Genomic DNA, 144179 nt, shown 5'->3' with positions numbered 1-144179 from the left:
ATGCACATTATTCTTACTTGGCAGACCATGGAAAAGATGGAGGTTTCCCAAGATTCTGCTAGCAGATCTACATCTTTTTGGAGGCCTTTCTCCCTCCTATTTCTAGAGTACAAGTTTGCATCCTCTCTTTTAATGAAGAATTGTATTCCTTTGAGTTCTCTCCCTCATTCCTGAAAGAATCTGAACAGTGAGCTATCAGCAACTTGCTTTTTATCTATTGTTAAATTCACTCTTTTCTGATCCCACATGTAATTATGTTATAATCAACTATACAAGAGAAATAACAGACAAAACTGAAAAACGTAAATTTACAGCAGTTTTGAGAGAGAAAATAAGCTAGAAGAAAAAAAAAAGTTTTACAAAGTAGTAATGTCACGTCCATTTTCCCTGAACTCTGTAAGTAACGCACTAAGCTACAAGTTGCTGAAAAAATGTCATGTCTTGCATGTCTTTGCTATTTGAGAAACACTGCTCACATTTTCACTTTAACAACTTAAACTTTCAGAATTGCTCTAGCTAGCTTTGGATGAGATGACCTCCTGAGGATCTTTCCAACCTGAATTATCACACAAACTGGTTTTATTTTCCCTCATTTACATATTGTTAAATTCCATTCTTCCTGCATTTTTACTTGTCATCTCCGTTACTGATTAACTATTCAGGAACGAAGCCTGTGAAATCACAAGATTGCCAGGATGGGGAAAGTTACAACTAATGAAAATCAGCTTTGCCAGACTAATGACATGTTACTTCAAGAAACATGAACGTTTCTGAGCACTTCAGTCAGAACAGATTTTTCCCCTAACTTGAATGTTTGCCACATTTCTCCACACAAGCTTCCTACCTCTACCCTTCCCTGTGGAAGACAAATTCTCTATGGAAATGGACAATAAAGCTCTCATACTAGCAAACTAATTCAGTCCAAATCTGCAACACCATCAACAGCATCAGCTCTTTTCTGGCAGACTCATGACAAGTATTACATTACTTTATGTGCAAAGTTTCCATTACAGCAATATTTTGTTTTTCCAATGTCATTTTAAAGACTTGTTGAGCAAACAAAGCAAAATAACACTTTAAGACTATTGCCTGTAACTCTAACCACAGAACAGCTTTCAAGACAGAATGACAGCCCTCACTTGTTACCTCCTGCACAGCCACACTATGACAATCCATGCTCTGAAGAGCATGCACTCTAAAAAGACAAATCTGCAGGGGGTGAGTAAAAGGATGAGACATGCCAAGAGATAAAGTGCAGTAAGGTATCTGGTCAAATGCAAAGACAGTCTAATCCCAAACTGCTGACTTATCTGCTGGACAACATAATCTTTCATTTTAAACTCTGACAGCATGAGCTGATACTAAGGCTTTAGGTATCAGAACTTCAGTCTGTTCTGCATTCTCAAAAACAGCTGAGCAAGCCAGTCTGACACTCAACCCAGTTTTAAAGAAGCTAATGAATAAGTATTTTCAAAAGCATTGTTTAAATTTCATGTTGCAGATTCACCATTCTTAAAGGAATATAGATATTTTGAATGGTTTTTACAAGCAGGTACATTTACACGTCAGGAGTTATATATTTGCATTTCAGCACTGCCTCCCTCTCTGGACAATGCTTCAACAGCCTTCCCACCCTACAAACCAGAACAACAGAAGATGACCAAATAGGATGCTTGTAAACAAACCTTGGATTTGAACTTCATGATCTTGTACTTTGGTGAAATGCTGTCATTAAATTCCTTGAAAACACTCATTATAGTTACTGGAGTCTCCATCTCTTTGCCAGTAGATAGGTCGATTTCCTCGAAAACAGAAGTGAGGTTTTACAAATTAACAAAAAAGCCAGCAGACATGACAATAAGTTGAATTTTAGTTAGCTATTATGAATCATGTATCTCTTTTTCTAAGAAAAACTATAGTGCAATCAGCCAAGAAATCCCAAATTTATAAAATATTATTTGAACAGAATGTTTAAAAAGCAGTAAGTTTTCTGGTAATACTTCAAGACTACTTTATTTGCTAAACAGCAAGTCTAAGGATAAAAATCTGCCTGCAGTTGTTACTTAGGGTCAGGGGAAGTCACAGTGCTCTACTCTGCAGCTCACGTGTGATATATTGTGTACACATTGTTTTTAACTTTACCACCTACATCAGCCAACACTGGCTTCCAACAGCTTCCATAAACACTGCTAGAGCTCACAACCTGCCATAAGCAGAATGAAAGGTACTTTATTTGACATGCTTAAAAGTCACACTTACTGTTTCACGTGGCAGCAGATAAACAGTTCTCTCAATATTTTTCACTGTCACACAACAGCTGACATAGGTGGTTGCAGATTCAATCCAAACTTTGCCAAACAAAAATACCACACCTAAGGGAGAAGGGCAAAGAATTCAATATGCAGTTTTAAAATTAATCATTCTTAATGTTGCTTAAAGCAGCTTATAATGTACTCTTGCATTGAAACACAACCATTTCTGGTTTTGGTCCTTGAACAACAAATCTTTCCGATGTATAAGCACATTCTAAATTGTTTTAAACACCAGCTTTACAAACAGACACCTGGATCATTCTTCATGTCGCTACCTCCATTACTATAGTAACACCTGATATGTAAAATTCAAAATGGCATTACACAGCCAGTCTCAAAACTCTGTTCTGATATTCCACTGCTGCCTATATTCATTTGATAATCCCTGGAGAGATGGAGGAAGGAGAGAGATGTCAGTGAAAGCTGAAGATTATCAGAATGCCAGTGCTGTCAATCAATCCTCTAACATGTGTTATCTACAGTTTTTCTCTCTTCAGCTAGACCAGTACAATTAACTCCTTTTCCCTACACTTCAGTACTGTGAGACCAAGACTCTACTACCAATAAAACCTGTAGAAATACATTCTGAAGACAACAACTAGAAGCTGATCAGCTTTCAAGTGACTATTTTTAACAAATGAGGACACCAAAAGATGCATGACATTGCTAGGAATCCTGGATGCCAAGACAGCAGTTGTAACCAAGGGAGACACTCAGAAAGATTATACAGAGCAGGACTAGTGGCAACTGACTTCACTGTGGACAATGTCATTACTGTACATGCACACCTCTGAGCCCAGAAAACTTGGCAATAGCACAAAACACTGCAAACTGCTAATCAAATTATGTCAAACTTTAGAATAACCAAGCACCAAGCCACCTGTCACATATAGTTTCCAAATTACCAGTACAAAAAACGTCCAAGTACAGCTCAGAAACCTGCCTTCACCAGGTTCCCTTCAAGCTCCAAATAATTTGGAATTTGACTACATGGAAGACACTCCTCCTATAGCGTACTACTATTGATGAAAACAGAAATATCCCTGCTGAGACTGTCTCAGAAACAATGTTTCATGCATAGAAGATTTTGGAATCTGCATTTCTCCTTAGCCTGCAGCACACAAACAAGTCCTTGGTTAAGTTATAATTCATCTTTGCCAGAAGATATATCAGACGTAAAGGCACCTTTCTTACTCCATTAGATCAAAGATAAATCAGTGAAGATGCACTAAGATGGATGACAGAGTCAAAGTGACAGGCTATGAAAAATCATTTTCTGAGTGCTTGGAATAGATGTGAACAAGACTACTTTTGTCAAGGACAGAGAATGCTGCGGTTTTGAAGATGATGAGAACATGGATACAAGTTTCAGCTGCACAAAGTATCTTAAGAAATTTTAATACAGAGGCAATCTTGAAGATTTAGACAGTTCGAATAGAAGTATTGAGAAAGAGCTCCAATTGCAGATCTAAGTGACAGGGAAGATGAAGTTCTCGTCCCCAGCAATCTTTTACTTTTTTGTTAAGGGATAAAAAAAAAAAAAACAAACCACCTCAGATAGGTTTGTATCATAGAGAAAGATGAAACTGTGAGAGACCACAAAACGGTAGCTGATTGCCTGAACACCTGGCAATATTAAGAGCATGGAGTAGTTAATCTGTCAGAGGAGTACATATAAGCAGGTGAGGTAGAAAGGATATATAAGCCAGTCAAAGACAGGCTAAAAAGCTGCCAAGATTGCAAAGACAAACTTCAATCAACTCTAGCATGGACAAATAAGTGGTCTTAATAACCAGACTTCACAGAATCAGATTAACTTAGAATGGAAGGAACCTTTTGAGATCATCCAGTTGAACACTGGCACACACTACCACCCCCACAGGCAGCAAAAGCAGAACTAACTTCAAAGAGTTTTCAGACACATTTCATGCAAAACAAACAAACAAAAAAAACCAACAGAGAAGTATCGGGCCCTATCCCCTGCAAGACTATGGAAAGAAAAAAGAAAGAAAAAATAGAAATAAAGCTTAGAAAACAAAGTATGTGAAAAGAAAGATCATGCTACCAAATGAACCAAAAGGTAAGCAAAGTCAAAACACAGGGAAAAAGTCTTGCAGAAGGGAAAAAAAAAGGGCAGGTTTTAGTCGTTATTTCTTTAAAATGTTAATAGGATCACAATTCTTGAGTTCTCTGCTGAAGACCATAAAGGGAATTACAAAAAGTAAGCCTCCAAAAAAACATTAAGTTTGAAAGAGTCTTATGATTATGCTATAGTATTTACTCCTCAGGCAATGAATTTGACATCCCAGCAAATGAGGCATAAACAAAGATCATGAACATGTTAAACAAAAAGCAGTATCAAAATTTTCCCTTCTACATTACTAATTGAAAACAGGTGCAGTCTTTATTATTCAATCCTGAAAAAGTCATAATGAGAAAAGAACACTCCTTGCATGCGAGGAACAGAAATCCTTTCATAATTATGTTCCATTCAGCAATCACTGACTTAAAAGACAAAAAAAAGGAAAAATAACAATAGCGGGTTCTTTAAAAGTAGCAATTTTATATTAGAGCCATTGATTTCATCAAGATATCTATGATTATTACCACTCCCATCACCAAGCTGTTCAGCCCATCACAGTCTCATATTTAAGTTTGGCATCCCAACTCACAACAAAAGGTGTTAACAAAGAAATGTATCTGATGCTTACAACTTCAACCCTAAAAAACCTCCAACAACATGTGAAAGAACCTTCTGGTAAACACACATGAAGCACAAATTAGAAACCCAAGCTCCTAAAACTCCTGATGAAATGAGGGGATGGATGGGAACTGCTCAGAACAGATGTGAACACAAATTGTTTTGTCAGAGCTGAGATCAGAATGATGCAATTTGAGGACTATGAGAGCTAGGATTCACCTGTCAACTACACAGGGTATCTTACCAATCTTAACTCAAAGACAATCTTCAAGATTTAGATAGTTTGAATTAGGGGATAAGAAATACAAGACAGACCTTGTATTTTTCAACCATCTTCCTCCCTTGACAGACATACCTTTCCTTTGTATAAAATCATGCAACTGCTATTGTACAGGCTTTCTATTCATGCACATGAATTTTAAGTTACTTTACCAAAAACAAGAAAGCATGCTCAGCTGCTGCACCACAGAGCAAGAAATTAACAACTTCAGCTTGCTCCTGGAGTGTATAAAATTCTAAGAAGGACAATGGGTCACCAACACCGAACAGTGTTAGTAGATCCCTTTTACTTCCCTACTTCTATACTAGGCCAAGAGATGACATTCTCCTCCCAGTCAGTACCCTGCCCTGCAGACAGAGGCACAGAAAAACAAGAGATGAACGTCTTAGGGCACAGAAAAACAGGGCATCTGGATGTAATTCAGTCAAGTCTGAAAATCCCAATTGAACAAAAAGAATCAGATTGGCATTTTCTGCCTTTAACTGAACAGTTACCTGGCTGACTGAACTGATCTTCATAAGCATCCAGCCAATAAAATCTTAAGACTTGATCATCACTTTCCCCATTCACAAGTGGAAGGAGATTGGGGTCCAGCTGAACTTCTGCTGCTACTAGATCAGCTTCATCCTCATCAATTCTGTCCCAACATGAGAGACCTGGGAGAGAACAATTCCTGCAGGTTTTGCAGAAGAAAGAAACAAATAAAATTGTGCCTTTGTTATAATCACCATTTTGCTTTCTTCCAGGCCTATATTCTCACACCTTTTGTTTTTCTTTCCACAACCAAGCAACATTCCCAACAGTTGGGTTTCCTCAGGTTTTTTTCTGAAAAGAAGGATGAAGTGACAAAGACAGAAACCCACATATAAGTATGGTTCTTGATACACCACAAACAGGCTTTAAAAACCAGTAACCTGGTATTTCAGCTTTGCTCATTCAAGTCTTTACATAACAAATATATCCATCCATCTATATAAGTTGCTTAGTGGGAACAACAGATTATTTCATCAAAACTACCTTTCCAGTCATTAGATGTTTAGGTCTTTTTCATCATTCAAATACTTTGCACTTTGACATATTTTGTTATGGAAACATATGATTCAAGATTTTCCAAACAATTCAAAAAAAGGGAAAATCCCTGTTTTCCTATTTCTAAAGACATAGCTGTTCACCATTACTTTTAGCAACAAAACTTTTACCTACGTACCTACCTATTACGAAATACCTTCACATTCACTTAGAATAAGCAACCTTAGCAATTCCTTGTTTTTCTTACTGACACCAAAGTTCACTATTCAACACCCACATTGAGTCACCTCAGCGTGCTGAAATACACATTGTCACACACGCTAAATCCCAAAAACATCAAATATTTTTCAATTAGGTAGCTATCAGCATGTTACTATTCTTAATCTAACTACAAAAAAAAAAAAAGCATTGCACAGCATTATCACCATTCTGTCTGTATTACAATTATGCCTTTTGCAAAGACAAATATGAAGATAAATCTAAGGTTTACGGAAATTGAAAGCCTTCTTAGTGGAAGAAAAAAAAAGAAAAAGAGATTCTTACAAGACAGATGTCTCTTTTTTCTCTGATTCCAGCTGCTCTGCCTCTTTCTTTTCAATTTCGTCGTCTCTTTTCAAGCTTTCAGCTGTCTCAGGTATAGTTTCCACATGCTCTGCTTCCATAGGTTCATCAAAGTCCTCCTCATCAAAATCCATCATTCCCTGATCATCATCTGGAAGTGCTGCAGGTAGAACTAAAGTCCTGAATCATTAAAATGACAAGCTGCATACTATAGCAGTATGCAGAGACAGCACACTGTAAGCATGAATATAATATACAGTATTAATATAGAAACAAAGTACCATATTTAAGTTAAGCTAGTATAATTTAACAAGTGTTTTTAACACTACTATGCCATATATAAACAGTTTCCAGAATTGGGTTTTGATTTACTTTCAGTACCTTTAGTAGCTTTCTCTCCTACTGCCTTCACTGTTCCCTCTTTTTCCACAGGTTTTTGCACATGCTTCGTGTCCTCATTTTCAGAGACTCTGACAGATTTTGCTGTATAATTGGGATGTTTAGGATGAAATGAAGCTGGAGGAAGAGCCTCCTTTCTGACATGAGCAGGAGCTTTCTTTGATACAGGGGTGACTACCTGAAAAACATTTCCACCATGAGTTAAAAAAAAAAAATCTCGTAAGAGCAAAGAAGAAAAAAAAAATAAACAAAACCTTGCACTTGCTATTTGCAGAACTAGTAACCAGGGCTAGTGGATAAGTTCCACATATCTTGCAACATGATCCCCTCTTCCTACATCTCCCCTTTTTTTCCCAATCACTTCTAGTTTTGAACGCAGCTGTTGAGTAGCACTGGTGATTACTTTCACTGTAAGAGTTGATGTCACACAAGGTTTCACATATCAGATGTATATATACTACTCCCTTTTCCCACTATGACCATTACCAAATATCTCACTGTATTTCCAGCTAAAAAGTCCTTCCATTTACCAGAACTCCTAACAAAATTCTAGCTTTCCACCCTTAGCAGCCCATCCCTCCTTTCACTCCAAAATCTTCCACTAAGGCAAATGTCTATCCATAGCTTCAATTTTCCATTCGTTTTCCATTTCTGCAAACAATTGGTTTCTTATCCTTTTCCACACTCCTGCTTATTTCACCTCCCATCCTACTCTACTTGCCACAAGGGTGTTTTCTACTCTTTGGAAAAGAGACAAAGCAGAAACTCACCTTCATGTGATGCACCTAACATTGTACCAACAGTTTCACCTGTCAAATGTAACAGCTACAAACTCCTACTATACTAAACATACAAAACTAATTGTACTGTTCATGTGTTCACATGAAAGGGGATGTGGAAAAATGCATGAAGTTACACTGTAACACTGCTACGGAAGCTAAGGAGAAAGTTAATTTCCAGGAGGAGGAATAAAAGTCAACACTACTCAAATCAACAAAAACACAGATTAGTGCTTATTATTAATGAGAACATTTTTTTTCTTTTTACCTTAGAAGTTTGGGACTGCACAGAGAAAGGATTGAGTGGTACTCCAGCAGATCTTTTCCTTTTCAGCATTATAATTGGTGGTGGACTTAGCTGAACTGTCTGAATATTGATGGAACAGAGAAAGTGACAAAAGAAAGAGCTGTTTAGTGTTTCCTTCTGCTTTGGTTAGCAACATTTTCCATCAAAGAGAAAGAAGGCCACCAATATTTTTTGTTTACCAAGAAAATACACCCCCCTGATACAAAACTCACCCCCATAAAACAATTTTATCTGAGCAATCAGCCCATGAAGACAGACACTATATTTTTTGGGGAGGAAACAGTCTGAGAAAAACTGCCATAAGGTTCAATACGTGAAACAGTTTTCAAACAGTGGGAATTTTAATAGCTAACCGTGCCTTTATTGCACAAGTATCAGAATAACTTGTGCTATGTTTTTCATGTCTGCTGACGCTGTAATACTGAACATACATGCCTCAAGAAAGGCAGAAGTGCTCTTTCAGCACTGTTACAATAGACAAAAACACATTTTAACTTTACATGTACAAATATTTTATGCTTAACCTTATCAACAGCTAATAATGAAAGAAACTTCACAAACAAACAACAAAACGAAAAGATCAATAGCTAACTAGTACTTAAGTAAATAGAAGCCATAATGTAATTATTAGTATTATTCTCCCTAATCAATGTTCCACTAAATTTGGCAGCATTAAAATGCATTTGTTTAATGATTTCAGGGGGCTTTATAGTCATGGGGGGTTTATAGCCTTTATCAGATGTCATAGGGAGGAGTAAAATAGTAACAGCACAAAACTAAGAGAATAACTTCACATTGGAACAGCCTATACCCTTTACTGCCCTGAAAAAAACACATTAAGCTTATTATGGTTCAACATATTCCACCTCAGTATCTCACCACTACAGCAGTTTCAACATTTACATGTGAGCAATCCTTTTGGTTTTAAGAAATTTTGCTAAAAGGGCATTAGATATTTGAGATAATCCAACCCTGTCACAGCAGCCATCCTGCACTCCTGCCTCCAAGGGAGGGTTAACCTGGTTCTCTGCAGCACATCGTTGGAAGCACGAGGCAGACAGTTCAGGCTACATGACCTGCTGAAACTTATGCTCCCTCAGCTCCTCCCCTAAACCCAAACACATCAGATGGAGATGTCTTACAGAACCCTGGCTGAGGTGTGGTGACAGATATACACAATTCAGAGGCAGCCAAGTCCTCTTTCACTCCAAGGTGACTAAAACCTTGAAGGCTGCATTAGCACAGGCTCCATATCTTAACATAAACCATCTGTAATCACGTCATAGTGGTACTGCCTTACCAAGCAATGCAGTCATGCAACATCTGCATGGTGCAGACAACAGGCAGACTGCACACACATGTGGAATCTATCAATGAGATGTACTATGGATGAAATCTGTCTTAGACTGTCTAGTTTCACAAAAAACTGTATTTTCTCGGTATGTTCCATGACAAGAAGAATTAATGGATTAAGGTTGTTTCCAACAGATTTTATTAACATACTTACTTCAGCACTAATATCTTGAAGAATATCCCCAAGTAAATCATCCTTGGACAGGTCCACAGTTTTCTGTAAGGTAAGATTAGCCAAACAGTTCTCAGATATATGTGCAAACCCAGTCAGGAGAACAGCAGCAAATCACTAAAGGGTTTCCACAAAATACACACAACATTTTCAGAAATGCTCCATACACAAGAGATAATAATAATAGAAGTTTGCCTCACTAGACACAAGAAACTAAAATGAGCCCTTGGTTTACTCCACTCCCACTGAAACACTGTGAACAAGTCAGAAACATTTAAATTCAAAAACGTAAAAACTTACATCTGTGTTTTTCTTCCCAGCACTAGCTATAAACATAGACTTAATTGTGTTTGGCTTTGACACCACAGATTTTTTCACATTCTTTTTACCAGTTGTAGATGTTTTGCCACCTTTTCCTACAGAAACAAAAAATTTTAAATTGTGAATTTTACATAAGAAAAGTTCAATGTTTACAGGTCCAGTTATTAGCAGGGATAGATAGCCAAGGTAGTCTACTTCTTCCACCTTTACACTGCTGGCTGAAATGAAGCCTAATCATCTTTCAGCTTTGTAGCAGCTGTCATGCACACACAAAAAATGAAAAACCCTCTCAGCACCCTGACTTTCCTAGTCATGTCAGAGATGCCTTTTGCATACTCCAGAAAAAGGACAAAGACACTTTACACGGAAGCATCTCCGGGGGGGAAAAAAAAAAAAAAAGTGTCCAGGAATTTGGCACTAGGCTGGGATTATCATCAGACTCAGTTTCTCAGGTTGCCACCAGATTCCATTAAAAAGCTGGAAAAATGATATGATCCCAGATTCTTATAAGCATGCAAGTATTTTAGCGGTCAAGAGAGACCACACATCTTTTAGACACTGGCTTTGAAAACCAAGACCCCTCCCAGATGCTTTTGTTCTAGAAGTGAATCCCCATTCCACAGAAGACTGCGAGCAGAAGTGCCCTGGTAGTGCTGAAGCAGTTAATAGTGATGTGACCTCAGTTTGTGAGTTCCATCCTCTGCATCACGGGGGCTGAACAAAATCCACAGGCACAGAATGACAGAGCTTCGAGTAATCTGTCATTTGGCCATCTTTACCACATATACCGATGGCAGGAAGTTGCCCATTTTGGGTACCTTTTAAAAGGCCCTGGAAGACATTCTTCAGTGGTCACATGCAAGTTACCTTTCTTATTGGAACTAAGAGCATCATCATCCAGATCTTCATCAAAGATTTCCCTTCCATCTTCTACATAACCTATTCCATCTGTAGAAAAACAAATTGTTAAAAAATTGCAGTTTAAATTCTGTCCTGATATTCCTGAATTTTTTACATATTTAAACATATATTCCCCCTTTAATATAGGGCAAAAGTTACAAAAGTGAGTATTAAAAACTACAGCACTCTCAGCTGTATCTTCTGTTAGACTAAGGACATTCTTACATGTTTAATTAGAAATTATCAATAACAGTACTTTTTTGGTAGAATTGTAACACTGATAACTGGAAATAAAATTTCAAGAACAGGTCTTCATGGAAAAATATTTTCATTACCATACCAGCAGACTACTATAAGAACAATGCAAAGTTTAATTTCCATTAAAAGACTGCCTTTCTCTCGTTTCCTAAAACAAATTTTAAGAATGTACTAATAATAACTTGCCTCAAGCCATGAACATTATGAAGCCTAATTGAGTTATAACACTAGAACCAAAATAACTCTCCAAATGAATCTTAACTTACCATCATCAACAATCCAGTCATCATCCTGACGGTCTCTGACCATCTTGGAGTATTCATCCTCATCTATTTCATCATAAACACCTGTGAACTCCTCAACCTACAGTTAAGGTATACTGAGGATTAACAGTTTCCATACCATTAATACTACAGATCATCAGTTAGAATATAAAAGCTCCCAAGAATACATGTAGGCTTCCTACACTGCTACATTGTCCACAACTAGTAAGCACAGTTATTCGTTAAGTTTCTTCTTTGGCAGTGACAAAAAACAAGTCATCAATTTTAAAAATTATCACAATATACTGAAACTCAAAATCTACTGAAGCACTGGCAGAGATTTCACTTGAAAATTACTTGCTTTACTGCTCATTTCGTATCACCAAAAAAAATTCTGAAAGGTAAGAAACCTAGCAGTGGAGACTTCTGACCTAGGCTCTACTCTCAAACACCAATCTGAGCTCACTGAAAATGAAAGGGATTTGATGTACCCAAGCAGAGCGCTCAGAGAAAATTTGCATGTTAATGATCTACAGACTTCTGGTTTCTTTACATTTATTCACCTCAATGAGGAAGTCACTTCCTGTTGGCAGCACCATTGGACAATGTTACAGTATCAATGTTACACTGACAGATTTCAGTTCTACCACTTAAATACTTAAATTTTGGTCTCTTTGTGGAAACCCAGCATATCAATATTAATAGAATTCAGTCATGTAAAGCTCTGAAATTAAAGTTTAAAATCATTTGAGGTTAAAAAAAAGTACTTCCTATCATAACATTAATTATGCGATTTTAAAAATCAGTCCTTCCCTGTGGCATAGTTCTCAAGCAATGGCAAGCATGTTTGACTTGCAGTTAACAAAACTGAGTTAGATTTGAAAACAGAAAGAAACAAATAAATTATACTAGAAAGCAGAAAAAAAAATAGAGCTACATTCAGAAAAACATACACCATTAAAAACACAAAAGCTGATCTGAAAGGCTTATTTTGTTTCCCATAACTTTTACGTATCTATAAATGGTGATTAAGCATCTCAGCTCATATTCTTTTAATTAAGAAGAAAAGATGAAGAATTTTCACCTCATATTTTAATTTTTCCCCAGCTTTGGCTTTTTTCAGACGTTCAAGTGCTTCTTGCTGGCCTCTTCTATTCTTCCTCTCACGTCTAGAACGTGATGCTGCAAAACTTCCACAGTCATCCATAGCTGTAATTAATTAAAAACAAGAGAAATGAGTTTAGCAATGAGCTGTTGTTATCTTTGGTACTTAAGCATTCAGGGATGCATTAAGAGATGACTGAAGTTTTGCTTAAAACCAAAACCTACTCGGCTAAAAGCACAGTCACAGATGGCTCTTCCTAAGCCAGTTCTGGAATGATACTGAAGGCATGGCCTGACAAGGAGATCAAACAGCCCTCTCATGCCAGCTCACATTCAGCATGAAGCTACCACCTAGATTTCCAAAGCACCTCTCAAATCTCATCAACCTTTCCCTGTAAGGGATCGCCCCCCTCCTTCCTTGGGAATTTCCAGCTCCTTTTATTTTGCATGTCTCCATGACAACTCAGGAATACCAGACTTAGAGAAGGCCTACACTGCTACAAAGCAGTAATGTTTTTAGGCGGTTTCACAACGTTTGAGTGTGGCCAGATTGAGACAAACTAGTAATCTGTTGACAGCTGACACCCCATTTCCTCTTCCACTTCCTTCCCTTCCAAATGCTCTCCCCACCAAGCTGCTTTCTACTTCTCCCGACCTTTTTCTTTCTCTTAACTTGGTGCAGGAACACCTACCTGACCACAGGGATCAAGTGGACCCAATCCAACTTATAAAAGCAAACAAACAGCCCAGGGACAAGGCTGCGGGTTCAGTGCGAGGACCTGAATACCCCGTGCAGGCAGAGGAGACCGAAGGCTGGCCAGGTGGCCACAGGAGCAGGGCAGTCCCCACCCGGTGGCAGGAGGACATCAACTTGTGAATAGAGCTGCACCCAGGCAGTGTAGCTGGGACAACTCCGGATTCGTATTGCTCAGGGCTGGGGTAAAAGGCGCATTTACACTGCCTGCTGGCCCATGGGGGAGAAGTGCAAAGATGGACCGCTTTGAGCGCGTTTATCTTCTGTCAATTCTTCGCCTTTACTGTACGCCAGCGTCTCAGACAACGCACTCCTTTGGGACAAGCGTGTTTTCAGCCCCAGCCAGGACCGCCCGCGCCCGCCGCTGCCCCCAGGGCTGAGAGTGCCCCCGCCGGAGACGCGACCCGGGAGAGACACCGGTGCGGGGCTCCACTGCCGGTGCGGGGCTCCACTGCCGGTGCGGGGCTCCACTGCCGGTGCGGCCCGAGCCCGCCCCCCGGGCGTATCCCCCCGTTCCGCGCCCGCCCAGAGAGGGTCCCCCCGCTGGGGCAGCGCGGACGCGGCCCCGCCGAGCTCCCCCCGAGGGACGCGGGACCCTCATGCTGCGCTGTCCGCCCCCACCACGGCCGCCCGCCCGCCGCGTACGCGCGCTCCCGCGGCCGGTGCGCGCGCGTTCGCCCTCCCTACCGCCAGCGCCGCTGCCCCGTCGCCCCCCGCCTGACAGCGAAACGCCGGCGCCTCCGAGGGACAGGCAGGAGGACGAGGACAAGGACAGAGGCCCCGGCCGCCCCGCCGCCCCCGGGTCTCACCGTCCCGGCCCCGAGCGCCGCTCTCGGCCATGGCGCTCGCGCCAAAGGCTCCCGAAAGTGGCGCGAGACGGGAGCCCCGCGCGCCGCCGCCGGGGCCGCATCCAATCAGCGGGCGCGGGGGCGGGGGCGGGGCCGCCCGGGACGCTGGGGGAGCGCGGCCCGCGCGAAGGGCTCGGCCCGGCCCGGCCCGGCCGCCTCCCGCCCCCGCGGGGTCCGGAGCGGGAACGGAGCCCGGGGGCGGGCGGAGACGCTTCCTGCGAGAGGCCTGCACCGCCGGGCCGCGACCCAGGCCTGGGTCGGGCCCGCTGCTGCTGCCGCGTCTTTGCAGGCGCTCGTTCGGCGTCAGGGCCCGCGGTACCCGCGAGTTGCGTCTGAAGGATCTGAGCAGGGCTCCATCTGCTGCAGGGGCCCATAGCCCGTACGGGTCCGGTGCCTCAGTTGGGGTAAATCCATGTGTAAATGCTTTGTCGTAAATATATAATGTCTCAATGTTATGTATAAAATATATCTCTTGAGCTGGTAGGAGGCGGTGGTTGATGCCAGTTGGATAAAAGCTGGAGCCAGGCGTGAGGGTGAAGCATCACCTGCAACATCGTGGTCGGCGGTCAGTCAGTCCCTGCTGGGAAAAACGGGCATTTCCCACACGGTTTCCATCGACATGTAACCACTGAAGGTTGAACAGTGATCATGACAAGACTAACATATATAGAAGCCATGGTGTTCTTTTTGCATATTTAAAGTAGGTATTATGCTCTATCACAATATTCAGTAATTTCAGTAAATTACTCTCTAGAATCTTTCGGAGGCAGTAGTGGCTGGCCAGCTTAGTGACAAAATATGGTTTTATATATATCTCTGTGTGTGTGTATATATCTTATATAAATATATTTTACATAGTTATAATTACATGCACATAGAGTTTTTAATATATATATAATATTGGATGCCCTCCTTATTTTCCAAGCCCCTTTTCATTTTTATTTTCTTGCTACAAATTAAAAAAAAAAAAAAAAAAAAGTAGATTCGGACTGGATTTCTGATATCTCAAGAGGCCAAGTGGTGTGTGGAAGGTTCTGAGAAAAGACCCATCAGACCTTTGTCCTTGCATACCCCTGACTTGGTCAGGGTGGGGAGGTGGGGTATGTTCTGTTCATTTTGATGCTACAGAGATACCTTCACTCAAGTCTGTCAAGAGTACTTACACAACAGCCTTCAGCTGAGGAGCAAGGACTGTGTCCATAAAAAGATATATTTCAGTTTCAAGCATAGATGGGGAAAGTTTTTAACAGCTTCAATTAAGACAAATGGAGCTTTACAAGTCCTCTCTTCTAAAAGGGTTCAGATCTGTCTGTGTATGCATTCAGAAACCCAGGGAAACTGATGGGGTTCATGCTGTTTCACCACAGATTAACCTCAATATTTTGTCCAAAAACATCAGTGCTGGCCAGTCATTACTCAAAGAACCTACCACCTTCATTTGCAGAATTTTGTAGAGAAGCATTTACTGCTCATAAAAATATACAGGCACTGACTCCAGCTTCTTGCAAAGGCAGGTGGCACCACAGGGCTCTCTCCTTAGGGCTGATACGCTTTTGCAGAAATGTGAACTAGTATTATTTGGTCTGGATATACTGATTGTTTCCAACTCTCCCAAGGAGAGGATTTATATGGTTCTGAAAATGAAAATTACTTTCCTTCTTTCTCCACCAGGACTCCTTTGCATTGGTAAGAGAGAAATAAAAAACCTCCTAATCCTCCCAACTTACATACCCAGGTGCTAGTACAACATTATCCCACTGCTGGATCTAGTCTTGGGTGGAAGCAGACGAGTGACCCCAGCCACCTGTGGCAGCTCCCTGGTGCTGAGAGAGGCTGGACACCTTGGCAGCCAGAATGCCCATTCCCAGGGAGAATGAGACCCCTCTTTCAGCAGTACGTAGTTAATAGGCCAGCTTAGCTGTAGCAAACCTGCATCCTTGGAAACACTGACAGCTACAGGAAGAATGCCTCTCTGAACTACTGTCCTGGTTTCCACTGTGATCAAGTTGATTTTCTTCCTAGTAACCGTGCTGTGTTTTGGATTCTGGAAATAGTAATGCTGATAACACACTGATGTTTTGGTTCTGCTGAGCAGTGTTTACACTAAGTCAAGGGCTTTTCAGCTTCTCACCCCACCCCACCAGCAAGGAGGCTGCAGGGCACAAGAAGCTGGGAGGGGACACAGCCAGGACAGCTGACCCCAGCTGATATTCCATACCATAAGATGTTGTGTCCAGTATATAAACGGGGTGGGGGGGGAACTGACCAGAGGCCACTGCTCAGGAACTGTCTGAGCATCAGTCAGTGGGTGGTGAGCAATTGCACTGTGCATCACTTACTTTGTATATTCTAATTACTGTTGTTCTTTTCCTTTTCTCTCCTAGTAAACTGGTTTTGTCTCAACCCCCATATTTTACTTTGGGTTTTTTCCCCCAGTTCCCTCCCACATCCCACTCAGGGGGCAGGTGGGAAAGTGAGTGACTGGCTGTGTGCTGTTTAGCTGCCTGCCAGGTTAAACCACAACACCTACAGACAGCCTCTCCTTCACAGCAGTTTGCTTTACTTCTTTTTTTAAACATGTGCACAAACCAAGATCACATCACCAAGCATGATGTGGGATTCAAAATCAGAAGTTACTCAATTTTTAAGCTACAATACATAAACATTTATAAAATAACAATATCTCTAAATTCTTCAGTTTGAATAAAAATAGAGTGCCACTGCATTTCACATATACCTAGCCTTCACATGCTTTGGATTTTTTAATTGACTGGATTTCAATGTTTTTGATTAAAATTAAACAGTACTCTTTGTCAGCTGTCACATGAACAGTGGCATGTTTGTCATTCAGGTGGTGCCGTCATTTGAGCCAGTACACAGTGATACAGTTAATTTCCCAAACTGAAGTTGTTGCCATAGCTCCACTGTGGGATAGTGCAGATCAAACAAAAGACTTTTTCATGGATACTAGTTCAATCCTGACATTCATCTCTGGCCATAACAAGAATGCATCTGTTTCTAACAGCACAACATAACAAACATATTTAAATGCTGTAGGAAAAAAAAAAAAAAAGATTGGGGGAGCAAGGGATGGGCTTTGCTTTGGGAAGGAAAAATAACCCAGCAAGATTTGAGACTTCCTCTGCTAAAGGCTTCATCACAGCAAATTACTTTGAGCTGATCTTTAACCTCCCTTTGGACAATCATACAAGAACAACTTTGCTCAATTGTCTTTTAAGAACAAGAAGTGGGAATTCTGCTGGTGGTTCAGAGCCAACAAGTTTTCCTCAAGACAAGTGTGATAGCTGCAGAGAAAAGTGCAAGACAAGCAGAGTAACGAAGATGGTAGGCAGCCAAAAACACAGTATGGAAGAAGAAGCTCAGGAAACTCCCAGATATCAACAAAAGGTGACAAAGATGTATTTTCTGTTTTGTTTTCTCAAAGCTGTCATTTAAATATGTAAGTTATTAATAGTAAATACTGTAAACTCATTGCAAGTGTTCCAAGATAATATAAACAGTAGTTTACATTGACATAGGAAAGTACAAATGGGGTATAGTACCAAAACTAAGTTAAATGGACAAAGTAATTATTGAGGATTATTTTTGTCTTCCTTTTATTGACTAGAGTGTGCTTGATCTGCTGCAAAAGCAGTAGGACAAAAAGTTAAAACTCTCAGATTCAGATGTTACACATTAAGCTTATGGTTGGTAATGCTTTTGATGATGGAAAAGAATCCGTTAAGAGTGGTGGTATAGAAACAAGGCCAGTAAATCATGAATGACAGCAAATTCACCTGTACTATGTCTACCTCAAAATGCTTAAATATTATTATATTGTTGTTAAGTGCAGACTGTCTTTGTGAAGAACTGTGTGTGTGTGCATGCTGCTCAAGATATGAGTGTATATGTTCTATGTGTATGTTTCCTACAGACATGGAGTATTTCATTATCTTACTTTTAATCATTACACTGGTCTGAATTGATGCACATTATCACTAGATTAACTTCAAGTTTTTCCTTCTAGTTTCATCCAGCTCTGACCACTTCTGCAGCTGCTTACTAAACAGTGCTATTCATGTGACATTTCAACATGAATTTAACTTTTCAGAGGACTAAACTCAAAAAAAAAGCACAGATTCCATAAATTAAAAGAAATCTCAAATCATTACTTTACAAGATGTATTTGCTTTCAAAACTCTTCATGTATAGGTAACTGACAAGTATGAAAAAAATAAATGCTTCTCCTTTTGTTTATCAATAATGATAATGCAGACATTTATGTTAAAAGCATAAATTCCTTCCTTACCAGGCCTCTGAATGCCTTTTGTTCACTGCACATCTCATTTTAATTTCCTACCTGAGTTACTTCCTAACATCAGGATGAAGAGAATAAAGTTGTTATTAGGATGTTAAGGCTCTGAAATAAAAACGTGAAATAGAAAAAAGAACACGTACTAATTTCCATTATGATAGAAAAAAAGGTCTATGGAATGAACATTCAGAGATACTTCTTTTCTTTCTTAAACAAACACAATTCAATTCTGATTGCAGTTAAATTACAGCAAATCCTGGTAACTGGACCAGAATTGGTGGAATTATGCTAACTGGAACAGAGAGCAGAATCTCATCACCTGCTTGCCTAATACAATATTCCTATTCAAGCCTAGAAGAAAAGTACAAAATATTATAATATACATTAAATAGGGAAGACAAGTGAGAGCAAACTCACAGAAAATGAGCCCTCACATAATTATAATTCTAAGAATTAAGTCTGATACCAATGGTATTCAAGAGCATACAGTTATTGCCACAGCATGAAAGTCTCTGTTTTAACTACTTTCAACGCTCTCTCTTTGCAATTGCACCAAAATGAACAATTATTGTATAAGCAGAACATTATTGCAGAGAGGCTGTTAAATTTCAAGACCTGGCTGAAGATCAAATGTGATTCCATGCATGAATACTCTCAGCATTCACTATTTCACATCCCTTTGGCAGAAAGGAGGACAGCATCATGAGATGCTGCAAAGTCTTGTAATCTTGACAACTGGTTGCTGGACTGGTGCTAGGGAAGGACTGTGAGCAGGGCTGCCTGGAGATGGGAGTTAGGATCAGCTAGGACAAGTCCATGGTGATGAGACTGGTCTCAAAACAAACCACAAACACAACTCAGGATCAGCTCTGGTGATGGTAACCTGGGTCAGATGCAGCCCAGTGATCACCAGGCAAGTTGTAGAATGGTCTGGGTTTGAAGGAACCTTGAAGGTCATTTAGTTCCAACCCATGTGTCACAGGCAGGGACGCCTTCCACTGGACCAGATTGCTCAAAGCCCCATCCACTTCCACTGGGGAATCACCAAACAAGTCCATTGGACAAGGCAGGTTCCAGGTCAGGCTGGGGAGCCAGGGACATGGCTGTGGCTGAGCTGGATGGAAACCACCGCTCCTACATCTCAGCTCCAGCAAGGACCAACAGCGCAGGCCAGAACTCAGAGCCCATGAGCAGAGGGCAGAGGACCCAGGTGAGGCTTGGTCAGGGCTGTCAGTGCCCTCACAGCCTTGGCGACAGCTCCCATTCCCCACAAACAAGGTGTGTCCTCACACGTGAGAGCTCAGAAGGGGGAGGGGGTTTAGTTGGTGTGGGTTGTCAGTGGATAGCTTTATGGACACTCAACCAGGGCAGGGACAATGGCCTGGGAAGGGGCCACAGCAGATGAAACTAGAGGGTGGCAGGAGCCCTATAGAACAGCCCCAAGGGGCTGCCAGGTGGGTTCTGGGAAGAGGTTCACTCAGGAGCTGGGGTTCACTCAGGACAGGGGGCTAGTACAATGAGGATACCAAAGTCCAGTCAGGCTGATGGCACAGGAGGAATTGCAGGAGAGGATCCCACAGAGCCATGGGCCAGGCCCCAGCTCAGGAAGGTCTGATCTTGCTATCAGGGTGCAGCAAGGGGCAGCTGCTCCATAAGGACAGGGAGACAATGACATGATATGGCTGGTGGGGGTGGGGGACTTGACACCCAGGGCTACGTCCCACAGACCCAGGCAGGGTGAGCTGGCAGGCCCAGCTGAGAGTCCAGATCATCACACAAGATTTTGGACCTGCCTTATTACCACAAGCAAGGCAGAAACACAAGTCAGATCACAAATCAGGTCAGGTGTGGTGATGGTGTCTCCTTGTGTTTTCTGTTCCAGTGGCATCTAATCTTGCTTTCCAATACTGGCAAGTCACAATTTTTTCATTTCTTTCAAGTCCAGCTTTTGATTCTTCCTGTGGACACTAGCAGGAAAGTAACTGTGAACCTGAGAGGAAAGGTCTTTCCAGTTAGGCTTGGTACTTGATTTGCCTTAGTTTAGGCAAAATGGAAGAAGCTGTTACGGGAAGAGGCATTCAGATAATAACTAGCTACCAGATAGTCATTTTACAGTACATAAAGTAGGTGTTTTGCCTTAAATAAAATACGTGTCTTTACCCAGATTATGAGACTCTCCAGTTATTAAGTTTTTGGTACCCAAAATATTAATGTGAATGTAAAAATCACTCAAATGCAGTTTACAGTATGATTTTTTATGTTTCACTTGGCAGGTTTGCATCTGGAATAGTATGGGAAAAAAGCTGTGAAGGCACTTGCATGAAATATTGACAAATGGAAAGATAAAGGTTGACAGGCACAGTGGAGAGAAAAAAAAAAGTATTGGAAACTTGTAATCCTGGAAAAGATAGTGCGACAGAATACTGATGATCAGTCCAAGAAATTTGAAATTGAGCTGGCAGAAAAGGAAGGCACCAGAGAGATTGAAAATAGATAGAAGTGAGTGCAATACAAATATGTTCAAGAAAGGTAGTCTTAGCTTTGTGTGGATTTGAGGAGATTGGAGTGCTTATCTGGAAAGCCAGAAGAAGAGAAAAAAGGATAGGAGGGATAACAACACAGTTTAAATGTAAATAGTAAAGAGATTTTTCTTAAATTATGTTTTATCTGTGACAATAAGAAGGAGGGCAGAGAATATGAATCATTTAGACGAAGTTTATACTGAGATAGATAAAGTAGAGAGAACTGTAGCATTCAGCATTGTATTTCTTGGTAGCAGTAAAGTTGCAGCTGTAGTCCTATGCTTGCACCACTCTGTAAGAAATCTACAAAGAACCCAAAATAGAGCAGGGAGGATAATGAAAAAAAGTATAACATATGAAAATGAAAACATTATAACATGTAACCTATGAGAAATTATTGCAACTGGGACAGTTTAGAGAAGTCATGAAACATGTAACAAAAGTACCAACCTGCCTGCTGAATGTCAGCTCTCTACTCCAGATCCTCAAACTATTGTTTCAAAATCTTAACCACAGTAGTCATACAAAAGCCAAGGAAAGTAAATCTGTTCTCTGTGTCCAGTAGAAAAAGCAAGCAGTGACAATAGTTTGCAGCAATGGAGGTTCAGATCAGACATTCAGAAAAACTTTCTGGTAAGAGTGAACAGTGTTGGGTGGATTAAATAGATAATTTGGGTTCTGGGAAGGGAAGGACCAACAGAGGTTAGCTAATCTAAGTGCTTTCTAACCTCTGAGCATCCATCAGGAAAGTCTCACTGCTGAGAATCCCTCAACCCTTCCCTAACAACATTTACTCAGTAAGTAAAAGCTTGATTATTAAAATTAGCAAGGACAATCTATGGCAGCTGGAGTGGGGTCAGTAGCTCTGACCGAGGAAGCTGTGACCGGTGCAGAGAGATGATCCCAAAAGGAATCGCCTTCCCGAGGCCCAGTGTCTTCCCTCAGCTGCTGGCAGGAGGGCCCGTGCAGAGGCTGTCAGCTCTTCAGTGATTGTCAGCTCGTGATTCCAGCTCAGCTCTGCAGGGCAGCCTCCAGGCCAGACCAGGGAGAGAGACGAGAGGCTCGTGTAGCTGTTCCACATGGGGAAGCTTTATTAGTTCGGCGAAGGAGAGCCAGGGACAAACATCTCTCCATCTCGTAGGGGCAGAGGGCTGCCTTTATAGGGATACAGGGGGTGGGTGTCAGAGGGTGAGGGCCAATGGGTTACAAAGGATCTGCATGGGGTCTCCCAGAGGAGTCTGGGTCTGTCTTCTTCTCGCCGTAACTGGAGTAGCTCCCTTTCCAGGGGAGTTCTGCTGGGAGTTTGAACACTCTCCTTATCTCAGCAGACGTCCCTCCAGGGTGGGGGCTGGGCATACTCCACAACAATCTAATAACAAGACAGACCAACTTAACATTTCCCACCATCTCTCTGACTCTGGAAGAATGAAATGAAGACAGATACCCTCTTGGTCAAAACCCAGCCATGATTTCTCACCATTTTCTTCAGAAGTGCTTATAAAAGTAGTTCATGAAAGAGCAAGAACACAAAGAACCTGCCCCGAAGTGGGTAACCCCACTTATTCAAAACAGTGCTACAATCACAGATGAATGGCATCACCAAAGGCCACTATTTTCAAGAATTTGTGTATTTCAGGTGGTTTACGTGTAAACCATATCAGAATTAACATGACATTTTTAGTTAAACTCTTACATAAAGACTGACTAATTTGATTCTATACAAGTATCCTCGTATACGGATTTTATTAAACATCCTTGAACATGGATTTTATTAAACATCACATCACATCTTCACTATGGAATTGTGGAAAGAACCAGGTATAAAATCACACCGTACCAAATCCCATGTTTTTACTTTTCATAATTTATGGACTTTAATTGCACATAGAAAAACTTTGTGGATTTAATCTGCATACATTTTATAAGACTATTTCATAAATAGTAAATATTCTTGATTTATTCTGACAAAAAGAGGATCATTTATAAGTACTGTGTGTTCCACTGGAATGATGAACTGCATCTTAAAAATTAATTAAATCTACACTATCAGCCAACATTACATGGAAGCAGCAAAGTGATTGGTGTTGGAGGCAATGAAAACCTCTAGGGTGAATTGAAATTCATACCTTTCATTCTCTACCTTTTTTTCCCATCTACACAGGATGGAAAAAATATCTACCACTGTGGGATTTTAATCTCAGTCTAAAAATATATGATTTAACTAATTGATCATCTCAGCAATAAGGTATCTTTTTCTGCTATTTTTAACTATTAATTCTAGCACGTCTAGAATTAGCATGACATTGATAGATACATAGATACATAAATACAGGGATTCGTGCATACACAGATACATACATAGAAACACAGGATTTTAACAAATCTGCTCCAGACATAAACCATTCCTTTATCATACAAAGTCTTGCAATTGACCTTACAAAGTCTTGCAGTTAAAACCTTCAGTATCCAAAATATATCCATTGAAGCAAAATTCATTGAAGCTCATCAGTTAAATATTCAATAATTTATTCTGTTTTCTCGTAGATGCTTGGCTTTGAAGTCAAACATTATTTAACCACACAGTTTTTTTCATGGTTTCCTGATGACTTTTGAACAGAAATTACCTGAGGGTCTGCTTCTCTTCCTTATGACTCAACTATAGGTCAGAAGACTTTTGCAGCCCCTCTCAGGCAAAGACCATTTTAAATGCAACTTCTGCTGTGCTAACTAGTGCTTGAGATCCATGAAGCTCAGAGAGGCATGACACTTTCAGTTTAAGAAATGAGAGGATTTAAATGTAACATCTAAACATATTACCTTTTTTATCTTTTTCATACTTTGAGAATTTATTGTTGCAGTTTGAGAACTGAAGTTCTGTATTAAAAAACCCCAAACCACAATGTGTCAGGTGGAACCTTCCTAACAACTGAGGTTTTTTCCCTGTTTGGTGCCTATTTAATTCAGACCTTGAAATTAGTGTTAGGAAGATTGGGATCATGGTTTCCTTGCTTGTTTGCCTGTAATTTATACACCCTGGGACAAGATTTTTATGCATCAGATGTCTGTTCAACCCAAGCAGGTGTTCCAAAGAGCTCAGTCATTAAAGGCCGTGGCGATGTGTCCCTGTTACTTGTGAAGAAGTAGCAGGAAGCTGCCCAGGAGACCATGATCAGCCTGGCACAGGATATTGGTTTCAGAAAATAAATTAGATGCATGAACCTCCCCACCCAAGACTCTTGCTCCACTATTCTTTTAAAAGCTGGCTGACTTGTAAGGATTCACAGAAGACCATCTATTGAGCTTTTCCAATCAAACCTAATTTGTATTTATTTATTTTAGAGAGTAAAGAAGACACACTCCAGCCTTTTGAAAGCTCATTTAGCCCCAACAGCTAGAAGATGATGCAGTTTAGGATACCTTATTCAAGATACCAAATATGTTGACTAAGATTATCAGACAAATTCCATTCGGACAGACATGACAGAGCCTACATCCTTCTCTCTGCCATTATTTCAACTTCCTCTCTCTCCTGTAATGAAGTACACAACATTTTTTTTCATGGTCTTCAAACAGAAGAGCAGAATACACAAAGTATTCACCAGAGGTGGAAATTAAATAAGCAGCACAAAAAGTATTCCGCTTTCACTTTGAAATTCTGCCCCAGCTTAGATAGGTGATAACACTACTGCAAGAGAGACATCATTCTTTAATGTTACATGTATATGGAAAAGCTTATCTGTAGGCAAGATGAATCAAAATGCACCTGGAGTCAATAGCACACTCTCAGCATGAAAGCAAAGATGAAATTCGGCCTTTCATACTCAAAAGAAATAGAAGGCAAGGGAATTTGCATTTCCAGTATATTGGCAATCATCCATCTTCAAGAAAGTCCGCTTCCCTTTCATCTCTATTCCTGTGCACCTGCCTGGTCAGGGAGGGCTGGACACTGACCCTGGATATGGATATGTCCATACCTGGTGCTACTCCTTCAGGACACCAGCACTGGTCTCCGAAGAGCTGGCATACGTGGTTGGGTTTATAAAAGGGCTGCCTGCTACCTATGGCTGCTCCAGCCCTAGCACTGCTCATCTGTGCTGTCCAAATATTCTTCTAACAGCATAACTCCTGCAAATATTTTTCCTGAGAAAATGAGCTACAAATTTCAGACCAAGTGCTGCATTGATCGTGGTTTAATAATTTCCCTTGAGTATGCTTTCCATGATGTGTGAGTAGTTCTTGCAGAAACACTGATAAAGGAACTTAGTTATAAGGAAAAGATTCAGCTGTGAGATTCACTTAGTTTGGCTACTGTTTTTCTTGCTTAGTCACCTCCTTTGACATGTATTTTCCTTTTTTCTTGACTGCTGTCTCATTCTTTCTTTTCACATTCTCTTTTCTTTCTACTTTCTTTCTCATCTCCTCTTACTTACTTATCTACCCCTTTTCCTTTCACATAGTTCATACATTTTTTGTATTACACTTGGTTTTCCTTGAAGATGTGCAGAAGATAAAGACATTTGAAATTCAGGTCTCAAGGGGGAAGACCCTGAGACACAATTCTCTTGTAACTCCTCACAGGTCTGAATGGCCTTAGATGCTCGTGTCCTTTGATGAAGTCTGATTTTTAAAACCAACACTGACAGTGCCCGGTGAAGCTAAGTACTGCTGCAATCCACTTTTTCCATTCTATCATTGTTAACAATAGCGAATGGAGCCTCTCTGTTCTAAAAATTTTTGGTTTTATATTACCTTGGTCACATTCTCATGCTATTTAGGAGTAAGAAGTATGGTAATTTCACTTCAGCCGTGTAGAAGCTACAGTTGTGTGTGTTGAAGCAGCTGTATGGGACAACCGAAGATGTAGTCGTGGCTCCTGGGCAGGTGTCAGCCAGATTCCATGTGAAGGGCCTGGGAACTCTGAATTTGCCTATGATAGAAACATTTCTCTGCATTTAGAGAGAGATGCTACTATTACAGCCATGTCCTTGTATCCATCTCTCGGCAGAACAGATCGCCGCTTTTGCCAAAACTGCTAAAATTGCTTTCACTAAAAAGCAATTTACTTTCTGTAGCACCAAGAATTTGGTACTCCCAGCCCCGTGCTCCTGCCCGGGGAGGGCAGCGGGCAGTCGCTCTCAGGCAGCCCGGCGGGCGGGCGCTACGCAGGCGCTGCCCCAGGACCGCGGTGCGGCGGGCGGGAGCTGTCCGCTCAGCACCGCCCGCCTTCAGCTGGCTCGGAACCAGGCGCGGGCTCGCTGTGAGGGGGCTGCCGAGGCCGCCCGGCCCGGCTGTGCAGCCGCGCCCGGTGTAGGGGCGGACACGCCGATGCGGCTCTTGGTGCGGCCCTGCCTCCCGAGCCCCCGCACCGCTCCGGCACTGACCGCGCCTGCCGTGCTTGGGACACGGTTCGGGGTTTGTGCCAGCAGCGCCCTTGTGGCCAAGAGGGCCAATGGGATCCTGGCGTGAATTAGGGAGAGCATTGCCAGCGGGTCGAGGGAGGTGATCCTGCCCCTCCACTCAGCCCCGGTGAGATGAGTGCATCTGGAGTGCAGTGTCCAGTTCTGGGCTCCTCAGTACAAGACAGACATGGAGATCCTGGAGTAGGTCCAGTGGATGGCAACAAATATGATTAAGGGACTGCAGCATCTCTCTAATAAGGACAAGCTGAGGGAGTTGGGCCTGTTCAGCCTCTACGAGAGACAACTGAGAAGGGACCTCATTAACGTGTATAAATATCTAAAGGGGGTGCCAAGATGATGGAGCCTTTTGGAGGGGTTGCCAAGCTTAGGACAAGAAGCACGGGCAGAAACTGATGCACAGGAAGTTCCACCTAAACATGACGAAGAACTTCTTTCCTGTAGAGGTGACCGGTCACTGGCACAGATTGTCCAGAGAAGTTGTGCAGTCTCCCCCACTGGAGATGTTCAAGAACCTCCTGGACGCAGCCCTGCGCCACGTGCTCCGGGATGGCCCTGCTGGCGCGGGCAGGCTGGAGCGGGTTCCCCCGCGCTCCCTCCGGCCGGGCCCATTCCGGGCTCCGGTGACTCGCGGGGGCGGGGCCCGCGCCGCGGAGCCGCCGTGGGCAGCGCGCGGTGGCGCGGCGGGGCAGCAGCCAACCAGAAGCCCGCATGCAAATGAGCCGGGCCCGCCCCCCACGCGCGGAGCGGGGCGGGGCCCGCCGGTTGCCGTGGCGACGCGAGCGGCCGAGCCCCCGGGCGGCTCCTGGGGAGACCCCCCGCGCCGGGCGGGCCCGGGCGGCGGCCATGCCAGTGCGTGCGGCCGGTGCTGAGTCAGGAACAGGCATCCCCAAATCCCCCTCCGAGACCATGGAGGAGCTGGAACACACCTGCCCACAGCCTCGCCTGGTGAGTCGGGCCCGGCTGCGGCCCGCCCGCTCGAGCCGCCCTGGGCGCTGCGGGGCCGCTGGGCCGGGGGCAAGGGAGGGAGCCCCCGGGCGGCCGGTGCCGCCTCACGGCGGATCCCTTTGTGCAACGCCAGGGAAGGGGCGAGCGAAGGCTGTCCCAGATGGGCTGTGCCGTGCCGTGCAGGAACTCGGGGCAGTGCGGTGACAGCCAGACAAGATTCCTGGTCCCCGCGTTAAAAACCCGGATCCCCCGCGCTCCCGACGGGCCAGGGCACGCCCGGGTACCGGTGCGGTTGCCGCATGTGCGCGGGTGGCGGGAGCGGCGGCGGGAGGCGTGTGGTGTCAAAGCCGTGTTACGATCTAAAAAGCTCCCTGTTTCCAGTAGTGAATGCAGAGGAGCGGCCCGCGCTCCAAGGAGCCGGCGGCGGGGAGCGATGGCCGGTCCCAGCCTCTCCCGGTGCCGCTCCCGCCGGGAATGGCAGTCCGCGGGGACTCCTCAGTGACCGACCGGCGGGCCGTGCTCTGCCCTGTGGGCCGGCTCGCGGCCGGATTACTGCGCCCAGGAATGGCAAATCCCGTTTTTCTCAACTTCAAAAGTCCGGCGAGGAGTTGCCCGTTCGATTCAGGATGTGTAAGGAAGAAGAGAGTCTCGGAGAGCTGCGGTTTTTGGGGCGACAGGAGAATGAGGGAGGGCCGGGAGAGTGATACTTGAAATAACTCCTCTGATGTTCTTTGCTTAAAGACCTCTTCAGACCGTGTAGGCAACTTTACGAGGCTGCTGTACCCCAAGAATTCAGGTTCTGAGAGCTGTCCTTCTTTTTCATGTGCTCACTTAAAATATCTCGAATGTTTCCTTGCTTCTTATTTAAATCTGTTATTATTCCCACCAGAAAAGATCTCTCCTTATCCCAGCATGGTGTGCATCATTAGCAAGGTGGTAGAAAATTAATAATAACAATACATAAATGCAGTCACAGAATTGTGGAGGCAGTGTCAAGATGTGACAATCCATGATGTATGCAACAGTTTAGTACTGGAAATTTGATCATTTAACACCAGAATTCAGTCTCAGTGCTAATTAAAACATACTTAAACATCAAACTTCAGTAATTAAATTCAACACTGTAGTTGAGACATTGTTCTGATATGACAAGAAATAGCAACAGTCATTGGAGCTGACCTAAATTAATGTTTTCTTCTTGCTCATGTTATAATGAGATTCGGCTTTAAAGAAGACTGTTAATTTGTTATTGGAAAGCTTTTGGAGCAGTTTTAATAGGGAAAGTTAGCTCAGGTATAGTTTCTGCAGTGTGTTCGTACAGGCTGTCTAAGATTTCTCTGTCAAAAGCTCAGATATAACAACCTGTTTGAATATATCTCTCTGTGTAGTGTGACATTTTAAAAGATTTTAAAGAAAGAAGTGACAATATGATTCCAGTATTTACAGTAGCATGCATTCCAGTATAATTCCTGTGGAAATTAAGGTGACAGAGTACATGAATGAAACAGGAATTCATTATGAGTTTTTAGATCTTCCTGAGTACCAATAATGGACAATGGAGACATTTTGAATAAATATTTGAGGAAAGTGTGTCCTTATGAAGTGATACCTCATCAGTCATCTGAACTGTGTTATCCTCAAGCTAAAAAAAAAATCTTGCCTGGTGAAATATAATGCAATACACTGAGCTCAAAGCAGAGGGAGTGAGGCAAACAAGTGTAGCCAGGCGATGTCTGAAGTGAGGAAAATTAAGGGCAGGTATTCTGAAGAGTTAAAGTGAATCACCCCTTGACAGACGATCTGATAACATCAAATTCCTGTCAGATCTTTTTTAAGATCTTCAGTACTTGGTCTTATCTCATCCTTTGAAGGCAACATGTACAGTGGTGGGTCAGTAACCTTGTCACCTAGATTATTAGTGTAAAAGAAAGAGGGTGTCTCAGGTAACATTTTAGTGTTGTTTGGACCTCAGGATGATACCTCAGGATGGCTTTGGTACCTCAGAATGATATGACTGGTGATAAGTCTGTGATATTTACAGATGACTTTTTAATGCTGTTCATTGGTTCTTACATATCTCTAAAATTAATTATCTGGGCTTTCAGGTTCTTAATATGTGCTAAGTTGTAGGAAGCAGTTTTTGTTGAGAATTGGGACTTCAGAATCACCTCAAATTTTAGAAGGTGAAAAGGAGTTGCTTCTGTTCTGAGGCTGTTGTCATCCTTTTAATTAAAACAGGAATTATTTCTTTAAAGCCTTAAAACTGTGAATATTTTTACTGGATATCTGCCATTAGACCCCCGATTTTAGGCTATGAAGCCTGCTAGCTTGTCAGGAACTGTCACATTAGGACTAAAGAACCTGTGTCATTCAAAGATCAGGAAAACAGGGGTCACTGAAGGCAGTTCTCGGGTAAGTTTCAATGTGTATTGAAACCTGATGTTTTCCGGTGCCTGGTACTGTTGTAATTACAAATTACCATTAATTATTTCCCAAGACACTCAGTGCATTTTCTTAACCAGCCGGAGCATTAATAAGCATTTGTGTTGCTTCAGTCAATTCCTCTGCTCCATCTATGACTTAGTATTTGCCCTCTTTATGTTCTCAACTTCCATGTATCTTAATGCCAGAATGTCTCTCTGAGTGACCCATGTATCTTGGTCTCGATGCACAACAGAGAAACAAACCAATCAGAGTCTCAGGTTTTATCCATAGTGGTGGTTTTAGGAGTTTTTAGTCAAGAAAAAACCCCTCACAAATAGCATTTCTCCAATCCTGTTTTGTATTCTTTTGCATGTATCCCTTTTCTCATCTGGACCAAACTACTGCATTAGGCCACTTTCTCATCTGCTGCGGTCCCATTCATATTTTTGAGACCCAGAATACCCATGATTTGGTTCATGGGGGCCTTCACTGTTTTCCGTGGGATAAACATGACCTCTGGTCATATCGTGTCACACATTCACAGTATGGCAGTTGTCCCTGGATAACTTTCAGTAAGCTGCAGAGTGCTGCAGGGCTGTGGATCTCAGTCTGGGAATCCTGCCCTTAGGGTTTGTCTGTGTGCATCAGTACTAAAAAGGTCCCTAAGTAAGGCAAGCTCTTAGTTTAACTAAGGAATTAAGCAGTAGTTTTCATGAATTTAAAGTGAATCTATCTTTAAGATGACGTAAAGAAGCAGGTAAGTGCTTTTTGCTGTGTCTGCTCTGCCCTAGGCAGTGCTATCCCAGAAATACTGGGCTATTCAAGGGTATGTGGCATCCATACTACCCTTGGATGTCTGTTCTCAGACAGCTGGAACTGTGGCCAGATCTCATGTCTTGTACAGGAAGTGGCATTGGGGCCCTGTGTGGAGGTACCCAGATATTTTGTTGGGGGCTTTTTCCATCATCCTTGCAAGGACAGACTAGCTGGATACTTGGTCTATCCATATGGCAGATAAAACATGTTCTGCCAAGGCACTGCAAGTGGCAGGGCCATTTGAGGTTTACCCTTGCAATCCCAGCACTGCTCCAAAGCCCAGATTTACTTCTGTAGTGTTGTGAGATTCAGAGGCTACAGGCTTTTACAGGTCAATAGGAATTAGGTATTAAGTATCTTGGGGCCACTGAATCGACAACACTTTGGAGAATGAGACTCAGGTACAACCGAAGATGACAGATCTTGCATAATTTTCGGTATCAGCTGCTTTAGCCATTTTGTTTATTTTCTTGATATTTTAGAAGAAATGAAAATACATGAATTAATTTTTTTTTCAAATTATTCAAGTACATTTGGAAAATACTTTTTTTATTTTATAGAGGAGAAGAGGAGAACATTTTAGTGTTTTCACACACTGGAGCTGTATAATGGTTCAAGGAGTCACTCTACTCCTTTAGACAATTTCCTTGTTGCTGCTGTTACGCAATGAACTCAAACACAAAATCTGAAATAATTGTGAGGAGAGTGTGCATGCCTTGGATTCCTGTACTTTCATCCCTTCGTATTTGCAAGGAATGTTTTAAGAGATCCTGATGCAACCTCTAGAATCATTTCAGTATTTTATTTCCATGAGCTTTCATAGATCTTCATATTCATCTTTCCTGTATCACCGGAAGGTATATGCAATTTTAATCAGAGGAGCCAATGATTAATGTAGGGGGGGTTTATTGTGGTTGAAAAGTGTCCCATACATCTGTTTCCCACGTGATGTTATGACAGGGGGTCTGCCATCTGTTTACTTCACTGTGGAACTAAGTGTAAATAAATATGTAAATAATCTTAAATTTAAGGAACCCAAAATTACTTTATTTGACTAAATATTTATTTGGTCCTTTAGAAGTTCGGGTTTTGCTTTGGATTAATTTTCATTTTCGTAAATGTTGGCTACTATATAAAAGCACAAACCCATAAAAACGTGCCAAGTGAGGTTTGTACTTAGGGACATGTAGCAATTTTTGCTGCACTTAAAAAAAAAAAAATTGCCCACAGACATGAAAAATCTACTTAGATTTCCCTGTATTACGTCAGAGGACATGCAGTTTATATATGTTCTGAAATGCTAGTTTCTGCAAATACAAGTTGCACTACATATTTGTCAGATACACAAAACTGCAAATATTTTTTCAGGAGTCAGAAATGACACATAAACACAGAGAGAAAACATCACATTCTGTATATTGCATTCTGTGCTTGCAAATGAAATGATGTTTTAGAAAGAGTTTTTATTAGGATAATATTACCAACTTCTTAAACTGTGCTGTTGCCATTACTGCAAAGGTTTGTATCATATCTTTAAAAAGGAGTGGAAATCCATTGTAAATAGATTCTCTTAGCTCCCTCCTCAGGAACATAGACAACATTATAATATAACATATGTATAAAATGTAAAAAGAACTCAGCACATGCGTGGATGTGGAGCAGAAGAAATACAGAACTAGGAGGGAAATACTGACTACACAGGCAGGAATATGTGTAGTGTATACCCACACATCCACAATCATGCACAAACATTCAGTACAGCCAGAACTGTCTATCCCAGTGTGTCTTTTGTTTCCATGTAATCTGCTTTCCTGTTTTACACACATATAAACAGACCGTGTAAGGTGAAAACCTCTTGAGAAAGGCACTGGATGAATCAGGGATCTTGTAGAGAAGCCCATTGCACTCCCTGTGGGAAAGATCTTCCCAGGGTTTTTCTGCTGACAGCTGAGGAACTGCAGAAAATGTGTCTCCTGTGCAGGAGGAAGAAAAGGTTTGAGGTTTTTTTGCTTCTTCATAGCTCTGTTTCTGAGTAATGGGTTATACAAAATGCTGTTGTACATCTGACATAAAGTAATTGATAAATGTATCTCTATAAAGAAGCACAAGTAGACTGATTATTGGGCCAAATTCACCCAATAGCTTAGCTATATATGTGAGTTGCTTTCAGAAGATAAACCCTTGCCTGTGTTAAAGCAGAGTTGGGTTCTTTTAGCCATATATCAGGTGTATAGCTGATGTGAATTTGCAGATGACACTAGGGTGGGAGTGTTGATCTGCTTGAGTGTAGGAGGGATCTACAGAGAGATCAATGGCCTGAGGACAGCAGCAGGAGCTCAGTCGGGGAAGTGCTGAGTCCTGCATTTGGGTCGCAACAACCCCATGCAACATTACAGGCTGGGGGAGGAGTCGCTTGGGAGCTGCCCAGCAGAAAGGAACCTGGGGGGGCTACTCACCAGCCAGCTGAACATGAGCCAGCATGTGCCTAGGTGTTCAGGAAGGCCCGTGGCATCCTGGCCTATATCAGCAATAGTGTGTCCAGCAGGACCAGGGCAGTGATTGTCACCCTTACTCAACACTGGTGAGGCCATGCCTTGAGCACTGTGTCCAGATCTGGGCCCCTCACTTCAAAGAAGGTACTGAGGTGCTGGTGTGCATCCAGAGAAGGGCAGTGAGTGTTGTGAAGGGTCTAGAATGTGTCCTGTGAGGAATGGCTGAGGGAGCTGGGTTTGTGTAGTCTTGAGAAGAGGAGGCTCAGTGGGAAGCTCATTGCTCTCTACAGCTGCCTGAAAGGAGGGTGTAGTGAGGTGGGAGCCGGTCTCTTCTGCTGTGCCTGTAGTGAGAGGACCAGAGGAAATGGCCTTAAGCTGAGACAGAGGAGATTCAGATTAGATATTAAAAAAATATTTTCACTCTTAGGGTGGTCAGACATTGGAGTAGGTTGCCCAGGGAGGTGTGGAGTCACCATCCCCAGAGGTGTTCAAGAGGCATCTGGATCTGGCACTGGGTGGTGTGGTTCAGTGGTTTAGGGGTTACAGTAGTACTGCTGGGTTGACAGTCGTACTGGATGATCTTAAAGCTCTCTTCCAACCTTGATGATTCTGTGATTCTATACAGTAATGTACAAGTAAAAAGAAATGCGTGATAGACATTCAAAATGCAGGAGCTGACGTTATCTCCTGTTTCTGAATTGATCAATAAAACACAGAGTGGCACTAGAGCAGTGGTTACACATTTTTGGTCTGTTGACCATGGCCAACCTTCAGCATTACTCCTGGACCAGCAAGCACTTGCCACTGGGCATTGAGTTGCAAATGCCCCTCAGCGAGTTTGGCTCTTTGAGATGGTGTCTGCAGGCTGATGATCAGCAACCAGTGCCCCTTTGAAGGAGCCACAAGCATCTTTACCCTGGAATGCTGCATATCCTTCCCCAGTGATGGGATATCTGGCAGCTTTCCTGTCTGTAGCCATCAGGACAGGAGAACATCCAGGCTCACGGGCTGCACAGTGCCCTAGGTGCAGTTTGCTCTTTCAGTGAGTCCTGCTTGGATCACTGGCACACAGTGCTCCTTCCAGCTGTACCAGGGGAACAGAGTTTAAGTGGATAAGTTGCTGCATTTTGCTTCCAGCTGGTGTTCATGGAGGTTGAGGTGCTTCATTGGCAACTCTTTCACTTGAACTCTGCTTGACTTGGGGCTCATCCTACCTCTACGATTGTTTTCTAAATAATGTGTTCCAGTTCAGTCAAAAGTCATGGCTGTCATGCAGGAATCTTGTCACAAAATTATTTGGCCTTTTGCAAATATTAGATTAGATTACATAATAGTTGTTCTAGTTTCATAATCCCTGAATCTCTACGTATATACATCATTGTGCTTCTTGAAAAGGCAGTGGAAGCTTCTTTTCCTCTGCAGTATCTTCAATTTCTAATTGCATTTTGCACTTAATCATTACTGACTTAATACTAATGATGAACAAAGTGTATTTGATTGAAGATAAAGCCCAGAAAGAGCAACTAAGATAATTTGAAATGCATGCAAACAGAATGCTAACATTATTGTTCTTAAAAGGTTAGTTTGCCATATTTTTAGTTCACATCCACCTCCCTGAGTCCGCAGAACTGTGGGAGAACAGGCTAGACTTTTTTTGATTCTGGCATTAATATTAGAACTGTTTGTGAAAAGTTTACCAGGAGACAACTACCAGTAAGATTCAATTACAATTTAAATGCTCATAAATTTACCTATTTGGGTCAAGGTTGCTGACCCAAACAGGTAGGAGAAAACATGGTTTTCATTTTTGACAATGTTTGCTCCCTGAACCTCTAAGAGAAGGCTTTGGTAGTCCTTCATCTTACGAAAAGTTCATACCTCAGAAACCTGGCACATATTTTTAGTTAGTTTTCAATAGTTTTGATCGGTTTTTTTCTTAAATATTCCTTGAAACTGATGTCAGTGTTTCTTGCTCTATAATTATTGTTTCCCAACATCAGGAGCAGGTTCCCAAAATAATCGTTCCTCATATGAGTAGACCTTACCCACGTGATTTGTTCCACTTACCTGTTGAAATCACTTACCTGTTCTAAATACAGCCTCTGAGACAAAAGGTGGTTACAGCATCAGACCTCCCACAGAATTTCCCTGCCCATTTAATTCTGCTATGAGCACAGGTCCAGCCTGCTTTATCAAGTGTTGCCTCTGTAGCTGTACCAGTTCATGATCTGAAATTTCATTGACCTGTGTCGGTGGCAAAATCTTAGATGACAATACAACTTTCTCTTTACCAAGAGGAGAGAAGGTAGTGTAATTGCATGACTTAAAAAAAAAAAAAAGGCAGTAGCTCCTTCCATTAGCTGTGTTTCTTGCAGTCACCCTGCAGGCAGAGTTATAATGGTAGGTGCACTGTGACATGGGTGGGTCTACATTTGCCTACTTAAAAGAATGTTTCTGTCTTCCTTGCTGCTGTGTAAAAAACCCAACCCAACTACTGGACATACAGAAAGCAAGCAAAATAACACAACAGGCTGTAAACAAAAGAGAGAGTGTGTAGGTGCTTGAACAGGTGTTCTTGACCTCTTATTTCAGTGGTAGGACTCTTCTGCCTCTACAAAACACCAGCAACTTCCCTTTTAATCATTAGAAACACGAGTGTTTATCTTATGCCTAGGAGCTAAGTTAAATGGCTACAGCAGGCTAAGAGACTGTGAAGAGTGATAATAAAAAGGCAGCAGCATCAAGATACACCTGAAAATAAGCTGCTTCTAGCTCTCATGGAGGGTTTCTTCATGAAGTGTCCTGGCCCCAGAACCAGCTCAGGACTACCAACCGCACTGTGCCCTCTCCTCTTGGCTACTGTCTCACCAAATAGAGCTGTGGGTTCCAAAGGTGTTGCTGGTGCAAATGGAGCTGTGAGGTGCTTGCTGGGAAAGCCCCCATTATCTACCTTCCATCTTTTAATGTCCTGAAGTTTATTGAACATCATTCAGATCTTTTGCAAATTTCCTAGAAAGCAAGACATTATTTAAGCTTCTCAGAGGATGAACAGCTTCTAATATGCAAGGGTTACTAAATATGATGGTATCACATACCTTCATTTTACTGAATTCTGTCTTCATTTCCAGGAAACAGGACTCTTATTGCAAGAGGTTTTTATCATCTTCTAAAGTAACTATCATTAATAAGTCCTAATATTACAATGACTTCTCCATTTGTGACATGTAATAAGCTTTCTCTCACATATTACTAGAGGATGTTGCAGGTCTTCAGAGCTTACCTTGCTCCAAAATACAAGGCTAATTTCACTTGCTTGACTAATTGCAAAATGTAAATGCCTGGAATATAAGGAAGGCAGAGATGAAGGGAAAAATCTGTCAGAGAAAGACAAAGTACAAAGTCTTTGTCTAACCATCTGATTATTGGCAAAACTATAGCAGACTTCCAAAAGTACTTTAATCAATTAACCAAAATGGAAAAGCTGCTATATAAATTACTTGCTGTCTTCTCACAATTCTAGTTATTCTGTCAAGAAGCTGGAAGGAATACCAGTAATTATATGCAAACTGAAAATGTTTGATAAATTATTTCTGGGTTTTAATAATTTCTTGAAATATCTTTTCTTATGGGCTTATATACAAACCAAATGGTCTCATTTTACTCATGTTTTTGTTAAGCTTACCAATAATTTTTTTAGGACAGATAAAATAGTAGTCATTTGGAAGCTACTGCTGTAGATTTCCTTTGATCTGTCAGCACATGGTGTTTATGCATTTCTCTATATGGCTTTGATGGAATATGGCTGATTTTAATCTATTGCATTTGATGTATTTTTGTATCCAGTAACTGAGAGGTCAGAGAGTAAAGGGAATATTGACAGGTCTGGTTCTAAGCCCTGATCTGTAAAGTGAGCTTTAATGATGAACATTTTATAAAAGCTGGACTGATGGGAAGCTAATAGAGGTTGTTCTCCATTGAGCAGAGACTGAAAGAAAAATCTCAGTGCTGCAAAGGTGGTTACATGGATGAAAAGCACCACTGTGTTTGCCTGGGGGGAAAAAGAGATATCTTTCTGCAAACCAGGCCTATTTTCTTCAAATAACCTCCAAGGAAACAGCCTCTGCCAAGCTAGGAGCTGATTACCAGTTGCAGGCCTCAGACCATAGCCATTATTGTTTTAACATTTCTGCCTTCCTCTTTATCTCAGCAGGAACCAGGCTGTATGGGCTGCCATGTAGCTTGACCTTGCTTGGAGATAAAAAGACAGATTAGCACCCAGCAATAGCAAAGCCAGAAGCAAAAAGACAGTATTTAGAAAATAAAGGAAAGAGCTGGCACTGTATGATTATATGTAATGTTCTACACTGTGCAGTGTGGGTGGCCTGATGAACAGTTCCCATCCATGAAACCCAGACAAAAACTTGGGTTTGGTCATAGTTTCTCCATTTTTAACCTTGTCTGTGCAGAGATGCTGTGATTTTTGTCTTGAAGATGCTAATGATGGTGATTTTCTTTAACATTTGAGAGTATGGAAAAATAAAAAAGGAAAGAAAAATGGAAAGAAAAAAAAAGAAGCCTACATGAAATTGAATTACTTTCAGTAAACAAAATGAATAGCAATTCAGCAGAAAGAACTGTATATGAATCTTTAAGTCTTCGTTGTTGTTTTACTGCTGTCCTCTGAGCTTTCCATGCAATAAACCAGCAGCAATTAGGCATGACATGCCCTAAAGTGTCTCAGGGACGCTAAAGAATGCGAAATGCTCAGTGATTAATCATTCAGCATCAAAAATCTGAAAAAACAATGTAAAGGAAAAAAGAGATTCTGTTACGATCAACCATGGGTATTCAAACTCGTGTGACAGTTGTACATCAAATGGTCACTCTCAAAACCCAACAGAGCCACAGCTGCACAGCCATGAGCTCCCAGTTAAATCATGGTGGAGCCAAACTGACGGATTTCCTTCGGCTTTTCTTAACCACCACTTCATCTGAAAAACAAAGCAACCCAAAACTCAGCTATGTTTTCATAAAGATTTCAAGCCAAAAGCTGTAGAAGTGTGTTTTTTTCCTGTAAGACCATATGGCAGATGATAAATATCTGAGGGTCTGATGGGTGATAACTTCCTACATAGGCATGGGCAGAAAATACAATTTCAGTAATGAAGTTTTCTGACAGATAATGCCACGTCAGTCTTCACACATCCTCACTCTGTCTCGTATATCTTTAGGTTATAAGCTCCCAGAGCAAGTACCCTTGTGGTGCTCTGATCACAGTTAGAGTATTTTAGTACTATAGCAGAATGTGTCAGACCAAAAAGGAGTTGCAGCTCAGTCAGCTCTTGTTAAATGGGACTTAAGGTTGCATCCTTGCCTTTATTTTGAATGGCTTCTCGAAATTATAGGAGAGTCTGATTAAAACCACAACTAAACAACCTCTACTCCCAATTATCTGTACAGATGCCAGTGGCAGGAAGTGGTGCTTGTTAAGAGGTGGCTCATTTGCAGCTTTCTAAGTTCCAGTTAGCTTTCCCAGCTGTTACTTACAGGTGACAAAATACATTTTTCGTCTTGGGCCTTTGGAGTCGCTGAGAAGGATTAAGCTGCTCACACCATCCAACGTGACTTTGTTCTGCAAACAGAAAAATTGTGTGCCTTCACCCACCTCAAAGATGACCAAGCTTCTCTAACAGAGACAAAGAATTCAGTTACATGACATGTTTGAAAAGCTTTATTTTCCTCACCATTTTACCTGGTGTGAATTGTGCATGCTCAGGGGTGACCAAAAAGCAAAAATCTCCAGAGAGCAAACTAACATGAAGTCTGGTTACAGCATTCTGCCACAGTTAAATGGTTCTTTTATAACTACTTGGTGGTGAAAATAAATTTACTTTCTTCGTTTTCTTTCCTCCTTGCAGACGCTGACGGCACCTGCCCCATTTGCAGATGAAACAAGCTGTCAGTGCCAAGCCCCCCATGAGAAGCTAACCATTGCACAAGCCCGCCTGGGAACACCAGGTATGTGGAGAGAGCTGTGTCCACAGGATAGTGGGCATTCCCAAAGCACTGGTTCTTCCATACAAACATTAATTAATGCTTATTTTTGCCTTCTATGCCAAAGCAAAAGCCTGATGTCTGTGCTGTTGGGTAATGGAGAAGAAACCATCAACTCCAGAGCCATTATATTTTATTAGAGAAACAACAAGAGAAAACATTTCAAGTTAGAGTTTGATGTTTTTGTAGATGTTGGTTGGAAGGAAGGCTTGCCAGCCTGAAAATTGTGTTATGTAGTAGCTACCTTCTGGATTCTTGTCTCATACTGCCTCTGTATGCTGGAAAACTCTTCTTTTCACTCATGTTTCTGTTGATCACATCAGGCCTTCAGTGGCCTTAAAGGTTATTTGCCAATTTCTTTATTCGGGCATCTGTGATTTGGCTGGGGAAGCAGGATGACTTCACATGAAGTCCCATATGCATCCTTCAACACCCCCTTTATTTCAAGACGTTATTAAAAAGCCTTTGTTTACTTATTTTATTTATTTAAAATAAGCTTTTAAAGTATGTACTCATTATAGGAGCAAGCTGCAGCTTTCCAGTCAGCTCTGCAAGGAACAGTGTTCTCCCATGGATCCTTGGATATCCTGACTGCAGAGACATCTCTCTGCTGTCACTGAAACACAATCCATGGAGGTTGAAGCTCTGTTGCTTTCTTCTCCACTGTGCTTTTGCTTGGAGGTGGCAAAGCATGTCATTTGAGAAAGCAAGTCCTTTTTCAATATGGAAACTGCTGCTGAAGGTGCTGTACAGAAAGAGTTACAAGGGTGATAGCAGGAGAAAAAGAAATTATAGGCTCATTAAAGAGAAGAACTTGGGGAAAGTGAAAAAAGGGAAGTGAAAGGTTTGTGTAGAAGAGGTAAGCAATAAATTGTTACAGCAGTAAGCTGTGGAAAAAAGCTAGTCAAGGCAAGAGGGGAGGGAAAGGGAGATGATGGGAAAAAATCCATAAGGCATAACTGATTAGAAAGGCAGAGAGAAAAGAACAAGACATATGGTGGAACTTCGAATGAGGCAGAAAGATGACATTTTTGCTAAATTAGAATATGGGGATGATGGATGATAATAAATAGGGTAAGTCTGAGAGAAAACTGCAGAGTACAAAGAACAAGTAATGTGCAGTATCAAACACTGCAGGTTCACCTGTGGTGCTTTTGAATATCAGAACTGCGGTAAATCTCTGCAATCATCTGATCTGGGAACAAAAAGCCATCCAGTAGAATTAAGTGCAACTTGTTTGGGGTCTGAAAAATCAGTGTTGTGTTTCTTTCTCCACAGTTGACAGACCTGTCAGAGTGTATGCAGATGGGATATTTGACCTCTTCCATGCTGGCCATGCTAGAGCTCTTATGCAAGCCAAAACTCTATTCCCAAATAGCTACTTATTAGTAGGAGGTAAGATCAGAGTTATTTATTGCACTGAATTTTTGCTTCTGTGCTTCACTATCAGAGAGTTATTGCTGTGCTCCCACCCCCAGCTGTTTATACACTATGACTTGAATGCTACTTTCACTAAGGGGCTTTCTATAGGTGCTTTGCCTTGAATTACATCTTACAATTGCATCAATTAAAGTGAAAGTCAAATTCTGCCCTCAGCAGCACAGGCACAATTCCCATTCTAGTTAAAGCAGGTGCCTGCATGGCTCTGAGCTTAAAATAGCTCCATATGAATAATTTACCTTTTTCAGTTATTTGCTCAAAATTGTTCAAAGATGGAGATGAGTGAATGAGAACAACCATTATTTATTTCTGGCTCATTGGTCCCTTCACCAGCCAGGCACAGCCCCATGACCTCTGCCTGTTAGGTCCAGACCCAGCCTTCAGCATCATCACAGGAGCTAAGTCTAGCCAGTTATCATTGAAAACCCAAATGTAGGTCATGAGTGGAATGTAATTTCAGTTCACAGGTGTCCCCGGGCAGGTTACTTTGTTGGTTTTTTTTTCACTGTGAATATCTTCTTCTTTTGCTATGTGCCTGGCTAACAGCTGTTCAGCAGTTGGCCTGTGCCTGAGGAGTCACTGGAGGGTTGCTCTTTCCTGCCTAGTTGGCTGTGCAAGCCCTACTCTCATGAAGCCTCATAAATGTGCAGTTTGGTTCCATTTTTCTTGCACCTCCAGGGTTGAGCTATTCGTTGCAGAAACATTTCACAGCAACCTTCATTCAGCTGCTCAAATGCTTTACAGTCAACATGAGTGCAATCTTCAGATACTATAAAGGTGCATTATTAGTCCCAAACAGTTGAAAGGGGGAAAAAAGACCCAACACAGAGGAAAAACAAAATCTTACTATAAACCTGTTTTTTTATTTTACTCAAATTTATTAATTGTGTCGATTCCCATGGAGCTTCCTGTGAGGTAAAGGACAAGTCCCTTTGTTAGGAAGGAAACATTAAGGATTCTCTGGTTTTCCTGCAGAGCCAGACAACATGCAGAAGAAGCAAGTGGAGGTGCAGGACTGTGAGGTTTAAAAAAATGCAAGTTATGTACATTTTATTGTAGTTTTTAAAGGATATGGGGATGCTCCAGATAAAGAAGGAGCTTTGGGACAAAAGCCTGGCTCCTTTGAAATACATGCCATAGCTTCATTTTGCCCTTATTTTTGGAGTGAAGGACAAAGCAGCCAGCACTCATCAGCACCTGCTCCCAACAAGGCACTGTGTGTTAGCATGTTTAAAAAATGGGCACCTTCCCACGCCCACATACAGTTTGTACTGCAAAAGCACCGCTGTCATATGTCGTTTTGGGCATCACAACCAACCCCTTCTATTTCTTGTTGTGAAGACAATTACTTGGGCCTAAGATCACTTTCCTTCTTAAAATAGACATTTATACCTTCTCCAATCAGTCATTAGAGCAGGATAACAGATTCAAAAGAATTACAAAGAAAGATACTGTGTCTGCATTGTACATGAACAAATAGTAACCAGAAAATCAAACCTTTCTTCAGAATTCAAGCAAAAATTACTGTTTTCCAGTAATTCTGGTAGACCTTTTCTTCCAGGAGAGGGTAGCCTAAAGATGTCATAAAGGCTGTAAATAAATACAAATACACTCTCTGAAGGGATCTTCCTACTGAAAATGCTTTGATCACCGTTAAATTTCTTGTCAGCAGGCATCACAACTGACATAATAGGATAGAGTAGCATTTTGCTTGCTGAAATTCATACTTATGTTATTATCTGGCTTTGAATTTTGCACAAGCTTCAGGGCTATCAAAGCCTTTCTACATTTTTCCTACTTTAAAAGTCCTTAATGACCATCATGGCAAGAACATCCATTTCAGATCTCAAAAAAAGACTGCATCTTTGTCCGCAGCTTGCCTGATAGGTTGATGTTTTCAGATTAGAAAGAAGCAGCGGCTATAGGGCTACTCTCACACTTCACTGCAGCACTAGTAATGTTGCGTTTATCATTTGTCAAGTACTTCTACAGACATGTGAGATCCAAAGGCATAGGTTTGACCTGTGGTGAAGGACAACCACTGGCTATAAATGGGTATCACATTATTCCAGGTGGGGTGTCAAATAACTATTGTAGCTATAATGTTGGACAGAGATGGTTATGGGGAAGGTCACCAGTTTTTACACAACATTATGTGGGTAGAAAGATAATACCTAACTTTTACAGTCCTCTGGTAATGTGGGTGTTCCTGCCCCTCGTTTTAAAAGCAATGTGACAAAGTACTGGTACATCCAGAGTTAAAGATGCAAGATTTCTGGACGTTTAACTCTGCTCATTTCACTAGAGCATATGCCTTCTCCCAGTCCTTTCCTTGGGGGCTTCCTTCTGCAACTTCCCATTTGAACATGGCACAAGCTGTACTTCTCTTTATGTGAAACCTGCTGAACTCAAAGCTAAGATCAGAGGCAGATTCCTATAAAGTTTTCTATGACTTGTTTTCCATCAGGGTTTATTTAATGAGAAACTCTCCCACTGTGATTTTGAGCTTTGTTGGCAAATTCACCTTTTAGAGTGTTTTTTACATAAAAATAAATAGCAGGAAGAGGAGGCCCAGAGAGGCTGAGGGATCTCCATCTTTGGAAACTCAACTGGACATGGCCCTGAGCAACCTGTAGTTGACTCTGCTGGGAGGAGGGGGTTTGGATTAGGTGATGTCGAGTGGTCTTCCTGCCTCGACCATTTTGTGATACCTGGAGTTAGTGAGCACTCTGTGATTGTCCACACTGTGTTCTTTGATTGGTTTTAAAGCATTGGTCATCACCCCTGAAATAACACAGCTCGTGAAATCCCCACTAGATTGGGGGTTGTTTTACCTTAGCATGTAAAGGATACCACCTGAGATGTCCTATGATACCTTACTTGGCCTCTGGCTGCAGCTCCAGAAAGAGAAGATTCTCTCATTATTACACAGTTGTATCTGCCAACCCCAAGCAGAACTCTTAGATGCCCTGGAACACCCCAAAAACCACTAAGCTAAAAATTAAGTGCTTAGTGGATTTAACTAGGAGTAATCAGCTCCTGGTCATGCTAATTTTACTGAATGTGGAGCCATTCTGCTCATACATCTGTATTTTAGTTTGCAGTGATGATTTAACTCATAAATTCAAAGGCTTCACTGTGATGAATGAAACGGAGCGATATGAAGCCCTCAGACACTGTCGTTATGTGGATGAGGTCATCAGAGATGCACCCTGGACACTGACACCTGAGTTCCTTGAAAAACATAAGGTACATTTCTCCCCTTATCTCACCCTTCCCCTTTGTAGACTGACAGTTGAGAATAAGCAAGTCTGAAATTCTGTTAGGTGGAGCAAATTACTTAATTCAGTTAATTCCAGCCACTGAAATCAGGTACATAGCATTCCTTGCCTCCATCTCTGTTGGAAAACGTTATATTTATTTTGCCTTTTTTTCTCAATATGCTGAGATGATTTCTCTACGGTAAAATAACAGTGAAAAAATTACTGATAAATTGACTTTCAGAAAAGGAGATGGTGAACCAGGAAAGTTGTCACCTAGTGACTGAAGTCCTGAATTAAAGGCATGTTTCTTATTAATAGTAACAGGTGCAATATGTAAAAATACCACATGCCCTCTAAAAGGCAGGATAGAGTGCTCAACATGCTATTGATTGCCTTGCAACATATATGAATCCTAACAAAAGCATAATTAACTAGGATGTATTTTAGTGTCCTCATCACTGGGTGACAAACTGACAGCATGACAGTGCTAGGTATACATGTATACATGCACAGCCCTAAGGATCCAAAATCAATTATCCTGCCTCCATGGTTTTGAAAGCCAGGGCTTCACCACTTGCGTCTGCAGTAGGAATAAAAGCAGGAGTATGTGTCTTGGGTTTTGTACTGCAATATCACACTGAGCCAGTCAGAGTGATGTGGTAGTGGCAGTGCTTTTGGAGAGAAGATTTCTGTTTTTTCATAATTGATCATACAACACAGCAGTTGCAGACCCAAATCTAGTCCAATATACTAGGCAATGGCTTTAGGATGAGAATGTCAAAAGCAAGTTAGCTGGAGTCAAGAAAAGAGATAACTCTCTATAACAATTCCCCCGTGAACCAAAATTTAGTGATGGTGGGATGTGGTTATTCTTCTGTTCACTGGCAGATTGACTTCGTAGCACATGACGACATCCCGTACTCTTCCGCTGGATCGGATGATGTATACAAACATATAAAGGAGGCAGGTAAGGGCAGCTTTACATTTTTAGCACCTTCCTTTTCAGCCTCAGCTCAAATTCTTTTACTGTCTTTTAACCACAACTGCTGGGAGAGAAGCAGTAGAGATAATACCACATTGTCTTACACCCTAATGGTAGGTACTGCTGATTTGAGCAGAAAGATTCACTTTGAAGAAAACCTCAAGGGATATCCTTGGCTGAATTCCTACCATAATCCCAAGGAAACCATTCAGATTGAGCACAAAATAGACCCATCTGGGTTTTTAAAACAATTTTGTGGTGCTTGACTGAGACTTTTGAATGGATGAAAATGAGTTCAGTTTCCACAGCAGCCCAGCCAACTTTAGTTTTTGATAACCACAAACTGATGGCTCTTTGACACATACCAGTCCTGAATATGGGCAAGCAAAGGCAACCTTCAGGAGCCATTAGGATCCACTTGCACTGAGGGTCCTTTTCATTACACTGCCAGAGGGTTTAAATCAGTATCAAGAGTAATTAAGTTACCATGACTATTTAGCAGTTTTATTGACTACCATATTACATTGAACATGAAGATGCTGAACTCATTAGGAGTTTGTATCTCTTTGGTTCGAGGAAGATGAATTAAATTTGAGGAGGTAACGTTAAGCCACTGTTTGCCAGCAGTAACTATCCTAACACAGTGAACAGTGCAGGAGGAGGAACAAATCACATCCTTCTTCTCTGGCTCCCTGGAGATGCTGCTTTGAACCCTGGCAAATCCAGCCTCTTTCTGTTCTGCATAAACATGTATATTGGAGGCTTGAAAAAATTCCAGAGCAATCTGCCTGATGGTAATATGTCATGCAAAGTGACCTTCCCAAGCTATACAATGACAGCTGTAGACCAGGTATTGACCTGAGCTGAAGGAACGAGCTTTTTATAGCAGCAGTTCTTGATCTTTTTCCACTTACGAACCTCCCTGTGGTATCAGACCCACAGCCCTCCTTTGGGAACAACTGTCTACAGTTTCAGAGCGAATGCCAGCTTCCTTCAGTAGGCAGTGAAAAAAGGCCCCTCTGGTAAGACTGGGTCACCAAGGGACGTACTGCACACATGCTGGACAAGCAGCTATTTTCCTTTTCTTCTGTAAGGTGCTGAGTGCACAGGACAACATGACAGGAGCTCTTGGTGTCACTGGATCAATTATCCTGCCTAATTATCAAACACCAGACTGGGTGTGAGAGTGCTCAAACCTGGCACACCCTTCTCTGCTGTCCTTGGGCATGGATGCGGTACACACATGACCTGATGAGAAACTCAAACTTTGCAGAAGAGAATACGGACTTGCAGCTTCAGGGACTTATGGTCTGTTGTGGCTGTCACCACGAGATACCAGAGAAGCATCTTGAGTCTTGTATGGCTGAATTTTGCTACATAGAAACTGGGAATAATGTTAACTTACTTGTGATGAGTTTTGAGATCTAGTGCTGTAATAGTCCCTAATGCTCCAGAGTAGCATTATTACAATAATGAATTTCCCCTTTGTCCTAGGGGTTTTGCTTTAAATAGACCAATACTGTTGATACATTTGCACGTTTTTCTGTAGTTCCAGTATTCCCATTTTCCCACATCAGGTTGTTGGACAGCAGAAAAGCAGATGTGAACCTTGGAGCTCCTTGGGTAGATTCTCATGGGCTCCCAATTCCCCACTGTCTTCAGTGGGTGGGAGGGTGAATAGGCAACGGTGAGCTGGGTAACAGTGCACTGACTAAACTTTTGCACACCTGTGAACAGTTAGCTTGGAAAACATGGATCAGTCCAATACATGAAGCATATGAAAGCAAAGTCAGTCGTTAAAGGTAATGTTCACCTACAGTTCAACTTTCAGCTTAACAAAGGTGGGGTTTAAATTTTGTTCATGTATTCTTGTAACTCCTATCTATGAAGGTTTCTGGCTCAAAGTAGGTTTCACCACTTCCAAAAATAGTTTCCTGAGTGACTGCTGCAAGCCTGAAAAGCAACGATCGGGGAAACATGTCTGCTCATGATTAAAGTAATCTATTTTTTTAGCAGGGTATTAATTAGAGATCAGAAAGAAAAAATATCACGTAGCATTTAGTCACAAGAGACTGCTAAGCTTCTTGATTCCTTCTCCAAGTCTTTTTCTAACCCTGTAAAATTAGCTACCAATGCCTGCTTACTTCAAGTGAACATGTGAGGATTAATTTGCCAGTAGCTATAACACCATTTTGAGACAAAGCACTACCTCTTTTTTCCCAAACCATCTTCAGTCTTCTCTCTCTCTCTCTTTCTCATCAGCAGCTTCATGTTGCAATTCCATATAAGTGATAGTAGTATTTTTTTTGTAGCTCTAAATAACTACTAAAGCAAGGTGTGCCAGCACTTTGCTACTATTACATTTGTGAATTGTGTTAACAGTTTAGGTGCTCCTGCCTTGATGAGGAGCAATTAGAGAGCCACATATATCTCAGTTGTGTTGAGGAAAATACAAGCAGTATTGATAAATGGCCAGATTTCTTGGGGACTGATTTGTCAGAGCAGGGAGGATGGTTATGCAGCCACTGACATGGCTGGGTAGACACAAAACACTACCATTACACTTCACCTTCCTGTTACAAACTACTGGAACCTCCAGGGTGTTTTCCAGTTACTGTAATGCCTCTTTTTCCTGGCTTTGGTCAAGGCCAGACACTGGTCTGTTCTACTCAGCAGAACAAAGTCTATCAAATGGTGCAGCACAGGAGTAGAAATAAAGGAGAGCAGCAAACGTCCCTGCTCCTTTATATAACATTAAATAAAGGCTATGCTTATGGAAAGAACTGCTCAGTGAATTGCCACAACTGTGAAACTTGGCCTTCCTGGCTTGGGAGCCCCAGCCAGTCTAATAACTTCCACACCACAGCTGATACTGTACAGAGGGAAATTTTTAGTCTTTCTAAAGACTTTAGAAAAAATTAATAGTATAGCAATCTTGCCTTCCCCAAACTCAGACAGAAAGAACAGGAGAGAACTAGGAATAAGGCAGAACTGCAAGCCTTTTACCTTTGGTCAGGCATTTTTGTGTTCATCCTCAGCTATCTACTGCAGCGCCTGGTCCTGCCAAGCTTTATCAGCAGGCTTTCTTTTCCCACTTTGCTCAGGAATGTTTGTACCTACGCAGAGAACCGAAGGTATCTCCACATCGGACATCATCACACGGATCGTCCGGGACTATGACGTGTATGCCCGGCGCAACCTCCAGCGAGGATACACCGCCAAAGAGCTGAATGTCAGTTTTATAAATGTGAGTACATTGATCTGCATTTGCTCCTCAAGCTCTCTCCTAGCATCCTGAGTGTAAAGTAAAGGATAAGAAATAGTATCTTCCTCCTGCTGCTTTTAAAATAGCTGGAAAGAACTTAATTTAAAAAGAAACTGGTACACTGAGGGTAGTTTTAATTGCTCCTATTAATTAGAAGCCTCATTTCCATATTACGTTTTTCACAAAGCTGCTGCTCCCCCTTCCTCCTTGAGCTGTAGGTGACAAAAACACACTAGGAAGGAGCCCACCCTCCCACCAGAGGTTGCTCAACCACTCACCCAACACACAATTTCTTTCTTTATTCCTATTCCAAGAAGGCAGCCCAGAGAGCATGGATTTTGAAATCCCAAGTTTCTCTCAAGCGTGATAGGATTAAAAAAACCAACAAAACAAAACCCCAAAAAAACCTCTTAACAAAACCAATGACAAAGCAGTGAGATTGCTACGGAATGCTAAAATGGTTTTCAAAAAGAAAGAAGTATGCTAGGAAGCTGGTGCATAAATTATGCTGCTGTAGAGCTCAGAAGCCACAATGGCAAGAGTGCCATGTGAAACAATTGCTGAGATTATTCATCTTCCACATGCAGACCTGCCCCTCCAGTGAGAAGTAAACACTTCACAGAAATTAGACTTTACCTTCCTTCATTTTCTGTTTCAAGTCTTGACTTAAACCTCAAGATAACCCACATAACTGAAATCTCCCTTGTGACTGAGATGGCTCGCAGCAGGATCTCTCACCTTCCCTCCCTGGAGCTTGGAAACCCCCTTGTGAAGGACTGAATGGTGTTATTTCATTAGAGTTTAGTTTATCTGTTTCTGTTTATCTCTTTCTTACTTTGAAGTCTGGCAGATAAACCCCAGATCACAGGGCATAAATATTTATTTCACTGTGCTTTTTTATAAAGTCTTCTACACCTTCAAAAAATCCTGCTTGTAAGTACTCCACCCAGAAGGATCACTATTGCAAATATCCATTAAAATAAGGCATGCTGGATGCCTTGAAGGTTCTCAAATTTATTATTTAGCAGCTGTGAGGTTAAGATACTGTTGCATAAGTTGTACTTCCCCTATCCCCCACCCCGTCTCAGACACTGTTGTATCTTGAAGAACCTCCTGACATCTGGTTATTTAGCTTACAGTAATTTAAATGCAGAAATGCTGATTTGCACCAGGGATTGTTTGTGTTTCAAAATTAAATGCCCATGATTTCACAAGGCAGAAGAGTACTGGTTTCCTCATTAAAGGAAGGGCTGATCACGTTCTAGGTGCAGAGTGAGTTGGGTTTCTTTGGACCTTGGGGATTTTGTTTGTGCTTGCGCCCTGCAAAGATTGTGCTTTTAGTGATTTGTGAGCTAGAATAAACCCCACTACAGTGCTTGTTTTTAAAGTAAATTCAAGTGGCCATTAAATGGAGTTAACAGAGAATTAAAAGCCAATAGTGATCTGTGCTTCTACACAGACCACCACACCTTCAAGAGCACATCTTGTTTATCTGCTTGTACCAAAAATTTGTGGAGCACACAAGCATTTCAAGACAAAACCCCTTTAATCCTGAAGTATTTCAGAAGCTTTTGCCAGGAGCTCTGTAATATTATCTTCTGTGTCTCTCCTTTTCTGTGTGACTTAGCAATTAGGAGTTCCTCTCTTTTCTGTTAAGTTTGCTGGCCACAGGCCACTGACCTACACACACCTGTGTTGCAGCCAGAAGCTCCTGTATTAGCAAGGCTCAGAGTTGATGAGAGTTTGCCTTCTGCTCTGCAGAAATCCACACAAAGTGACATTTTGGTCCAAGTTAACATCTAGACTGGCAAGTCAGCAGCATTTGCTAGTAAACCTAGGGAGATTTGCCTTTTGCCTAGTGTTTAACTTTGAGCTGTTCATTTCTCACTCATATCCTTCACAAGATTCATATCATTTTCAAAGTGCATTCAGTTTGAAAATACAGAAAAGATTCATGTAGTGGATTAAACACAGTAGTCACACAGGAAGTCTTTTCAATATGTACCTTCTGCACTAAATTCCACAAACGTTAAACTTGCATTTGTAAAAATAACATGGGAATAGCTAATCAGGGCCATATTTATTAGGATGCATTAATGCAAATTTTTTTGTCTTATCAACTGTTTGTGGCTGATTATTTCCAAGTTTTTTATTAATCTCTGAACACACTTTTAAAACAGGAGAAGAAATATCGCTTTCAAAACCAAGTGGACAAAATGAAAGAAAAAGTCAAGAATGTGGAGGAAAAGTCAAAAGAATTTGTTTACAAGGTGGAAGAGAAGAGCCATGACCTCATTCAGAAGTGGGAAGAAAAGTCCAGGGAATTTATTGGCAACTTTTTAGAGCTGTTTGGACCTGACGGAGCTTGGGTAGGTATTCTGCCATCCCAGGAATTCTGAGTTGTTTTTATTTCTCTCTAACACAGGTCAAGAGCAGATGCTTCTGCTGCATTCTTAGTCTCAAAAGCCAGCACAGCAAGATAATGGCAGACCTGGCTGCTGAAGCCATTAATGCATACCAATACCGCAACAGAAGGATTTGCTGCTTCTGGCTGTTGCTTGTTTGGGATATCTGTATTTTCTGAAGGTGTTATGCTGAACATAGTACTGTGTTCAGCAGAGCACCACACAAGCAAACAGGCCAATACAGTCTGTTGGCCCTGTTAGCATTAAATGCAACCACTCTGACGTCAGGGATATACACTGGAGGTAGTGAGGGAAAACAGAGGACCATTGAAAAGCTTTTCAGTAGTTCTCTTCATGCTCTGTATTCAGCAGTAGATTATAATTTTCTAACTTCAAAAACTATTGACAGCAGGGAAGGCTCAGGTGGGACTGAAGCACTTGCAAAGCTCTGCTTGGTATGTGCTGGCTTCACAGACCCATTTACTAATGGTCCCCAAGTGCCTTGGACAGGCAGTTGAGAATCTGCAACAGCATCTTTCTGGGGAGAAACCTTCTCAAACCAAACTCAACTGGTGAGTTGGTGGCACTTCAGAGCCCCAAAAGAGTCCTGGCCCCCATCTGTCAGTTCTGATAGCATGCCAGACCTCAAGAAGCTTTGTTTTCTTGTATGACTTTGTTTTGCTGCATTGAAACCAGTAACAAAACTTAATTGGAATGTAGAATTTATCTGTGTTGGGATGAAAGCCCAGACCCTCCAGTGCAGGTACCATCTCAGACACGCTGGTCTGTTTGCAAACTCTCAGTGAAAAAGAATTTCCTTCTGTTGGAATGAACTCAGCAGAGCTTTTGTTTGTAAACAAACACATAGGAAGAGTCACAGAGCTTTTGTGAATTAAGTAGCTCACATCAGTGCTGTGTCACAACTCAGTGCCACCAAGTCATGCAGTACCTGTCTGTTACTGGAGTTCTCATCTTTGCACTGACTGGCCATGTTGATAACACTCAGTTGAGGAAAACCTAAAATTAGGCTGTGAAGGCTTCAGAGCAGAGACTTTGTCATCTTACAGCTGCTTGTGTCCATTCGAAGGCAGTGAACAACACAGGCCCCAGCCACATGAACAGTGAGCTTATTTAACAGTTTGTTCATGGACACTGTCATGTTCCTGGGGGAGAGCAAGAAGGTAACTCTTCTGATGAAATGCCCAGGTCTTCCTGCATTGTCCACATCCACATGAAGCTTCCTCTGTGAGTTGTTGCCCATAGAACTTGGTGTGTGTTCCCCATGTGGGATGGTCCTGTGGCCATAGGTGCTGAATAACTGAAGCTGATGCTAACAGAGCACGTGAAAGCCACAGAAGGTGAGGTGAGTTTAGCTGTGCAGAGAGAGGAGAAGAATTCAAAAGCATTGACTCCATTTCCTGACTACCCACTCAACACTGCACACTAATGGCATTTTTAAAAACCTTTGTTGATAAAACATTTTACCAAATTCAGTTAAGGAAAAGGTGCTCTGCAAAGGTCTTTTAAAATCTAGAAACTCTTGTTTTCTGAGTAAGTGTTTGACCACAGAGTAGGAAGTCTGGTGTAATCACAGGGACCTTTGCTAAGAACAAGAGGAGTGAAATCTCTTCACAGTGTTGTAGGAAGAGCATCAGTGACAGCAAGCTGAGAGGTGGTGTAGCTTTTTTAAAATCAGTTTGAGCCCTGGCAACAGGAAAGACTTTTAAAATAATGATAACTTACTATTAGTGTCAAAACTGTTATTAATGTTAATTTGCCTTATCACTGTTAGTTAGATGTTGCTTTTAATGTTGACATTAAAAGTACAGGAATCGTTACGGGCATGTTGGATTTCTAGATCAGTAATTTGCATGCCATTAATATGCTATTATTATTTCACAAATAATTATTATAATACACTTCATGCTAGCATCAGTTTTCTAAAAGTAAGGGCCATGTAACCCACAAAAAAACCACCCGTTTGTGAAAGAGGTCAAAATGTCAGTTTTCAAATGTCTAGATGTCTATAATTCATGGGCAGTTTTGCCCACCTGTGCAATCCCCTGTGCATATGTTTTCTGCAAGAGAGTCACAGCGGGGTCAGAAACAATGATTAATGTGGCATGAAGCTTTTCTGTGATGTGAGACAGGACCACCACGCAGCCTGGCACACAGGGCCTAATGGCAGAGACACCACTCCAGGGTGCAGGTGTCCATTCCACCTCCTCTCAAGACATGTACAAGCAGGCACCTACAGCTGAGGGCAGTGGAGAGAAAGCACAGCTCACAGGGCGGGGTTTCTGTGCCAGTCTCCCTCAGAAATGTCCCTTCAAATGAGATGTCCCTTCAAGGGGCTGGCTTCCCTCTGCTCAGCACACAGGGGCACTCGGGGAAGGTTGCCTTCCAAATAGCTGCATCACCTCAGACACCAGCAGGGGCTCAGATAAGACAGGTTGCAACTAGAACCTGGGGATGGTGTTTAGGCCACACCACCTGTCTGCAGCATGGACCTAAAATGCCCTTAGAACAATCAGCAGCTCCAAAGCAGAAGCCTTCTCTTAACACCCAGCTGGCATTTTCTTTGTAAAGCAAAGGGGTATCAACATACAGCCAATAAAATTCAGAAACAGGCAGAATGTTTTTTCCCAGTAGCGAGTTAGCCAAAAACAAACCCTAAACTGGTTGGGTGTACCTGAACTTGCTTGAATCAAGGCTTTGAAATGATTTCCCTACCTCTGGTAAAGGTCCTCAGTGCATCCAGCCTTGTCTAACCCTCCAGCACTCCAAGGAAGCCATTAACACTTGTTCTGCTCCTTCAGTACCCAGTGGCCCAAGGAGCTCCTTGCCTGCAAAGGGCATGGCTTACTGACCCTGCTAGGGCACAGCTGGAGAGAAAGAGGTTGTGAGGCAGGTGGATGACACCACCTCCTCCTCCTGCAGAGCTGTGGTTTGAGCCAGCAGCACTAATGCAGGAGGCAACGCGGAGGGGCCAGGCACTTGCCCTACCGAAGGTGTGAGTGCATCAGCTTGTTCAAGCAACAAACTCTTCACTGAAGACCTGGGAAGCAGGTGTCCTACAGCCTGGCTGAGGGACTTAGCAGGAAGGTGGGATTCCCCTTTCCATCCCTGGCCTCTGTGACTAAGGTACAGTCAAGTACCCCCTACCACTTGGGATGGTGCAGGCCAAGCCAAGATGGGACACTTGGATGTCCCCCAGCACTGGTACTCCCCATGAAGCACCACTGTGCCACTGAGTTGTTTGAAGTAACAGAAGGAAGTCAAAGTATTTCAATTGGCCAGGAAAAAGATATTTCATATCAAACATGGGGGTTTTTTATCAGGGATTATCTTCAGTAAGAGGGTGAAACAACTTAAGCTCACAGAACCTCACATTTCTGTGATCTACAGAGAAATTTTGCACCCCTACCACTGAATTGCAAATGGGCCCTGGGGCTTTGCCAGCCCTGGTGCCATCCTCGCAGCTCTCAGCTGCAGAAATCCTCCCCCTCTGAATGCTTCCTGGCACCATTTAGCAGGAGCAACCACCATCTGCTAACTATTGAGATTTTAGGAAGTCTCTACTAATATTTTGACCTAGCAGTAGTGCAGGGGTAGGTTACACACCATGGGGTTTTATGCACGAGAGCCTTGGTAAGTGTAGCTTCAGGCAGGAACTGTTCTGCCATTCCACACTGCAGCAACATCCAGCCTCTAAGACTAAGTAAAGGCAAATGGGATAAAGATGTAAATTAGGAGAGGGAGCTCACAGAAGAACAGCTAAGTTCAGTATTTGTGCTTGATTTTTAAGCCCTGGGATTTAGCGAACACCCAGAAACCTGAGGGGCAAACCAGCCTCTGCCTCTCCACTGGCAGGGAATACTGAGTTTCAAAGAGGAGGAGAAGGAGCAAGACAGGCAGCCAGATGCTCTGTGGCTGGGGGGAAGGTCAGCACAGAGCAGAGTCACTGCAGCAGGAAGGGGAATAGGAACAAGATGAAAACTTAGCTGAGGTCAAGTTTGCAGCTGCCCAAACAGGCAAACCCCATGCACTCTGCACAAGTATTTTCCTCTCAGACCTGAGTGGTAACGTACCTTTCTTGGGGCTGGATCTTCCTTTCAGCCAAGCATCGCCTGTGACCTGACTGCCAGTACTTCAGCCAAGGTTGAGACTTCTTGCTCCCCATCCCCAGGAGGAGCAGCAGGGCACTCGGATTTGGCATTTTCCATGTGAAGCCTGTGCAGCACATGCCACATCTTCCATAACCCAGCATGACGCAAGGCCACATTGCTACTAATGAGTAGAGGCACTTGCCTTATTGTAGCAGATTGCTTGACTGCAGAGGTGTCTCTTCCACTCCACCAGCTCTGGCAGGCCTCCACTCAGCTTGACAAAGCAAAAGTGACAATAAAGCTCCAAGCAGAACACAGAGCCTGCAAGTGTTTTTTCTCTTTTCAACAGACATGCGAATTCTGACATTCCCACCTTCAGTTTATGGGTTTGGGTCATGCCTGCTCCAGAGAGCTGGGGAAGTGGCTGCCAGTATTTGGCAGGGACCAGGCTGTCTCCCTTGGGAAGGGAAGGAGGAATAAAAGCTGGGAAAGCCAGGAAGCTCAGGAGGAGATGGGTGGTCCTTCCCAACATTCTAGAAGGAAAAGGCCATGGGAAGTAGGAATGTTGACCTTTTGAGACAAGAGGCTGATGAATGCATACAAAAAATGCCCCCGTGTGGTTCGGGCCAGTACAAAGGGTGTTCTCACACAGGAGGTGGCCCAGCTGAGGTAAAAACTTGCATGCAAGGACCAGGTTATCATGAGCACAGCAGAGGCAAACCAGCCACGCTCCAGGGCTCTGGCTCCCTGCTCACTCCCCAGTGAGAGGCACAGTGCAGCCCCTGCCTGCCCACAGCCTTCTCTGTGCACTACTCAAAGAGCATCTTTTCACTTTGCTTTTGCAGAAGCAGATGTTCCAGGAACGAAGCGGCCGAATGCTCCAGGCTTTTTCTCCCCGGCAGAGCCCAAACAGCAGTCCTACGCGAGGCCGCTCTCCATCCCGTTCTCCATCTCCACCTTGGGTCATCAATAAGACCTCCCCTCCCTCTTCTCCAAAAGCTGCCTCTGCCTCTCTCAGCAGCATGAGCGAGGGAGATGAGGATGAAAAATAAAAAATATATTTTTTTAACCATGAGACAGAAGAACAAGCTATGAACTCAACCACTGGATGGGGAGAAGCGTGAGGAACACCAGGGGTATCTCTGACACCAGGGATCGTGCTCTGGGAGATGTCAAAAATGAACTGGAGCACAGCAGGGGAGATCTCAGGAAGAGCTTATCCCATCCCCACTCTCTCGCGGTGCTGGAGACCCAGCCGGCAGCACTTGCCAGGCACAGCCCCAGGGACTGACAGAAAAACACACCCATGTGCAAGTTCCTGCCCCTGTCTTGCTGCTTTCCAGCTGCTGCTCCAGGCCAGGCCGGTGGGAGCTCTGCACCGAGGGGGGCTGGCAGGAGGAGCCCAGCAGGCTCCTGATCCGGACCCAGCACACAGGGAAGTGCCGGCTGCAGCCTGCAGAGGGAGGAAGATGCCGTTGTACCCTGCTGACCTTGAGCTCTTCTGGCAGGTGAAGGAACCGCATTGCTGCAGCAAGTATGTTGAGAAACAGGGAATAAAGTTGGGTTTTTTTCCTTTTGAATAACATCTGCCCCAGAGCCCAAATCATGCACTGAAATGAAGAGCTGTCCAGGCAAGTTGGTGGAAATCCATTTAATATATTCAGTGCTGCTTGTTGACCAAGCCTCTGTGTGGGGTGTGTAAAGAGTCTGGCTTTTTGCTTTATCAAATTGCTCTCCGCGTTCCTAGTGCCTGAACAGCTGCCTGATCACTTCTGGTTTGCTCCCTGGCTTTGCACTTTGAAGGCAAGAAAGGAAATGAAAAGACAGCCCTAGCTGGAATGTGGTGGTGTAAGAAATAAGACAGTTTGAAGATGCTGGTGGTTTTTACTGGTGAATTTCTAAAAAGATCCCAAGGCCTTGGGATGTGGCCTCCTAGGAAAACCTGCTGCTCCCAGCTATGTATCAGCAAATGATAAGCCAACAGTGCTGTTGTCACATGGTATTCAGCCAGTTAAACAAACTTCTCATCAAACTCTAAACAGGATGTGTTCACAAACACACTGCCCCTGCAGAGGATCCCAAACCTATTCCTCTACACTAACATGGAGGAAAAAAATTTGAAAAAACCAAAGGAAACTTTCTGAACAGGATTAGGCACAACTATTTTCTTTCTCCATCCATGACACCTGTACAGCCACAAGCAGAAACACAGAGGGCAGCATGGGTGAAGCTCTCCCCTCAACGCTGATCTTCCTACTGGGCAAAGCCAGTCCTGCCTCATGTCTGGCTCCATGTTCAGTCCCTCAGCTGACACCTGCTGAAGTGGCTGCAGGGGCTGGCAGGATTCCTGAGCCCTGGGGCTGCTCTGCCTCACAGCTGCAGGAAACCCCCAGCCCCCAGCGCTGGGGTGGGGCTGTGCCACTGCTGCCATTTGGCTCCCAGGCTTGCCTGGCACAGCTGCCTCAGCACATGGCCACCTTTGAGGCTCTCCAGCCCAGCAGCAGCTGTGGTGCCAGGGCAGCAGGTAAAGGCTGCCACTGCCCCCTGTCTCATGGGCAGCCTGCTGGGCACAGCCTCAAGCAGTCCGGGAAGGGGGCTGCAGCCACAGAATCACTCTTGTGCCACTGCTGCCTGGAATTGCAAACCCACCAGGACACGCCGGCTGCTGTGGGCAGCACCAGTCAGCACTGGCTGCTTCCCTGCACAGGCAGCACAAGAAACACTGGGGGAGGGAGGGCTCCACATTGCTCTTGGAAAAAAACTGAGGGACCAAGATGCCTGAGCATGTGGGGTGGTTGTGCTTGCTGGCAGCAGTGCCCCCCAGGCTGCTGTCCTTGCCTCGCTGGGTGACTCGCTGGTAGATAAACTCCTTTCCAGATACTCTCTGGGCAGGTACATTACAGACCTTGGTGGCAGGCACCAAATTTGCCCCACACTGTGCTCACTCCCTACAGCTTTCTTCCATCCCCCACTATGAGGTAACTAATTTTTCTTTGGGTACATTTTGCCAGACACTTCTCAGACTACCACAAGACTGAGTACACTGCATCTCATGCCACACTTTGTCCTCCAGAGTCAAGCTAGTTCCTTCACAGAGCTGCAAAAACAGGTGAGCAGGAAATAGGGTGGAATGTGCAAAGGGACAGCCACAGCTACTTCAGCTGCCGCCAGCTGTGCACCCAATGGGACAATGCAATTAAAACCTTTCTCAGCCTTAGGCAACCTGTTACTGTAATTTCATACCTGGGATGCACTTGTTAGTTTTTCTGATCGTTTGCAAGTCTTAAGTCTTGCCATCACAAACCACTCCACCACCACAGGAACTGCCTGCTTCTACTGGTGCTGTTGACAGACGAGCCATGTCCACATGCAATGGAGGTGGGCAAGGATTTGTTGTTCTTGGCTTTTACCATTTTTTGTTCATTTTACTTTCATAGCACTAACTGTTTAGCAGCCCTTGCTCAGTGGTTTGAGTGGAGACAGCACCATGACTTGTAAATGCTAACTAGAGAAAAACTCACCAGTGACCTGTTCTTAACAGAAGCTGTTTCTCAGGGTCACAGGTGGCTACCCAGCAACAAAGCCATATTCTGTACCAGGTGTCTTGTTTGCATTTAGGATATCAGTAAGCTGAAGCCTTTGCCCTGCTGGTACATTCATGTGCTGTCCCCAGCAAACCAGAACCTCATGGTGTCTGGACACATGAAAGGCAATTTTGCACTTCTGAGTCATGGTTGGGTTTTACTTTTCACAAGTGTTACTTTAATTGAGTCCTATTTATCAGCCAAGCTCCAAGTGAAAAATAAAGTGTATGACAGCCACAGCTGCCTCTCCCCTTCATTTTACAGCATCTTCGGACACATGAACACAACCTGCAGAGGAAACCCCACTGATGGCACAGTACCTGTTATCCCCATCCATGCTACCCCACAAAGCCACAAGAGCAGCTCTGCCAACATGCCCAAAATTCTGCTGCTTGAGTTCTGCTGCTCTCTGCACAGACAGAATCACCTCTCCTTGCCTTTACCTTGCAGCCAGAAAAATGTGGGTGAAGGTGGGGAAGTGCTGTCCCCGCTGGAAGGGTGGAGCATTAGACATCAACAAGTCTGAGACCTTCTTTACTCTCTGTCCCAGCACAGTGCAATCAGGAGCCACTGTTAGAATTCTTGCTTCAAAGTGGAAGAAAGAGACCGTGCTTTTGCAGCCATTCTGGTTCCACTGCTGAAAACCACCCCCAGCAGCAACTGAGTTGCTCTCATGGGTGCCAAGATGATGCATGGCTGTGCCAGATCGAAAACTGCAGCAGCAAACATGAGCCTTAGGGACAAATGCTGACACTGGCTTTTGGACTTGACTCTTCCTTGAGCCAAGTCAGTCTGGTGTCCGAATATTCTGCTTTGCTTTTTCCCATTTGTCTATTCTGTAAGAAGCTAGTACCTGCAGCAGCTGTAAAGATTATTTATTCAACAGTCCTGCCTCAGGCAGGGAGAAGCTGAACCAGCAAATGGCAGCTCAGGACTTCCCAGCTAAGATATTTTTAATAACAGAATAAGAAAATTTCAAAGTCATTGAGCATAGCAGAGAAACTATTTAATGGCACAGAGTCCACACCAAAACTCTCCCAGGTAATAAAATGCTTATTACCTGAGATGGATTTGGACTGTTTTCAGCAGCACCTTGGTACCAGTTGGGAGAGCCATAAGAAACACCCCTGTGTGTGAGCTTACAGTGTGCAGCCCAGCCCAGAGGGGACCCTTGTTTTGGTTCACAGCAAACCCCTCGGGAACAAGGCAGCCCCTGAACACCAGGCCTGTCAGCTCAGCAGGAAGGAAGGGTTTGATGCTACTGTAGGTTTGCTTGTAAAAGGGTAACAAACCATCAGGGAGAGTCTCCTGTGTGATAGCACATAATTTAGCAGCAGATTCTCTGGAGTCTGGTGCAGAAGACCTGCAACCTTCTCATAAAACAGAACTGAAAATGGGGCAGAAAATGGACCCAGGGCTTTGCCTCTTGCATGGAGATCTTTCAAGCACCAAACTACCTTAAGAACTCCTCTTCTGATTGGATTTGGAGAGGGATTCCTTTCCTCTCAAAACACGTGTCCCACAAGCACACACAGAGGTATTTTCTGCCCTTTTGTTTCCAAAGGGAAGGCCCTTTCCTGGTGTAAGGAAGGGCAGCATTAGCATTTCTAATCCAAATGGAAATCAAGGCCACTGCCTCATGGCTCTGCCTGAAGGAGAGGAGACAAATACAGACTGAAATAAAAATAACTGCAAGCCTTTGGACATGCACTTTCACTGTGCTAATTGGGGAATGTGGGACTGGACTCCAGCAATAACTGAGGTTCTTCCCAGAACAAGTGCATTTGCTGATTTTGTGGAATCCCAGCAGGCTCCCATGTTACAACTAGTTCTTTAAATATGAGACCTGAATTCCCCTGCCCCAGCAGTTATTCATGGCCAGTTCAAACAGTTCTTTCACACCTGGTGTCTCCATCCCCTTTTAGAGAGACTCTCCAACAGCATCAATCGCTGCTTCAGCAACCAACAGGGAACTGCAAGTTCTGAGCCAGGTGAGGCAGTTCTGCCTTTCGCACAAACACGATTAACTAATTCATTTTTTAAATGCTTAACTGGATTAATCAAGACAAAAATGTTCCATTATCTCAAAACAATTGTTCCTGTGCTTAACACGTGACAGCTGGAACACTCAAAGGGAAAAGCCTCCCTGGTGGCACCGACCAGGCTGTATGTGCACATCAAGTCTCACACATATTTCAAATTCTACAAACAGCTTTAATAGAATTAATTATGTCCTCTTCATCACATTGTAGTACTTTTTTTACAGTATTCCTGTGATTCTCTAATCATATTTCTCCACAAACCAACACTGGTTTTCCATAAAATAAAGAGACTGAACTGCAAAGACATCATCTGCTTAGTAAGAGCAGATTAATTTTAACTTGCTCTTTACAAGTGACCGGCTCTGAATACCAAGAGGAGATGTTATTTTAATGTTCTACACACCATGCTCGGCTCCAGTTTTTTCATTTCAAAACTAACACATCAACCAGTAGGGATCCAGTTACTTTGCTACTTGGCCATACTTAAGATAGTTTGTATCATCAGTTTAAAAGTTAATGAGCTTCATTTTTACCAGTGTCCTGGTAAATGCATTTCTATGGTATGTCATTAAAAGCCAAATGCCAAAACAAAATGGGAAACTACCCCATAGGGAAAATTTTCATTTGTTCCACTCATCCCCCATTGGTTATGTAAAAGGCCTCTCACAAATGAGGGCATTTATTCCAGAAAAGAACAAACCTAACATTTTAAATATTCATATTTTTCACATGCAAACAAAACTGCATAAAGCCATATCCTGTGTAAGAACTAACAAAATGCCCCTAGAACAGCGGTTCCAAATTAAACATAATCCAAACAGCCTCACAGATCTTGGGTGGCTTGTTCTGATTTCCTTTTTTCTCCTCAAGAGGACCTTTTCTTTAAATGATGCCACAGCACAAACTTGTATCACACAGAGAGAACATCAACTGTCAGAAAACACCAGCACACTCAGAGTCTGTATCTTTGAAAGAAATGGAAGAAAAAGTAATGCTATGAGATCAAACACCTCTATTCTGACACCTTTTAACTTCCACTTTGGGAAGTCAAATCAGTTTGTCATTAAGAACGTAGAGCTAAACGACACAGGAGCTAATTAAAACCCAGCCATTATGCCGTGAGTGGTGGTGCCATGCCATGCCATCAGCAGAACTGCTGACTCCAGCCATTCTGACCTGAATGAAATTGCACCCACAGAGAACTACCCAAGATATCTTCTTGCATGTTTTACCCAACTGTTTAACCAAGAACCCAAAAGTTGAGATTAATTACATATGTGAGCACTAACAGCAAGATAGAATGCATTTTAAAAGACCAGAATAAAGTATAACCCCAACCTCTTCACCCATCACAAATGGCTCTTTGTGAAACAGTAAGTGGCAGCCTTGTCCATTGTAACATGCAGGACCCAGCTGTTTTACACAGTCAGTTTTCAAGTGCTGCATCACACTGACCACAGACACCCATTCACTGAAGGGACACCTGGATCTGAAAACCGAGAAGGAAAGAATTACTTCCTGGGGGGAAAACTTAACCTTTAGTGCAGAAACAAGACAGAAACTCCCCCACAGCCATGACTCGCACGTGGCACACACAGCCAGGTTCCTTTACCTGAGTGCAAACCTGACCATGCCTTGAGTGCGGGTCCTCCACCACCCCAAGGACCTGATATCCAGCATTCCATGTCTACAAAGAGATTATTAACCAAAGGATGAAGAGCCAAGTGGATCAGGCAAGGGACGTGCTCAGGGGCAGCCATACACACCCACAACCCCAAATCTGCCAGGACAGCTTTCATGGCACAACATGCAGCATTCAGCTTCCACAACCACATTAATGAAACACCTCTGAAAGCTTCCCAATACCAAAACAGTCAACATGTGACCTTGGAAACGGGCAGAACTGAAGCTTTCTTCTGATCTCTTAAATCAGTGTTTGCAGGTACCTGCACATTTATTAATTTCAGGAAAAGACTCCACAGTGGCAGATCAAAACAGAAAATCGTTCTACAATGTTCAAATGCTGGCTCCAGCTGTACACTAGTAGAAGCACAGTGACCTGCCTGCTGCCTTTGGACTAGGAGACACACGAGGGGAGTAGCTTGGGCTGAAGAAATAAAAAAAATTAAGCAAGTCACTAGGATGGAAAAAGGCTTTGGGATTGCTATGACACAATTTCTAAATGGCTGATGCTCTTGAGACAACACACAGCAGGCATTATTTACTACACTCCATGTAACTCCCCGAGAAGATGGTACAAAAGCTTAAAGACAGCATCCGAATTAGATCACGAATATAAACAGATCTGACATTTTTAAAAAGCTTTTTCCCTATCAAGCATGCCTGACATGTTTTATATGTCTCACTTCATTTTAAAACTGTCTGCCGCAAGACTTCTTTCCACTGAAAACAACAAACTGAAGTATTAAGTCTTCAGCCATCTAAAAAAGGCATGAATTGTATAACCAGAAACTGATCCCTTATTACAAATTGGTCTCCCACATATGCCTGTGTCCTAAAGCCATAAATCTTCATTATACTGCTGCTGCAACTGTTTGCTTTATCTTCTACAGGCAGCTACTGTCAAATATGCGGTGCATGCTGACACATTTTGCAATTTTGAGTTACTTAATTAACTACTCAGCTCCTGTGAATACCCCATCATGGCAAATGGTAAGCAGTGAGAAAGTACAACACACAGATTTCTTCTCAGCTGAAGTTTTAAAATAAATTCTTCATCTCAAAGAAAATTATCTCAGTTCTAGCAAAATTCTGGCCATCTGGAGCCTCATTTATTACTTTATAAGAAAGCTAACAAGCCAAGCAAGATGGGTCCCCAGGCATTTTCCTGCTCTGGAATTGCTTGGTAAGAAACTTCGGGGTTTTTTCATTTTCTTGAATAACTTACAAATGCATATAAAACTTTATGGAAAGCTGAAGAAATTTCAAGGTATAGAAGCCTTGGGTGTTATACATCTGTTTATAACAGATATATTGGCTGTCAAGAATAATCTGAGAATTAGCTTTAGGGAGGTTTATATAGCAGAGAAAACCCCAAACCCAAAAGCTGCTCACCTGATCATATGCTAAAATTACTCTTGAGCTCCCAAGTGCAGCTCTCTGAAATTGACCTTGGACTGCTAAATCACAAACTAAGCTCCATATTGTATGAAACCAAACTAGTCCCTTAAAAATGTCAGCATGTAGTTTTTACATCATTTTATTTGTCAACCACAGAAAGAAAAAGGAAAATAAGAGTATACACAAGTCAAATACACAGGCATTGGACTAGAAACATTTCCAAGACAAGTTACAGAAGATTCAAAAATAAATTTAAAACATCTCCAAGTAATCTCATGAAAAATTTCCTTGTCACTCCTCCATTACAGGTTTAATAGGTTCAAACGATGCCGCTTCAGAGGAAAGGCACCATGAGACCACTTTCCCTCGTGGACGCCAAGTGCAACACAGAGCAGCTCACCAGGAAGAGCTGTCCCGTACCTGACCTTGGGAACAAAGGGACTTCGTTTCCCCCCACATGACAAACTCATCACACCCCCAGTGCAGGGTCAGCACACTTTCCATGAGAGGTGAGCCAGTCTGCAGGTCCCCGAGGACAATCCCTGCTGCAGAACCGAGAGCATCGAGGGTACTGTTTGGAAACTGCCTCTGCCTGATGTGATCTGCAGAGGGCATGGATTTCAAAGGACTGTGTGCGACACCTCTTGGCAGTTTTCAATTCAAAGGAAAAATTCAATAAAGCAATTGACACCAGGAGGACAGTGCCAGAATTATCATACACTCATCAATCCTTCTGGTACTACATGAAAACCCCTCCAGATTTAAGAAGCAAACAAGTTCTCTATGCTGATTTCTGAGGACTTTTAAGGCAACATAATACTGCAATTAAAGCACGTGAGCTTTAAATTTTCGTATTTATTTTTAATTAGAAAGCCACTTCGATTACAGAAATCTTCATTGTTTCAGATTAATATCAACAGCCTGAGTCCTGATCCTGAGAACAGATTCATTTAAGTGGCATTCCTCTCATACACTGTTTACTTGTGCAAGTATTTGCAAGACTCAGCCCTGAAGTCACTACACAATTTATAGCTGTGTTCCTCATTTGTGAACAAACTCAGCCTCTGAAGTCAGTAACACATTGTTCTGTCGTGTGCCATCATATTCTCTTAACTTCAGCAAAAACACATATATGTTAATTCACAGACAGGTGTGTATGCCGGGAAGAGGCAAGGAAGAGCTACCAGAAACCATGGCAACCCGGAAACAAGCAAGGAAAGGGAACACTGCACAATGGGACATGGTTGTCCTCAAGATAAATGCTAACAATAAACATTTAGGCTGTTTTCTACAGAATTATTTCCATGAATCTTGACCACTATTGCAGCACCTCACACGTAAGGATCTAGAAGTGCCTATTAAAGGTGAGGAGGGAGGAAACTTCTTCCATGTCAATGAGGTCAGATATGTCTTGGTGGAGGTGAACAGGAAATTGCACTAAAGATCACTCTTGCTCACTTCTTGGAGAAAGTGAACAGCTGTTTCAAAGCAAATGCTACTGAGGGCAAATAAAAGAATGCTACCCAGTTGCAGCAGCAAATGTAGCTGTACATAGCCAAAAGTAGCCTGAGTTTTCCAAGAATTAATAGCTATATTTTTTAAGCATGTGCCAATGGACCTGCTTTAAACACTGCCCAAGAGGTAGCACAGATGCAGCAGGACAAAGACTTTCTCTGTGCTCTCCTAGGTCATCACAGTCAATTACACAGGCAAAGACTGCACCTGAGTTGCAAAAGAAGCATTTTGGTATCTTCTGAATATTTCTCATCAAATGCCGACTCTGAAAGACTCCTTGTTGCCTCAAAACAAAGCCTAGAAAAGCAAGGAGCACAAATATGTACATGATTTGGAGAGACTTCTGTATCTATTAATATAAACTAGGCAGGGATTAATAAAATTACATCCAAGACACATACACCAGAAAAATGCACAATGGACAAAAAAAGTAAACTATTTGTTACACTATGACATACAGAAGTTGTTTGTAAATTCTCAGGAAGAATTAAAGAGCAAACATCTCTTGTTAGTTTGTTTCTGTTAATAACTAAACACAACAGGTAAGGAACATTTTCACTGAAAACATTTTTTTGTATTTATGTGTCCTGTAAGTCAAGACAAGCAGGTTGCAATGACATCAGCAGGCCATAACTCTGAAATTCATGAAAAGGAAATATACTTTTTTATCATCAGAAAGTTTGGAATTAACAGCCCCAAGATATTAAAACATAAGAGATTCCAATCAAAGATAGAAGTAACTGAAAAAAATACTATCTATAGTTAAACCAGCCATATTAAAAATCCACCCATGCTCATTTTCAGGCACAGCCACTAAAAAACCCTCTCCTAACTGAAGGTCTGCTGCTGCTTCCTGAAACAGTTTGCAGACTAATACCCCTATGTAGAAACACGGCATGAGGACAATGAGTGGAGAACAATTGATGGCACACCTGGGATTGCCACTAAAGCACAGGCTGCCCAGACAAAGCTGGAGAGAAGAAAAGTTGCTTCTTGCTCATATTCATCGTAACACCCTCATAGAGACCTTGGGGAATGGAAAGAAAATGCGTTCCTTGTGCTCTACCCTACTGCTTTGAGGCGTTTGTACAAGCTCAGGGTTCTTGGAAATGGGTGCCATTTCAGGGGAGTTCAGTTTTCGAGTACTGGAGCTCTCCAGTCCTGAAAGCCAGACAGTTTTTTTGTGGATCAAGAAGTGACATCACTAATACACCATAACGTCCTCCATGGTATCTTCAGCTGTTGTTCACAGTTTCCATGGTTTACATCCCATGGCTCCCATGGCTTACATTCACTTCATGAAAACAAGTCCAGTATGCCTGCATCCTTCCTTTGCTTTCTGTTCCCTCTCCTTGTCATGAATAAGGAGACAGCCAAAAACAAGTACCAGGTCAGGATTTACTGCTTCAAAATACAATTTCTAACAGAAGTTGAAACTCGAGCTTCTTATGCAAACTACCTTACTCCCTGGAATGCTTTGGGTAATGTTCTAGAAAAAACTGACCACATGCAACTGAGAAAATATCGTTTCATCAGAAATTTCTATCTTTAAGGAAACTCTCCCCTGCACTTACTAGAAAACATATGCAACTTGAAATAATTTTAAAAACAGTATGAAGTTACAGGTAGGGGCAGAAGGTAAGTGACTAAACTTTAGTAGATGTGACTTGCAACCAGTGTTTTAGTCAAACCATTCCCTGGTTTCACCCCAGCAGCACAGCTGTATTGCTTGAATAGCAATCTGCCTTCTCTGCAGGCACTGGGAAGTTGCTGCTCTGCAGGCCACATGTGTCACACCCTCACCCTGCCCTGCCAAGATCCTCTGGCCAGGGCCAAATGAGCCCGTTTTGGGAACAGGACAGCCCCATCAGCCCACTCCCTCTTCCTGCCTGCTGGCAGACGAGGCTCTCAGGGGGCTCTGAGGGCAGCACTGCCCAGCTGACCAGCGGGGAGAGCCTTCAGCAGCTGCCCTGGTGCCACCTGATTCACAGGGAGGGGCGGCAGCCCTGTGAGACAAGGACCCCAGTCCCTGTGTGTGGGAACACGCACGGGACCTCAGCCCTGCGAGCTCATCCACTGCTCCCACGAGTTCTGGAACTCACTGCAACAGGCAAAGCAAGAACTTCTGACTCCTCAGAAATGGGGCTCTATGGAGTTTATTGCTGAAAGCACTTTATAATCCTTCAGTGAAATGTGCTATGAAGTGCAAAGTACTATTGTGAAGTCAAACTAAGATTCTTTTTCTTTTTTTAAAATACCTAGGAATTTCTCAGCTTTTCCCTAATAAATCTTTATAAAAATAAATACTGGGAGGACAAAAGGGACAGTTCCCCCACAATTTTAGTAAACAAGTTTCATTCTTCCATGCTAAAATCTCTATTATCTTTCCAGAAAATATCAAAGCACCTAAGAGAAATTGAGGGTGCATCAGAGCTGCTTACAACTTATCTAGTTTATTGCCACAGCTAATGTATCACCAGAACTTCTAAATTTCACGGGTTTTTCTGAAAGGCCATAGTATCAGAAACAGCATTTGGCAAAGACTTTGAGAAGAACAGTTTTCTGATAGTCAGAAATGACCCTTATGATAAATTTATGGGGAAAATACTTGGATTATTTTTGTCTTTGTTATTTTTTAACTTAAACCAGGTACCGGCCACATTTTGTCCCTCCCATTTCTACTGTATTTCCAGTTTCATGTACTTAGACCAATGACACATTCCAAAAGCTGGTGTACGACATCTTTATATACACTACAAATTCAGATTACCAGACTGTAGTCAGACATTGAATGTATAAATAACTTTGCAAACTATTTACAGGTTTTAAACTAATCAGGTTTCAAGCAACCAACACTCTTAAGGCAAATTCATTTGTATGACTGGCTGTCTGGCCTCTCAGCATTTCTCTCCCCTCCCCAATTCCCCTAAAATTATAGGCAAATAGGAAATTGAATTACCCCCTGCCCCTGCATTGACAGAATTTCTTGTATGGAGAGATGATCTATCTACTTAGGAGCTTTCCTCAAAACAAGGAAAAATGCATAGAAATGCACTTCTGTGTCAAGAAAATCATTAAGGTGCATACCAAGAAGTGGAAGTCCTACTGTCCTACAAGAACACAACTTTTGTATGCACATGACAAATGGATTTGGGAATTTGGAGAAAGCATCAGTTTAAAGCTGCACAAGCCTTTTTAGAACTATGCATTTATAAACTCGTAAGAGATAAGATCTGAAGAGCTCGAAGGGATTTTCTCTTAGAGGTGACACTGTGCAATACAAAATGCCACAAATGGTGGATTTTCAAAGCACACGTTTAACTACATTAGAATTTTTCTCTTATACCATATTGCTGTGCAAGATACTATTCACCACTTTAAGGGATTCTGCACATCTTACCAATCCTTCCATTGGAATAAGAATTGGCCATTTCAAATAGTATTTTTCTGTTACAACATTGTATTCCTACGTGCAAGCACAGTGCGATCCCTTTTGTCAATGCATGACTGAAGCAACCAAGCATATTCTGGTGAAGTACACAGGATTCACATACCAAACGTGCTCAGTGCCTTCCTTTAAGTCCCAATCATCACTTTGTTCTTAGTATTTTTCAATGCCCTGATTAGGTCTTTGTTTGGAAGTAATTAGCTACTGTGGTTTGAAGGATTTTGGAACAAAGCAGAGACTTTATACTGAATGCAGAGGTCATCTCCAACAGAGACAAAAGGTAGCAAATTATCGATTAGCTTTGTATTTAGAAGCATCCCTTGGTTCACTGCTAGGATTGCTCCAGTCATCTGCTTCAGGTGTGGTCTTGTAGTGCCGCCATGCTGACTTATTAAAAACGGGAAGTCTTTCAAATGATTCACTTGAAAGGGCCTATAGAAAAACAAAAGCAATGGTTAGGTATCACTGGAGATACAAGAGCAAGGTGATACTCCGGGGAGTTCTACACTTACAACTTCTGTACCCAACAAGTGCTGCAATTATCCCAGAGTTACATATCACAGCACTACTCTGAAAATACTTGAGCTGTGACTAGTAGCTCTAGGTATACTCAAAGTCCCAGTCAAAGTTAAAAGAAAGTAATAGCACTGAAAAATATTTCCCTTCTTTCCACAGAGTGGTGTCTACTGAGATAGCAAGAAAAAGATTTTTGGTCAAAGATATTTTAGTGAGATTTGTCACTGACACAGAGCAGACAGTTCCTCAAACACTTCCCTTCCTGAATGCACTTGGGCTCTGCCAGCACACTGATCTGTGGGGGGCTGACCCAGTTCAGTCCCCTGGCCCACCTTTTTCCTCTGAGAAAGGCCAGACCTTTCTTCTCCACACACACATGCAGAGGATGAAACCCATCAGAAGCAGAGGATTCCACAACTCACTTGCTATATACATCAAGGCACAGTGACAGTGCTAAGCCAATAACCTACACAAGCTACACACTCTGTTCTTTTAAACTCCCTTGTGGAATTCAAGCAGTGTCAACCCTTAGCCCCTGAGTAGCCTGGGCTTTTCGAAAAAATGACAAGATCAGTACAGTCTATTGCATCAAGAACTGCATAGAATAGAGGATATTTACTAGTTAGGAGCTGGCCAATGATCTTCTCAATTCTATTGTGGCCAAAACTTAGAAACAAAAAGCATTAACCAAAATTATTTCATATCACAGTTCTTGGAAGATTCACCACTTATAACAATCCAACTCGGGGACTGAAAAAAAATCAAAGCAAACTAACTAGTATTAGTACCAGATTAATATATATAACCTTGGAGTTTAGGATTTTATGTAACTGATTTAGGTTAAAGTGTCAAAGACAGCAAAAAGAAATTTCAAAACAAGCTGAAGAGTTAAAAGAGCCTGCTACAAGCAACTTGCACTGCATTACTAGTTTATAAAAGGGTCAAATTCATACCTTCAAATAAATAACAGCATCTGAACCCACACCTTCCATTGAGTAGAGTTTAAGGTCACCTTGAAAGTACCTCGCATACAGACGAGAAATTGGCAATCCATAGCCAAACCCAGCCTGTCAAAACAAAAGAACAAAAGGAAAAATATGATGACAAGTTTAAAAAAATGCAACAGATCCCTGCATTAATTTATAAAAGTGAGGATATCTAAATATTAGATTTGTATCAAATTCTTTTTTAAGCTTTCCTTTATTTCTCAGTTTATACTCTAAGTCCATATTCAGTATTTGAGCAATCTCCTTTTTTCCTGTGCATTAGTTTTTAGTACAAAAAAGGCTGAGTCCTTTGCTAGAACTCCCTTGTCCATTCTGCATTTTCTCAGAGGCAGGTAGGTGCAGCATACCGTTCATGCTGCTTTCAACCAGCAAAGCAAACCAATGCTCTACACAGCCTCCTCGCTGTGATGACCATTGCTGTAGTACTGCATTGTTTCTTTGGTAAAAATCAGAGTTTTGACAGCATGTTTTTTCTCCCCCAAGCCTGCGATTATTATTCTCGAATGTCTCCACACTTAGGACATAAGAAAGCCAGAGACAACTCTGCTTCATCTAGGTCATACTATTAAGTGACTGCTAGTGCCACAGTGCCAGAGATCAGCAGAGTCCTGCAGAGGAATACGCAAGCAATACAAGGCAAATTATGCTCTCTGGTTAACAAAAGATCAGGATTCCACAGCACTGAATGATCTCCTGAAGACTGAGACACACAATTTTTAAAGCATAATGGACTTGATGGGTACAAAGTTTAGATTTTAAATTTACAAAACTAATATTCATAACCATGCCTGCAACAAGATCAATCACTAGGCACCTCTTCCAACCCTCTCTTGTCAGAAAAGTTACAGGAAAACCCTCCAAGTTTCTCTCACTGCAGCAAAGGAGTAAAATTTTGCTCTACACACCAACTCTTTCAGATGACTGGGTATGTGCTGAGAACCACAATGGCTATGCACCCAAATCCCACCTGAATTTTTCAGGACTATCCAGTGCAATAAAGGAATGATTCCAAACACACAAGCATTTGCAAAAAAAAGAAACAAAAAACCCCCAAAAACCAAACACATATACAAAGCAATGTAGTACGGGTGGACTACGAGAAAAATTAGACACCTGAAGCTTTCAGAAAACCAATAAATTCATTCCACAATAATATTTGTACAAAAGCAACCTGACAGGTAAGTGATAAACATACCCATAATTTTAAAAACAAAGGCCTAAAATGATACAAAAAAGAGAAAGCTAAGAAGAAGGACTATGCAAGCACTATGCACAGCTAATATGTGACATCACTTTCTAGGAAATCCCTTGAGGGAAAAGTGAACATTAAAGAACTTGTACTACAGTGTCCATCAAAAATTCTCTTGCTGTCATCTACTACAATATATCTTCTGGCCTTTTTTGCCTTGTTTTTACAGAATTCTAAATCTAGTATTAAATTTGTTTACAGTTGCTCACTCAGCTCTTCTGAGCAAAATGAGAAACAGAAATGCCAAGTACACCCTTTTCACGCTGCTTGTCATAGTTGCTAGTGTCCATTAGCAGAGTTAAAACAGTTGTTTAGCTGCACTTTTCCCAACATCTCCCACTAGAGACATATGTACCTGGTCTTGAAACTTGAGAGATTTCTTTCTTAACCGCTAAAAAACTGATTTGACTGCCTCAGAAAGAACTAAAAAAAAAAAAAAATGTCAAAAGCTGACATTCTTTTCTGGAGACTGGACAATAAATACATTACAGAAATTATAAGGCACAGTGACCAAAAGGCAACTTGTGGACAGTACATACCCCAAGGACCAGCTCAAGTAAAGGGAAATATCAAACAATACTGAAAACACTTTATATTTTCCTCACTCCAGAATTACCCCTCCCTAAAACCCAGCTTCTGCTTGTCTCCTGTTCCTTCATGCTCTGTGCTAGCCCACATCATTATTTCATACAGCCCTCTTTCAAACATTTCCCGTCAGCCTCTTCTGTGCACTGCCTTTAGGGTGTTTTCCAAACCAGGTAACTTACAAGAAACATGAAGACAAGAGACCCCAGATGAGTACCTTGTTAAATCCTGGCCTTGCAAAGGGTCTATTTTGCAAAAGACAATTAACAAGAGGTGATTACTACAAAGATCTGTGCTTGACCTAGAGGACAGAACAGTCCATGATGGCACATCTGCCTTGAGAAAGGAAAGCTCCTTAGAGAATATTTACCATTAAATGCTATGGTCTGCATTAAACAAATAGGAAGTTATTACATTTCTGTGTTACTAGCATCTACAGATTTAAATTAAAACTAATTTAAGCCACATTTCTCCTTCTTCTGTAAACAAATGCTGCCAGAGAGAGAATCATTAAATTCCCTAAGAAAACCTACTACCACTAAACATGACCATGTGGTTTTGTGTACTCTATGTGCAGTGCACATGAACCTAAGACCTGCTAAAATTCTGAATGCTGCCATGGTAACAAGGTTTCTCAGAAGTCTTTAAACAACATTTGCAATGACAGGGAGCAAAAATTTTCCCCTATCAACAAGGATACCTCTCTTCCACTGCCCAATTCCATGAATGTTTCACAAACTAGACAGGGGATCATATAATAAGGGGAAGGACTGTTAGAACAGAAAAATATGTCTATTTACACTGCACCATAGCTTAGTTTAGAATATTACCTAAGTCAAGGATGACACACCACCAACCTTCTGCAGCACTGTAATTCTTAAGTGGTTTTGTCTTTGACACTTAACAATAAGGAAACTCCTTCTGTATGGACATCAAAGAGGATTTATGTGGAACCTTTCTGCTAAAGGTTTTTTATTTCCAGACTGACATGCAAGGCATAGCATAACTGCATCTGGGCCATAATACATAACATGTCAAACTTCACTGCTAAGTCCTTGTTCCTGTTAGTAGCAAGATACGGCACAGACTCACAGCTTGACTTTTTTCTTTCTGCACACACATATAAATAACAGAGCTGAACAACTATTCTTGACTTTCAGTCTTGTGCAGGCATTGGTCAGACTCACAGGGCACAAGCTGCTGGATTCAAAAGAGAGGAGGATCCTTTGTAGGTTTGACTACAGTGGCATAGACTGAGAAAGGCAAATAAAGCCTGAAAACGGGATACAGTAGAAGAATACCAAGGATAAATGCCACAAATCAAAGTAAGCAGTTTTGAAGATGAGGAAGTAAACACAGCAATGCATTGCTAAAGATGCACGGAAAAAAGAAAAAAGAATAGTGTCAATCCTAAAATGAACACATTTTATAATCAGAGCTACAAAGGAAGAGACAGTTTAATAGTGCATACAACCAGTAATCAAGGTGTAAGTTTATCCTGAGAACAAGTTTCAGGAAGTCCTTGTAGACTGATACAGTAAATTGCTGATCAAAAGTGAGACAGAACAAAGGCAGATTATGCATCAAGAGAGATTCTGCCATTTGTGACAAAGAAAAAAAGCTTGTATTTGGATTAAGGCCTGTTCCCTCTCACTCATCACATTCAAGAAGATTTTCTATGAAAAAGCAGAAGTCTGAAACATAAGACTGAGATGTGCTGTAGAGGTAGGAGCTTTGAAGGATCAGTACCAAGTCAGTGCAGACAGAACGGGGCTTCACACCTCTCACAGTGCAAAGCGGTAAAACCAGTGTAATGCATTGCCATGCCACAATGGTACCCACTGTGGACCAAGACAGCACCATAAAGACTTTCTGCTCATAAGCCAAAAGGAAATTTATTACCTCTGAGTGATGCCTTTTCCTGGTCTTAAAATCAAGAGTCAAACACTCTAGAAGGGAAAAAGGGATTTTACCTTGGTATTTATTTTAAGGATCCTTAGGTGCACTACGTCCAGGTCAACTGCACCTCAATGCCCACTGCAATGCACACCCCCAAAAGATCTGGTATAATATTATAGGTCTCATTAATTAGCAATTCTATCAAAGATTCCCCAGTGAGAGGCTCGAATTAGCCCCCCTCCCCAAGGAACCTTCCCCTGGATGGTTCTATCTTGGTTTACAGAATGTGTTCTGGAGAGGACCTTGGGGTCTGGGGCACACTGATCCCTAGCTACGAAGCTTCTAAAATGTTTAGTCTCTCAGCTTGAAAAACAAGTCCAAGAATGTAGGCAAAAAGCACTAAGAATACAGAAGTTGTAAAAAGGTATAACAGGGATATAAAAGAAAAGGCAAAAAATCTTCATGGCATCATGAGTCACTCTGAACTGATTTTACCCTCACTTTACTGTTGAATATTTTATATCCAAAATAGTCACATGGACAAGAGGGAACAGCCTCCAAGCTGTGCCAGGGAGATTCAGGCTGGACATCAGGAAGAATTTCTTCACTGGAAGGATTGTCAGGAATTGAAACTGGCTGGCCAGGGAAGTACTGGAGTCAGTCATTATGCCTGGAAGTGTTCAGGAAACAAGTAGACACAGCACTTAGCGCTGTGGTTTAATTCCAAGCCTTTAGTTAATTTTAAAAAACTGCTTAGGAACATGCTAGATGAGAATGCTCCTAAGCAGGGAAAGGAAATTTCTCAAGAGAATCAACTCCTCAACAGGATTGCATCAGAAGGACAGAGAACAGAGATGAGAAGAGGCAAAATACAGTATCTGTATTAGTCCGCTTACTGAAAATCAGTCAAGTGCAACAGTAGCCATACAATTTTTATCACGAGTCAATACACAATTTAATAAAACAATTTAGAAGCAGTATTTTAATAATATTTTTTAAAAATCATGCTTGCTAAAAGAATCTACACATTCAACACTGAAATAATTTCCCTGCCTAGAAGAAACTATGGGGAATTATTTTTTTATTTGAAATCTGGCCCTGATGCATCTCAGAAAGGAGTATCACATGAGATATTTCCAATTAAACAGGAACATACCAAAAGTGTTCATACCACATGCAGGTTTGGGACTATTTTTTAGATGTGTTTTTACAGTCTGTAACTTACAGAAAAATGATCCTCAAGCTTCAGTATAAGCTTGTGCATTGCCAGGAGGTGCTTCTCAAGTGCTGAGCAGTGTGGCTCACCTTTTTAATTCATTTATGATATGAAACTTCGATAAACAGTAATTTATACACCAAAGAGGAGCTCATTAGGTGATCCACCTTCTCAGTAATATCACACTAAAGATCCTGCCCATTAATCTGTGAAAATACTGTGCTTACGCAGTTTTTTTATGCTTGTTTCCAAGAACGTAATGTCAAGACAGAAGTAATTTTCTATTCCATAGTCCAAGTGATGATAACACAACCCATTTTCTCCTGTTCTACCTGGATAGACTTGCTAATGATAAACCATTTCCTCAATGGAAAACCTGATCCAGCAGGTTGCAGTGAACAGAAATGTAAAATCAGAGTGGTGCAAAGCGATATTTAAACACATATTGCAACTGCTTACCAAAGGCACAGCCCTCGAGGGCTCCAGACTGGGCCTGGGTGCTGTTGAGTACATGTAGTTAAACAATCTGTCTATTTTTCTTAGAGGTACACCTCCACCTTGGTCACTTATCTAAGGAATGAAAATGCAAGAGTTTTAAACATTAGGTTCTGGGAAAAAACCCACAAAATCTCAAGCAGCATTATCTAAATTACTTTATAAATATTAAAAGGAGCAGCTAGGGACTTTGGGGCTGTCTGGTTTGGAGAAAAGAAGGCTGGGAGTGACCTTGTCATGGTCTACAGCTTCCTGAGGAGGGGAACTGGGGAGGGAGGTGCTGATCTCATCTCCCTGGATCTAGTGACAAGACATGCGGGAACAGTTCAAAGCTGCAACATCAGCAGGGGCTTAGAGTGGACATCAGGAAGCATTTCTGTATGGGAAAGGTGGTCAAAGAGTGGAATGGGTTTCCTGCAGAGGTCATCAATGGCCCACATCTGTCAGTGACCAAGATACATTTGGACTCTGCCCCTAACAAACGTGCTTTGACTTTTGGCCAGCCCTGAAGTGGTCAGGCAGTTGAACAAGATGTTCCTCATAGGTCCTTCCCAACTGAAAATATTCCATTCTAATGAATATGAAGCAGGTGATACAATAATTAATTTGCCTTTTCAAATTATATGTCATACTAACCTAAACCTAGCAGGTTTGCAAGCTGTGTATTATTTTTAGGCATTTACCTTAATAGATAGATCTTCTTTCCCCAAAGTGACTAAGGTTTTGATCGATGGATAGGCTTCTTTCTTACCTTCATGCAATTCCACTGTAGCTCTCATTGAATTCTGAAGGTAAAAGAAAATAGTCTCTTTGATCCTAACTTTAACATACAAGCTTTTTGTGACAAGCTAGAACTTGCATTTATTTTGTTGCCTCTACTCTGTCCTACAGTTGTGTAAAAGGTAGAGAAGGCTGTATTTAACACAAATTCAAGTGCCATCCAGTCAATGAATTGCCCAGTTGAATTTTTACATTACAACTTGTTATACATAACTTTTATTTACTTGGTATAGTCAGAGAAAAGAAAGCAAGACTCTTTTTTTTTTTTTCCTTGTGTGAAATCAAGTAAATATACCCACGGGATGAGAACATCCTTCACCTCTACCATGCACAACACCAACAATGATGTTCACCCACAGAAAGCTAGTTTTGATTTTCTCAGCCTGGGTCACACAATTTTTAAGATACCATCTGTCAATCTGACTTTATAATGCATGTTAACAGAGTTTCCACTGCCAGTTCTTTACAGCTACAACTTACTGCCTTCAACCTGCTTCATGACTTGTACCAAAAACACCCACATGTAACGTACCAATTTTCACCTGTTCTGCCCTAGAACTAGTGTTACAAATGGCAAAATGGGGAAAGACTTACATGAACATAGTTGACAAATGTCAGAAATAAAAGCCCCAAAAACCAGTACTTTGAAAAAGTTTCTCTCTGGCCAAACACAAGTTTTCCCCTCAATTTCTGGTGTTCGGTTGCACCACTCAGAGACCTCCTCTCTTCTTTCAAACAATGTAACAGCTCTCACATGTTCTGTTTTCACTGTTGCTCCAATTATTCAGAACACATAAACCCAAACAAAGCATGTCATCTACACTATTCAAAGACACAGGGCCTGTTTTCACAGTAAAGACACTGATCCTAACCAGTCCTCAAATATGCAAAAAAGAAGTAAGCTCATGAAAACTGCAAGGTTATGAATATTCCACCACTGCAAAACTAAACTATCTTGAGTGTTTTAAGTTAATCAAAAAAGCCACAAAAGCACAACAGGAGAAGTGGGAAACCAGGCAGTTTTTAAGTACACAAGGTCATAAGAGAGGGGTTTAAATCTGGCTTTTAAACAAGTGAAGAGTGTTTGAAACTTAAGAATACACTTAAGAAAGGAAAACCGAAATAACGTTTGAGAGCTGTAACTGGAAGGAATCTCAATTTCAACAGTAATAGGGTCACAAAACCCTCCCAAATATTAACAAGTGCAACCTACCTTGAATAATTCAAATAACATATGAAACAAATGAGAAGGTACATAAACTACTTGAATAGGCTTGTTTGGAGCTTTAGCTAAGAAAAAAAAGAGAAAAATGTCAAATCATTTTTCTTCAAAACAGTATTTTGTAGCATTGCCCTTTATCAGAATAACATGAACATGTAGGTAAAGACAAGCATGTAAGCATGTTCTAATTTTCCCAGTGCAAAATTAGTTTCATGAAGTAAAACCATAAATTTTAGTCACTGCTATCACCTGAAAGAACACATTATAATTACGATCTTCAAATCTATCCAGTCAACAGACTTTGTTTAGATAGGAAGCTTCACTAAACAGTGGTTGGTTTCCTACCAACAGTGTATGTTAACCAAGGGAACTTTCCTACTTAAGTGGGAAACTTTCACATGTTCACATATTATTTAAGCATAATATTTGCTGCACAAAAAGATTCTTAAACTGAAGAAAAAATAACTGCTTAAATATTCTAAAAACAACTACATATTTTCCCCTCATTAAAACATATAAAATATAAGTATTCATAAAAAATTTCAAATCTACTTCAAACAATAACACAGCTTCCATATTCCAAACCATCACTGAATTGTTTGCCCACTGTTGTCCCCCTGTGAGTATTTCAGCAGAGGGGTACGGCTTGGCACAGCTCTGAATGCCAGAATGCTCATTGACTGATCGGGCAGGAAATAATACAGCTGCATTTAATACATTCCAGGACAGTTTTGGTGCTGAAGATGAAGTCATCCCTGAACATTCAAATATCTACTGGCATTAAATTATGCAGTCACAGAAAGTCAGACTGAGCAGCAGTTCAGACTGAAGGGAAGTCTCGAACTGTCTGCTTCATAAATTCCAGAAAGATATAAATATGCACAAAGAACATGGCTGGAGTCAACTTCACTCCTTCTGGCACTGAGGGCTGGCAGTAATCCCAGTAATTATTTTATGAGACATGGTAGTGTAAATCCTAGGAAAAGGAGAAGACTAAAACAATGCTCTGCAAGGCAACTTGATACTTCATCCTGTTAATTTTATCAGTCCATACTCCCATTCCCTTACTTCACCAAAACCAAGGCAAACTGACTCACACTTGTTTGAGGCACAGAGACAGAAGATGAGATATCGTTGCTCTTGTGAGGTAATTTGCAAAGTTCCTTTCCTCATATTGATAATAAGATGGTTTAAAGGAAATAGTTCATTCTTTATTCACTTTTTTTTTTTAGCTCCAGCAACTTGCTTTCTCTACTGTTGGATCTTTTTACTTATGCTGTCAGATGAATTTTGCATTGATTGATTCCTCTGCTGCAACACTCAGTACTTTTATCTCTAGAATCACTCCGTTTAAAAGGGGAAGGTTGGGTCCCTTGGTTTTGGGAGAGATGGGTGGTAATACCTCATTGCTGACAGTATCACCTTGTGTAGAGAAATATTTCTATACTACTCAGTAGTACTTTGAGCAACACATATTCCATATATATCACACTCTCCATTGAGTGTTACCTATTTTTGAGACTTTTGCAATTCTGCTACTGAAGTCTGGAAACATCTTAGTCTTATGTTTGGCTGCTGTCCAAAATTTGGGAGAGGATCACTCAGGAAATTTTTTTTTAACTAAAGAAAATAAGCTCCTTTTTGTCAATAAAATAATGAACAAAAAGCAGTCAATACGCTGACAAGGCCTGTCTCATCAGTTTTGTGTCATCCAATTACCATCTCTGCAATCAACTTGAAACAGATTTTCATGTGTTAAGTTTATGATAGGATTTAAAGCATAGACTACCTAATAAAAATTCCAATTTTGCCATCTTACACAGAAGGGCTCACCACTGTGTCAAGAGTGCCAGTGGAATTCATTATAAGCATACTTTGGAATAAAACAAGTTTCAGTTCAGTTAGAAGATTAGAAGGCAGGCATGTTTCCTTCTCAGTTATGAGGAATCTTGATTTATTTTCTTTAAAGTGATAGCGAGTTCAGCAGATAGAACTCCGCATTCAGCATAAAGAAGCACACATCATGATGATAAACTATAATTCAGGTGCCCATGTAGACACATTAGAACAAAAGCAACTGCATACAGGACTGCAGAGTTCAAATTACAACTTACAATTAGTTAACAAAACTAGAAATCACATATCAGAAATGCATTTTCTTACATACATCAATCAAATAATTTCGTAATTACCATTGAATTCTTCAACTTCCAGATCAGGTGCCACTGTATAGTACTGTTCACATAACATCTTAGCTGTTTCATAAGCATCTACAAAACAACACAACAAACACTGATTTATCAAAATCTTCTAGAGACGACCAGCAGTGTTCATCCTCTCTGTGAAAGACCACAAACAGAACACTCATTTTGAGCACTAGTTTACAAGCATGAAGTTGGTATCCAATCTAGTCCCTTTTTCTCTGTACACTCGTAGCCCAGTTGCCAGGAAAGGGAAAACTCCATCTAAAGCTCTAAAAAGAAAAGCACAGTACTGGAGGGAAGCTATTTTTCATCCTTGTTCAGGGCTTGAAAACCAGAAGGATATAATCTTAGGCTGACCATAAAAATCTAGTTATTTTTCATTCCCTTATTACAATTTAATACTTGCTCTTTCCACCTCAAATAAAAAAGGATGATATTGCAGCCATAAATTCAAGTTTTCCAAACACAATACTGTTTACAATACTTAATTTTCAAGATCTTTTGGGGGAAAAGCTGGAATCGTTAAGATTCTTCATTCCTTCCTATTGAACCAAAAATTACTCCCCCTGAAAATACCTCCCCATAGCCCAAATCAGGCTTTACATATTGTTAAAATACCAGTAGAAAGTTTAAGTTAACCTTTGTCACTAGTGGTGTCCCTCAAGGTTCAATACTGGGCCCAGTATTGTTTAACATCTTCATCAATGACTTGGAGGAAGGGGCAGAGGCCTCCTCAGCGAGTTCACTGATGGCACAAAGCTGGGAGGAGTGGCCAATACCCCCAAGAGCTGTGCAGCCCTTCAGAAGGGCCTTGACAGGCTGGAGAGATGGGCAGAGGAACGCTCTGAAACTCAGCCAGGGCAAATGCAGGGTCCTGCACCTGGGCAAGAACAGCCCCAGGCACCAGCACAGGCTGGGGGCCGACCTGCTGGAAAGCAGCTCTGAGGAGAGGGACCTGGGGCTCCTGGTGGACAGCGAGCTGTCCATGAGCCAGCAGTGCCCTGGGGGCCAGGAACACCAATGAATCCTGGGGTGCATTAGGAACAGCACTGCCAGCACGTCAGGGAGGGGATCCTGCCCTGCTACTCAGCCTCAGTGAGGTGTGCTTGGAGTGCTGTGTCCAGTTCTGGGCTCCTCAGGACAAGAGAGACATGGAGATCCTGGAGTGGGGTCCAGTGGAGAGCAACAAATATGGATTAAGGCCTGCAGCATCTCTCTTACCAGGAGAGACTGAGGGATTTGAGCCTGTTCAGCCCTGAGGAGAGACAACTGAGAGGGGACCTCATCAATGCCTAAAAGTATCTGTGGAGGAGGTGCCAAGAGGATGGAGCCTTTTGGAGGTTCTTTTCTGTGATGCTGAGCAATAGGACCAGAGGCAGAAACTGATGCACAGGAAGATCCACCTGAACATGGGGAAGAACTTCCCTGTGCAATGACCAAGCACTGGCACAGATTGCCCAGAGAGGGTGTGGAGTCTCCCTTACTGGAGATGTTCAAGAACCATCTGGACACAATCCTGCGCCATGTGATCTGGGATGAGCAGGGAGGCTGGACCACATGATCCACTGTGCTCCTTTCCAACCTGACCCATTCTGGGATTCTATATTTGAAAGATTTCTTACTGGTTTCTTAGCAAATCTAGGTCAGTCTGAGTGCAGTCTAACATTTCATCTTCCTCTAAAACTCAACTCTTTGGCAGAGTGCTAAGACTGAGAAAGAGACTGTGAAGTTCAAAGTGTGCTTCATGGTGTGGATGGAGATAAAGTAGCAACAAGAGTGAGGGATCTATTGGTAATCTAAAATCCTGGCTCCAGGAACAAACCTGAATTTGCCGTCAGCTCAAAAGTCTTAAGTGAGACAGAGACAGCCACTTCACACAGCACAGACACAACACCTGGTGTAGCTGCTTGAAACAAAAAGTGGCTGTCTAAATAATTTCTTCAATGTTTGAAGGGCATACAGAGCTTGTAGCTGCCACATACAATACCACATCGACATTTTAACTGATAAACAGCCCAGAATGCTGCCTGTGAACCAGAACATTTGGGAGCTAGCACAGCATACAGAACATAAATTAACCCCTCCACCAATTCTACAAGGAAAGGCCTCAATCACCTTGACAGGACTATACAACCCCTGTCTTTAAGGACATTTCATTTCTTTGAAAGGCAACACTGTTGGCTACACCCTTGTTTGTTCAGTGCTGTTTAAGACCTATTTTAGCTACTTGCTTGAAAACCGGACTTAGCACCTTCCGACACTATGCACTCCCCTGTCCAAGGCAGCAAGTATGAATCTGATGATCAAAATTGATTCAAATATTGCTATTGGTAGGAAAAGCTAAATAAACAACATGGCTGTAACATATACAATGCTGACACCAAAGTGGAGTACAGTCAATCAAAACAAAAAAAAAGCTGCTGAAAAAGGCCACCTTAGGAGCCAAGAAGAGCTAGAAAAAAGCTGTAAGAGAGCTGTAAAAAGCATTACAAAGCAAGCTATCATGCAGGTCAGACTTTGAGATAAGAAAGGTTTCCCTCTCCCTTCACCAAAGGGTGAGAGAAAGTAAAGGGGAGAAAATCATTCTTCCCCCCTTTGCAGCTGCACTAACAGCAGCAAAGGATAGAGCCTGGAATTCTCTCCTACAGCAAGACCTGCATTTGCTAATAGATACACCCAGAGTGTGAACCTCCCACGGAGAAATTCTTGAAGCAGCCAGCATTGCCTCATGCCTGCTTGTTAACATTCTGAAAGCATGTGAACATTCACAACTCAGAGCAAACAGGACTTCAGTGTGACTGCGCCAGATCAGTCAGGTGCAACCATCACATCCATGTCTTCTGCAGGAGACAGAACAGGCTGTGGTATGATCAGATGACAGAGGAAGGAGGAGTTTCACCGGGATATATGTACACACGAGGACATTTACAGAAAGGCCTAGCTAAAGCAAACTAAACCAAATGGCAATTTCACTTACTCTCAGTTTTCTGTAGTACCAGCATGAGATACAAAAGCAGTACATGAGAACCCGCTTCTAAGTATTTCAGGAAAAAACCATCTAAAGTTTAACAAAACATTTAGATACTTCATCTGATATTTAAAAGTACAGATTAAAGCTATTAAAAATCAAATTGTTTTCTTAGTTCTGTTAACAGACCAAAAGTTTCTCTCTTCTCAATAATGAAGACATTAGAAAGCCTCAATAAGCCCAGGGCTTTATCGTGAGCAACTGCAGAGCTTTCATTTATTAAAATAAGAAAAGAGAAATGGATTTAAATCACCTTCAGTCTCTTGTATCTCAATAACGTATTTCTGCATATTTTAAGTTGGGGGGATTTCAGTCAACAAAAATATTAACTTCATCTTACCTTTAACCACCTCTGCCACATCACAATTAGGATCAATACTTCCAATATGTTTGGGATGAGCGGGATTAATATCTCCACCAAACAGAAGTGCTAAAATAAAAAAGAAATGGTAGTAAATTATTTATTACCCTTGAGGCAGCCCAGAAAGTTTCAATTTGACGGTATCAGAGGCTTCCTGTATACTGCATCATTTTGTAAAAAGATACTCTAGCAAATTGTTAGAATCCTCATTTAGGAAGACTACTTGTCTAACTGCTCATCTTCCCCCCTTTTTTCTAGTTTTTACAGTTAAGACTAGTTAAAACAGAATTTGTGATGTAGGAGGGTTAAGGTGAAAACCTACATTTCAAAGCAGATTATCAAAAATTAGATAAAATTTAAATGTAAAATGCCATTATGCCAGAACAGAAGCACTCACAACAATGAAAACATTACAGTAAAAAGGACTGCAGAACTGTAAGGCATCATTAAAAGCCTTTTACACTCACCTAAGCTGCAATTTCACAGCGGGCACAGAGGTCTCACTCACTCACTCGACTTTCTCCCTGGATCTCAGCAGTATGATCCCCACTCCCTCTCTGCACAAGGGTCTGGAACTCACCAGACCCTTCACCAAGAGTTTAAAGAAGACTCTCAAAGAAGTAGAAAGGTTTTATACTTTATTTCAGGAGTGATTTTCTGCTATTTTAGCAAGTTAGTGAGCTCTGACATGAAGCAGGTGCAGCATGAGGTGAGCAAAAGTCCAGATCTGAAAGCTTTTCCTACCCTGTGCACAGCAAGCTCATACACTGGGTACTGTGTCCTTGCAGAATGGTGCTGTAAGAAACAGTCTGCCAGGAATGTAGGAACAGAAATGCAAACTACGTAAAAACTTGGTTTTGCATTCTGCTTTCCAATTATCTTTTTCTTCAGTGCTTCAAGATTAATATTTGCCATCACAGACATACCACTAACACTGCTAACACACTGACATTAGACAAGGTTAACTAAACTTTAAGCACCTACAAGCAGTTTTAAGCTCCAGTCAGTTAAAGAAGAAGATCCATAGGAAAAGGTAGTTCAGTTCAATGAATCAAGTTTAATATTTTAGAATTAGTGCAAATTATGCTAGCACTCAGCCCAAGAATTCTATTAGGACAATGTTTGTACTCTATTGCTAGAACTCTTCTATGAGAGCCTTTAAACTTGGTTTTATGTCTGTCATTTGTCTGCCCAGGTAAAAGTAAGGAAAAAACTGTACATTTATCTCATTTGGTATGCTTTGCCACATTCAAGTTATCTGTGCACACACAGCAAGGCATTTGTTAGTCACGGAAAAGGTTACTGGAAAGACACACAACTTGTAGTAAAACACCTCATACTACAGTACTCCAGCGTCCGCATTTTCTGTAGCGTACAACAATTTCTAAGAGCTCAGAAAAGCAGAATACTTAGCAGAGAATGAAGCTCTAGAGCTAAAAGGCACAAGACACACTAAAACAGATCAGAAGACTGTCCTTAACTTTACATAGATCACTTTCTGCATGGTTGCACATACTGGTTAATAGGAGCTGTGCAAGTAACTCCCTTCACTCTGTAATATGAATATAAAAAAGTGAGTTTATTAGTAACAACAAATGAAACAGAACCTAATGACAAAGGATGACTAATTCCAGCATTTATCCATAAATAGGAAATAGGAAGTAAGGGAAGATGAGATATAATTTAAAACTTCAGTTAGAAATACTCAATCTCTTTAGAAGGCAAGACAGTCTAGACAACTTGCTGGAAAAAACAATATGTATAGTACATAACCTATTCAAAATTTATGGCATCTTTGCATTTCACTGCGAAATAAATATGAGCTCTACAAACTATGTTGAAAGCTCTGTGAGCAGAAAGATACAGCTACTCTACTACTATCTAAAAATACTTCATGTATCACTTCATAAGCTATCTCAGCCAACAAGACTAAAAAGCGACAGCCACACTAACAAAGACTAACAATTCTAAAAGAAAGCACACTGGTGTTTCCGATTCATTTCTGATCACTGCAAAGTACCAAATTAACCAGTTGCCAGTATATCTTTTACCATAAGTAGCACAGAATAGTCATGAGTAAGGAAAAAAAACCAAAACAAAACAAAGCTTCAGGTTTACAAGCAGTAACGAATGAGTTTTCAAAGAAGAGAAAAGCAATTACTTACTGTGTTGGTTAATAAGCATACGGAAAGAGATGCGGTTGGTGTAGAATCTATCTAGAAAATACTGGATGTTACTGCTAACAAATGGGTCAAACCCATATTTTTCCTTGTATTCAATCACCCCTTGCGCCATGGTTGGAACCACGTCATTGTGTCTGTTCCTGACTTTAATTAAAACATCTAAAAAGCTACAGGAAACAAAATTAGAAACAGATTGTTAGAAGTAAAATTAACAACAGCATAACCATATTATCTGTTTACTACCCCTCCCAGTCAATAACAAAGTATCAGAGGGAAAACACAAAAATATAGTACTTCAATAAGCCTATTTAAAGAGAAGTATTTGAGCAACCTCTCACTCACAAGACCTGTGAAGCATTTAGAGCCCCAAATTAAGTTATTCCTCCCCAAAACGTTCCTTGAAATTAAATCAATTTCTCTTCACCATTGATGGATAGCAAAAGATTCTCTTTCACTGTAATCACATGCAGTATGGTAACTCTCATCCCCTGCAACTTCTTACAGTAGCTGGGAGATTGGAAAGGAAACTCAGGAAAAACAACCTGACCGCCCTTTATAATGTCTTTAGAAAAATTCATGTTTTCTTCCCAACACCTAAACCCACGCAGTTAACTTCGAATGCATTTCCTTCACCTGGCGCCTCTCGGGCTAAGTTAGAATCTCAGGACAAGTAATTGTGTGACTCCTGTTCAGTTTCCTCTCACACCACTGGATGGCAGAGCAAATACAACGGAGCTCTCCTCCGGAGCTCGGCAAATTTTGGGATAACACTAACACTCCCATTGCTTTTAGCAAGCATTTCCTTTGAAACAGCTTGGAGGATTTCTGTTTCTCCTGCCAAGGCAGCTCAACACCTATGATCTTCAATGTCCTCATCCTTTTTTCCCCCCACATGGTAACTCATACATACTTGAAATATCAATTATTAGTAGCTTTCTAAAGCTGAAACATGGAAAAATCAGTACTACTCAACTCTGCTACATTCTCCAATATTAAATTAATGTTAACACCACAATGTTTATGTAATGTTGTTTTATAAAGTACAAATGGTGAAATGCAGCTTTCCAAAGAAAGCACAGCTGGAAGAGCTGTTCAGCTATGCCTGTATCTGCAACTCTACGGATCCTTTCTCAAAAAACATCAGCAGCAGAACATACTTGGTGGATCTATAATAAATACTGATTATAAATGCATTCATTATTTCTATCAGAAGCAGAATATACACCAGCTAAGGAAAGAATCACAGAAATTATTGAAAGGTCATCTACTCCAATGCCCCTGCAAATGAGCAGGGGAAAGAACAAAGACCACGTAAAGTAAAAAAGACCAGCCTTTTAAATCTGATGCTTTCTTCCTTTTCAGCACCACTTAGTCAAGACAATTTTTTTATACCATTCTTAACAAGTGACATACTTCTAAAATAATTTCTCCTACTCTACACTGCCAGCTGCAAAGGAATGTAGGGTTCCTTTTTACTACTTTTTTCATGATCTTAAGTCTAGCTATCAGTTTTTGCCTGTGTGTTAAAAAACAGCTCAGCAGTCTTTCAACACTCCTCTGTTGCATAGGAAAGGGGAAGTTTTAACTGCCTAATTCCCCATTCTAAATACTATCACAGTACAGAATGACTGCTCTCTTACCAGTCTTGCTGACTGGGCAGCTTAGAACATTTAATGCTTAAAAGGTTTATCGACTTTTTATGTTTATTCAGTCTTGACTCTGTGTGATCTGTTGCCACTGAGAGGTGATGTTAGAGACTGGTGCCTGGCTGTACTTGTACTGCTTCTCTGTTTCTGAGCAACAAGACCCTAGTGAAGAGCAGAGCTGGAAGCAGCACTTACAGTCATGTCTGAAACAGAACTGACAACACTGTCTCCTGATAGTTGCTCTGCTATTTGTTTTTAAATACCTCCACTATCCACAGTATATACCTGATGCCAAGAGGGCAAATTGTTCACTGATATCCCACTACCGAAGTGCTTAAATGCACAGAGCATGCCAAAGGGCAAAGGGCTTAGGTTTATCTGCTGCAGACCAGCAAAATCATAGCTGAAGCTTAATCAGCATATAACTAAATATATAATAAAGTAATTCTTCATTATTGCACTGATATGGCAAACTTCCTGTTCCATCTTAAAAGATAACTGAATTCACTCACATGTTTCCATCAAGCAGATGCTTTTAAAGGAGTAAACACAAGAAGCAAACACAAGAAGCATATAGACACATTTGGAGTAGCAGGGCAGAAATCAGAACACATCTCCTTAATCTTAACACTCATTCCTTACAGTCCCTCTACCCACTACACCCCTGAAAGACACAAAGCTTTTATTCTACTCAAACTGTGGGAGACCATATTAAGGAATTTTTAAACTGCTTATGGGATTTACTGGGAATACTCCAGAACAGCTCTGAAAATTTTATTTGCCAATTACTTTTTTCCCCCACAATTCTGTTTTTTTCAAAACGATGAAGAATAAATGATGTAGTTGGTTTTACAAATGAGAAATTATTAATATGAAGTTACTTTAGTTAAGTGAGCTCCAGTGCTTTCTGTTAATATACAAGAACATTTCAGGCATTACCACAGGTGTTAAATAAATGAAGGCTAAAAAATTCTGCAAAGACAAAAATAACTTGTGTTGTGACATTCATTAATAAACTTCCTAATAACCTGTATATATTATTCTGTTTTGATCTATCATTATAGTGCAAGAAAACAAGCATAAGAAAGTCAGTATGAAGACAAAGGGAATTTTTTTTTTTAATGTCTCTTATGGATAGTATTATCTGAAAGATGAAAACCAAGAAAGTAATGAATAGAGTAAAAACCCTTTTAAATGCAACAGATGCAATGGTTTGGGGTTTTTTTAAATGGCTGGGTTTTTTTGAAGCAGCATTAGCTGGCAGCTGAGTACCACCAGAAACAGGTAAAAGTTCACACTGAAAGATTTCTCTACTAGAAAATGTATCTACTTCCAAAGTTCAAAACTAACTAAAAGTAGCATTTCATCTTACGTAAAAGTAACAAATGGCACCTCCGTAATCAAAAATAGAGCAATATTTACTTAGGTTAAACTGCTTACAGAACCACTATTTTAACTGCAGTGCTGCAGAAAGGAAGGCTCCTTGTTTACTAAGCTCCTTGTGTGTGTTATCTCAGGCATGTTGGCAGCTGATGGCCTCAGTGCCTCCCAGCTCTAGGACACTCCCCCGCACACCCTCCCTTGAGAGGGCCACAAAGAGAAAAATCATCAAAGAAACTCGGGGGTGCAGAGGCTGCACTAAGTGTCCTTTGAGAGCACATGTGAACAGCATGTTTTACAAACCCTTCAATTTTTGAAACACAGCTCCCACCTCCATGTGTTTACTGGATGCATATTGACATCTTGGGAAATTTCCAACACTTCTGCCCGCTCACACCCTTCTCCAAGCGTGGACACCTTATCTTAGGGCTCCTGTTATCACACTGTTTGGCAGAACTGCAGAAAAACTTTCACCTGACCTCTCTACAGCTCAAAAAAAGTATTTGTGTTATTGAAAATGTGAAACTCACCTACCATTTGGCAAGTGCCCACACTACTGACAGTGACACAGTAATGTGGCAATGTTGCAGTAAGGCTTCATGAGGTCTGCCAACCAACAGAAGGCAACAAACTGAAACGCTTCTGAAACGCTTCATCAGAAAAATGCTGAGGCAAAAAAAATCTCTTCAAAGGACTTTGTCCAACATTCACAAAAAGGTAAGGCTCATGAACATCCATCTGCCCTCAAATTCATTACATTAGGAGCAGAGAGAAGTTGGCCCACTCTGAAAAACAACAGCTTTAGTTTAATCTCTCACCTACTTCTATAACCACTCACCCTTTCCATTGCAGGGGTATTGCTGACTGTCTTTGTTGGCCACACACTGTAACACTTCAGGGACCACAGAGCTAAAAGTGGGTTATTCTTCTATCACCTTGGAGTCAGGCTCACAGCCCTCCACATTCTTCCACTACATCAATTTCCCAATTCACTTCACTGTGTGGCTTTACACACAGCTGTGTCAGTACATGGATGACATCTGCAATACTATAACACTAATACAGAAAATGGTTTCCTCAGAAAGAGAGCCCAGACTCTGAGAATACCAGAGCAGACTCCCAGAGAAGCAGAGATGGTAACACAAATAGAGGACAATTTTCTGCTCAATTGATAAAAGCATTGCACCATTTTAGAAAGCAGTAATTGAAGAACTACTGGCAACATTGATAGAGCACATCTGTGGATACTCGACCTCCGTGAACGACCAGTTTAGCTCCCCTTCTCTCCTGCGCTACTATAACCCTGATTAGCCAGAACAGAAAGTGAAGTCCACCTCAGCGACGGGAAGTCCACCAGGGCACCCTTTAATTTCTAAAAATCAACTGCTCTGTTATGCTTCATGTTTTGAGTGTCTGAGGTCAACACGACATTCAGCTCCAAAAAGAAGCTGCTGGGATGGGTACTGGAACAGAGACACTTCCACCCAGGCAAGACTCACATCTTGTAACACTAATTAAGCTAAAGAGAGAAGAGATGGGGGCCATCATGAAATGCCTGAATCACCTGATGCCCCACAGGACTCTGACAAGGATGGGCATTCGATGACCAAAGAATGCAAGGTTGGGTCTTCTGTACTACAAGCCATACAGTCTGTAACATTAATATGTAAAATGTGCTGTTCTACAGCATGTGCCACACAGGAACAGGACAGTGGAGAGAAGCCAAGAGATGAAGCCTGCTCCAATCCCTTATTAAAGGCTGCTCTTGGCAAGGTACTCAGAGATACCCCACAGATACTGCCCACACAAAAAAGGCTTTTGGTCCATACCTTATAAACCTCCAGGTTTTTCTTTAAGCAAATCAATCTGGTTGAAAAAAAGAACTATTCCTATTTATGCATCCTTAAAGACACTTACACAATGTCCCAGACAATGGCTCAAATTCGGTATGTAATGATATGTGCAATCAGAAAAGAACAGAAAACTTTTATACAAACTTAAATGAACTCCCGAGATGTGGGGTTTTTCCCCACTGAGAAGTTCATTAGCTACCAGCATTCCTGATACTTTCTGACCATACTGACACACTTCTGACCACAAGACATAAAAGTAGGATAGGACTAGATAGCAGCAACATGGAATACTGACACAGGAGTTGAGAAATTTGTTAGATTTATCTGTAGGTTATTGTAAGATAAATATGGACATAGTTATGAGTATTTTTGAAAGATGCAGTTTGTAACTAATATTAAAAAAATCCTAATTACAGTTCAATATGCAGTTAAATGGCTTAGCCTTCAGTAGGTTAGGAACAGATGACATCCCAGAGCAAGAAAGTAAATCTGACTTTCTAATCTTAGGTAGCCTATCCAATACTGCCAAAAGAAACAAATCTGCTCTTTAACTGGATAATACATTTTTAGTATCTTTTCACAGGCCAAATGCAGTACAGAAGACAACTCTTACTGTCAAAACCCTAGCTGGACTTCACCTCAATAGGTAGCAATAAATTCCAAACATCCTTATTATATGTGCTTAATTACATAGAATACAATAATTGCAAGATTGCAAAGCTTTTAACAAACAGTTATACTGAATGATATTGATATTTGCTTCATTATGAAATATTTGCTCTACCATACTCATATAGAGCATTGCAAACAATATTTGCAGTTGCCATGAAACAGTATCAAGAATGCCATATCCATACGGCAGATTTAGATAATTCATGTGTTAATTATGAGACTCTCAAAATAGATCTCCAAGAGAACTACTCATTAGCCTTCATAAATACATGTATTTATTATATTGTGATCTACCTTGAACCTCTGAAGTTCCTAAAAAGGTGAAATTCAGTTGCCTAAATACAGAACACCAAAGATGGTTTCAGAAACTACTTAACCACCTTGCCTCAACCCACACCCAGGACATTACAGGCTTAAGAGGACCTGTGTTACACTTGCCAGGCTCACACAGGTGTTTAGGACATCTCATGCCATCTCAAAGGGCAACAGACACTTAAGTTTCGGCAACCTCATCCCACAAAGGAAAGCCTGCTGATAAACTAGTCACAAGCAGAAATTCCTGTGTCATCAGCAAACAGTAAATACAGAATCACAATATGTAACAGCTAGAGTGGTTGAAAAATTGATTTATCCTCTACAGAACAGGCACACCTAGAATGCCACTAAAAACTATCTAATCTATTTATAAAAGCTTTTTAAATAGGATGCTCTACAGCCTTCAGTCTGTTCTCATTAATATTACAACCTTTACTTTTGCCCTGCATGCATTCTCAACTTTAATAAAAACCAGTTCTTCAGTTAGAGCAACCAATTATCCTTTATTACAGTGGCCTTATTTTTTTGGCACACAAAGACTTCCAGCGTCTCCAGTGTCTTTTTTTTGCCAGTCTCAACAAATGCCTTCAGCATTATTCAGAGGTGGAACTATCCAAGTCTCTAAATCTTGTTCCTTTCACATCAATACTGTCCACGAGTGTTTTAATTTCTTAAAAGGTAGTACCCAGAACTGCAGGCAGCATTCCAGCTTAGGACTCACACTGAGTAAATGGTTACTTTCCCCTTGTTCAATAGCACTACAATTTAGTCAGTCAGTGATCCTCATGGCTCCTACAGCTCTGCCATGACAAGGAGCAACAAGTTAACTTGGTACTCCTGCACTTGAGCTTCTCCTACACATATTGGTTGGTACACAAAAGCTAGTGTCAAGACCTCAGATAACATGCCCACAATCAAAAGAGTGAAACATCTGAAATGCGCCACCTCCTAAAACCCTTATTTAACCTAATGTAACATCACCGTTAATGCATCTGAAGTTTGCTGAAGACAAAGCACCATTTTTGCACAGCACAGGCCACATGGTGCACAAAGAGAGCAAGATATTCTATGAAACGCTCTATAAAGCGCTGCTTGATCATACAGGATTTCAGAGTTTAAAAAGAAATCCAAAAGACAAACTACCCTAAGAAAGCTAATTAATGGAACAAAAAACCTGCAAGAAGTAATACCCTGAAAGAAAGCTGACTGCTATAGGTACAGGGTAGCAACAGACTTCAGTGCTGGGCAGGTGTGTGTGTGTTTTGGTTGCTTTGTTTTCAAGTCTCTGATGCGTATGTTGCACCTGCCGTTCTCACATGTGGGGTTCTTTTCTGTTTTATGTGTACGCATTTCAGGGAAACATTCTAATGGTAATTTCAATATGATTTTGTTGATAAAGAAAATTGCCTAAATTTTCCTTTCTTCTCAAGTAATGTTATTCAGTGAGCTAGGTGAACACCACTAATTGAAATCCATTAAAAATCTTTTAGATAAAAACAATGACTGACACATTAGAATGCTTTCAAACTGGAAAAAAAAAATCAAACTATTAATGTGTTAACATACTTAATACACAGCAGAGCACTAAGCTCAACGTATACTAAAGTGACATTTTAGTCTTAAGTATCTGATATGCAAGTATAGTCTCACATCCATGTTCTTTTCTCAATACAGCCTTGGAGGAAGCATTTCATGCCATTTCTTAAACTACCATCTGCATAAATACAAAATATATTGTTCAAAAGCACTTAGATACCTACATGCTACTCCAAATTACAATTTTAGCTTTTGCCATACCTATTCTACCTTACAAATAAGGCAACTGTTATCATATAGTACAAAACAGCTTGGTATTTGAGACAGATTATTTTAAAATGAACTGTTATATCAATTACTCACTCATCCAGAACATGAGGATCCTCAGGACTTTTATTTTCATACTCTAAAAGCTCAAGGAAACTCTGCATGTACCTGAAATAACCAAAATTAGAAAGAGAGAATTAAAATACTTAAACCTGAAATACTTTTCAGTTTATTTAATTTTAACACTACAAGGTCACATAGGATAATAGATGCATAGTACACAGTTCTCTGCAAAGGCTAGAAGTAAGTGGGATGCTGCAACAAAGGGAAAGAAAGCAACCACAATATATTATATTGAGTTAAGAAGTATTACTTATGACCTTACAGTCTGCAATTCAGGAAAATTGCTATATAAATCAAACTGAAGTTAACAGGAGCAAAACCTCTCCACAGGTAGGTCTGTAATTTAGGTAGTTTCTCCCTGGATCTTGATTTTTCCGCTCATCGACTCTGTACAGATGTTAGCTTGTTCCCATGTTCCTCAGAGAGCAATCCAACTTTTCCTTCAAAATGAAGCTCAGGGAACACTCCCCAAAAGGCACACTAACAGGACTGCACCAAGCTGGTCCTCCCAGAGTACTCCAGAAGAGCACACCCATTCACACACTTCCACAGCTCCTTTGTACCTCGGGCCATGCGACACAGCCGTCAGTTTTGTAAAAACCTCTCTTACACAACACAGCTCTCTCCTGCTCAGACATTTGGGTCACATGAGATTAACTGAGGCTTAGAGTCCCAGAGGTACCACAGAGGACCCAAATCTGAACCCCTCAACATGAACGTGGCCAGCCTGCTCTGTAGGACACTGGCCTAACACCAGTATAAATTCTGCCACCTCACAGCACTGGGCCCCAGGACCAGGTATCACTCCCGGAGTACGTGCATTAGCAGTACAGATGGAGCTTTAAAGACTACAGAACCAGGACCTATTTCCTGAAGTAAATCACAAAAGGTATCAATCACACGCAGTATCAATAACACACTTAAAAGGGAGGGTTTCGACATTACCCTCCCTTCAGGTAAAGCACTGCCACTTACGATCTAATATCAACACTAATCAGATGTTTGTGTCACCAGCTCCAACTCCCTGCAATGGTGAAACAGATTGATTAAAAAAAACAAACCTTTCTTGCACAGGAAAACAACTCACTGAAAGGTCTAAACAGCTAAAGCTAGCACACAAGAAAAGACAACCACAGAGCCTACACAAGGAAAAACCAAAACAAATTACCAAGCCTTTCCTTCTGAGTAGCAGCAACCCAGTAGATTAGGTCAGCTCAACAAAATCACCTATGCATAAGCTCTTTGGGCAGCAGTTCCATGTTAAGACCAGCTTAATGAGGCTATGAAACTCCACCCTGCATCTTCAAGCTACAGTGAAGCTTAATTCAGCACCGCTGTGTATGTGACTCCCTTCAGAACCACATACCGCTTACTCCACCCCCATTTCAAGCTGCAGCCACAGGTCACTGTGACACTCCTCAGGGAGACTGACATTTTCAACATGGTCAGCACAGGAACACCAGCTCCTGTCCCTCCGTGCCTTTGTGCCCTCCTGCAAACATCAGGAACCATTACAGGAATCCCCCCAAATATTTGTCACTTACAAGTAGGGCATATAGCTGATACCTCTAATATTGCTTATTTTAAAAGATACTATTTTATGCTGCTAAGAGATGGCACCAGTTAACAACCATCACTCTGAACTCGGCTGATTCCCATGCAACAATTAACAAATCATGACCATACTCACTCTGAAGTGTGTTCTTCAACCCCCACCTGTCATCATATAATATTATGAAAGTCCTGTTTCTGAATGACACCACCACACTTGAGAAGCAACACAACTGGCTGGTTTTAATGCAGACCTCCTACCATAAATGTCAAGCATCAGCAATCCTGTACAGACACGAGGATAAAACAGCAGTGAATGCTGCTGGTACTGAAGGTAGCTGATACCTGATTTTTGTACTGTGTGGATTTGACTGGTTGCCTGCCATTACTGGAGAAATTATGGAAAATGGCAATGCTTTTCCTTTAGAGTTATCAACAATTTTTAGATGTGTCTTTCTGATTCTAAAGAAATTCAGAAATCAAGTTCATTAGTAAAAGCACTGTATCTAGCAAGTTAGAGGGACCAGCTTAAAGGTTAACTTCAAATCTAAGTTACCCAAATTTCTTCCAAGCCTGTGACAAGCTAGAAAAAAGTCACCTTATGTCAAACAACCCTAACCCACTGCTCAGTGTCTACCACTGTACATTAGCCAGTCTGGATGTTGTAAGAGACGCTGTGTCTTAAGTCTCTCAATAGAAACTCGGAGCTGCAAATGCTGGTACATCTTTTTCTTTTATGCAGGTGTGATTTCCAGTTTGTACACCAAAGTCAGCACCCCCTCCACCCCGTACCCCACTTCCTCTCTACCAAACAGCTCAAAATTAAAGAAATTAAGAGAAAACATATTTAAAATTATATTCATAACTCTGGTCTTAATGACCACCGCCATTACACTCTGATGACAGGGGAGCAGTCAGTAATACATTCCTATAAAAGCGTGTGTGAAAAAGTCATTCCCTTTTCATACAATCCATCTACTCCCTTGCATTTTCTTTTGATTTGAATTGTAGCTGCAGAGAGGGATAAATGAAGGTGGTAACTACAGGATTTATCAAGCAATGAAAAGCAAGACCTTGTGATGTCTAAACATAATTCATACACAATTACAAGCCAGAAAGAACAAAAGACAGAAGTACCAGAATAATGCATGACTTGCTGTGTCATTAATAAATCAATACAACTATACAGAATACAAATCCACCAAAAAAAAAAAAAAAAAAAAAAATCCAGCATATATGAGAAAAAGACAATGTCAGTTATATTTTGCGGTATTTGGTGAGTCACCAAAACCAGAAATCAAAGCCTATGCCCTTCAAACATATTGTCTTTCTGGTTTTCAATTTTTTATCAGAATACACTACAATTGGTCAAGCTCTTTGGTTTCAAGCACCCTTCTGCCTTGTTCTTCTGTTAATTACTGCCACGTAGATTGAATTCTTGTTAGTCTGCCAAACGCAATAATTTTAGAATGGCACATTGCATACATGAAAGCACTGCAAAAGCCCATAATGTCAACTCTGGGTTTTCTTTTCTTTTTTAATTCATACAAGATACTTCTGCTTTTTCCCTGATGTGTATTTCACCAAAATTTTCCTTTACAATCATTCTAATACCAAAGCACTAAAAAGATAAAACAAATCTCCATGGTAACACAATCTTGATAGCATAGTCTCAATGTAGAAAATAGAGAAAAAACCAATTATTAATCCCCAAACTGTATGTATTTCTTTAATGGGTCTTTCCCAAGAGAGAAATTTATAGCATATTCCAAGGAAAAGCACTAAAGAAAAATAGAGAAATTTGTCCAGGGCTAAATAAAATGTGAATTTTATATATAACTAACATACTGTGCAAACCTCACACTTACTTTAGGTATTTTATAAGCTCTAACCTTATCCATTGTAAGGTTTTATTGTAACTATTTTCCCTCATCACATTAGTGACCATATCCTTTATTATACAATTCTGCCATATGTACTGTATCCTACCTGCGCTTTAGCTATAGTGCCTTCTCAAAGCTGGCCTAAAAAAGGTCCACTTCTTTGGATCAAGCAAGTTCCCCATTAATTTTGAAAAGCTGAACACAAGGCACTGATTGTTGCTCTGTCTGCTGTTTGGAACCATTGCAGCTCACAGCCAAAACATAATAACAAGACAGCGTTACTGTCTTGATTCACTTTATTCCTTCCCTACTCCATGCAAATGATACACAAAAACTAAGCTATGAACTTGAACTGGGACAGACCTGATGTTTTACCTTTACTGAAATGCAGAACTATTCTTTTTGGTTTGTTCAGAGTTCACTCTCTGGGCAGTGCCAGATTTATTCAGGAAGGTGTAGCTGAGCAGTAAAAAGGAAGGACAGTGGTCTTGTCTCTCCCTCAGTGCTGCACACATCAGGCTGAGGAGCCCAGAAAGGAAAGAGAAAAAACCAACAGAGCACCTTTCCCAAGAGCAATCAAGCACTCAGTTGTAAAATCTGATAGGCATCGAAGCACAGGAAGCAAAGTGCCTCCAGCATGGCCATGGAGATGGATTGGAGAAGGAAAGAACAGGTCTTGCCTGCAGCAGGGAGTGACAAAATGAAGCTGCCTCCCAAGGGAGCCATAAAGGGCAAGAAAACAGACAAAATCCAGAATGTTTGATGACTGGAAGCACAGAGGATTGATAGGAAAGGATCCATGCTGTAGTGTAGGCAGGGTTGATTTCTTATTCCTCTATTTACAGAGCCATTTCAATTTAAAAGTCTAGTAAAACCCATCTTAAAGATTAGGACCTTTTTGTTTTCTTTTTCAGCATGCTGGCATTAAGGAATAGATTGGGAACTCAAATGTTAAAGCTCCAGCTATTTGGAGTCTCACCAAAATTACATAAAAAAATAAGTTTTCTAGTGTAAAACGGTAGCAAAAATAAAACAAACATGCTTGTGACTATATAAATTACTGAAAATTAGCAAATAAATATATTAAAGTGAATAATGCATTAAATGTCTTGCTCTCTTGTAGCAACAGATTTTTGTTTCCATATTAATGAACTGCCAAGCTTTCTCAACCTATAGCGTAGTTTTGAAGTGCATCAAGAAGAGCTTTTTCATTTTACAAGCTCACAAAACAGCTGAACAGCTTAACTTATATTTATTTATTCTACTATGTAAATTCAGGAATCTCACTCTAGGTATCTCTAAACTTTAGATTAAGAAACTATAAATATGTTTCAAAATGTGCTATCAGCATAGCTGCATAATACTCAAGGTCATTCACACTGAAGTTAATAAAATCTTTGTTTTGGTCTTTTTAGAAGATAAATTTAGAAGTAAATTTTCCCCAAGGTTCATCATCAGGACTTACAAACTAGAGGTTTGATAAGCAATTAAAAACCTCCGAGCAGAAAACAAAAACTAAGCTCTTTAAATTCAACACCTATAATATCACAGGAAAAAAATGCTACAATTACTGTTATCTTTGACATAAGATTATAAAAATATTCTCACACAATCTCAACAAAAATACTCCTTTCCACAAAAACTGTTAGTTAACTGTGAAGAAAATTACAGAAAACATTCTGATTTCAAGCTTCCATCTCTGGGCTTGATGTCCACTCCACCTTCTTCACCACATTACAGTTTGGTATTTTAGCCCATTCAGCAGATAACTATTGGTCTACAGGTGTGATAGTGCAAATCATATTGTCATATAACACTTGATACTGCTTTTTTCATTTGCAGTTCGGGGATTTTTTTCCCTTTTTAATCAGTAGTATCTATTGTGACCATAGAAAGCATCACGTGAGTCCTCAAACATCTTCAACAAAAATTCTGAAGGGTCCCTCCACTCTGAACACCCGCTCAGTTCCTTTGCCAGAGGGATCCAAATGTTGTTTAGTTCTGTGTTGGTAGGGCAGAAGCACAAGCCACAGCACAGACATTTGGACTAGAAGTATTATGCTGCTGTCACTACAGAAAAATTACTTCCTTTCTTCCATTAATCTATTTGTCCACGTTTCATTAAAGACAGCTCCACAAGTCAACCAGATTAGAAACACCTAAAAGGCCTGCATATTATCTACTCTTTTCTATGTGCATAACAACTTCCTGTGACATCAGACAGACAAGCCTTCAAACCTTGCAAGCCGCCACTTAACCACAAAGTGATTGTGTGGCTCCACAGCATTTACACTCACTTGAAGCACTTCATCACTATACTTGAAGTGGTCATCAAGACATCCAGTGTTAACCTTGCAAAGACAAACACAATACCACACATCCTAATTTATATTTTCTAAGTCTGAAGCTTGGTAAATATGACACCCAGTCAATGTACAGTCAGCACAGAAGCTCTTGGCTTAATGCTATGACTGAACTTAACACAAGCCTACAACATTAGCTGCTTTTACAGTAAAATAAGCTGCTACTCATAAAGGGACTTCTGTTGCATACTACAAAGATATTTTTACAAAAAGTCTTTGGAAAAGTATTAACTGGTAAATGGACAATAAATACCCCATGAACAACAATTTTTTAGTGCTTAATACATCCAAGGCAGCAGTCTCTAAATCTCACCGAACATGCAATTAGGCTAGAAATTAATTACTGTGGAAAAGATGACAGGACCTTGAATCACTTTGGATCCACGCTGGTTATTACAATGGAGATTGTAGTTTACTGGATGACACCAGATTTTTGACCCATTCCATAACTTCTACTGAATACCAGGTTATGTTTTTAAAGATTTAGCAGTGAGAAAAATAGATGAGGTTTTAATTTTCTCTCAATATTTTTGATGAAGGAAGAATACAGAGAAAGAACAGCTATTTCAAGAAGCCATGAGTGCAATACAGTAAGGAATGTTAAAAAAGCTTGCTCTTGGAAGTTACAGATGCATTTTAATTACCTGGGAGACAACAGTATGTTTTTACTAACTCACAAGAGTAACTTATAAATCCTTAGCTAGGATCCAGATTAGGGTATATACTCAACATCAGACAGAAAAAAATGAAACCTCATTTGACACGACATACTATAAACAATTCAAGGCAGAAAACCAACCGATTCAGAAAAATTCAAAAATTCTTTGTTGCGAGCAAAACAACACATACAGTATTAGTTTTGCAATAACTTTTCAATCCACTTTTTTTTAAACTTACCAACTCTGCACCAGCCCAACCGAAGGCCTGTTCAGTAAATTATCAGGCAGCAAATTCACTTCCCTCATGGTGTTTGCCAGTCGAACAGGCAGCTCCTTCCGCAGGAACATGTATGAAGTCTTCTCGCAGGCATTGTCACGACCTGTCAGTAGGAAGGAAAAACAGATGCCCATTGCAGCAGATCAAATTTTAGACCTCCTAATGTTAGAAGTTTAAAAAAAAAAAAAAAAAAGTTGTGAAAATAAAAGGTTTTAAAGCGATTTCAGTACCCATCTTCACTTTCCTCTCACGAGACACATTTTAAACTTTTGCCTTCCTAGAGCTTAACCCTTTTTGTCTGACATTCTTGCACATTTCACATAATCTCATTTTCTCTCGCATAAATCTCTCATCATAGAAATAAAATTCATCAAATACCAAATACTTGATATTACTTGGAAATATGACGCCAAAATACTAGCTTTTATCAGTACAACTTTTATACTAATGAGCTTTTAAAAAGTAAACGCTGCACACATAACAGAGGGTAAGGAGTGAAAACAAAAGGATGAAACTGTGACAACAGTTTGCTGATGTTTCATGTCACAAGTTGTTCAAACTTAAGTACTTTAATATTTGAGGAGCACCTGGTGAGACCAGCACGGGCTGTCATCCCTCCTGGGATTGGCCTATAAGATTCTCACTAGAGACCTGGAAGGAAAGTCCAGTGCTTATCACCACATTCCCATTTGGAAAGGCCTCAGCTAAGATTATCTTTAACTTTCATTTTTAAAACAGATTTTTATCTAGGCTAGTATTTTGAAAATAAAACATTAAAACCCCCCCGATCATACAGTTAGAAAGCAAATAAATGGATCCAGCAAAATAACAATACCTTCCTGCAGACCTAGTTGTAACAGTCTTCATTCTCTGAAGCCAGCCTATACAAATCGAAAGACTGACATGGCTAAGAGCAATCTTAAGCTAAAGTAGCTACTAAAGATACCTATAAAATTTTAACTACAAATATTTAAAAGCACAAGATATTAAGACACTTGCCCAAGTAGTTTAGATAGAAGATCAGACCTTACTTAACATAGTTTTTTGTATTTCGCGTCATTTAACAAGTGGGTAAAGTCCCTATCATAACTAATTTCTAAAGAGTCCAGGTAAGTTAAATTTTTTAAGAAGTCCATGTTTTACTTGTAATGAACAGCCAGTATTCTGCTTTCATCTAGAAAGACAGCAAATGTTCTTTTGTGATGATAACCAGTTCAACCATCCACAAAATTTCTGAGTGAAGGCATAATGTAAGAGCCACAAATTATGTTCAAGCAAACCAGAAAGTGTTAAAAGCACTGCTAGGTCCATAATCACTGAGATTTGCAATTTGAAAGATTCAAGTACAGTGCAACCAGCACAATCAAGGAGATACTTTTAAAGACAGTCCCATTATAATCACAGAGTTTTCACCTTCTTTGCATAGGTAACACACACTGATGGATTAGTTCCCAAACCCTGACATTATCTTGGGGAATATGCAGGAAGGATTAGCATTTCCCTTTTTTCTTGCTCATTTAGGTATCAACCTGGGGGTCATTAAATTCTGATAGTGCCATCAATTCCATTACAGTTCTTCCAGCAAACATTTGGACCTACTTTACTTGCTCACATTTGCACATCTCAATTACAAATACATGCATCCTGTCAAAATTAAGACAAAGGAAACAAGACATTACATTGTTTTCTGTGAAGCACAGTAACGATTTCAGAGTTCAATTTTTCAAGTAAGTCAGATACCAATTCACCTACAACAGAGGAGAGACACGAGGCTGAACAGCAGGAAAGACTCCCTGGCTTAGCTCAGCCTGTACCTTCTGAGCTGGAAAACCCCTCAGAACAAAGACAACAACTGCTTCTTCCCAAGAGTGACTAAGAGCAAGTCCAGTTATTCTCTAGGCAATAAAAAGCAAAATGAAAGACAGCCCATACAGAAAATAAGAAAATTATGAACAAGAACCCATAGCCCATGGATTTGTGCAAGGCAAACAACAAAAGCTGCTACAGGAAAGCAGAACTGGCTGAAAAGACCCACTTCCTCTGCTCCCACAGGCAAGGGCATATCTCTATTCAACATGTCTCACTCCAGCAGCTCTAAACCGTCTCTTTAAGGAGCTGCCTTGCCCTGTTGTACAGTTACATTTTAGGTACAGAGCCCTTTGGGGTCCCTTTGCATGCTCAGTGCAGGAAAAGGAAAGGAAGCTCTGGTTTAAGCCTTCCCAGCTTACAGGCTTGCTTCAGCTTAAGTTCAGCTCATCTGTTTGGTTTGGGGCACATGGTCCTTGTATCAGCTGCTCAGCTGCAGTCAGTTTATCTGAGAGCCTCCACAGAGCTGTTTCAGCACTTAGCATCAGGTCAGTTACCTGCCTGCCAGGCAGCATGCAAGAGAGAATGGTACCCACTAGATCAGAAGTAATTAGATACTCTCCAGCTTTCAAAGCAAAAGCAAACTGTGTCCTAACACTGCTCCTTGGCTGCTGTTCCTCACAGCAACACCTGTACAACCACATCCATCAAAAGAAGGGACATCAGACTAAGTAAAAAACCCCCTTACTCTGTATGTTAGGTATTTTTTAAATATAATTGATCATAAATTACATGACAGTCGCACGTATGATAAAGTAAGTTCTAAACATATTTCCAGAAACAGCATTCTAATAAGCTGCAATGAGACTTCTGCAGGTTTAGCCTACAGTCACATTTAATTTTTTTTCAAAGGCTGGCTTTAATTTTGATCTAGTCATTCCATCTATTTTTCAAAATATACAGCAATCTTTCTTGATTTTGTTCTGACTCCAGCTGGGTCAATACACATTGCCAGAATCAGGCTTTTGTTTTAAACACCAGAGGCTAAAATCAGTCCAAATCTATCAGTTTCATTTGAAGAGAATTTGAAATCACACTCTCAGGGTCAAAGCGAAAGTTAAATTTATGAATAATCCCTCCTTGATTTACACTGCAATCCTCAATACATTACTCAAGAATACAAATATATGCTTCCCATTGCACGAATTCAAATGGAAGAATGAATAGTCATCCTATGCCCTAGTGGAAACTACACTGCACTAGGCATCAATGGCTGTATTTAGTTTTATTTCCAAAAACTTGAAACTCTTTAAAAGTATGCTTTTAAAAATCTGAAAATGGAAATACTAGAAAACTCAAAGTGAAACATTTCTTATCCACAAAGCCAAGAAGAAAAGAAAGCAAGGAAAGCATCTCATGATATATAGGGTTCAGAATTTTGCACACACCACCACCATTTGTTTCCCACTGTCTGTAAAACAGCAAGATTTGATTGCAATTGAACAATAATGCAGTTTTGTGGCTTTAAGTGGAATAATTGTGCAGACCAAATTCTTAAGTCAGGCACTGAAACAAGTTTCTTTCAATAAGTATCACATTAAGGCTACAAAAAGAACAAACCAGAGAGATAAAACCTCTTTGTTACAGGTCTGCTCTACTGCAGGGAACAAAGCAATCCCATACTATTCTTCCTGGTAGAAAATAACCCTGTAAAGTAATTACGTTTTCTAAGAGATGGTGTCAATTCAGGGTCAAGAGGCTAGATTATCTACAGATTTTTACTCATAATGAAGTTACACCTTCAAGGTGACTAAAAAAACTCCAAAATCATAGCTACAATGCCTGCAACTTAACCCAGAATTTGACCCAACAGGATAAAGGAAAAGCATGCATAAAATTTCCCACTCTACTGGTAAATTACATGAATTTCTGAGCATCTTCTAAAAACATAGACGGATGCAACAGAAATCAAGATAACAATAATAAAACAGTCTGTGACAGAGGAATGAGTGAATCTGATGGATTTACCTAAGAAGAAATAGATAAAGAACACAGCAATGTTCTCCAAGGCCTCAACAGTTCACTACAGAGGAGGCACCAGTAAGCTTGTCCTTCAAGAACCAAACAAGCATTAGACTCAAACTGCAGAAGACTCAAGTCTTAATATGCAGAAACTTCTTCATGGTAAACACTGTAAAAGAGAGCAACCTGATCTGATTTAGGCATCTCTTTTACATCTCTTTCAAAAAAAAAAAATCTGCCAAAATTACATTAAGCTAGTTGATTCAGTCTCTGAAATGAGGTTAAACTGAACACTGCCTAACATTCTTTGCAGCCCTAATTCTCTCATGACCCAAGAGGAAGAAACTGATCACTTCATATTTTGTCAATATGAAACCCACAAAGAGAAAGCAGTGCAATTTTGCACAGGGAAACAAGCAAAAAGTGAGAACTCCGAAGCAAGTCAGAGTTAGCAAAAACACAGCACAGACTGCATAAAGTTATACAATAATAGCTACTTTCACAGAAAAGAGACAATGAAAAGCAAGGTATTTATGAAGGAATGAATCCTCAAGTTATTACTACTGAACGCATAGCTAACACAAAAACTGAAAGAAATGTCAAGTGTCACCAGAGGTTTAAAAAAAGAAACTGTTTAATAAATGTTCTACCACCTTCAATCTTCTGAACAATCTTACCTGTCTGGGCTCATCAGTCACCCTATACAGAAGTCACCTAGAAAAACTTATTCGTAGCCGCCTCTCCGCCACTTTCAAATCTTCAGCTCAAAACTAACACCAAAGAGAGACTGCAATGCCAATCTCGAGACTCTTTCACTTAAGAACAAGTCAGTGTAATGGACTGACAACAGTCTTCAACAGTCTTCAACACCACAAAAATAAGAAAATACATCAGTAAAACAAAAATCTAAGCAGCAATCTTCTGGACTTTACATCAAAGCAAGGTCAGTGAAGAATATTCTATGGACAACCTTCAATGTCAGCCTTATGCATGACAGACACAGGGTTTGTAAAAATACAGTAGGAATGGTACCTGTACAAACACTGCTGCATTTGGAATGGTCACTGTTCACGAGAGTCAATGTTGGTGGATTTGCTTATGCAGTGAAATATGATACACCTGAAGAATGATGTGACTGCCACTGCACAAGTTTAAGTTGAAAATATAAGTAGACTTATTTAAATAAGAGTAACACATTAAAATTTCAGAAAAAGCTCACCCAGAATACGACATTTAATATTAAATCAATTTTTCCAGATATGAAAAAGTGTTACATGTTTCCACCAAAAATGAGTCATGCCAATTATTCAACTAGACAGGTATCAGAGGGAGAAAAAAATTTAAGAAAAACATGTTAATAAAACATGACCCAGAACCTTTGAGGCAGCACAGGTCACAAAAGCAGACTTGAAATGCATTAGAACTTCTAAATGTAATGCCATCAGAAGGGAAAAGATTAAAAGTGGAATGTTTCAGGGTTATACATCAATGTTACCACTGGTGGATCTTCCATTCAGAGGAAACTCAGGAAACAGAGTTCTACTCTCAGTTTTCTCTACTACTCTCTTTTCTCCTCTCTGGATTCAACTCTTCTCTAACATTCACTCATCTCTTCTCTTTCTACTTTTACCTTTTACTCCACAGTGCTAAGAAACGGAAAACAAATTAGACAACTCTTGCAAAGCTGCACTTAAACCAAACTTTTGTTCTGGGTCCTGCAACAAGAGGCACAAACAATGCAGAGACTTTTCACACACATGCAGCAGGCCCTGATCCAGTTCTGGCAAATTCTACAAACTGACAGAGCAATACTGTACTGTCCAAGATTCACTTTACAAAAGGATTCGTTCCATACAGAAGGCTCCACACAAACCTCCATTTTGCTGCAGAAGAGGGCAGAAATGCAGCATGAGATCATAAACTCTGGTTCCAGTGTTCTCAGTTCAGCTGCCAATTTCCCACATTCATGAATACCTGTTTGAGAACAGACTCCAGCAACAGTCCTTCACAATGATGATCAAAGTCACCTAGCTCACAAACCTAATACAGTTGTCACATCCCCAGGTTGTCACTGGACTGCCAAGGTCACATCATAAAAGCATCAGTAGTTTCTGAATATTGACACTCGTCTGTCAGAGGAGGCAGGAAAAGAAGAGACAAAGTGTTCTTTTCAGTCTTTTCACTGCAGGCAGAGGCCTAGTTCTCTCCAATAACTACGTATCGAACACCAGAGACAGACACTGTACTACTTTAAGACTCAAAGTCCCACATGCTGTCTACCAGAGACAAGGGACTTTATCTAGAATTCCACAAAAACAAGATCAGAAACTACTACTGTTGCTTTTAGATAGGGCAAAACAAAGGAAGAAACACAGGAAAACAGGAGTGATCAACCACATATACTGTCTTCTCTTGAGCTTCCAGAATGTTTCATAGCTCCTGTATAGGCAAACAAAACAAAGTGAAGCAGAAGGATGAAGAAATCTTCAAAAGAATATGCAAAAAGATCAGTGCATCAGAGCAGACTGAGCAAAAGCTAAAACTAATAACTTGCTGCTGAATGTAGGAAAGCAGAACTTAAGAACAGTTGAATTTCAACGATTACACACCATTTGAGGAGCATGGGCTATTTAATAAAAGATAAACAAGTTATGTTTGCACAGTCCCAAGAAATGTGACTACAAAACAAAACTCAGCAAAACAAGCCCAAGTCCAAAATCATTCCTATTCCCCAATGGGAATGATTATATTTTCAGCATACTCTTTAGATATTTATCTCACCAAGCACTAAAAACACCAATCCCACAAAAAGTATACAGGGTTTGTTTGCTTGGTACCAGACAGGGCTTTGTAAACCCCAATGAAGATGATGAAGCAAGTGGAAAAAGCACACACAATGTAACAGGAGATGTTGACTCTTGTTGACCCTCACTCCCTACCACAGACTGCATCCTAGAAACCTGTATTTTGAAACTGGGCCTGCCACGCTGTGCTACAGAATAGCAACCACAGCCTGCACAGCTGTTCCGACATAGGCAGCCTGCAGACGGAGGATCTGAAATTTAAGAATCCAAACCACACTTCCTCAGGTATTCAGCCTCTTTTTAGACACATCAGGACTAAGCTTCAGACCAAGTTCCATTACTGCTCTCTAAGGCTAATTCCACCAACCCTTGCAATTGTTTCATGAAAGTGTCCTGTTTTATGGGCATGCTTCACTTGGCACATATGACTGGCACGTTAAGAGACTGGTTCTATGTCAGTAAGGAAACCAGAGAAATTCTGAAGTTTCAAAAAATGAAACGTGAAGATTTAAAAACAAAAAATATTTTTTGCATATTACTGAACTATAATAAACATATCACTTTTATGAAGTCAATTAAGTTGTGTCAAACAACTACTGCCAGAAAACCAGCCTAAAGCCAGAGGAACTGAAGTCTGCAAGTAATCTTTCCCAAATACTTGTTTATCTTCTTCAGCCCAATTCCCATGATTAGCTGGGCCTTTTCAGCCTAAGGGAAAGCACATTGATAGGGGTGCTTGAGTCTTCTCAATCTACATGGTTTATGTTCACAGATGAGAACTCAGTTGTTACCACTGTATGGCCATTGATTTGCACTCTGTGCCATTCCATTGCTAAATGCAATCCAAACTAGGGAGCTCATGTTATTTACCCTTCCAGTTAAAACTTTCCAACAGTCACGTGTCACAGCATATGGATAAAACAAGGGCTGAAGTACTGAAACAGTTGAACTTAATAAACCATTTCCAATTTATGCAATTCAACTAATGACACATTCAAGCTTTGACTGGCAGGGCAACTGCAATGCTTGCTTTCTGCTCTAAAGGAAAATTTCAGTACAGCATTCATCAGGAGAATACATTAGCCTATACCCTGTTATCTGAATGACCAGACCAAATCTCATTCATAATCAAGGTCTAGACTTTTGAACTTAAGAAGTTAAAAAATAAATACAACTACTCTTGAATTTATATACAGAAAAACATACTTATCTCCACTTACTTCCAAAACCCCTAAGAGTGAGCTGGTTTATATCTTATGTGTATTAATTACTATGCCCATGTTAAGGAATACCACTGGCATCGAGAAAAAGTCATTTCATGTTTTCATATAAATGCAGGTAAAGAAAAAATGTCAGCTAGCTGTCCTTAGCACAGCAGGACAGCTCAACATGGAGTGAATCATTACATTTACTATCACATTAGCTATACACTAATTTAATAATAAATAACAATAACAACAATATATGACTTGTGAACTCCAGTAAGCCTGTTTCAAGTAAATGGTGCTCTGAATGAAATTGACTGTGCTGGAAAGCAGCTTAACTTACTGCTGAACAGGAACAACAGGAGGAATTAACAGATGCACAATAAACTGCAATCATTAATCTTAACTCCTAAAGCCACAGCCTTCCTGCCACAGAAAAGACCCAAGTGAAGACACGTCTGTCCCACTCAAGAGGAATGGATTATCAGAAAACCACTTGTCAAAGCTGTAAACTAGCACCATGTACTGTTAAACAGAACAACCCAAATTAAAAGCGTGAATTTTCAACATAAGCTTCCCTGATCTAAAACTAATGTTTAGCTGCTTACCACTCATTTCTAACGAAATAATTTTTGGAGTATTTTAATGCATTTGCCAAGAGACAACACAGTAACCAAAAGTACCTATAAAGTTTAACGCAGAGGCACTCAACCCATTACTCACAGGCTGTATTATTTTTAGACATATAGACCCAAGGCTGTCTTTCCTTTGAGCAATTTGGGAGTAGGCTGATAGTCAGGTGAATCATTTTAGCACAAAGCTTTGTCTTGCTGTATCATAGGCACTCCCCACAGAAAATGACAGGCAAAGAGCCAAAACGTTCTCAGGAGAAACCACGGCCCTGATCAGGTTCTTGATCTTAGAACTATCTCTGCAAACCAGACTCCTTCCCTAGCCAGGCACAAGGGGCTTCTAAAACAGACAAAACCAAAACAACGTGTCTCTTCAGACTATATCAGCTCCTCTTCCACCAGCACTCCTGAGCCCTAAGCAGGGAGCAGCCAGTCAGAGCAGGTCAGAGGTGCACAGCAGCCCTGGCCTCCACTGCCAAGGGGCTCTGTGGCTTTCAAACAGGAGATCCTGGACAAAACAAATCTCACGTTTTGCTCTGGTGAGACTCAAAATTTTAAAACAAATCTAAAACTTGGTTTTTTAGATGTAGATGAGGCTTAAAGCACCGAACCAAAGAAACCTTATTCCCCTTTTGTTGCTCTGATCAGCTTCTGTTACAATAAACTGACCAGAAAAGACTGAGTTTTGCTTCTTGGGTCTTATAATCACCTTTTCCTTCCATAAGAGGTAAAAATCTGTTTCACATTGAAGATTATAATTAGATGTTCCAAATTTTTAACACTCTCCCTAAGCTCTCACAACTTTGGCAACTTCCTTCCTAACCTTTATGAAAAACTTCCATAATTCTCTCTAACCATTCCAGAAAAATACAAGTCCCTGCTTTATCCTTTAGTTCCTGTAAACCTGCCAAAGGAAAAGCTATTCCAAATCCCCAGCATAAATAAAATTAACGTTCATGAGCAAAGACTCACACAGTTAAAACCAATTACATAAAAATACTGCCAATACCACATGCTCCAGTTTCCCTTTAGTCTCACCGAGGTGAAACGCATTAGACTGTTAAACATCTTGTTTCAAAACACTTTTGATAATTAACAAACCACATTACAAAAAAGATTAGAGGATTCCTCTATGTCATTGCTAGTTATCAGTCGAAAGGTATTTTTGCAGTCTATAAAAATCTTGCAGAAAAGCATAAACAAGGACTAAAACAAACAAGTAGCAGTTAAAATGTAGATTATTTTTAGCAAAAAAATTCTGCTTGTCGATTCACAGTCTTAAACCTAATTCTGAAAAACACCAATTGTAATTTGCACAAGCCTATTTTAATGAATTAAGTCAGTGAAAGTATTTATAATACTGTGTCACTTTTTTTATATTGACTACAAACTAACAGAAAATAATTTAAACAGAACAAAGAAATGTAAGAGAATGTCACATTTACATAGAAAGGTTTAAAGGAAACAGGAGCCAATAAAATAGCCTCTTATAACACAAAAAGCATCAGAAAAAGGAGAACTATGCCTCAAGAGTCACAGTTCAGTGCTCTAATTCATCCTTTCAACCTAACATTTCCAAAAATAAAAATTACATTTAACTGACTCCAGAAAAAACACAAAAAAACAAATGTACTTTTTAAAGGGTAAGTAGTAGCCTCTAAAATACTTCAGCAGTTTTGAGAAAAAGGTGGCTTTTAAAAAAGGCCATTATATTAAGCATAGCTGGCAACAAGAAAAGCTGTTCTAATACAGTAACTGTGGAATTAGATAAAACAATCCCTTAAATCTATGCCTATGATGGATGATGATGATGGATTATATTGATGGATTATTATGATGGCTTATACTGATTTGAGTTATGGAGGACTGGAGACATACCATTCACTCTTCACAACACAGTCCTGTGAAGATCAATGACTGCTAGTGCAACATACTTATTAATTGTTCTTCATAAACATTTGTACTGAGCTGGCTGCTGGAGCCAGTTCTCCTCACAGTGCCCCAGAGGGGGCTGTGCCTTGGAGCTGTAACTCGAAGCGCCGGTGACACAGCCGTGTTTGGGCTATGGCTGAACAGGCCCTGCATAGCATGAAGGGTTTCTCTCTTTCTCCTGCACTCAGTCCCTATCCCAGCAAGTAGGATTGGGGGTGGGTAACAGGCTGGATGGGGACAGAGCCAGGAGAGCTGACCTGAGCTGGACAAAGGGCTGTTCTATATGACATGATGCCATGCCCAGCAGTAACAAACTGGCTGGCTTTGTCACCCAAGATGTCCATCTCACAGTGCCTGGCTGAGCACAGCTCTGCCCCTAGGGGTGGTGAGTGACTGCCCGTGCATCACTTGTTTCTCTTCCTCTTTGCTTTACTTCTTAAACTGTCTTGTTCTTAATCCGTAAATTCTCTCATTTCTGCCCTCCCTATTCTCTCCCCATGCCAGTGAGGGGTGGAAGGAGGGGAGCAAGCACCCAGCTACTGGATGGGGTCAACCTACCATAACACTGAACAGCTATGATACAACAACCTCACCTTGAGGGGGTTTTTGTTTATTTGTTTTTAATTAAGAATGTCACATGGGGCTGTGCCAAAACTTCAAAAAAAGCCAGATACAGCACCTACTGCTATTGCCTTAGCACACACCAAATTAACTTGGAAATTAGACCAGGCCAACACAATCTTTTGTCTCTTTACTACCTTATTATCTCTTGGTGCTTATCTATGTATTACTTCATTATCAGCTCCATCACTTTTTCAGTTACTTCAGTCAACCTGACTTAACTCTAATCTCCTCCTCTTCCTCTCCCCTGAAAGACAAACAGTGTTTTTTCCCACTTCCACAATACTGGGGCCATCCATTATTTCCATGAAACCCGTAAGCACCAGCTGTGCTGCACCAGGCCGCACACATTTGCAGAAGAAAGTGTTCAGCTACTCACAACACACAGAACCGATTTACTTCTGCTGGAACCCACCAGGCCAAGAGGATCTAGACATATTGCAGCTGATCTAAAATTTGGGTCAGGGAAGAGTTGTGATTTCCTTTATGTTTCTGGATACAATTCATCTTTTTCTGAAGACCAAAGCAAAGACGAATTCAACAGTCTTTATCATTATGTACTTATTTTCATCAAGTAAATGTTTCACTTCTGCATTCTCCCCAATTACTTTAAACTATCTCAACATCTTTTTATCTGCTTTTCTATCCCATGACTTCTCACCTTGGCTGTTATTTGTACTGCAACCTAAGACAGATGTCCTTGCTTCCAGCTTTCATATGATGTTTTTTAATCAACAGTATTTCTGGACTTCGTAACACTGCTCTACCGCTCTCCTATCTTTTGTCTGCATCAGAATTGCTCTTTCTCAAACTGACAGATCATCTTATACTCCTCCTTATATCTTAGGAGAGACCCTACCAACCTGTTTTCTCGGCTTGTAGAAGTTATGCTATTTTAAAATCACCGGCTGTCAGTTCTTCCATTCCAGAGAAGGAATGCTATCAAATTCATGTCCATTTTAATCGAAGTTTAATCTCAGATTTTCAGGTGTCTCCTTATTAGTTTTAATCTACTCTAAAGCAGGCATTTCAACAATTTCTACCAGTTGCTAGAAGAAAAACATGTCCCATTCATTCTTAGATCTTCAAGAGCTACAAATCCTATCTTTTTGTCCTTCCAGAAAGAAGCTTCCCAAGCCCTCAATTTCTATCAGGCAGCATTCTCCATTGCTTCTGCTTTTTGCTAAAAAGAAATAAACAAACCCACTGGCATTGTTTACTGCTTCATGCAGATGAGGAGTTCTTGTCCTCTCTCTATCACCCAAGACATTCAGCTGTGTCCTTACATGCCATACCAGCTTCAGGAAATAAAAAAAAGCTCAAGCATGCAGACATGCACATGTGCAGGGAAACATCTCCCCTTCCCAGCATCCCAAGACAGACGACTGCACAGCTCCTCTGATCAGTCCACAGACAAATGGAATACAGATTGAGAAATTTTTGGCTGTTTTGGGAAACCAAACTCAAGCAATTCCATCAGCTGAAGGATGCTCACTTGTAAACTACTAGGCTATGCTTACAGGCAAGAGTGGCCAGCCAAACCACCTACTGAAGGCAGAATTTTCAGTGCTTAGGCTTTATGAGGAAGAAAAAAAAATACCTTGGTGATCCAGTTTGATCATCTACAGCAATTTATGGAATTTGTACTGTAACTATACTAGAATACTGAATTCAGAATATATATAAAATCTCAATTACACTCAGAAATTAAGTATTCCTTTATTGAACAAACAGCCTGTAAAAGTGACTGATACAGATAATTCTGTATACGAAATGCACCACAGTCTAGTATTACACAATACTCCCACACATAAATATCTCTATCATATCACAGTTTAGTAGTGACTGCTGAACAAAGTTACCTAACCACAATGACTCTTTCAGACCTTCAAAACAATCAATATTAGGCCTTATAAAACCCTTCAATATTATATATAGTATTGGAACACCACTGCCTGCCAGCAGCTGGCAGCTGTAAATAGGAACAGGTTATAAATAACAGTTGCATCAAAAAGGCTTCCAGCTTACTTGCTGTGCTACAGCCCCTTCAAAGAAAACCCTTCTTAATGTTATGAAATGCAAACTTTATCCATGCCCAGATCTAGGCAACGAAGGACTGAACATGGAAAGGTGATAACCACAAAAGAATTCAAGAACAAAAGCAGGCAGACAATCCAGCTTGCACATCCAGCTGTCACTGTGACCAAAGGGTAGCCTTTCAAGGTAAAAACTAAACAGCAGTGAAACTATTTTATTCCAACATTCCACAAAACTTATAAAGGGATGCTATTTAAAGCTCTAAAAGACATATTTGAAGAACAATACTGAAAATTCTGGAAAAGCCACAGAAGTTAATTCCATGGTATTTTCATAAGGCTTGAAATAGCTCATTTAATGTATTTATCTTTACAAAATAAAGAAGGATACTCCACCACACTGCACATATACCACACAGTGAAAATATTCCAGGCATCAAAGGATCCCAACCTACCAACAAAAGCTCTAACAAAACTGCTGTATGGAAGCTGAAGCCAGTCAGATGAAAATGAAAGACAGTAACGCCTGAGTAGCATTGATCTTCCTGATCCCACTCAGAGGTCAGCATTCCAATGGTTAACATTTGGACTAAGAGGACTTTTTTTTTTTTTTTGAAGATGTATTTAAATCAAGCGTAAGGTTTTAAGGACCATACACAAAGAGCAGTAGAAAAAGCACAGCTGAAAGCAATAAATAGCAGGTAATCATTTAATATCTTTTAGCCCTGAACTTTTTAAGTGCTGTAGATGCACAGTCTCTCCACTAATGTTCTATTAAAAAAAAACCAAACAATCAAAATCTTCCAGTATCTTTTTGTGTACAAAAATCTTCCAACAGCCATCTTCCATAAGAAGATCAGTAATTATTTGGAGGCATAAAACAGGTTTTGATCTCTACTTTCCTACCTCCACATGTTGTTGTTGTTCAAATTGTATCTGCCAGCTACCTCTCCAGTGGCAGGCTGTCAGCTCAGATCCATGCCTCTACCAAGAACACGACATGAAGCATTAACAGTCTTGCAAAACCCCAATCTCATCCTGCTCGTACAACTGGCAGCCACCAACAGCAATGCCGATACCTGGTTTGCTCTTTATATCCCTTTGGAAGGGGCCTACATGTTGCCCCAAGACAGGTAAATTTAATAGGTACCACATAAATGAAACAATTTCATGTCAAAAACTGTATTTAAAAAATGAGAAGGATCTGTTGATCATATTTTCCTCCAGATATGCCCCAGGGCACAACAGTTCCATGCACTCATTGTGATTATCTGCTGCATGCTCAGCTGTTCTCAGTACAGTAAAATTACTAAATTACAACCTTTGTGATATTTTTCAATGCCACTAACTGCAGCAGTCACCACAAATATTTTGATTATAACCTACAAAATCAGGATCTCCTAAGTCACATTCCACAACAAGAATTCACTGTGATTCACTATCTTCTGTCTTAAGCACAAGCACAGCTTTTTTATCCAAACCCATTAGTAACTCTGTGGTACATGTACACTAATATATGACATGTTCAAAGAGCTAACAAAAAACCAAGTGTAACCCCATAGGTACAAAATTCATCCAAAGCATTTCATTTGAAACATGAAACAAAAAGGGCTAGGTACAGCTGGCCAAGAGAGCTTCAGCAGTAAACAAGCCCCAAAAGCAGATGGTTCGTGTTTCTGACAAAACACACCTCAGACTCATCGGTCCCAGACACTTGGTCAGCTGGGCACCAGCAATGAGAGGATTACATGAGTACAGTATCCTGGCACGCGTTCACAAGACAGCACTAGCACAGCTTCAAATGACTCTTTCATGCATAATCGAAGGATTACACCATTTACACTTCACTCATGTCTTCATTTGTGCTTAATTATATGTAACCTTTTCAGTACAACCATTCATTTGACAAAACATTTGTCAGTAACTTTACTGACAGCTGAGGTACCCCGACGACGTGAGCAAGCAGCTGTGTGGAGCTTGCCAGCCAGGGCAGGGTTCAGCACTAGTGCAGCTCTCCAGGGCTGGCTCACACCAAGGACAGGCTGCAGTGCAGGCACCAGGAGGCTCACATCTCTGGGTGACTTTTTAAAATACCAGGACACTCTCAGAAAAGCAACTCTACTTTCCTCAGACAGGTTATTACTTCCCCAGGCAAGGGATTGGCCAACTGGTTACCCACGTGTGTGATTGCTGGTTAAGAGTATTGGGTATTTTGGATTAACCTGTCACTCTCTAAGGCCCACCCTACATGCTGAATCGAATCTAAATTGAGATGCTCTATCAATATGAATCTCCAGAATGGGCTTTTTTTTTTTTTCTCAAACAGTCTAGCCCCCAAAATGTACAAAGATCCATGGACCTAAATGTTAGATGACATCTCTACTTCCAAGTTCATTTCAGAGAAGATATTTTAGTAATTAATTTAGTCTCGGTCATAAAGGAACACCTGCACTTGGAAATCTACCAAAACAACTTTCAGAGGAGCTACACAAGTTTGGAACTACACAGCTGAATCCAATTGGTAGGTTTTGTATTTTTTTCCAGAGCAGAATAATTATTGAGGCCTGGATAAACCTGGAGTGACATGCTAGCATTAAACAAGGTCAAAATTTGTTTATATTGAAACACACTTACAGAAGGTCACTCTTTTGCGAAGGAATGAGATTGCACAAGAATCTTGGGAAATATACTTTGTAAAAAAAGAAACTGCCTGAACAGAATTCAGGAGCATGCAAACAGAAAATGTACGCACAGAAAAAAGTAAAAAAGCTGCACAGTGTGAGCACTCAGGCTTTCTTACACAGAGGTCCCAAGCCCACGGCACAGTAACCTCTGACACACTCACGGCAGCTACAAAGACAGCTGCAAGCTCAACAGAACATGGACACAAACAGGACTCAGCTACAAAAAGCAAGCGAGTGTCACTGCTTTAACTACTGCCTTCTGGTTTGCTTCACAGGTTCTTAATACTAGCAAGCTACCTTAAACAGACAAACTGTCTCTTATAGTGGTTTAAATAGCTGAATTAAGCAGAAAAAGTTTTAAAATAAACATCATTAATTTATATCACTGGAAAGGAACAGAGACTCTACAGCCTCACTATGCACACAACTATGTTCCATACAACCCACACTGTTAGCCAGTAAGTAAAAAAGCCCAAGCTGTACCTCAACACACATTGCCACCAACTATCTTTGAAGAGACTCTTCAGCTCACAAGAAACACAAAGTTTCTCTCCCCCAGGTCACCACAGTTTTACAAATTTGTAAGTCAACTTAGTCTAAATCAGTATCACCAATACAAAAAAAAAGACATAAGGAACACACTGCAGTTTCATTATTGTCAGAAACTAAGACAAAAAACTTTCTTCACATAAATCCGAATCACAGTAAGTGCAAATTCCATATGAGAAATGTACATCAGACAACAAAACCAGACTGCCATGAGAGGGTTATTCACACATTTCCTTTGGGCTTACTCTTCTTCAACATTTGTTGAAAATTCAGTCATGTTTTTGTAAAACAAGCACTACATTCATATAGCTCAATTAAAAATACTGTTTCTTTTGAAGCAAGACACTAAGTAGCCTCTATAAGCTGACCACAAAACAGTCTTCTTCCCATCAAACATTCTTACAAATGAACAAACACAACTGAACTGCACCTTGAGTATCGTGCTCCTTTATGTTTGGCATATTTGCCCTCTTGACTACTTGTATCCTGCGCCACCCAGAAATTCTTTTTTGGCTAATTCAGATATAAGTAACACAGTTCCCCAACATGGTGCAAGTTGTCCAGGCCTTCCACACCTCAAGTGGGAAAACTTTTGCATTATCACTTACATTTTGATATTGATTTTTCCTCTAGGCCTCTGAAGACTCTGAACTTGAAATTACCCAAAGCTGTAAACATTTAGGATCACATCAGTTAAGTAACTACATTGGGTTTAATGTATTTGCTTAAACTGCTGTAATTTTCCTACTTGAGTTTTCCCAAGTAAATACAGGCACTAAAGAGTAAGTAAGTGGAGATGTTAAGTGGCCCGTAAGACTTATTAAGATCAAGGTGATAGGTTTAACAAGGTTGATACAACATAAAACTACTAATTTTAGAAACTCCTGGTGACCTTCCAAGACTAAACCATAGACTTTTTTTTCTTCAGAGGTTTGAAATGTCAATGACAAGATAGCTTCCCGTCAGCCTTAAGACATGAAGAGCCTTAAATACACAGCCACACACACACAAGAGTCCAATGACACATCCAGTGACAACTGGAGCACATTGAAAGAATAGGGCTGGCCAGGCCATAACGTCCTGTTCTCACTCTGTTCATTTCCAGTGACATAAGCCAGGCTTAGAACTGTGTAATAAAACTACCACTTTCTGCAGAATCACAAGACACTTTTCTAATTATAAAGTAATACAGACACTACAATGTTAAAACAAACACAGCATTATGAAAAGGCTCCCTTAGAAGAGATGTCCAAAGGCAAACAGTCATGCAGGACAACACAGAACTGCAGAAGTCCTTACCAAAAAGCAAAGTTTTGTCAGAACATCCAAGGCATTAATGCAAATCCTGAAATCTTTACACCTCTCTAATCACAACTGAAAAGACTCACAAAAACCAGTATTTCCCCAGCAAAAATTTACAAATGCATTTCAAACAGGCAATGGTGACACAATTTGTTTAGTGCCAAGGCTAAAATAAAGATATTCTAAGTGTTAGGCCATTGCTCTTGCCAGTACAGAAAGATACAGCCTAAGAATCACCAATACTAGAGAAGAAGCCCAGCAGCACAGGAAGGGGTGGGAAGAGATAACAAACTCAGATGAGTGGAGACCAGAGAAAGAAAGCACAGCTTCTAGTCAGGTTCTCCTTTAAGTGAACACAAGGGGGTTTGGGTTTTTTTTTTTAATGGTACAAAACCCTGTTTCATTGAAACACTATATCAAGCCCATTACTGGCTTTCTGTACTTACAGCATTCTTTCACAAATACCTCTGCCATAACTGTTCAATTGTATCCACTTTTAATCACTTTGTGGCTGAAATCTAGCTCATTTTTGTCCTTTTGTACCTTTACTGTGAGAGTATAATGAAGGAACACTCTGTTAAGCTTCACGGTGCTACACATGGCCTCTACATTTACTCTACCAGCAACATTTATGTGATAATAAAATCTCAACAACTCATGTGTCAGAGAGCAAGAGTCAAATAACCTCCGATACAAATATGGGTTTATCATTATCTAGATGGAAGCAGGTTTTTTAACAGCAACACAAAGCCACTCCTGGATTTCATTTCAGGGCTTCTGAAAAGAAAAATGCTATTTATCATCAGCGACACTTCCTGAAGTGTTCCTGAATTTTGCACAAACAGGTCTCCTATACAAGTGCGGTTAAGAGTTCATGTCCGAGCTTTAAGTAAGCCGATCTCTGCACGGCAGATTTAAATCTTCACGCTCAACACCATTAACTTACTCTCTCCTTTACTCGCTAAGCTCACAAAACGTCAGGTCAGGAACCCTTATTTTGATCCCCATCCCCACGGTACCCATGACAGGGGATAACGCAAGAGGGGCAAGCCCGCCCCTCCTGGCCCCTCGGCGAGGCGAGCAGCGGCTGTTTGCTGGCCACCGGCTACCGACAGCGCGCACGGCCGGGTGTCAGCGCGGGCCCCGGGCCTGCGGGGCCGCCGGGCCGGGCCCCGGCCGCGCTCCCGATGCGGGCCGAGGAGCCGCGGCCGAGGAGCCGGGGCCTGCGCGCCAGCCGCCGCCGCCGCTCCCCGGGAAAGCCGCAGCGACCCCCACACCCCCTCACCCCGCGGCCCCGGCACTCACCGAAGTCGAGGAACTGCTTGATGGAGAGGGGCGAGGGGGAGAAGCGCGAGTAGTACTCGATCTGCTTGGGGATGGGGCTCTTGAGCAGCGCCCCGCACAGCCGCATGGCGCGGCCCGCCCGGCTCCGCTGCGCTCCCGCCGGCAGCGGCTCCTGCCCGGGCGCGGCCGCTCCGCGCCGCCCGTCGCGCTCCGCGGCCCGGCCCGGCCCGGCGGGAGGGGCGAGCGCCGCGCCCGCTCCGCGCACGCGCACGTCGGCGCGGGGGGGGCGGGGCGGGCGAGTGAGGGCCGCGGGAGCGGAGCGGGATCGTGTGGAGAGTGCCGGGAGCCTCAGCCGGTCCTTGGAGTCGCAATCACTGGCTCAGTTAGCTTGGAAAAGACCTCTTGGATCATCGAGTCCGGCCTATGACCGAACACCACTGTGGCAACTACACCATGGCACTGAGTGCCACGTCCAGTCCTTCCTTAAACACGTCCAAGGACGGTGACTCCACCACTTCCTTCTGTTGTCCACAAAAATCGGATTCATCAGCTGTTGTGTGACAAGCCAATAATTACACGCTCAAGACAGACATTAATTACTCTACTTCAGAGTTGTACAAGCCTGGGTGCTCAGTGGCATTCCATGAATCAGGCACACCAACTATCAAAACTTTCTACTAACTATAGATTTTAGCTAACAAAAGAATTAGTGGTCATTGGCTACAAGCTACATAGTTCTCTTATTAATCAGTATTATTATCGTCTATTGGTTAATGATTCTCTTGCCTGTCACGCTACTTAGCCCTCATGCTCAGTCTCTCTTCTGCTGGCACAGTGAGTTTCCTGGGTCTGTGGTCAGTGAGTCAGTGGTCCCAATCTCCCCCTGCCAGAATTACCTCTTACCCAGTTGGAGCTGATTTCAGCACAGTTGCTGAGGTGGCTTTATTAGTTTCCTCTTAATGTTAGGAGTTCTGCCAGATGTCCTTGTGGTCTGCAAATTCTGTGTTCTTTGTGCCAACTATCAGTGGGCATCCTTCTCCTCAAGGTTTGTTAACCTCCCTCTACATCTGAAATCATCACAGCATGTCAAGCCCTAAACCATAACAAGGCAATTCTACCAACAAGTTATTTGTCTTTCTGACACCTGGACATCGCTTGCTAGCTGCTATCTGTTTCACAGATTAAATCTCCCTTTTGTTGATTAAGCTTGAAAGTATACAAAGATCAAGCATCACAGAGCATCCTTTCTTGAGCAAATTTTACATATTCCACATTTTGCAACACCTTGGCAGTCCATTCTGTTATCTAATCAGCCCTTCTGTGAAGAAATTCCTCTCGATGTCCAACCTAACCCTTCCCTGGCATCGTTTAAGACTATGTTCTTGTGTCCTGTCACTGGTTACCTGGGAGAAGAGCCTGACCCCCACCTGGCTATTCCCTCTGTTCAGGTTTCAGATGGACCAGTTAGTATGTCTCAGCTGGTCCATAAGATGGTGCCTGCACAGCCGGCTTCCGCCAAAAATTCAGCCCTCAGGTATCCAGCAGGTTGTACAGTGGGTATGAGGCTGGCAGAACAAAGGTCACCACATGCAATAATACTTGAAATTTCCTGGAAAAGTCCCATTTTTAGCTGAGAAAGCATCTGAATACAATTAAAATTAATTTTGATAGCTAGAATTGAAAGTGAAGCCAGGTATTGGAGAATCCAAATATATCACTGAATGCAGTCACTGACTGCTTTTTGCTATGATGTGGTTTAGGTACATTTAAGACAAATAATTGTTTGCAAATTCCTCATTTTTTCTCCAGTGAATTCAACGTAAACTTCAGGAGGTACAAGATAATATTACTCTAATTTTATAACTGACTTGCCAAAGAAACCAGTACCCTTTAGTTACTGGAAGTCTCTCTCCATCCTTTCTGTCATGATTATAGAATTTGAGACTGAGAAATCCTGACCTAATGTACAAAATAACTGGAAAGCATTTCAAAATCACCTCAATTGCAGGTTGTAGGAATGACTGGCTTGAAGAGGCATGTCATGTAATCAAGACTGGCAAAATGAAACATCTACTGTAATTTTGAAGCTTTTTTGGCAGATGAGGAAAAGTGTTTTAAAACTTTTGTTATATACTCATCAGGATTTGATTGTGATTTATTTAGAGCATAACTCTGAAATGGGTTGCAGAATTATCTGGCAGAAAACAATACCGTTTTTGGTAAAGACAGAACATTTCCCAGATTAAGATGAAATTAGCAACTTCAAAGGATGATTCATTATCAACATTTAAGCCACTTGATTTTATGTATCATTTCACATTTTTAAGTAATTCTAGTGTGATTTCAGCTTCAAAAAGTAGCATGACAACAGTTAACTGTTGAGTTGTCTTTCTAAACACAAAATCATTTTTGCAATATACAGCGTTACAGCATCATCTTTTTTGGAAAGTTCTTAAACATATATTAGCCACCCCATATGAAAAATTGGAATTGTTTTTTGTCTCTGGTGATACAGACTAAAACCACAATGAAGACACACACAAAGTCACTGCAAAACAGAGGTGTGCTCTTCTCATCAAATAGACTCCCTATAGCTTCTCTCAAGTCTGGAGAAATTGATGATGTAACCAACAGATCTAATTCTCCAAAAGCTGTTCAAACACACACTTTAGACACATTCAAATCCCAGACCCACCCAACAGCTCTTCCTGGCCTTGTGCTTAAGAAGACTGCAAGACTTGCTTGAGAGAACATAAAATGCACATGGGTGATGCCTTAGGTTTTAAGCTTCATGTTTTTCAAATCCTGTACTGCCTAGTGTGTAACTCTGAAGTTTCTTGTAGCCCGTTAATTTCTGCTCTCTCATGCTAGGTAGACATAACAAAGCTTCTCCAGGCCTGCTCTCCAAGGACACTCAGACCATCCTAGGCCCAAAAAATATAAACCAAAAGCCTCTAAAGGGGGGGAAAGCTTAGGGAAATTACATCATTAACTGAAGCTTTAATTGGAGAATTAACCCTGATATGCAAATGAACCAAACCTATAAAAGTGTGAGGAACTTGTGACTTGGAGTCCATCTTGGCAGTAGCTTCTGGCTCCCCAGGGAGTACCTTTGAAGGCCCTTCAAACAAACACCCACCTTTATTCCCTTGTTCTTATCTAGTCTCTGTTTTTAAGTGGCCACTTCAGGCATCATGGGAAAGGCTATGGTTTTACCAGTGCAAGACAGCAGAAAGCATATACCTAAACCTAGCTCTTAAACAATCTGCCTAACTAAAGAGAAGTTAGTGACATAAACAATGCAAAATACAACATGTCACTGGGATCAATAGGATTAAATGTTAAGCTGAATTTTGCTTTTTGAACCAGTTGGATTTCTCATACCTCATACCTGCCTGCTTTATGTATTTCAGAACATATCTGGTGCAGAAAAGCTTTCTGAGCTCATTCTGTGAGAACTTCCCTGAATCTTTCTTTATATGATAAAAAACCTCTACATGTGTACAGGAAAGAAATTATTTACCCCTTAAGAAAATTTAATTTTAACATTGATAACACCTAACACTGCTGAATTTCTCATGTGTTTAGCATCTCCCTTTCACTGGGGGTATTATTTTCATATTTTCCAGTTAGATTCAAATCTGGAATAACTAGAATTAACCAAGGGGTCAAAGATAACCCACTTTTACATGGCCATTTAGTAGCCAGAAAAACTTAGTCCCTTGTTCAGTTAAAATCTGTTGAGCACACAGGCAACTGGAAACCTCAACCTCTGTAAGGGAATTAGGGTCTTGGTATAGACACTTGCCAGAACCCTGCACTGAGGACAAGATGCCCTTGGTGTCCTGGCCCAGAGAGCACCACCCAGCCCCTGGCTTGCTCTCAGGGAGCTCCAGACACATCATAGAATCAGTTTTTGTTGGGCCATCACTGTGACAAAGGAGATGGATAATTAAATCTGAGTAAACAATCTTGCCTTAAACATTTTTCTTGGTTTTCTGTGTTAGAGAATCAAGGCTTGTGACTCACAAACCACAAAAACTTTGAGAGGGAAAAGCAGTAGTAATCAGGTTTTGCTGCAGAGTGATTCCCTAAAATAGGGGATCTGATGTAGAGAATATTTGCAAAAGCAAAAGCTTTTTGGTGTTTCCTACCCTCAGAAATGTCAAGCACTGACTGTTGACCACAAGATTCAGTGCCAGTACTTAAAAATTGGCCTCCCCTGGGTTTGTGTTTTAGCTATGATGGGAGGGAGGGACTGTGTACCCTAATGACAGAGTATGCATGGAAGAGCCTTTGCTGCTCCTTGTATGGCACTTGTCTTTAATTCAGTGGAGCCAGAGGGATAAATAAGAAACCCTTCTATGACTAGTAATCAGAAGATTAAGTTACCAGAAAAGAAAGTTCTCCCTAAATTTGATTTTCTTAGCACATAGTTAAAGTGAGAAACTCACTCCTACAGAAATTTGTAGCCAAATTTGGTATGGAGATTTAAAAAGATGCATTTTTGTTACATTTTCAGGTCTTGCTCTTTCTGGACCTTTATATTACATGCACTTCTGTTTTCAGGGATCAAAGCTTTCTCATGTAGTATTTCACCCAATTAACCCTTATTCACAGTGAAAAATTCAGACCTTTAAAACACCAGAGCCATAATCTTCTTAACAAAGCTTGTTTTATTTCGCTGCAGAACACGTAGTAGGTCTATAAGCTAGCTGCAGGGGATTCAGCATAATGAACTTCTTTGTATGGATGTCAGAGGAGGGGAAAGGAATGATAAACTGTAAACCAAGAAAACATGGTTATTAGTGTTTTCTAGACACATTGACTTTGTGGAATTCATAGTAATTTTTTTTTTTAACAAAAAAAAATAAACCTATATTGAAGTTAATATAACCCCTATTTGTTAATGTTCAGAAGCGGTCATTGTGAATGGGGATAATACAATTGAAACATGAACAATAATAATAACCGATAACAGTTATTTGGAGAAAATTTACACAGGAAATGATAGTCCCAAAATACTTCTTACAAGATGACAGAAGAATCAGCACAGAACAGGAAAAGCTAGTATGGGGTGATGTTTCATACAAATTCCTCCTTTTCATAGTACTGATATTTCTCAATAACCCTACTGTATTTCCCTACCTGCCATTATATGCTTTCAAGGGTAGATTCAAGCAGTGGATCAAACCCACACTGGGAACACATGGAGTGAGAAAGGGATAAGGTTCCTTACCAAAGCTTTCCTGGACTTCAAAAAGGATCTGGTTTTATTTTTAGTAATTTACTACTTCCTAGTATTTGTGCACTCAGGTGGGTAACTTTGGAGGGACTGTTACCCACAATGGTCAGAAGATTGATAGTTATTGCATTTGGGAATGTGCATGTAGTATTACATTCTATTACTACCATTGTCTACATTTTCAGCCATTCTTGTCTATTACCCAAGAAAATAAAGTTTTTTTACCAAGTTTTTTGCCAGCAAAAGCTGGTAGTCACTGCATTTGGGGTTCCTCACCCTAGTTAATTGACCAGCAAAGTTCAGCAGTCTCTAAATGAACCATCTGGGACTATCAAAGATTGCACTCAGCAGATCTAAGAGCTGGGAAGTTGAAGAAAATCTTTACTCTCTTTGCAACCAAAAATACCATGGCTTGTCAAATTGTTTATAATTTCTGGGTCAGACATGTTAGGGTTTTTTAGAGTATGCACTCCATAGTTTCTTCAGTTACAGAGCTGTCCTCTGTAATTTGCTTTGAAGTAAAGCTGGTGCCACCATGTGAGGTGATGTTGGCTCTCTATCAGATGACACCATCTGTGTGCCCAGCATTAATGGACAGACCTACATTACTCCTTAATAGCAAAAAACCATTTAATGTCTAAAGGAAAACAGATTAATTTATTTTCAAATTGTTAAGGCACACAGAAGAGAAAATTCTTGCCACTGAGGGGAAATGCAGAGAGAAAGAATTTAGGAGTATCCTTATTGCCATGGTATTTTGTCCTGGCTTTGCCATAAGGGAACCATTGGAACCAGTGAGGCAGAGCTATGACTGAGTGGCACAGAACTACACCAGAACAACCCCTTAAGACTGTCTTGGTGCTTCTTCTACCATTCCAACATGCAAAAAAAACCCACAGCAAGGTCCTAACTTGCATCTAAAATGTGCAAAACTGAATCTAAACAGCAGTCAGGACACTTGTACCAAGGATTTACATTTAGTCTTCTTTTCCAGAAACACCTTGAAAGAACACTAGCTGAGGAAGAGTCACTGGTACATAAGAAATACAACTTTGGGTTTTGTACTAGGTCCTTTAAAGTGGGATTGACAACGTACTTTGAGGAGAAGCACAGAACTAATTTGGCATTAGTAGGAGAGGAGTGCCTGTGAAAGAAATAATGGGAGTCTCCCAGGGGAAAACCGAAAACTTTATTTCAGATTGAATAGCCATAACCACACCCTGACATACCTTTATCTTTGGAGAATATCATCTCAGCACCTTTTTGTTTGCAAAATTGAAATTTGCAGGGGTCTTGTGAGGAAAAAGCTGAAAAGGAGTTGATCTTGCTACATGAAGTTTGCCATACACCACAAGAAGTTCCTGTATCCTCGAATAAATGGAATAAAATTTGTTGTTTAGGGGAGCACGGTTGAGTCATCTTGGCTCTGAAAATTTTCACATGGAGAGAGAAATGCACTTTTTGTTCATTTTGCATAGAAGATTTGTTTTCCATGCACTCAAATCGTAGAGAAGAAACCACCATTTCTGTTCAAAACCACCATAATCTCACAGGAAGTTGTTCCCAATTCTGCTGGTACTTGACATGCTATTTATCAGGCTGAAAGACTGGATAAGCAGATTTCCCAGGACTTTCACAGCTCTGCCATATAGACTCTCCTGAAACTTGGTTTTCTGGTTTCACTGCAACCCATGAGGTGAGTACTAAAGCTTCCAGGAAACTCCAGTTTTTATAGAAACATCAAAACATTCGTCTTTGAGAATCCACCAATTTCATTGGATTCCTTAAATAGAACAGCACAAAAGTTCAGCTCCTGTAACAACTGGGAAGAAGAGCTGTCATACTTGTCATTGTGGAGCTTTCTGAATGTTAAAAATCTTTCAGAGAGTAATTCCTGTTCCTGAGCTGCACTTTCCAGAGGAACCTGTGTTCCAAGAGACAAGTTAATAAAAAAAATTCTGAGTCCAAATACACACTTTGTAATGAATCATCAGCCATTTTCCTCTCAAAAACCAACCAACCAAACAATATTAGGGAAGCACAAGTGCATTTTCTGATTGCCTCCTCTTCCAGATCTTGGCAGTAGAAAATGGATTGAGAAGAGCCCCTGTTCCAATAGCAACTCTGCCCTCAGAGAGCAGTGATGCGTCACTTTGTTCCTCTGCATTGATCAATCTCCTTTTCACCCCATTATATTTCCTTGTATCTCATGCACCAAATGCCAGGAGTTTTATAATTCAGTATCATATGAAGTGCTTTTCTGAAATCAATAAGCATTACATGCACTAGAATACTTTTATATAACACACATGCAATTGCAGTGGGTTTGGGTATCACGTTTGTCTGACCTGATGTGTTTTATTAACCTGCAGTTCTTACTGGTCATTGGGTTTTTTCACTCTATAGATTTACACATGAATTGGTGGGTATTTTACTCTTAATATAAGCCCATGTAAAGTTTAAACCAATTATTGTAGTTTCTCCAATTTTTCTGTTAAAAACATTGTCCTGCACTTGTTCAACCAATAAGCTTTTATTATTCCCATTTTCGTATATTCCTTTTATTTAGTACTGATTTGAAAGCTCTCAGTAAAGAAACTGAAGTGGTTTACATAGCACAAGTTAAATATCATATTTAACCTTTTTTTTTAATATCCCGGATTTCTAATATATATCTCCCTCTGATACTACTTTTTGCCGGAATCTGGAGTTTCTCTTCCTGAAAACAGCAATACATATTTTGTTTGATTTTCTGTAATAGTGTGTACACTGTAGCTTGTAGACTGGCCTAGATGAGAAAATAGGCAAACACAGTGTTATGTCTATGTACACTCACATAGCAAATTAGCCCTAAGCAAAACAGAAAACTTCTCAGGGTTATAATAGCACTAGTTTGGGTTAGAGATAAGCTTTTCTGGTAGGTATTGTACTGGAGTTTTTGCATCATGACCCTTATTTCCAGTTCCTCTTAACAAGGTGGAGTCACAGCAGGATGCAATTGTGGTTGCTCAAATCCGTGCCTGTAGTGGGGCTCAATACTGATGCCAAACAAGATCTATTTTAATTTGTCTTTACATACACAGTCCAAGGGAGAAGTTAATGCACCATGTTCATGTGGCATATCCAGGCACCTTATCCTGGTAAATGCAGTAGCCTCCATTTAGGCTTCCTCAAGCAGCCTTGAAGGCCTGCTGGTAACAGCTGGTGACTTCTCCAGGAGCACCATTTGGGAAAATATCCTGTGTCTCTAGACAGCACCTCCTCAAAGATGACGACTGGAAAATAGTGTAATTTAGCAAGATAAACAAATAAATCGTTTTTTCAACTGTTCTACCTACAAACCATAATGTGCAGCTTATTACTCAAATTATTATGCAAATTATTTTGATGATCTGTGGGAAAGCATAGCACAAGAGCTTCATGGGTGGGAAGAAAACTTTTGCTCTGGTGTTTGCTTGCAGATGAGTGCTTTGAGATAACAGGAGTAATAAAACGCCCTTCTTAGGTGAAAAATGGATTCAGTGCAGATTCCTGACAACTTGGAAGTTCTACTTTCTCTGTGTTGCAACATTACTCAGGCCTACAAGTTTGTTGTAGGATGGATTAGCTTTAAAGATTAGATAAGTATATGGATGTGGATGTGGATAAGAATGGAATTACTGATGATCCAAAGTCATCTTTACACTTCATTAAGCAACTGAATGCTAAACAAGAGGTTGTCACACTTGAATGAGCAACAACATTTCCACATTCATGTCGTTTGATGCCTTTCTTCTCAGCTGAAGCTGGGAGTGGCGTGTGATGGACACACTGAAAAGCAGAATGAAGAGCACAGATCATTTTTATTATTAAGGTTGCTGAATGCTTGCCTTTAGAAGCCATTTCCAGTTGTGTTCAGCACGTTTGCCAGCTCTTAACCACTTGATGAGTATTGACTTCCAGTAGTTGGATGTTACACATGCATAATGAATAGGAATTGAATAAAACTTAATTCCCTCTGACTTTTCTAAGTGAGAGGAAAGGAACAAAGGGTCCATCAGGTGTACTCATGGCTGAACCTGCATCATTATCAAGCCTAGATATCTATACCCTTTACCTCAAAGGGACACTGTCTTGTGTGTGCTACAGCTGTTACCTCTGGTGGAGCATAACTATTGAGTCTCACATTTCCAGGTAAAATAAAGTGTCAATTTGAGATGGACTCCTCTGTAGAAACACCTTCACCCCACACACACTCCCCTCTTCTTGATATCATCTTTACTCCCAAATTTTCTACCCTCCTCTCCAAGGTGCAAGGGGTCAGGGAATGGGGGTGGCAGTCAATTCATCACACCTCGTCTCTGTCACTCCTTCGTCCTCACACTCCTTCTCACTCCAGTTTGGGGACACTCCCACAGGAAACAATCCTCCATGAATTTCTCCAGCATGAGTCTCTCCCATGGGCTGCAGTTCCTCACCAGATGTTCCAGCATGGGTCTCTTCCAAAGGAACAGGCTGCTCCATTGTGGATCCTCCATGGGGTCACAAATCCTGCCAGCAAACCTGCTCCAGTGTGGGTTTTGCTCTCCACAGGTCCTGCCAGAAGCCTGCTCCAGGGCCAGCTTCCCACAGGGTCACAGCCTTCTTTGGGCATCCACCTGCTCCGGCAAGAGGTCCTGTAGGTGGATCTCTGCTCCACCATGGTGTTCCATGGGCTAAAAGGGGATAGCTGACCCACCATGGTCTGCAGGGGAATCTCTGCAGCAGTGCCTGGAGCACCTCCTTTCCCTCCTTCACTGACCTTGGTGTGTGCAGGCTGTTTCTCTCATGTACTGTCACTGCTTCCTCCATCTGCTGTTGCTGCTGTTCCCAGAGCAGGTTTTTCCTCCTGTTCTCAAATATGTCACACGGTGACACTATCAGTGCTGCTGATGGGCTCAGCCTTGGCCAGTGGCAGGTCCATCCTGGAGCCTGCTGGCCTTGACTCTGCTGGACATGGGGGAAGCTTCTCATAGCCTCACAGAAGCCACCACTGCAGCCTCCTTGTTACAAAATCCTTACCATGCAAACCCAATACACTGGCCACATGTATGATATCACAGTGGCTTCTTTTTCTTTTAGTAAAATACAGACATTCCACTCAATCTTTATGACTTGATGTAGGTTCGCATAGAGACAAATGTGAGGCACATCTGTATAAGGATGTGTGCTTGCAGTATGTGGGGGAATAGAGCACTTAAAACATTCGGCTCGATACAGCACTGAACTCTGCCTTGCCACACTGAACAAATCAAAAGTAGCTCCTAAGAATAGCATTCATGGTATATAAAAACAGATTAACACATCTCTTGGGAAACAATTTCAAGGAAGCTAAGAAGCTGAGACAGCTCTGAGGGAGAGTCTACATCCTGGCCCCAGCCAAAAGTCACTCAGCAGTCTTGCTAATGCTCAGGCTTAAGAATCGAAGGGCACCCAGCAGTTAATGGCTCTAGATAAGCCAGTCCTGAGTTGTCATGGTGTGCTGTCTGCGGTGGCTGGACTTTGCAATGCTGATGTCTGTATCAGGCTCACACCTTGCCACAAGCACTTCAGCTGCAGCAAGAGGCTGCCCAGCCTCCCCCCATCCCTTTCCCAGGTATGTTTCCTTGCCCAGCTGAGAGCACTAACCCAGCCTCAGGCTGTGTCATCTTAAGGAGCTAATCTGCAGAAGCAGAGAAGTGGTTCTACTTCCCACTCCTTATCAAAACAATGGAGAGAAGAAGTTACAGATCCTCTCTAGAGCTGCAAAGGAACCAGAGGGGTAGTAGAGCCACTCCTTTTAGCATGAGACTTGTTCAGCCATGTTATAGGATCTCATCTACTGTAATTACAGCAGTAGCTTTCTGATTCTCTGTTGCAGACATTGAATTCATTAAAATCAGCAAACTATAAAGCAGATTTAGGAATGTGACACCAGTTACTACTTTCAAAGGACAGTCAGGATGACTTCAACTGAAAAATGGCATGGTGTTTTCCACCAGCTACCACCTAAATTGCCTTCTCTTGAGAAGTTTACAGGTGTCTTATGATAAATCCTTTTGGGAGACACTACATCTCAATACGAGGCAGCACCAACACCAATCTCGTACCAATCAAGATTTTCACTGAACTGATTAGAAAACCTTTAATTGCCCAGTAGAGCAATCAAGACAAGTACACATCCATCTTAAAAACAAACAAAAATAAACAACCTTTGTAATCTTATGACTGTAAACACTTGTTTTATTGAGTGACTTACATTCCCTCTATGGAGCAAAGCAGCTATTGCATCGAAGAGTCAGTCATTTTGTCAGAAAGGCAAACACTGGCATTGCCAGGAGAAAGAAGAGTTTTATAGCCTTTAAAGCAGCCTAATATAACTGCACCTCCTGCTACCTTTCCAACTGACACAACTGGATTTTAGCCACCACTCTCTGGTATTGCAGTGGGAACATCCAGTTGCTACAGAGTTCGGACTTGTGTTACTGCATAAGAGGAAGACAGTGATTACCCCAAACAAAGAAGAGAACTAAAACCAGAACATCTCCGTGTTATTGTCAAATGCAATGTTGTTTTAAAAATAATGTGAATGCAATTGCAAATAAAAGCAGGCTGGGTGAGGCAGGGAGCATCTTACCAAGTGATATTTGCAGGCCTTGGCTTGAGAGCAGCCCAGAGTGGTCCAGCTCTGGTGTCTTGACACCAGAGCAGACTTACTGCAAGCTCTGTTCTTTGCTAACAGAGGCACTTAGAACCAGCTACAATGGTTTTGCTTTGCTTTAATCATTAATCAGAGACAAGTCGAATGCAATGAAGGAACAATTTGCAATGATATTGCCAAATGTGTACTCCATCACACAAATACAAGCAGGTATTTGAAAAGCAGGCCAGGTTACCATGGCTAATTTGGGCAAATGGAGAGGGGGAAGAGGGAGGAGAGGATTTTGGAAGGCAAAATTTTGCTTTAATTGGGGAATTTCATTCACAGCAGAGATTCCTGAGTTTTTACTTCACATGAGCAGAAAATGTCATAGTCTCTGCTGAAGGTGGCTTGACTTTTTGCAGTATGGGATTAGGCTGGTTGAGCTGTGAGGTTTTAGTCACCCTGGTGCTGGAAACATTCCTGAAACTACCTCCCCAAGTCTCTTCCCTTTAGCAGCACTAATTCTCCTGTGTCACTGCAGTCGAGCTTCCTCAGCAATATAGTGCTGCAAGCCTGTCTTATTTGCAAGGAGTACATCAGCACTGAAGGCAAACCTCTCTAGCACTCCTCTGAAAAAAAAAGGATTTGATGAGGAAGGAGAGAATCCAGGCTGGTCTCCCATTCACATTCCTACTCTGCAAGTGTTTTCATAACCATCAGTCCTGGAAACTGAAAGTGAGATCCAAAAGAAAAATTAGGAAGGGGGAGAGAAAACAGGTTGTTTCATTGATTGCTAGATTTGTAGATTATGGCTATTAGTAAAAATGACAGCACCTCTAGTCAATGGGGTACAGGCTCAAAGCCTATTAATGCACTACAAGTAACATGATTTGGGGATCTGAAAAGAGAAAAATCACAGTGTGAGATTTAAATCCTACTTTGTACTTTGAAAGCCGTGGTTTCAAGAGGGAGAAGTCCAATACGCCCCATTCACATGTTAATTCACTTGTTTCAACAAACTGGTATTCTCCTTCACCTCTTCACATTAGCATAAAATGAGAAGCTTGAATCTGCATTTTTCAAAAGACAACCAGGTTTCAAAATTTCCAAAATGCAACTATTCAGCGGTGGTTCATACATGCTAAATGCCAGAGTATTGTAAATGCAATACTCATTTGCCTCCTGCATCCAGAATGTAATTTCCATTTTTATTTTAATCGCTAGTGATCCATTGTTCCAAGTTTCTTTAAATAAATGTCCCCCACTGCTGCCCATAGCTTCTGCAGAAACAATTTTGAATATTTTGCAGGCAAAAATAGCAGATGTGTTGAAATTTATGCCATTCCTCTCCAGAGTAGATGACTGATGAAATGCATATATCCAGGCCTGTGGAAATATGAGCCAGAAATAAATAGCAAATGAGATTATCCTTAAATTGATTTCTCTGCAGTACATTCTGATTAACCAGCAAATCAAAGATTTTTTTCCCAGCTGCTCCACAAAGATCACATTCTTCATTCTCTGCATGTGTGGCTTCTGGTATATAAGTGCTTCTTTCAGTTATCAGATATCTGAGGACTTTTCTGCTCTGCTGTCCAAAAAGCTTGGTCTTCTTCCTTTCTGTCTGAACTTTCAAAGGGTAGATTCTAATATTCTGTTTGTTCTCCTCAAAAGACTCCAACACAAAATCTGTTGTTCAGATCTGTTAACAGCCTATTTCAAAACCAGCAGTCTTGCTGAAAGCATTCTGGCGCACTTGGTCCTTCTTAAGGTATGAACACAACCCCCAGGACAATGTCTGAGCCAGTAAGACGTTTTCTATCACTAGAAGATTTTTTCAGAAATCAAAACCAGTGTGTTTATCTGATAGACCACCTATGATACAATCAGTGGTTACCTCAAGGACTCTGCTGCTGGTGTCATGATGAGCTGTCCATCCTGGACTTCGTAATGGTACCAAAATATCCAGAGCCATGTTCTGACCTGCCCTAATCATAATTTAAGCCCCCTCATTGTTAATGATCAGTATGACACCAGTCTAGGTGTCACGACAAAGAGCAATATAATGCTTTTACCTTTGTTCTGGTGTAAATGTGCAGCTAACTTTCAGATGCTAAACAGCAGCCCAGATGTTCAGCTGCCAGTGACCCAAGGCTTGCTTTTGCAGTGGCACAGCTGTGATGCTTTGGCTGAGTCTTGCTTAGAACATTCTTGTCCAGCTGCAAGAAAGAGTGTAGGCTAAAGCCATGTGGAAGTAAGTTCACAGGCAGAAGTGAAATTGTAAAGGCAATAACAGTTAACTGGAAAATTCTGAGGAGGGGTGAAAGTAGCAGAAAGAAGGCAGAGACTCAGCAAACAGCAGCTTGGCCAGACGAGGGATCATGGTCCTCTCCAAAGAGTCATGGAAATGAAAACTTCCCCCCAACCAACAGCTGCCTACCTGCCTGGTAATACTTGTAATAATTAGCTGAAGTAGCCTGTATTTAAGAACTTAAGTCATGGTTAATACTTGAGTAATAATTAGCTGAGTAGCTTCTTAGTACCTGTGTAATGTATGTCTTAGCTGATACAAATATTTGCTGTGTGTTTCTAAACCTGGCAATCTTTTAGCATAGGAGAAGGTGCCCAAGAAAAAATGACCCATTGAGAAAAGGGTGCAGGTGTGAGCACTAGTCCTGGCTCTCTCCCTCCTCTCCCTCTGCCGCTGCTTCACTTCTTGCCACACAGTCACACTTCAAGGCCTAAAGTTACCAGATACCACCAACTAAAATGGAGATGGATAACATGCATCGCTAGATAGTATTGCTGTCTAGCAGAAGGGGTTGCTGTGAACAACTTTTTTCCATGACTAAGTGGTATCAACAGGCCCTCTCTATCCATATTTAAAGAGAGATTAAACTAGCACATTAAATTCTGACAGTGCTTCTGTAATCAGAAGAAGGAAGGAATAGGCTCTCACTAGAGGGCACATTGAGCTTGGATTTTATACATGCTGTTCCAAACCAGAGTCATAAGGTGAAAGGTGAAAACTAGCAAGGTTGTAAACAGCTACCCTGTGCAACTGAATCCGAAACCCAAATTGCAGCATGCCTTTAAAATGCTTCCACCCCTTGGCATCATAGACCATGGAGCATCATAGAGTATGGGGTAGGGCAGGGGGTTATGTTAATTCTCTGATGAAATAGAATTTTTCCTGTGTCTGGTACCATGTCCATCAACACTGCAGAAGAACAAATCCCTGGGACAGTCCTGACTGATAGTTCATAGAGGGGCAAGGAGAAAGGAGGGAAGAAAAGTGTCACACCGCAGGCATGTTCTTGCTGATCAATTGCAAAATTCTCCACAAGCTTTATTTTAAAAGAAACAACATAGAGTATAGAGATCACCGACAGACAAATTCAAGAACTGGTCCTACACGAAGACTGGGAGAAATTTCACATTAAGCATCAGGAACAGTATCTCCACATGCCCTTGGCCACTTGAGTTGCACCATAGGGCTATCTATGTCTGTACAGTGCAGAGATTTGCTTTGAGGACTTGGTATTTCCAATTGTTCACATTTTGGAGTAGCTCTGGGCTCGTCCTGTGGGCAGGGACAGCCTGCTGGCAGCTGGGGAGCTCTGTGTGCACTCCTGGAGCACATCTCCCCCTGTAGTTTCCCACAGCAGGCATCCTGCTGGAGTGCTCCGAGGTCAGGGCCCCTGGGCAGCCCGAGGCATCATTTGAAACACGATTAGGAGATTTGCTTCACACACGCTAATCCAATTTCAAATGTTACTGTAGATTCAATGAGACTGAAAAGCTGTGAAAATGCATCCCTGAGGAGTTGTTTGCTTTGAGCCAGGCCGGGAGTGGACTTCAACACAAGCTGGAGAACCAGCCCAAGGTCCCAGCACCGTGTCTCCACATGGAGGGCAGGGTTCAGGAGTTGCATGTGTATTTAGCCTCACATGCCGTTAACTTTCCTGTGTTGACAAGGATGAAATTCAAAGCAAAAAGTACAATAGGAGTAATTTCACTGAATTTGTGATTATTGCAACACACAGGAGTACTGTGTGCTAAAGGAGATGGAGTGTCCACCTAGCAGGAATTATAGAGTAGGATATGAGCAAGAACTGAGAATGGCACCCGCCACCTGCTTCGATCTACATTTTTCCTCTACAGGGATGGTTAAGAGGCAAACAAGCCTTGATTCCTACTGTTTATGGTACTGGTGACAGCAATGGTAAGTCCTGTTGGGGACTGTAAATGAAAGGATGGAAGTGGTACAAACATTCTGTAAAAATTGTTCTTTCAAATCAGTACCCAGGAGGGGCATTATTTTCCCCCAGATAAATCACAGATCCCCCTAACCTTCCAGGTGTGTGACTGCTTCTGGAGTGGGAGCCAGGGTCGCATCACTGCTTGCAGACATTCCTTAGAGCAGACGAAACAACATTTCCTCCAAAATTAAAGATGGCAATATTGCTTAACTATAACTGAGGGCAGAGAAATTGAGCTTTGTGTGCTAATAATAAATTGTAAGCGTCCCAATGAAGACAGGAAACTGCAATAAAGATACGGAGCCAGCCTGCGCACGGAGGAATTGCGCGTGGCGCGGGGAAGGCGCCGGGCGCACGGAGCGCAGTGCGCTGTCCAAGTGTGCCATCTAGTGACTGCGGGCCGCCCCTGGGCACGGCTCGGCGGGCACAGCCCGCGGGCACCGACGCCTCGCCTCTGGTTTGCAGAAAGAACATCTGGACGTCCCAGATGTCAGGCCGAATGCCTCAACCTGCAGTTGCTGGTTATGTGGTTGTTGGAGAAGGTAAGAGGGAGTGGGTTCAGCCTGTAGAGACCACTTATGCTTAGGTGAAGTCCCTGAGCATTCAACAGGGAGATTAATTCTGTAATCTGTGACATAACTTACCCTGTGGCTGCTGCAGTAAAATTCTTATCTGGGAAGAAATGTGGAAACAGGAGGCAGGGGTGTGGAGATGTGACACACAATTATTTTTTCAAATACAGTGATTTTGACTTCATTAGCAGAATTAAGTTTCTTCTCATGGTATATAGTATTGAAGTCCCTGGAGGAACTGTGGAATAAAAACAAATTAAATGGGGATTAACTGTATTTCCCATCATGGCACAAACAAACTTCAGCCTCTTTTGCTATCCCGGTGACAGTGTGCTGGAAACTCAGAGGCTGATGATACTAATCATCTCTCACTGCAATTTTTTTAGTGCACCACGATTGCAAGGGTTCTTCATCCAGCTTCAGGTGGCAGAAGCATTCAGAAAGAAGATAAGAAATCTTTAAAATAATTAATCACATTATTTTAAAGAAAAAACAAACAGCCAGCTGACAGTCACACTTTTCTCACCTCTCCTTAGGAGAGAGTTTCAACAGGATTGCTTACTCATGTGGAGGGAAAGCACTGATAGCAAGTCTCAGCTACAACTGTTTACAGAGAGGATTTGCCATAGCATCAGGGAAATCTGTTTAGTCTGCTGGTGGAAATCCTGCTTGAGGATGGGATAAGGTCAGTAATATTAGCCAAATCCTATTAAACTAATAAAGGATTCAGATCACTTCCTCAGAAAGAGCCATTCAAAGAGAGGGTTTAAGTCTAGGAAACTAAGAATTATAAATCCGAATAAAATCCTTTTAAACTCTCTCCATTTATCAGCATTCTTTTCCTTCAGGGAGAGACAGGCTAAAATTGATGATGGGTTGCTGGCAAAAGACTAGCATTGTCTCTTTTTTAATGTTACAAAAGCAATTCAAAATCCCAATAAAATCATTACAAGAACAATTTTAATTCATTCCTTTGCAAGGGATTTGTGAATGCAGCTCTACTGAAGGAGCTGTGGCACAGGGCACAAGTGAGGCTCACCTGAGCGCTGGTTCCTTGTGGCACCTGGCTGCTGCTGGTTGCTGCCTTGCAACGTGGCAGGTTACTTTGGCTGCTCAGGATCTGAACAAAACACACACCTCCCTGTGGCCTTCCAAGGGATGCTGTCTGCTGGGCCAGCACTAAACAATTTATATTAAAAGCAGAGAATGGCTTAAGAGATAGCTATCACCTTCCAGAAGCCATCTGGTTTTCTGACACATCATTAGACTGACAGCAAAGACCATCTTAACCTCACAGTTACCTGAGGGTTCAGAGCTGCCTTGGGCCCTCAGCAGGCAGCCAAACAAGGTAGCATCTCACAAGGGGACTTTGGCAGACATCCCCTATTTCAGTAAGGGCCATTTTCCCCAGGTGGTCTGGGGCAGGAGACTGTGATCTTTGGGCCTCCAATAAGAGAATTTCAAAGGGAGGAAGGAGCATGAAAGAAGAGGTTGCCTAGTAGAAAGCAGCATGTAACCAAAAGGATAAGAGAAGAAGAAAACTATTGGTTAAGCTTTATCTCCTTAACATCATTCCCAGGCAGGCAACAAGCAGGACTTGGTCTGCTAGATGATCTAAAGGCTTTGATCTTCCTTGCTTATACAGTGTGGGTTCTTCAGCAACTCCCAAGGCAGCTGGCACTGCAGAAAAAATTATCCCCAAGTTGCCTTGTGTGTCCTTTGTAACACAATAGCTGCTCTGTAAGAACCAAACAGCCAATGTTACTCCACCAGAACTTGAAACTCAATCTTTTTTAAAAGCAGAAGACAAGGTACAAAGGGAAAACAAATAGCTTCAGGAAAATAAGCAATCTTCTCTAATCTAAATCATGAATGTTAATGTATTAGTCCCTCTCACTCAGTTGACCATGCTCTCTTTTCCACATTAAATATGAGCAGTGAGAGGGGGTGCTCCACACAAGAGGGGGAAGAGAAGATGGTCTCACAGCTCTGAGTATTTGACTTAGGAGATATTGCCCATAGCCAAAGCAACCAGATCAGAGGTGAACAATTTCTTTTGAAGCACAGAAGCTGCAGCAGCTGATGTCATGAACAAAAGTAGGCAGGTGAACAAAAACTGAACAATAGAAAAAGAAATATAAGACTTGCAGCCCAGAATTTCAGAAGCAACAGTAGTTCATAAGCAATGAGCTGTTAAAAGAAAAACTGACCCAGAAAGGGAGTCATCATCAGCTTGCATGAAAATGCAAATCCTTACCACCTCTGTGTAGCATTTCTGGCAGTGTGAATGGGCACGGACACAAATCACAAATGCTTCCTCTGTGAAAGAAGAAAAGCAAGCTCCATTTACTTTCATCCAAAAATACATTGAGAAGAGAAAGCTCCAAACAATAATTGTACTAGCAATGTTAAAAACAGGTTACCTAAGTCAGGGATGCTAATCCAGTAAGGGAATTCCCGAGAGCTGATTCACAAGTACCTGGAACACAATTCCTATCTCGGTGCAAACAGTTGCCAGAGATATCTGAGGACAAGCAAGAAGACAGAGCTGCCCAGAAAGAACAGTGTTTCTGTCCCAGGGCTTCTCAGAGCAGTCTTTCTGCCTAAAGAACGCTGCTTGACAAAGCTTTGGTAGATCAGGTGCCATTTAAACCTTCCCTACCTTTGATGGCTTTCTTTTTTGTGGGAGGCTCTGCTTGGAAGTCTTAGGAGTTTAAAGGCAATGCTGTGAGAAAAGACAAAGCAAAGCCCATGTGGCAGTCGTGGGCAAGCAGAGCTTATGTAGCACACTCTGTGTCACTGCTCCTGTGGCTGAAACTGGACCTCTGTTAGGCTGCCTGCTCACGTGGAGGGCTCTTCTCCTTGTCAAGTCACACCCTGCTTGTCAATAGCCACAACACATTCACACCAGGACTAACACTTGGGTGGAGTTGGCTACCAGAGATTAAAGTCACTCCTCTCCTTTTCAAACCCTGCAGTGACAGGTCACTAATGCACTGAGTTGTACTAGTACTGTGCTCTAAGCTACGAGGGTAGCATCATTTACCAGAAAAAATACCTGGTTTATACCAGCTACTGTTATCCAATAATACATAATCACAGAATATTCTAAGTTGAAAGGGCCCCACAAAGATCATCAAGTCCAATGTTTGTGTGAATGGCCCATACAGGGATCAAAGCCATAACTTTGGCATTATTAGCACCATGCTCTGACCAGCTGAGCTGTGTCAGGATGTTAGAATTGGTGATGATCAGGGTTTTGTCAATAGCTGAAACTAAGTTAGGAAATTCGTTTGTGTTTTCCAGCCACATTTGTTTCACTCCTGTACGTGGGTATCTGTTTCCTAATCAATTGTCCTACCTGGACATAATTTCTTTCTAAGTGCCACAGGGCATTCACATTCCTAGGAATGCTCTTGATGCCATGATGATTTTTTGCCTTTTCTTTTATACCCCTTTTATACCTTTTTATAACTTCTGTATTCTTAGTGCTTTTTGCCTACATTCTTGGACTTGTTTTTCAAGCTGGGAGACTAAACATTTTAGAAGCTTCATAGGTAGAGGATAGTGTGCCCCAGACCCCAAGGTCCTCTCCAGAACACATTCTGTAAACCAAGATAGAACCATCCAGGGGAAGGTTCCTTGGGGACGGGGGCTCACTTGAGCCTCTCATTGGGGAATTTTTGATAGATATGCTAATTAGTAAAACCTATAATGTTATACCAGATCTTTTGGGGGTGTGCATTGCAGTGGGCATTGAGATGCATTGGACGTAGATGTAGTGCACCTAAGGATCTTTAAAATAAATACCAAGGTAAAATCCCTTTTTCCCTTCTAGAATGTTTGACTCTTGATTTTAAGACCAGAAAAAGGCATCACTCTGAAGGAGCTGAACATGGATTTCCTGAGAAGGTGCATTTTAAAGTTTGCAGAACTCAGGCTAAAGCCCTAATCAGTTTATTGTCTTCTCTTAGGGATAATAGAAACAAGTAATTCTAGAGAAGTCTGCATTAATAGGAGGAAGAAGAAAGACATACAGCACATTTCAAAATAAAAAAACATACAACCCTAGAAGTTAATGGTTTAATTTTTCAAAATGATCATTAAAAAGTATAACTCTTTGGAGAAACAGTCTAAATAAATACAAGAACACTTTACATGGCAGATACCAATACTGAAAGGATAGTAATAGAGCTGCAGGGAAACCAACACACCACTTTCATGCCAAGGAAATTAGTCCTTCTACCATTAGCCTTTACATACATTTTGATGTTATACCATGTGTTAATTATTTCCAAATCACAAGTGCAAACACTCACCCTGATTGGAAAATTAGCAGATTTCAAACTCAGGTAATTTCACCCTAATGAGGAACTTGTTGAACTGAATTTAACAATTAGCTCACACCCTTTGCTGGCTGGGTATGACAAGGCTACAGAGAGACACTGAAACTCAAAACTCACCTTTCTCAGTAATTGGCAATAAAGGATTAATATCAATTCAGAAGTTGTTGCCACGCTCCTTCTAGTTTCTGCTTTGGCTCTTAAGGCAGGGATTTGCCAAGGGTGATAGATGAGGAGGTGCTGCCTATACTAAACAGCTCTCCCTTTTGCTAGGTACTAAGCCTCAGCAAAATGGATTTCACAGCTTAAAAGAGTTAAACTCCTGATTTATTGGTCAATATGCACAATGCGTGGGTAGAGCTAACAAGCTAAGGTGCTCGCCACCCTTGATAAGGCACCCGAGCAGCCAGGGCTGGCTGGGTGGCTTCAGCCAAGAGGGGAAGGGTTGGTCTCTGTGGCTGCCTGGAAAGGGCTGATCCTTGATATTGCTCAGCTGCTATTCTTGGCCTACTTGGTTTTGTTTCTGTAGAGTTTTGTATGATTTTTCTGTTGTTTTTTCTCGTTGAGAACCCTTGAGCTGCTAATTGTCTCTGTGTCAATACTCAGCCCCTTGCCAGCAACCTTACCTCTCTCCCTGTGGCCCTGCTCTGCAGAATGTCTTGCAGCGCTTTCTCACAGCTTAGCAGTTTTCCAAAATGTCTGCACCAATTTCAGCTTGTGTGGAAACTGTTCCTTAGTTCCCAGATGACATCTGTGATCTGCTTGAATCTCTAGAAGGGAAACTGACACTTTTCAGTTCCTAAATTTCATTAAAGGAAACGAAAGTACTTTTATCCTACCATTAGTTCTCTACATGTGCTGTGACCCTACCTGCATAAGGGATTTTGGGCAGCTAGGTCTTAGAGATTGGGGCCTAGGTGTAGTTGTGAAGGGAAAAGACATCTGCAAATGAAAAGGAAATTGCCTTTGGACAATTCTCTCTCCTTAGAACTGACAAAAACTGTCTAAAATATTGTCAAAATTTTTCTGATTTCTCCCACAAAAATGTAAAGGTTAATAAAATCTTTTTCCCATTTTTCAATGCAGTAGGGATTTCTTTTCCTTATTTGAAGAAAAATATAGATTATTCTGAGACTTCAAGCAGCACGCTAACTGCTCAATTATTTGTCAGTAAGTGGAATCAGTATAGGTGTAACAAACTTCTTTTGCATGCAAAGAAACCACAACAAATTGAGAAATGGGGGGGGGTGTTGGAGAAGAAAGAAAAACTGTATTCTGCAAAAATAGGTTTTGAGCTCTTTCAATGTACTGCTTTGATTGTCTTCAAATTGTCATCCAGCACAATGTAGAGACATAGTCCTCTAGATTTCCCTGCTTTGGTTCCCTTTTGCTAAAAAAAAGATGATCATGCTGATTCAGTCAACTGTGACAATCACCTAGCTAACACTTTTTAAGGGATCTAAAGCAGTTAAGAGGTCAGTATGTTATCTAACCCTCTTCTTATTCTTCCCCTCACAAGGAAGTTGTGACTGCAATGAGGTCTCCCCTCAGTCTCCTCTTCCTTCTCCAGGCTGAACAGACCAAATGCCCTCAGCCCCTCCTCATACAGTTTCCCCTCAAGGCCCTTCACCATCCTTGTGGCCTCCTTTGGACACTCTCTAACAACCTAATAGTGTTATAGTGTTACCCAAATTCTCCCCCCTGCCCCAGTTCTGGAAACCATGGGATCACAACTATTGCTGTGGGTATTTTTTCTTGGCTTTTCTTTGGAAACAGACATTGCACAGAAAGCAGGCTCTAGCTGTCCTGGGTCTGCAGGCATGAGCCTACATCCTTGCACATCCTCGCTGAGGGGCACCCACATGATTTTTTTACTCAAGCAGGAAGAACAAGGCAGGGCCAAGTGTGAGGGTGCAGGAGCAGAGAGGACAATTGGAGGGTGGGATGTGGGGATAGAAAGTTCTTATAGCCAGCAGAGGACTCTCTTAACTCCTGAAACACATCCTTTGGGTATTAAGCCATGAGGCCTTTGATGAGAGGCCTGAGACATGAGAGACACAAAGCTTGCCTAGCAAGGTCTGCTGAGGGAACCTCTTCAAGGTTCCAGCACTGCCCATGCTGCAGCCACCAGGAGCCCACACCATGGTCTTCTGAAACAGGAGGGATTCAGTTAGTGTTGCTTTAAAATTAATAGCTTGAAGGAGAGGTGGAAAAGAGGAGCACAGAGCAGCTTCTGTTTGGCAACCCATTCCTGTAACATTTCAAGGTGTTAGAGATTTTCCCCCCTTGTGCATGGGCTGTATTCCCCTACATGACACCCCAGGAGATTTCATGGCCAGTGTTTACCCTCCTGCCTGCATCTTTAGCACGTGCACACACAAAACATGTGACTCATGATTCATGTTCTAATGAATTACTTCCACGTGCCTGAAGTCTCTTAACCCTCAATCACACACCTCTGGGTATGCTTATCTCTGTTTAATGTTGTTAATCACAGAAAACACTGATAAAATTACCCTTCCTCACACGATAATCCCAGGCAAACATGGCATAAAGGTTATGCACTTACCCTAACACTCATTACTTTACTACAGCTGTAGAAAATGAGCTGTGAAATTTATCTTCTAGTCTTGTCAACTGTTTTCAAATACTTCAATCACAAACACTTGGTTGAAAGTGATCTGAAAGGGATGGTTATCAGAACTGAGACTGGAGGAATTTCTGGCTCTCTGTTCTGTGTTTCCATCCTCAGACTGACTAAGGTCCATCTTGGAGGTGATGACCTGCAATGTTTTTATTTCAAGAGTGCCTGAATGAAGGCCCTGCAATGGAGGCCACCTGCTTCCAGGTACCTGGATTAGTCAGGACACAGCTGTTGGTCTGAGCCAGAGGAGGGCAAGAAAGTCTTAATTAAAAAAAAAAAAGGAAAACAAAATTTGTAACAATAAGGCCCACACATTCTGCTACAGTCACATAAGCTGTAACTCAGGAAGCTCTTAGGTGTGTATTTAAGAAAATAAATATCTAATTTTCCTCTGAAAAGGCTTCTGTGTAAGTAAGTGATGTTTGAAATGAGATCTCCATGACTGTACATAGCAAACAGATTTGCTGCCAAATCCGAAGTCTCCTTGACTATCACCACAGTACATCTTACTGCTGAAATATGTCAGATGAAGGTCACAACAAGTATTAAATAACTATCCAAAAACATAACAGCTAGCAATACCTGTGGCTAAATCAGAGCCACACTGATGTTTACAAGATATATTTAACAGGCACTGCAGAGGTAAGGCAGATACCAGCCCAGCAGCAATGAGTGGAGGCTCTTGCTGTGCCCCAGCAGCCTTCTCTGGACCTACAGACACCACTTCTTACACACTCCGTCTGTTTTCAAATGCACTCTCCATGCTACAACACATGGATCTGCTTTTCCAGGCCACAGATCCCACTTGACACTGACTGTGCCGTAATTATGCCTCCCCTGACGGGGGAGAATTTTAGAGTCTTTGCCAGGAGTCCAAGAGACAAACGGGATCTTCAGCCTTCTCTGCTTTCAGATAGTTGTTTATTAAGTCTTGTCAGAGAAATAGAGCCACTTAATGTGACCCAGACATAGCACAAAGGAGAGAATCCAGGAGAATGCCAAATCACGAAGATTACACAGCTTTTTTAAAGGTCAATCAACCAATGGTCACTAAAAGCTTACATTATTTTTACTTTTCCACCAATGTATAATAAATCATCTAGTCATGCAGACAGGAACTGCGGAATTCTTTATCCAATCATCCCAAACTACTTCTACTGCAGAATATGGAGTAGTAGAAGAAGAAGAAGAAGGCCTGGAGAACAACAACAATCCTCCATTTTGAAGTTTTTTGCTTTTATCTATTTACTACATTAAGAAACCCAAATCCTCTAAATTTTTCACCCTGTGGCAATCTTACATAGTATTCTATCACCTAGTTCACACCAGTGTTGTTTCTAATTCTTCCCAGAGGGTAGGCAATATTCTCCAAGGATGAAGATCAAAACCAGTGTTGTCCAGGGGGGTAGAACCCTTCAAAACAGGCAGGGAAATATTCTTTGCACTCTGGGCTTCCAGACCACCCATAAAGGCATTCCCTTGAAGAATTGCTACAGAAAACACAAAGAAGCCTTACCAACTCAAAATATTTTATTTTCCAATTTTGAAGCTGATTGAACTTGCAGCCAACCATCCCCAATGCTGTTATGAAATTCAGTATTGCTCCTCAAGCCTATGTATGTACCTGTGGCCTAGATTACACTGCTATAAAGCAACATTAGGAATATGCTAATAGTCATAATGTTAAAAAACATTAAGAAGATTTCTCATGTTAAGAATAAGTTAGCTGATCCCAGTTAATTTTAATGCACAGACTCTAATGCAGAATAAAAATTTTCACATAAATTATTTTTCGAGGGAAAAGAGCAGATTCTCTCAAATTAATGCAGTTCAAGAGCCTGTATTCATTTCCCAGGCTGCCTA

General features: G+C 41.3%; 3 protein-coding genes across 8 annotated transcripts in view; 1 reads left to right on the top strand and 2 right to left on the bottom strand.

Moving 5' to 3' along the window:
• The window catches only part of POLA1 (DNA polymerase alpha 1, catalytic subunit), a 186557-nt gene extending 172218 nt beyond the window's left edge, over nucleotides 1-14339 (bottom strand). For 2 of the 3 annotated variants that reach the window (XM_082278622.1, XM_082278624.1), the window contains exons 1-12: nucleotides 14303-14339; nucleotides 12720-12844; nucleotides 11639-11735; nucleotides 11082-11162; nucleotides 10194-10309; nucleotides 9876-9938; nucleotides 8330-8428; nucleotides 7265-7460; nucleotides 6866-7055; nucleotides 5788-5966; nucleotides 2260-2372; nucleotides 1686-1802 (exon numbers count right to left, since the gene is read on the bottom strand). In XM_082278622.1, coding sequence (XP_082134748.1) covers nucleotides 1686-1802; nucleotides 2260-2372; nucleotides 5788-5966; nucleotides 6866-7055; nucleotides 7265-7460; nucleotides 8330-8428; nucleotides 9876-9938; nucleotides 10194-10309; nucleotides 11082-11162; nucleotides 11639-11735; nucleotides 12720-12844; nucleotides 14303-14333 — 1407 coding nt within the window. In that variant the 5' untranslated portion in view covers nucleotides 14334-14339. The remainder of the gene's footprint in view (nucleotides 1-1685; nucleotides 1803-2259; nucleotides 2373-5787; nucleotides 5967-6865; nucleotides 7056-7264; nucleotides 7461-8329; nucleotides 8429-9875; nucleotides 9939-10193; nucleotides 10310-11081; nucleotides 11163-11638; nucleotides 11736-12719; nucleotides 12845-14302) is intronic. The other variant, XM_082278623.1, reaches the window with a different exon arrangement.
• Nucleotides 14340-27441: 13102 nt separating this feature from the next.
• On the top strand, nucleotides 27442-56328 carry PCYT1B (phosphate cytidylyltransferase 1B, choline; the record flags this gene model as incomplete). Its single annotated transcript, XM_082278142.1, has 8 exons — nucleotides 27442-27543; nucleotides 39194-39293; nucleotides 40608-40724; nucleotides 43867-44018; nucleotides 44921-44999; nucleotides 48119-48261; nucleotides 50460-50648; nucleotides 55639-56328. The coding sequence occupies 8 exons, from the start codon at nucleotides 27442-27444 to the stop codon at nucleotides 55843-55845; spliced, it is 1089 nt and encodes a 362-aa protein (XP_082134268.1). The 3' UTR covers nucleotides 55846-56328.
• A 7295-nt stretch (nucleotides 56329-63623) lies between these two features.
• On the bottom strand, nucleotides 63624-118851 carry PDK3 (pyruvate dehydrogenase kinase 3). Of its 4 annotated transcripts, XR_014226297.1 has the most exons (12): nucleotides 118632-118850; nucleotides 99695-99836; nucleotides 92974-93045; nucleotides 85191-85375; nucleotides 83005-83094; nucleotides 79625-79702; nucleotides 77424-77500; nucleotides 76114-76215; nucleotides 75395-75505; nucleotides 69933-70046; nucleotides 68570-68895; nucleotides 63624-65312 (listed from the first exon to the last, which is right to left on the bottom strand). XR_014226297.1 is itself a non-coding variant. In XM_082278606.1 (11 exons), exons 1-11 carry the CDS (start codon nucleotides 118735-118737, stop codon nucleotides 68752-68754), a joined length of 1221 nt encoding a protein of 406 aa, XP_082134732.1. In that variant the 5' UTR covers nucleotides 118738-118850; the 3' UTR covers nucleotides 67156-68751. The 4 variants fall into 4 exon arrangements, 3 of the variants coding, with proteins under 3 accessions (XP_082134732.1, XP_082134733.1, XP_082134734.1); XM_082278606.1 differs by lacking the exon at nucleotides 63624-65312 and having other exon boundaries at nucleotides 67156-68895; XM_082278607.1 differs by lacking the exons at nucleotides 63624-65312; nucleotides 118632-118850 and adding an exon at nucleotides 116633-116773 and having other exon boundaries at nucleotides 67156-68895.
• Nucleotides 118852-144179: the final 25328 nt, after the last annotated feature.

The sequence above is a fragment of the Coloeus monedula genome (genome assembly GCF_965178545.1).
Source record: "Coloeus monedula genome assembly, chromosome: 3".
NCBI classification, from domain to species: Eukaryota; Metazoa; Chordata; class Aves; order Passeriformes; family Corvidae; genus Coloeus; species Coloeus monedula.
Note: the sequence above shows the minus strand (reverse complement) of the source record. Positions and strands in the feature narration are given on the sequence as shown.

Bases quoted from the DNA above. Each gene is read 5' to 3' on its own strand.
- PDK3 (XM_082278606.1), bottom strand. From the start codon at position 118,737: ATGCGGCTGTGCGGGGCGCTGCTCAAGAGCCCCATCCCCAAGCAGATC. The intron at 99,837-118,631 runs GTGAGTGCCGGG...TCCTACTGACAG, and splicing joins CAAGCAGTTCCTCGACTTCG to GTCGTGACAATGCCTGCGAG. The intron at 70,047-75,394 runs GTAAGCAGTTGC...TTGTTTTGACAG, and splicing joins CCTCGAGGGCTGTGCCTTTG to GCTGGGTTTGGCTATGGATT.